At 50.0% G+C, this 140959-nt stretch overlaps 3 protein-coding genes, 1 long non-coding RNA gene and 1 other non-coding gene across 9 annotated transcripts; 2 read left to right on the plus strand and 3 right to left on the minus strand.

The window, feature by feature from the left end:
• Positions 1 to 3458: 3458 nt before the first annotated feature.
• RASSF4 (Ras association domain family member 4) lies at positions 3459 to 36077 on the minus strand. 3 transcript variants are annotated; one of them, XM_040485777.1, is made up of 11 exons: positions 35962 to 36077; positions 25735 to 25830; positions 23462 to 23537; positions 14065 to 14207; positions 12669 to 12760; positions 11818 to 11975; positions 8184 to 8285; positions 7847 to 7898; positions 7208 to 7329; positions 6262 to 6359; positions 3459 to 4972 (listed from the first exon to the last, which is right to left on the minus strand). In XM_040485777.1, exons 2-11 carry the CDS (start codon positions 25794 to 25796, stop codon positions 4912 to 4914), a joined length of 966 nt encoding a protein of 321 aa, XP_040341711.1. In that variant the 5' UTR covers positions 25797 to 25830; positions 35962 to 36077; the 3' UTR covers positions 3459 to 4911. The 3 variants fall into 3 exon arrangements, with proteins under 3 accessions (XP_040341711.1, XP_040341712.1, XP_040341710.1); XM_040485778.1 differs by lacking the exon at positions 6262 to 6359; XM_040485776.1 differs by lacking the exons at positions 3459 to 4972; positions 6262 to 6359; positions 7208 to 7329; positions 7847 to 7898 and adding an exon at positions 7336 to 7822.
• On the plus strand, positions 16668 to 18087 carry DEPP1 (DEPP autophagy regulator 1). The gene is made up of 2 exons (XM_040485779.1): positions 16668 to 16833; positions 17404 to 18087. The coding sequence occupies exon 2, from the start codon at positions 17430 to 17432 to the stop codon at positions 18054 to 18056; it is 627 nt and encodes a 208-aa protein (XP_040341713.1). The 5' UTR covers positions 16668 to 16833; positions 17404 to 17429; the 3' UTR covers positions 18057 to 18087.
• LOC121036954 (uncharacterized) lies at positions 21533 to 25306 on the plus strand. Of its 3 annotated transcripts, none has more exons than XR_005793544.1 (3): positions 21533 to 21637; positions 22309 to 22424; positions 25113 to 25306. It is a non-coding gene; the product is annotated as an uncharacterized LOC121036954 (long non-coding RNA). The 3 variants fall into 3 exon arrangements; XR_005793545.1 differs by lacking the exon at positions 21533 to 21637 and adding an exon at positions 22083 to 22190; XR_005793543.1 differs by lacking the exon at positions 21533 to 21637 and having other exon boundaries at positions 22274 to 22424.
• Positions 36078 to 51528: 15451 nt separating the features above from the next.
• Positions 51529 to 82660, minus strand: TMEM72 (transmembrane protein 72). The gene is made up of 6 exons (XM_040485780.1): positions 81954 to 82660; positions 63579 to 63645; positions 59600 to 59671; positions 57897 to 58036; positions 51835 to 56517; positions 51529 to 51792 (listed from the first exon to the last, which is right to left on the minus strand). Exons 1-5 carry the CDS (start codon positions 82021 to 82023, stop codon positions 56042 to 56044), a joined length of 825 nt encoding a protein of 274 aa, XP_040341714.1. The 5' UTR covers positions 82024 to 82660; the 3' UTR covers positions 51529 to 51792; positions 51835 to 56041.
• Positions 82661 to 118141: 35481 nt separating this feature from the next.
• LOC121037583 (U6 spliceosomal RNA) lies at positions 118142 to 118251 on the minus strand. The gene has a single exon (XR_005793859.1). It is a non-coding gene; the product is annotated as a U6 spliceosomal RNA (small nuclear RNA).
• Positions 118252 to 140959: the final 22708 nt, after the last annotated feature.

Consider the following 140959-nt stretch of genomic DNA (forward strand, 5'->3'; position numbering starts at 1 on the left):
GGGGAGGGAAGGAAAAGCAGGGTTTTTGTCATGCAGATGACCTCACTAGTGCCCATCAGGAAATTTCAGGTGTTAAAAGGCCACAGTCCTGGGACAGATTGAAACTAAATAAGTCTTGAGTTCCTGTTGTGGGGGAGCGGCACAAATGACCCCATTTTGGGCTTCTTTAACTCCTTAATTATCACCAAAAGGCCTTTGCAAAGTGGAAATGATCATACTCTCTAGTTAAGGAAACCAAGACCTAGAGAAGTTTGCTCAAGTTTACACAGTGTGTGAAGTGGAAGACCAAGGATTGGGAGTGGCCTTTTCAGCAACAGTCTCCTGATTTTCAGCATAGTCCCCTGTTTCGCTTTAATAATGATCTCTCCTGATTCTTCTCTCTTACAAGCTCCTCCTCCTTCTCCAGCCTGGCAGGTGCTGGGTCATCTGACCTTTCTTCCTCTCTGTGCCCTCATTCCCCTGTTGAGCTACTCCAGTCTGATGGCTTCAAATACCATCTGTTAAAGCTGGAGACTGCTGACTTGGTAACTCCAGCCTGATCCTCAGACGCAAATATTATTGAACTCCAGGCCTGTATCTGCAGTTGATTACTCGGCTGCCACTTGCATGCGTGATGGACACCCCAAACCTAACATACACCACAAAGGAACTTATGACTGAAAGGGCGGGCCTACGCCGGCCGACTCCATCTTGTTCTGTGTCCTTCACCTTGACCACACCTCCTCCCCTTGAGTAACCCGCCCTCACCTGCCTAACAGGACTCGGACCCTTCCCCCGGACCCTTCCCCAGCTAATCGGCTGAGGCCATAGCCATTACCTCACCAACCGCCCCTAGGCCCCAATAAAACCTTTGTCCTTTTGAAACTCGCTCTCTTTCCCTGGTATCTCACCGCTGCGTCAGTGCAGGTAGGGGATTGAGCTCGAGCTAGCTCGAATAAAGGCTCTTTGCTTTTGCATCGGACTCGGCTCCCTAGTGGTCTTTGGGGATCACGAATTCTGGGCATAACAATGACATTCACCCAACCTGTTCCTTCAGTGGTCTTTGTCCCAGCAATTGATGGCAACTGTATCTTCCTAGTTGCTCAGGTCAAAAATCTTGATGTCATTGTTGTCTCTTTATCCACCCCAAACCCAAACCCAATCCAATCCTCAATTCTGGTGTCTCTGACTTCAAAATCTACCCAGAATCGAGCCACTTTCAACACCTTCACGACTATAACCTGCCCCAAGCTGCTGTCATCTCCTTGAAGGCTGGGGCTTTTCTGGGAAACCACCCAGCAGGGACCAGTGTGCCCTTGAGCCTGGTAGTATTTGACAAGCTCATTCTAGGAAGAAGCACCTACACACGTGACACAGAAGCCCCATCTCAGCAGGGAGTGCCGCTGCATTTGGCAACAATGTAAGGGAGCCTGGTCACACGTGTGACCCAAGCACAGTAACAGGAGTGGTCCACACACAGGGACCCCTGGACAATAGTTCTGTACATCAAGCCTGAAACTTTGCTTTCTGTTTCCTTTGGGTTCTCTGGGAAAGGAAACTGTGGGAATTCCCATTCCTGGGTTTGCAGAAAACATTCTATTAAAATCCTGGCGGGGGTGGGGGGGGGCGGGATAAGCAGAGCCCCACCCTGCATGTTCTGAGTCCAGGGGCAGGTCAACAGCTGACTTTCTTTCAGACAATCTCAGCTTGTGGGGCCTAAATACAGCACGTGTACATATGCTGTTTTTACGCTTAGAATGGCTTGGCTATGACTGCACTTCCTGCCTGATCACGGCTGAGGAACTGAGGCAGAGGGGCCGCTGCCCACCTGGGCACCTAAGAAGGATGTCCTGCTCCTTCTCCACAGCTGCAGGGTGCCTGCGTCCTGCCCACCTTGGGGCACATTGCGCACTCCTGCCTCCTCCACAGATCACCTGGTCAGACTGAATAAGCCTTGTGCTTTGTTTCCCTGCGACTAAAGGCCCAGATGTATCCTGGGTGAACACAGAGCTTTATTGTGAAAATAGGAAGGTCTTTAATCCGTTTTCTGGTAAACATTCCAAGCAGGTGGCATATGGTTATCACATGAGAAAAACAAGCTGTTTTTTGGTTCCTTCTGATAATTTGTTCTGGGCAAATCACCCTGTTTTTCCTGAGTCCAGGCCTTCTTTTGCAATCATGTTGATTTCATCCTGTGTTTATTATTTTCTCTGGTTGAGACCTGGCCTGGGAAGGCAGGCTTGTTCTAGGAGAGGACACGCACTCACAGGAGTCTGTACTTTGTTTTTGGATACTTTTATTACTTGAGATACTAGTTAGTGAGGGAGCACGTGAGAAACACCGTAAACTCTATGGAAAGAGGAAAATACAGCTCCCACACAAACCAGCAGGAAACCACAGAGCCCAGCAGAGAAAGTCTGCAAGTGTGGTGTCACTGTGAGCTGAATTAGCAGCTTTTCAAATTGCCTCTGAAAAGCAAATATGCTGTTGATGAAAAGATTTGCTAACCCCTTAGATGACTGTAGAAGTGTACCTTTCCCCCTTTCCTATACAACTTGCTAGTGATTTTTCTTTGCGACGATTGTCACAAGTTAATTTTGATAATGTCTATTTCAAAAGTGATCCTTATCTAGAGATGTCTTGAACAATACTATTGTAGCAACTGCAAAAAAAGAAAAACAAAATCCCGAACACCAAAAAAACTATAAAATGAAACCAGTGAGTGCTTTCAGAAGGTCTCCTGATCCAATGGCTTTCCCCTGGGCTTTGTCTTTCTCCCAAGCTGGCACGTGTTTCTCAGGCTGGAGTGCCACATACTCCAACCCGGGCTCAGCCTCAGGCCTCCTTCCAGGGACTTAGATCAGCTCTATCCTCTCTGGTCCAGCTCTGCTGGTCCCCTGACCCTCCTGGGTATCCAGCTTGCTTCTCCAATTGAGGGTACCCCTGAACACCTCCCGGTGAGGTGAACCGTGGCTCTGTCTTTGTCGCTCTAGGGCTGAGCACAAGCCTGGCATAGTTACCGCTGAACGATGGATTGGCGGTTGTCCTAGACCTGAGCTTGTCAGTAACGGGTTGGGGAGTAGAACGACCTGGGGGAGCCTGTTTGATTTGTTTTCTACCCTCTCTTAGGTAGAGATGCTGCCATCCCATCTGAGCTCCTGCCTGGAAGATTCCTATGGTCCTGATGCCAAGATTTTGTAAATCACGGTGGCCCTATTGCTTATCATTCAGGCTGCCCACAGACCCCCATCAGTGATTCTTTCTCTGTGCCCTTTGGCTGCCTCCGTCCTCAGGCCCCACACCAGTCCCAAGGATATGCACTGAAATGATGGAGTCACGTTGGGGTCTAGAGCAGTGGGCTGCCCCCAGCGTTGGCTCTTTTGCCAACTTTGGCCACACATATCGTAGGATAAAATTTGAGAGGTTCGAGCAGGGAGTTAGGGTGGACACACACAACAAAAAGAAGGCTTGGTCCTAACTCCTTCACTTCAGCACACCTTTATTGAGCACCCGTGAAATTATGTTGCCAAAGGAGAACAGAGATGACAGAAACTGCAGGGGATCTCCCTGGGGCATCTCTGCATGTCTCTGTGACAGCAGAGCTAGGTCAGGGCACCCCCGGCACGAAGTTCACCCTGAACAGTGGATCCACAGGACATGGCTGCTCCCAAGCTCTGCTCTTTGTGGGGGCCAGTAAGGAGCCACTGCACAGAGCAGAGTTGGGATCTCTCTTATATCTGGAAGACTCTCTAGTTCTTCTCTTTAAATCCACTATCCACAGGCCCCAGTGGGAAAAGAATTTGGTCTTTAATTTGCTCTGGTTTGGACAAACACTTCACATGACCAACGTAAACTGTTGCACAGTTGTGCAAAGGCCTTCTTGTTCATTCCAGAAATTCTCCGACAGCTGACAAACCCAAATTGTTCTGGCCCCAGGGGGTTCAAAGCGCTTTCTCCTCAAATACACATTTCTTCTCATTGTGCCCCTTTGACGGGAAGCGTAGAGAGTGGAAGAAAGAGACCAGAAAGGGCAAGAGGCACACAGGTATCCATGGGACAGCGCGACGGGGACGGACCATTGCCTTCCCGGGCCCACCACATGGCTGCCCCCCGCACAGCCCCCTGGACTCTGCTCCACACAGGCTGGCACCCTTCCCACGCCACGTGGGCCACCTCCTCCGTGTGATCAAAGTGCCATGTTTCCTGCAGCAAGCTCCTTATAAGAATTCCTTCAGGTCTCACTGAGGATGTTAAGAGTGAGTGCTGCAGAGGGAAGATGGTACGCTCCTGGTCTTACTCCTGGTCTGACCTCTGCTGCCAGGGTGCTAGGCTGCATGGGGCTCGTGGGGCGGGCGGCCAGGGATGCCGTGGAGAAGCGATGGCCGGACACAGGGCACATCCCGTGTCTGCTAGCAGCCCCTGCTTTTCCCAGCAGAGTCCGGAGCTGCTGCATGAGGTGAGGGCAGACGGGGATCTTGTGGGTCACGTGGATGAGGAGGTGGGGGGCTTGTGGCTGTGCAGAAACTCTGGGCCAGGCCCTGGGAGAGCAGACAGAGCGCACACCTCACGGGCTCGATCGGGTACTGCTCTCCTGAGCCAGAGAGGTACGGCGTGAACAGGACCGGCCGCGACATCCAGCCCCATACTCTGGCCAGTGCCACGGCTTCAGGGCTACTTGCCGCACAGGCACGCCTCACACAGACACCCCACCCGGCAAATTTCTGGCTCCTCAGGCCTGGCTCTGGGCCCTGTGAGTGAGCCAGGAGCCAGGGGCACGGGACTTATGGTGCTCGGGCAGGTAGACATGTAGAAGCACGTGTGCTAGACTCCTCAGCCGGTGGCTCTCGGTCAATGTGACCGATCAGGGCCTGGCCACCAGCACTCGGTGCGCACTGGCTGTGGGGGGCTTCAGAAGAGGCTGGTGCCGGCTGGCTACTCGGCCTCCACCAGCTGCTCCAGGCGCTGCAGCATCGTCAGACGCAGGGCTTGGAACCTGGAGGGAGACACAGTCAAGGGGACTCGCTGACACGGGAGGACACAGGGAGAGGGGAGAAAAACGAAGGAGCACACAGGTGCCTGGGCCAGTAGACCCGCGGCTGGCAGCCATCATCTCTCCTCCAACAAGGGGAGGGAGGAGCCAGGCCCACACCCTGCAAGACGGCTGGCTTAGAGGAGCGGACAGACGGGGCCTCACACCCTGCTGGGCTTCAAAAGCAGAGCGCGCTATTCCTTTCCGAAGATTCTCCAGTACGGAAAGGGGCGTGCTGGAGTGGACAGGTGGCAGGGCAGGGATCAGGAAGCCTGCGCTCAAGCCCAGGCTCGTCAGTGACCTGTGCTGCGACCTTCCTCATCTCAGGCCTCGGCTTCCTCTCCGTGCGCTGAATAGACTGACCAGGTGGCCCCCAGGTCCCCTTCCAGCTCCAAAACCCTACAGTGACACTGCAGACTACACGGTGGACCGTCCTCTCTGACTGGGGGTCTCTGCTGACTGCCGGAAGAGGCCTCGCCGCATGGACGGAAGCCCGCGGGGCGTGGGGAGGGCCGCGGCTTTCCAAAAATCACTCAGCCAGAAACCGGAATCCAAAGCAGTCTCCCCACCGCAGGCCCTGGCCGTGAGCAGACTCCCTCCTTCCCTTCCTAAGGAGGGGGACTCCAGCCCTGGCCCTGGCTGATGCCCCAGGTGCTCTCCCTGCCCCACCCTCCACCCTGCAGGGGGACAGACCAGTCACTGGGCTGTGCATCTCGGCTAACCTCGCCCAGCCGGGCCTTGATGTATCTTCCCCAGGAGCCGGCTCACCTTTCCATTGGCCGGGTCCCCTGTGCCCGAAAACATCGGCTGTTACAGAAAGCTCCAACAGCCACCGCTTTGGGGCAGGCTCAGAGACCCCACTAGCACAAAAGGTGCAGACCAGGCTGAAACGGCCCTGAGCAGGCCCTCTCCTCGCTTGCCCCTACAGAGCTGTGTCACCAGAAGAACTCGTTACCCTGGCCCAGCACCCAGCCACACTCCTGCCTGACTCTCCCACTCAGTTTCAACAGCTGTGCCCTTCCCGTGCTGGTGAGGTGCTGGGGCCAGATGGGCAGCTTGCACCGCAGCCTGCCATTCGGGCAGACTGTCACCCCATCTTGGTGTCAATACTGAGCAGGGGGCCAGAGGGAGGTGCTGGGGAGCCAGGGCTGGGAGGCGAGGGGAGAGCTGTCCCGGCCCCAGCCTGGGTGCTCTGCCCTGCACGCTTGCCCTGGTGTTCAGGACCCACGACTGGCTCCTTCTGTGCTGCTTACTTCATGGTCAGTTTGATTATTTCTCTTTCCTCCTCTTCTTTTAATTTTTCAACAAAACTGTCCAGCACCGGCATTTCAAATTTAATGTACTGAGCGACCTAGAAAATCCAAGAACATTTGAGTGTGCTTTCAATTAGAAGCCAGACATGTGTTTTCTTTTCCTTGTGGCTTCCACGGCAGCCGAATCCGGCAATGTCTTATAGCCAAGGAAGTGGCTGCCCTCCTCCCCAGCCAACCCCAGCACTCTGTCTGCTCTGGGATGGAGGACGGATCGGCTCCTTTTTACCTCACAGGCCACTATCATCCCTGGGACGAAAGGTTAAGCTGGATGTGAGGAAAATTATTCAAGAGAGAGCAGGACCACACTGGGTATTCTCTGGGGTGGGGGTGAGGGGGGCTGGGAACACCACTGTTTCTATCAGTGGAACGAATCTGCACTAGTCTGCGAATGGTCTGAGGGATACAGGGTCACTGGCCTTTGCCTTGGGTTCAAACCCTATGGGCCTTTCCTGTGTAGGGGAGTTTGGCAATGTGCTCACTCCTAGCCCAGGACTCAGGCTGTGGTAAGACTTAGCCAGCTGGCTCCCTTCCACAGGCCCTGGGTAGGTCCTAGTTAAGGAGCCCTTGTGTAGGTCTTTAAGGTAATAACTAAACACACTCTAACAAAGGATAAGTTTCTACCTGCCGAGGGGAAAAGCACAGGCTATGGTTTTCTAGGACCCAACCTCTTTTTTCCCCTAGGCCTGCTGTTAGAGCTGGTGGTCACTGACAGGAGGAGGGAGGGCTGGAGCCCTCACTCTGCCAGGCTTGGGGCCCTTGAGGACAGCTGTGTGGCCCCTGGAGACAGGGCCTGGCCAAGGTGCCCTTCAGAGCCCTTGGGCCCCCCATGCTGTCATCCGGCTCTTCCTTCAAGAGCAGGCTTCCCAGAGCCTCAGCCCCAACTCACGTCGTGGGGGACTTCCTCGCCCAGGTCGGCTTCCATCAGGAACATCCTGGCGATCTTCTCACACGGCCCGTGCAGGATCCTGGAAATCAGCGGGTACTCACAGTCTTTTAATTTTGTTCGCTCTGAAAAAGAAGGCAATTTACAAAATTCATGGGGCATTAGTACTGCCCCTCATTGTTCCAGGCTGGGAATGTGGTAGAAAATGGATGTCCGGGGGGCCCAGGAATCTTCTCCAGGCTTGGAAGAGAAGGGTGCCCGGAATGACGTGCGATTATGGCACAAAGCAAAGGCCCAGGTCAGAGAGGAACAGGAGCCGAGGGAGAAGCGGAGAGGGCAGAGTGGCCATGGGGAGGCCAGTGCTGTACAGAGGGCCATGCGGGTTTGGCAAACGTACTTGGGGGGGGGAACCTTCAGCTCCAACTCCCGGACCCCGACACACATCCCCCAACCCCTCCCAACTGAGCGAGGCTGGAGATGGTGACCTCCCTTGGGATTCTGAGAGGCATAGCGAGGGTGGCTGGGTTTTGGCCTGGCAGAGGCGTTCATCGTGGCCCCCTGCCCAAGCAGCACGGCCATTGAGCCTGCCAAATGGACAGCGACTTTTGTTTTCATGATCTGGAAGCACAGGCAGACACTTACCCCCAGACTCGTGAACAATGTAGAGTGCAAATTCACTGGGGCCATTTTCCACCTGTACAGGCAGTGATAGGCAGTCAGACCACGGCTTTCTGGGACAAGACGGACAGAAAGGGATCCCTGGCAGTAACCACACCCCCAGTGCTACACACACAAGTCCCCAAGGATCCTCCCCTCTCTCTGCTCTAAATCCCAGAGATGCTGCTTCAGTCCAGGAAACCTTGCTAGACCTTCTACCCAAGAACCACAGGCACCTTCCCCAGCCTTTGCCAGCCCCCTCCTCCAACAAAACAGCAAACCACCAGCCTCCTGGGGCAAGGCCGCTCATGGCCAGACTTACTCGGAACTTGTTCAGCAGCAGGGTCAGCACGTGCAGGGTTGTCATGGTGCTGTTGACCCTCACGTTGGTCACAGACCCATAGGCAGGAGTAAACACTGAGGTCTGTGGAGGGAGGCGGAGAGTTCAGGGCAGGGCCAGAGGGACATGGAAGTGACATCAGGCAGGGTCTGGGCACACTGTCAGCCAAGTGGTCCAGAGAGACAGGTGAACCTGGGCTGTGGGAACACCTGTGCTTGTCCGGTCACAGGTCTACACACAGCTGTGCCCACATCTGGGTGCACTTGGGGAAACTGTAGCAACAGAGGACTGAAAGAAAGATGCCTCCAAAGCTGTCAGGGCCAGCTCTCCGATCCTAGGAGCCAGTCCCATGGAAGTACTTCACAGGGGGGGGGGGCGGGGCACCAGTCTCCTTCTCACTCTGTCTCTGAGTCAAATTGCCAAGTGTCTGTTGATTCTAAGACGGAAAGTTTTCGAATCCGTCCGCTCCTCCCCATTCTCCCAGCGGTGCCCGAGAAGAGGCTGTCCGTCTACACTGCCTAAGTGTCCCACCTTTCTCCTGTCCAATCTCAGCACTTTCCATCCATTCTCCACCCTGCTGCCCAAAGGAACAACCTTTCAAGCACCTCGCAGCTCTGTGTGTTCTGGACCAGCTGCGTTAGCACAGAGTCTTGGCTCCCAGCCCCAGCCTCCTGAATCAGAACCCGCATTTTGAGGAAACCGCCAGGTGATGCTTTCCATACAGGACAACTTGAGAAGCACTGTCTTTTAGCACAGTTCTTGTTAAAAGTCTCTGAAGGCTTCCCATGGCCCAAACGGCACCATCCACAGCTCCTCTCACTGTTTACACATGTGGTACGATGATTCCCTCCCCGTCTCCCTGTGGTCCAGCCACACAGACTCTTCACATTATGTTCCTTGCCTTTGCCTATGAGACACCATATATCCAGTCAACAAGGGCATCACCTGAGGCTTCATAGTCCTCAATGAACACTAGCCAGGTTATAGACCTGCTTAGCATTTCATCCCAAATCTTTGATTGGCTCCTACAACAGCTTTTCGAAGTACCTATCACTAGTCCTCCTTTTAAGAAAGGACGCCGAAGCTCGGAGAGGTTAAGTAGCCCGTCAGGGTCACCCATCTAGAAAGGGCAGAGCCATTGGAAAGCCCTTGCTTTGGGTCCTCCCTGTGAGACTCACTCCCCCCCCAGGTGAGCTCTTCCTCACTTGCCAACACCAAATTCAAATTTGCACATTCCTCCTCTGTGGTCCCAGCCCCGCTGTCCCCAGGATGTAACTGGAGCTCGGGTGTATGAAGGACCTGCTCAGTGTCCCCAAGCACCAGGGTCAGACTCAAATCCAGACCTGCCTCCTCCAAAGTTGAGACGTAGAATGACTCTGGGAGATACAGAACGCCAGAGTAGGCTTTCAGTCCCCAAGAAATACGGACTGGAGGAGTCAGGCCATTTCAAGGAGAAGAAAGGTCTTGTCAACAAGACATTGTCAGTGCTTCTGCCTGGTGCCTTTTCTCACGATGATACTGACCAGCTCCACGTAGGAACGAAGCTCCCATCTTTGCCATCTCTAACCACAAGGGTTTCTCTCTGGTAAAACACATTTGAATCCAACAGCCCAGGGCAAAGCACTGGGACAGGTACCAAGTTTAACTTGGTCTGGAAATCATGTCAACATCACTGCGAATCACAACAGTTTTGAAAAATGATGGAGTCTTGAAGTAATAGCGTGCAGTCCTCAGAAAGAAAATCCAGACTAACAGTCTCAGGAAGTCAATTCTAGGACTTTCTTTTCTTCCATTGCTGCCTGTGACTCAAATACTGTGTCACCTGATTTCTAAGGACACGGATTCTGAACGGATCGTAAGTAAGGTGAGAGAGGAGGAGCCCCTTACTCAGCCAGGAGATGGGAATCCACTGTCCAACATGCCTAAAGACACTAGCTCACGTCCTGGGGTTTAGTCAGTTTGCCTGGAAGAAGGAACCCACCTTCTGTAGGTAAATCTGTCACTGGGAGAAAGAACCACCCTGACTGGATTACAGGCTAGTGGGTTCAGTGTTGGGCTGGCTGAGGAGCCCTTCTCCCCAGAGCAGCTCCAATGGGCCGACACAAAAGCTCTCACTGGTCATTGCTGTGCATTTTGAAGGATATGGAGTGCTCAGATCTCCGTGTCTCTGGGATATTTGTAATGACTAAAATAAGGCTTAATGTGCCAGACACACATCTTAGAGATGAGTCACTCTCTCAGAAGAGGGGGGTAAACATACTGGAGATAAACCCCACTCTTTGGTACCTCGAGTCACGGATCAAAAGGTTCCTTTTTTAGGAACATAGAAATACAAAGAGCCTAATCCCATGCAAATATTCTTTTAAAATTTTTGACTAATTCCTTAAACTAGCATATAAATATCTAATATGCTTACATAACGCCTTACAGACCAACCCCCTTTGGAACCAGATTTAAAGAATACCCAAGCCAGATTGAGAGTCCTCTGGCTAATCCAAACCATTCTTAATCTCTGCTTAACCTTAGCCCTACCTCCCCTGTGCCCTTTCAGGAAACTTGACTCTCAAATAGTCCTGGGTTTTCCTGCACTTAGCAAAGATAACCTATCGTCACCCCTGAACACTCACCGCCAACCCAGCACAGAGTGGAAGGCGGGTCCTGACAACAAGCTTGCCTTGCTGAATTCTTCACCCCAAAGTCCAGGGTGCCCCCAGAGCACTCGAGTGGCTCCTGGCAGGCCTCAACTGTGTAACCGTTCTTGAGACCTGATCCTGAGACCTGCCTTTGCCAGGCCCCCTCCCCCTCCCGTGAGTCATTGCCTATCAAGACGGGCAGCTGCCTCAGCTGGAAACCCCTGCTTCCATTTCCCAGTGCTGCAGGATGTGGCCCTGTTATGGGACACTCCATCCGGGGCCTCACCCACACTGCCACTCATGCCATTTATAGAAACAATCAACTTCTCCTTTTACACTTTGGTTTGTTTAGGGACTGATGTCATCTGGGGAAGGAGATCTCTTCCTAGGGGCAGTACAATGCGCACTCGGACAAAAGGCTAAGTGCTGGGAACCAGGAGCAGGGCAGGTTCTCTGGGACACAGGAGCACATGCCTCTGGGCGCACCTCAACCGAGGGGGCTAATCTGCCCTGTAAGAATGCCAGTAGCACATCATGTTCCCACAAAACCATCAACTGAGCTCTGGTGGAAACCTCATAGAAAACTGCCTCATCAGACATAAACATGGCATTACTTTCCAAAAATCCATGCAACTTATGAAAATGGATTGACAGTGAGTAAGCATGTGGTAAACAAAACAAAACAACACAGGCTTTGGGGTCACCAGGTGGAATGGTTTGTTTTGTTTTGTTTTGTTTTGTTTTGTTGAATGCTACTTTGATGTGACTTTGGGCAAGTTCTTTCTCCTCCTGAGCCCATCTCCCCATGAGGACACAGATACGACCACCCCAGTCCACAGGGCCAGGGTGACGGTGAACTCTGACAAGACTTCTGTGCGGCCTGGCCTAGCGAAAGCCCAACAGTTGCACCCGTGCAGGCTGGGGGCTGGTTCCCCGTGGCCTCAGCTTCAGGGCCCTGGGGAGAGGCCGAGCTGGGACATCACCTTGTGGTTGTAAAAGTGCCCGTTGATGGAGAACCGATGTCGCCGGATCCTCTGGGCCTCTCCGGGTGTGCGGGACCGGGGCCTCCTCTGGATCACACAGGCTGCGTCGCTCTTGGTCCGCATCAGCTGTGGGGTCTCCTCATCCTCCTCCATGGGCTCTGCAGGGAGGAATGAATGAGAAAGTTGGTCCCGGGTGGTGCACAGGTCCAGAGACCTGCTGTGCTGCAGTGCATGGGACCTGGCTTCCTGGGGCTTTGTGGTGGCACCACACTACAGCAGACAGTAATGTGAATGCTGCTGCTGTGACAGAGGCTGGGGTCCAGCTCGGGTGATGCCCACTTTGCAGACGGGAAAGGTGACCCCCCAGACAGGATGACCTATGTCACCACACCACATGGCCGTGGTGTGGGCCTCTGTCTCTGGGCACTCAGGGCAGGTCTTTGGCGGCCCTGTCCCAACCCTCTGAGCCCCGACTGAGTGTGAGAGGGACAGAAGAGCAGTCTGGACCCCAGAGTGTGAAGAAGATGTCCTAGAGGTTCGCAGGGCCAGGAGGGCACCATGCCCGCTCCCGATGTTGTCTCCTTTCTGCAATGCAGCACGGTCCAGGGGACTCGGGCAAATTATGTCAAATAATGTCACCTCTGCAAGCCTCTGCTTCCTTTGCTATGAGGAGCTGATGAGACTACCTCATACTGAGGAGGGATTCAGCCAAGTGTCATTCCTGAAGACAACTGAAGCCACTCTGTGCCCCTCCACAAAGCTGTCCTTCAGAGACAGTCCTGAGCCAAGCCCCTCCGCTCCTACCCGGGCTGAGTGAGACACGGTCCCGGGTAGCTTGAGGCCCCACTTACCTGAGCTGTCTCTGGAACTCTCGGTGCTGGGCGCCGTCTGAGCGTTCGGCTCCTGAGCAGCGACCTTGCCATCCTGAAGAAGCGGCTCCTTTCTGAAAAGACAATCATGGTGCTCACAGAGCTGCTGACAGAGAGAAGTAGCTCAAGTTAGAGAGACAAGGATGGATGCCTCTGTGGACGGGACAAAGGTGAGAAGCAGGGCAGGCTGAGGTAAGGCTGGATTTCACACCGAGTTGATGCAAAATATTAAAAGAAGAGCCAAGAATTGCCATGGTGTCTGCTGGAGGGAGAGGGAGTCGGGCCCGTTGACCCGAGTGAGCTTGTCCCTGTTGCATAGACACAGGGACACAGGCGGTGCCCACGCACTCCTAGGCGTAGACTGGGGAGGCGCTGTCTGTGGCCAAGCGCTGAGCGGGCCTTCTGGGCTTCCCTCAGGCCTGATGGAGTGTTGGGCAGGGGCAACCTTGAGGGGCTAACCTCTGGGCCTCTGGGCAGGGTGGACGCCAAGTGAGGGTAGCTGGTGCCAGGCGGGAGAAGGGCCTCTGAGGGTCCTGCTGTCTGTCTGTTCACGTGGCTGCTTTACCCCAGGGAGTGGGACGCATGAATCGTACTAGCAGCCTTTCTAAGAAGTCCATCCAAATGCTATACTCTAAGTCTGCATGGGGTGCAACGGGGCGGCGGGGGGCGGGGGGGTGTTCAGTGTCCTCAGGACAGCACCTGTACTTGAATTTTTGAAGGGGAGGAAGTTTTGAATTTCTGCCTCTCAGAAGGATTCATTATAGGCAGGAGCAAGCAAAGCACAGCAGCCAACTGCCCTTTATTGGGGGTGACAGGGCAAGAGGAGGCAAATGTCCACTAAGCAATAAAATAGGGACCTGTTTTGTCACGATTCAAACGTATTTCTGATATTAAGATAAATCTGGCATCGAGTCCAAGTACATTTATAAAAACAAATTCTGATATTAAAATAAGAGCAGAGCAGTGAGAGGTGAAATCTGTGTGAATTTTTGAGCTAGAACAGATGCCAAAAAACATTCACTTTGTCCAGGATGGGGGGAGCCCCCTGGCTGTAGCTTGCCTCCTTGCAGATAAGGTGGTTCCCGTGAATGTATGAAAAACACAACTGGAGGTGATGGGAGTCTGGAAAATTCTCCAAGAGTGAGGTGACTTGGTCATCATCTAGAAAGATCACTTGTTGGCAGGTGAGGCCATGGGCTCAGGCAGTCGCGGGGTGACAAGGATTAAGGCTGGCTTGTGCTCTCATGTGCCCCATGATGGAGCAGGGCTTCTGCCCTGAGACTGAGGACCCCAGCCCCCGAACCTCTGGAAAAGTAAGCGGGGTTGAACAGTTGTCAGGGAGGCCCCCTGGCCCTGCCTCAGCCATCCCGGCACTCACAGGTGGCAGCTGGGCTGTCCAGGCGTCCAGGAGGCTGCCGAGAGATGCACTCGCTCCCTGTCATCCTGGATCTGGAGCCGGATTGGCCGCCTCAGTCCCCAGGCAATGTTGAGAAGTCCCTCAATGATCAAAGCGCCTTCCTCCTGTGGGGACCCACACAGGTTAGCCTCAGTCCCCAGAGCGGCCCTCCTCGGGGGTCACTGCCCACCCTCCCCCAAGCCCCCGTAAGGGCCAGCCTGTCATCCACGGGATGCCCTGCACACTCTTGGCCCCAAACACGACCTCTCCTCCTTGGGGTTCTCCCCAGGGGGAAGGTACACAAGCCTCTACATGCTCCAAGGCGTAAGGCCATGTGACTGACCAGAGGAAACCTGGGGCGTGCCCTTTCACTGCTCAGCTCTCGTCTGGCCAGGGGCACGGCCTGGGACAGAGCGGCTGAGTCAGGCGTCCCACAGGAACCCAGCTGCTATCCAGCAAGCACGTCCACACAGGAGTAAGGAAACATGTTCCAGAGAAGCATGGCCACAGTGACACCAGTGCCAAGCAGAGAGCCTTCCCACACCCCTCCCCCACACTGCACCTGGGAAGGAGGCCCCACGGTCACCAGGTTCTGCTGCGAACATGTGCAGGGCGCTGGATTCCATTCCCTGCTGGTCCTCGGAGCTGGGTCTCAGCCTCACCCTTCTCCCCACACTGCCGCCATTTGCCACAGTAACCACTCGAGTGGGCCCGACCCACCCCCATATTTCCCAGCTGCCTTCTTTCCCGAGGGCCAGTCTTGTTTTCCTCACCACCTGGACACAGCCAGTCCCATGGCTCACCATAGGCATGAACACTCAGAAGATCTACAACAGCTCTCATTCTGTGCCCCCAATCAGCCTTGATTTCCTAAGGTCTGCAGATGGCACAGCTACCTACTGCCCTTCTGCCAGACTCTGAGGTCCTCATTGTCAGAACCCTCCAGAGGCACCCTCAGCGAGTGCCCTCAGGTCTCAGGGGTGCCACTCACACCCCTCAGGTCTTTGATTCTGTTTCTGACCTAGTGCAGGCTCCTATGTATGCGCGACCACCTCCAGGCTCCTTGTGCCCAGCCTAACGGCCCCCACGCGTGTGCCTGGCCAGCCTGCTTTCAGAGCATCTGTCTGAACTCTTCTCGGTCTCATTTTCCCCAGAGCTGTGGTCCTCCCAGCTCCAGGCTCCTAATCTGCTTTGATACTAGCCTTTGGGCAGTGAACTTTGAACATCATTCTCCCATTGCTATCTTGAACATCACTCTAGATTCACAAATTCCATTGCTTTCTCCTTCTAGGCATGGGAAGCCTTGCAAGAAGAAGGGACCTTGTAGAAATTTCTTCATATCCCCGGAAGGCCTTACGGGGGATGTGCCCTGCAGTGTTGATTTCATAGTAAGTTAGTCATCGCTTAAAACACTCCGCCATCCACAGAGAAAACAGTTCCACTTTGTTCAAGGTTATCAAAAGCACACACAGCTTTCTGGAATGGCCTTGCACTACTTGTTAAAAAAGAAAACAACAACAACAACAAACCAGAGTGATTTTTGATAACCACTGATGTTACACAGTCACAGATGGGTAACTAACCCTCCCAACAAAGGAGAGACTGGATTGATTCGCTGGAGTTAAAGGGGGCAGTAAGGAAACCCAAAGTGGGGTTCCTCTGAGCTGCTGCCCCACCTAAAACACCTCAGCATGTCTGTTCACAGAGACCCGTGCCTGCCGGCCTGGCTGACCCGGGTGGAGGGAGATCAAATCAGTCAGGTGCTGGGTATGAGAGTCAGGAGGAAAAGAGAGCATGGCTGGGGCAGGGCAGTGGGGCCGGACACACTGAGGCTGAAGCTTCAAATATGCCATTGGAAGGCTCTGGAGAGCTGGCAGGGAAGGAGGCAGGGGGAATTGCCCTGGGGCTGGAAGCAAGGAGCTAAAGCAGAGCAGAGCCTCCTAGGTCAGGGGTCAGCTGTGCTGGGGACTGCTGGCCCTATGTCCCTGCATGGGCCGCGTATGAGCCTCCACGCTGTCCCCCCAGCCACGACTCCACTGTCCCTCAGCCTGCCCCCTATGGGATGGAGGGGAGGCCCTGTCAGTCTGCAGCTGTCTCTGGTCAAATCAGAAGGAAACCGAGGTCAGAGGAGGACCTCCGGGCTTCTGGACAGCCCTCGCCACACAGGTGAGGAAGTGCATGCAGACAGACACAGGACTAGAATGTGCTGTCCCAAGGCCTCATGTTTCCGTAAGTCAGGAAGTCATTGTGTACCCTCAGTTCTGGGTCTTAGCGAACACCTTCCTCCTTACTGGAGCCCCCTACTCCTCCCTCTGCCTTCCACTCCCTCACCCCTATTCCACTCGCCCCTACTCCACTCTTCCACAGGAATGGTGCCCCTCCCTCCCCTGCCCTGTAGAGTAAACATCCCCCAGGGCCTCCAGTAGCTCCAGGCTGGCTGCTGGGCCAAACCCCGCCCCACCCGGCTGTTTTTCTCCCAAAGCCTTCCTGTGCACTGCTATTTTTGGCCCTCGTGACAGTAATTGATGGCTGGTGGAAAAGTATAAAAGCAACGACCACACCTCCAGGTTCACCAGACGGCTCCCGGAGGCCAGCGCTCCGGACAGGGGCCAGTTGTCCCCACATTCCATGCGGGACGCGGGACTCAGCCGCCTGGGCCTCCAGCCCTCCACCCTGAGCTCTGTGGGTCTTCCCAAGGACTGTCCTTGCTCATCCGGCATCCCGGCTCTCCCCACGTTCCCTCAGCTACAGGTAAGAGGGAGCAGCTTCCTTCTGGTTTGAGATAAAATGGAAAGGTTTTGTTTCTCTTCAAGGGCAGGGACCTACACAGCCTCACTGGCTACGAGAGACCAGGGGATGCAGTTAGCGGCTAATAGCTGCAGAGGGCGTCACATTAGAAGAGATTTCACGTGTAGGGTCATTCCATGTGTTTCTTACATCCTTTCCAGCGGGTATTTATAACCCTGTTTTATGGACGGGTAAGGGTGGACTTGGAGAGGTGACCCTGCCATAGGTCCCCAGGTCAGGAACTGGCAGAGACTGGCTTTACTCCCAGGTTCCCTCTGACTCCAGTCCGTTAGGCCGGGTTCTCTTATTTGTATAGGTTCTTAAACTACAGGAATGACAGATTCTTAAGCACACGGTGTCCAGGGTTAGCAGGAAAGGGAGAGTCCAGGAGGTCCGAGCCTGGGCTTGGGGCTGCAGACTTCACTCTGCTCTCAGGCCCATGATTCACCTAGGCAGCCTCTCAGATGAGGGAGGGGACACAGGAGGGGTGACAGGATGGCAGACGCTCACCGCTGGTCCTCTGTCCACCAACAGGTTACTGCTCCCCATCGCCGGCAGCCATGAGGTCCCGGCTACTGGTTCCTGTGGCCCACCTGCCCACGATTCGGGAGACCTCGGAAGAGATGCCGCCCGGGGGGCCTGGGCAGGAACCCCTGGCCTCCCCCAGCCTGGATGACTATGTGAAGTCCATTTGTCAGCTGGCACAGCCCACTTCAGTGCTGGACGCGGCCACAGCCAGAGCCCAACTTGGCAGACCGCCCCAGCCAGCCCAGGCCTTCGAGACGAACTGCCCTACTGAGTCCCTACGGGACATCACTACCCGCTTCATTGGCCAGCAGCCTGCACCGCCCAGGGATGGTGCTGCTGACCCCTTGGACTGGCTGTATGGGGAGTCCCAGGAAAAGCAGCCAAGTAGGAGGGACCCACCGAGGCGGACTGGCTCCTCTGCTGACCCCTGGGGTCCACAGAGACAGATGGATGGTGGCAAGGCCCGAGGGACCCCCGGAGGGAGACTCTGTGACTCCAGGGTGCAGGGGCACTCTCTGGCAAGGCCCTCAAGGGACCGGCACCAAGGCTCCTGGCCTTCCAAGCCACTCTGTGGGACCGCAGCCTCCCCCCCACCCCCCCGCCACGGCAGCACCCTCAGAACTCTCTATTTGCACCTCCCGGTGATCCATGAACTCTGACCCCTCCCAATAAAGGCTTCTATATAGAGCACGCTGGTCTGTGTCACCTTCTGGCCCTCTTCCCCTGCGGTGGGCGCTGTCCCCAGCAGGTCTCTGAGAGGGAGACACCTTTCTGCAGGGGCTGCCTGCCTTGGCATTTCATAGCGAGACCCCCTCCTCTGAAGAGTGAGAACAGCCTATCTGGCATGATGTGGTATTACTGACCCCGCTCGCACTGTTCCTTGCTGGATGACCACCTTGGGCAAGTGACTTAATGTTTCCGTTCATTGGTTTTCTCATGGGTAAAATGGGGTAATTAAAAGGACCTGTTTCCTCGGCTGTTTCTGATGAGTAAGTGGGATAAAACCCACATGCGTCATGGGGGGGGGTGTTGTAAGCTCATACTCGGAGTAGCTGCTGTCTATGCGGTGGCTTCCGGGGTCGGTGGCAGGTAAGAAGCAAAGGTCTCAGCCCCACGGTGATTTCAGAGCGAAGCCCTGGGCACTCCAGAGTCAGCCTCCGGGCTCCCACCCTCAGAGCCTGTGCTCCATGTGGCCCAAGAGAAAACAGCATTTCCCCAAATGTGCCCGCTCGGGTTTGGGGGGAACTTATCACCAGGGTACCTGGGGGTACCTCAGTGGCTCCAGCTCACAAGTCCTGTTGTGTCATTGGGGGTGTGTTGTCCATGCTGAGGGCTGAGACAGAACCTGCACCAGCTCAGCTTGCAGACCAGGTGGCTCTGTCCTCACTGTCCCCATCCCTCCCTCCACCCAGGGGGCTTCTCAGCTGTGGGGCCAAAGTGCAGGCTGTTGTCCAGAGCCCTGCTCTTCGGCAGGTCTGGGGGCCAGGGCCTCGCTTCACATGACCTAAGGTCTGGGCCAGCCCTGGGTCCTCCAGCCTGGAGGCGTCTGGCAAGGAAGGAGGTGAGGGGGAGGAAAAGGGGAGAGGAAGGGTCTCCTTCCTCAGAGAGGCAGGTGAGGCATCAGAGAACTCAAAAGAATCAGGCCTGAGGACCCATTGCCTTGCTCCCTTGGGCCAGGTCAGAACTGGCTGACCCTGGTCAGTGCTCAAGGGACAGAGGGGAGAGGAGGAGGGCATTGCTGGGGCCACATTCAAGTTCACAGCCTGCTTCAGTGTCCTTTTCTTCCTTTCTTCTTCCATTCCTACTTTTTTTTTTTTCTGTTTTAAAATTGCTTTTCACTTTAAAAATGTTTATCTGCCCTCTTTTTGAAACATTTAAAGAAGTTTATTTATTTTGAGAGCGAGAGAGACGGAGAGCGAATGAACAATCAGGAGCAGGGGAGGAGCAGAGAGAGGGAGAGAGAGAGAGAGAGAGAGAGAGAGAGAGAGAGAGAGAATCCCAAGCAGGCTCCCTGCCATCAGCACAGAGCTCGACATGGGGCTCAATCTCACAAACTGTGGGATCATGACCTGAGCCGAAACCAAGAGTCAGATGCCCAACCGACTGAGCCACCCGGTGTCCCTATCTGCCCTCTTTTATGTGTGTTGAGTGGGGAGGCAGAATGTAAACCATACATTGAAAAGTTTCAGACAAGTAATTTACTCAGTTTCCTTATCTGTAAGATGCGGACACCAACCCTGCCCTCCACACCCCACAGGGTTGGGAAATGGGGCACGTACTCTTGGAGATGGAGTTAGAAACAACATATACGAATGCCTGCATCTGCCACAACCTGCTGGGCCCTGACCTTCGCTGGCAAATAAGCGTGGGGCAGCCTTCAGCCAGAACAGCCTTAGGAGGCGGCGGGGAGGGCTGACCTGGGAGTGGGTGCTGGCTGGTGCCCACAGGGGCTGGGCTTGCCTCGCTGTAGCCCCTTCTACGAAGCTGTGTGAACCAGGGTCAGAGGGAGGCAACTAAGGAGGAGTGAGGTTGGCCAATTCTCCCCAAGCTCAAAACCACGTGGCTGCATTTGGGACATCAGACAGGGCTCTGGCTCCTCTGCTAATATGTACTGAGATGAAAGAAGCTAATGGTATCTTCAGAAGGTGTCCCCCCACCCCCCGCCAAAAAAAGAATAAAGGGTAGGGGGAAGGGGTTTCTGGCATTATTCCAAGCTTCCCATGAGACACAACAGCCTAGGAGAGAGACCCTGTGATGGGGGTCCTATGGAGAAGTCTCTTCCCCACAGCCACCACTGGAGTGGGAAAGGACACAATGACCTGACCAGGGGGCAGCCTGGCAAGCGCTTTGGAGCTCTCAAGGGAACGCGTCCATGGCCGAGTACTCACCCCAGGTGCCAGTGGTCTGTCAACTGCCTGTCATTTCTGCCTCCAGGCCTTAGAGGAAGGGGGGGTCATTTTAAGAGGGAAGGGGATCCTGACTTTCCCCACCCTGGGAGAGACAGAGACCCTGAGCCCAGGCATGCTCCTCCCCTTTCTTCCCCTGCCCAGGAGCCTGGCGCCAAGGATGGGGACTGGGTGTTGTGCGTGCTCACGGCCACCAGGGGGAGCATCAGAGGCGGGCTCCCTGAGGGGGCCACACCCCCCTGCACGACATAAGGGTCCTGCTTTTCATTACAGTGATATATTTACCCACTGGTATTTCCAAGTGGTCCATTTTTCTCTCAAGAAGCCACCCAGCCTGGTTAAAATGCTTTGCTATCTTTCAAAAGGCACAGATGGCTCCAGGTTGCTCAAGCTCTTCATTGTAATACAAGCAAAAGTATCCAAAAGCAAAGCTTATAATACAATAGAGGAAGCGGGTGCCTGGGCCTCCTGAGTGGGGATTCCTTTGCCCTTTGGAAGCTGGGGCAGAGTTCACAGGGAAACACTTGCCCTAGGGCGTGGCCCCTGTTCCTTGACACACTTCATCTCTCCAAGGGCTCTGGACTCCCGAGGAGACGGTGGGTGGCGGAGGGGGTGTCCCCAAACTGTGGCAGTCAGGCCACAGTTGCTCTGGGGGAAACCTAGTGACAATGGGTGGGGGGGGGGGGGAGGTCTCTTCTGGGCCCCACATGACTCTGTGAGGGCGCAGCCTGTGCTGAGCCCCTTGGTAGCTGGAAGGCCCCTTGGCTTGCTGATTGAAGGTGACAAGCAGCTGCCTGCATCCCCGAGGCCCCTCAAAGCTTAATGCTGGTAATGCTGTTGCTGTGTTACAAATTCGGCGCCCACGCCTTGCAGCCACGCTGGCACCTTCCACTTACTGCAGTGTTTACCTTGCTGGAGACTTCAACTCTGAAGGCCTCAATCTCTTTGTCTGGAAAATGGCCATTCTGATGTCACAAAGCTCTTGTATGGTGAGAAACGAGTCGGAGGCAAAGTGCCTGGTGCCTGTCTGCCCCACCCCTGAGGAGAAGCCGGCCTGGGCTGGCCCCACAGTGCAAGTGCCTGCAACTGGGAATTCTCCGAGGTCTAGGAGGTCCCGGGGCTGCATTCGGAGACACCGCGGAGGCCTGAACGCCGGGTGGTGGGTGGGTCACTAGGCCCTTGGTGTCCAGGAACCAGTCATGCATTTCAGCATCACAACTCGGTGCTGCCCAGGCCTACAGCCCGTCTCTATAGTGGCGATCACCTCCCGAAGACACATACTCCCTCAGGCTGGCATCCCCTTGATGGCTAAGGCTGTGGAAGTTTCCTGCCAGGTAGTTTCTGGCTCCGGGGAGATCAAGTCAGGTCCTCATACCTTTTTTAGGTTAGGAACATGAAAATCCCCAACTGTGGGGCGTTAACTTCTTACCACCGGGGCCCGTTGAGAATACCTCTTCCCCTTTTTGGGTCTCTCACTTTTCCCTGTGGCCTGTCCCATCACACACAAACACAGGGCACAGGTTTGGGGCTTCCCAGCCCTGCTCCCCACACAACTGCTCCTACAGAGGGGACTGTCTTGGGGAATCCCAAGAGTCAAGACCAAAGTCTAAGAGTAGCAGTTCTCAAACTTGGCCTTCATCGCAATCCCCTGGAGGGCTTGTTAAAACACAGCTGGGAAGATAAAGAGTTTCTGAGTCAGGAGGCCTGGGGGAAGGAGGGTGATAAGACTTTGCATTTCTAGCCAGTTCCCAGGTGACTTTGAGGCTGCTGAGCAGAAACCACCTGTTGAGAGCTGCTGGGTCTTACGTCAATCACTGAATGGCCCAGGGCTAAGAAGCAGGGTGCAGCCAGAAGACCCCATCGCATGCCTCCAGCACAAGGACTGATGTGGGTCCAACTCCTCGCTTAGCATAGATTAAACTGTCCAGCACACTGGAGCTCGGGACTCATCTCAGCTTGCCCTGGGCCTGCACTTGCCGGTTAGTCACCCAGCATCTGTGCGCAGGTGCTACACCGTGCCTGGCCGGGGGACACGAAGCCGGGCGGCAAGAAAAGAAACAGCAAAAGCAGAGATAGCAGGGCGGTGGCATCAGAGCCCTTCCAGCAGCAGTACAGAGCAGGGTAAGTGGCCGATAAGACGCGTATCAGAGAGGCTGCTCTGCAGAAAGAAAAGCGGGAGCGAAGGAACAGTGCAGAGGGGCTGGGAGACAAGCTGTCAGGGTTGGCCCCAGGCCCTGTGCAGGGCGGCGGGTCCAGGGGAGGTGGCGTGCGAGGTTGGCGCAATTCCAGGTCACACTACTGGCAGGCCAGTGCTGCCTGGACCAGGAGCCAGCTGCTTCCCTCCCCTCCAGGCTCCGGAGCTGTGTGACAGTAGCCTGGCCTGGGCTGCATTTCACTTACGGACGTGTTTTGTTTAGCCCGCTTGGTGTTTCGAGGTTTGGGAAATTGCACATGAAATTCCAGATGTCTAACTCCTCTGGCTCCCTGGAGCCCATCTTCCTGCACAGCAGCAATGGGTTCGGTCCGCAGGGCGACAGCGTCTGCAGATAGCACGTGCTCTCTCAAGTCCCCCACTCCCCACGCCTGCCCTGTCTCTCCCGTTCTGACCTGCCCAGCCACGTGAGCACCTTTTGGGGAGCTCTCCTCCATTTCAAGCCTTCTCTGATGTCTATTCTGATTGGCAACCACAGAGACTGCTCCCACTTCTTGACTGCCCTGTGAACTTGGGCAAACCCGAGCCCTGTGCTGAGGTCCTTATTTGTGCTGTGGGCTGGGCACAGAAGGGACTGGCTGTGCGGTCTTAAAGATTTTAGTCTCCAGGGTCCTGGCAGTTCACGTAGGCAAAAATCTCAGGTGGAAGGAGAAGAACTGCAGGTGATTATTTCCGTCTGCTCTGAACTCTTGCTGGGGGAGGGAGAGGGAGGGGACGCTCTGACCCTCAGCACCCCTTACGGGACGTCCGGGAGAGAGAGCTGGTAACCTGGTCTCTAACTCAGAAGATGGGCGGCCTCATACTTCATTATCCTAACTGGGACACTTCTCAGAGTGAAGGGAAAGGTCTTAATAATGACCCTGGAATAGCAGGTATAAACCAGGACTGTCTTCAACAATCCAAGATAAACGGTGACCTATGAATAAAGAAGAGAAACTGGCCTTACCTCTCGGTGTCTCAGCTGAAAGCTTCTGCCCTCGTGGTAGCAGTTGTAAGTTTTTAGCAAGCTTAAGAGCTCCGACCTAAAAAGGTAAACACACATATAATCTTGGGGCGTGGCAGGGCTTTGGGACGTGATGATACAGGTCTCGCCAGCCACACATAATCAGTTTAGAGACTAGACTCTGCCATCAGACACATGCCTTTTAGTCTTTTAGAGGTTTCCACATGACAGACCTTGTGTAAGGTGTCGGGCTGGGAAGAGAAGGAAGTGAGCTCACAGACGGCCCATAGAATTGTGCAAATGGTGTTTGCATGCTTTCACTATCACAGATAAGAGTTCCCGAAAATCTCCTTGTACTTTACTTCTGAGTCATTTCCTCAATAAATCCCCTGGGATTGGATTATTGGCATTTTAAAGACTCCTGCTTCCCCCTCGCCCCCCCTCCCTCCCACCAATATTACTTCCTGTGAGTGCCTGGTGTGGCTGCTCTGGGGGCATCATGAGGGGTGTCTACCTCTTCCTCATCCTGGCTTTCTGGAGGTCTGACCAAGAGGTGAAGGTGACAGCTGTGAGATAAGATCCCGAAGGTCTGAGGGAGGCCACTCTGCCCAAACGCCTTCTCCCCAGAATAAAGGGAAGCCTTAGCGGATAGAAGCCGGTCCCTGCGCCCAAGCTGGGCTCTGCCAGGGAGTGCAGTCCAACAGATAAGAAATGCAAGGCACGCGTGTGCTTTTAACCCTTCTAGCGGTCACATCACGAAGGAAAACAAAACAGGTGAAATTAATTTTCATAATGCATTTTATTTTATGACACAATATATCTAAAATATTTTCATGTCCACATGTAATCAATATGAACATGATGAATGAGACCTTGTTCATTATTTTATTTTGTAATAAGTGTTTGCCACCTGTATTTGGTATTAATATAAGAACGTTTTACATAAACGTTATTAACGAGATCTTGTTCATTATTGTATTTCGTAATATGTCCTTGCCACCTGTCTTTTATATTAACTGTACTTCTCGGCCCATAAGTCACGTGCTTGGCGGCCACACGTGGAAGTCACTCCCCTGCTGGCCGGGGCCGCTTTAGAACCTCTCTGGGCAGTGCCTTCACTGACACTGGAGCACTCCAGGGAATGGATAAGCAAAACCCGCCGTTGGTGCTCTGGTGTGCTGCCTGATGTGGGGATGACGGTAACTGATGACGGAGGTGATTCACTTGTGGTTCAGTTAATGTTATGGCGTTAACATTGCAAGAGTCGATGCTGCATGTTCACTGTGCTTGTAGGTGTATCAATACTGAACATAAACTTATTAGGATTATACACATGAAATTAATCATGTTGTTATGGCTATTGTTATGACTTTCCCCAAAACTATATTGTTTTGAGAGAGAGAGAAAGAGAAACAGAGATAGAGAACGAGCAAGCAGGGGAGAGAGGCAGAGAGAGAGAGAGAGAATGAGAGAATCCTAAGCAGGCTCCACCATCCCGAGACCCTGGGATCATGACCTGAGTTGAAATCAAGAGTTAGCTGCTCAACCGACCGAGCCACCCAGGCGTACCTAATGTTATTCTCATTATAAAATTTAAACCGGGAATGTGAGAGTATGGGCAGCACTGTGAATGGGATGCTGTCTGTTTTCTCAGGTGTCTAACTGGAGGACCCAGGAAACAGCTCAGCGAAAGCTAGGAGGCTGGCTTTTCTTCAAGGAGGCAAATAGGAGCTGCCCAAATCTAGAAAATATTTCGACCCAGCACGCAAAAAGCAAGAGAAAATGAAAACTTAACGTTAGTTCAGAAATACATTTGAATAAATACTCCAAGCATTTTTTTTATGGTAAGACGGAGTAAATAAAATTGAAAATAAGCCAAGCTAAAAAATCATCATGTCAATAAAATATGCTTTTTTCAAGAACAACTCTAAACCTATTTTGAGGTTTTTTTTTTTTTTTCCCCAAACTGTTTGACACAATAAGAGTATTAGTATTGCTCTAGCTTTTGAATAAATTAAATGCCATCTGTGCAGAGTCACAGCGGACATGGCCATGCTTTCCTGCTTTTGCGGGCCTGAGGGGGCAGGGGTCAAACCCTCAACCCAAAGAGATCCTTGATCTCCAGGGCGCCAGGCTTCAAAAAGAAGTGCCCCCATCACTGTCCCTGGGGCAGGCACATCGTCCTATCTATGAAAATTGCCCAGAATCCCTCTACCCAAAGGCTGCCCATGGCAGGGAGTGACCACTAGACCCCCTCCCTGTACACAAAGGCTTACTTCAGGATGGACTTGCTGTCACTGATGGGAACATGAGAACTGGGTGGACAATCTTCCTTCATGTTCTCCTCTTGTCTGTAGCATCAGGGAGGCTACCTGCAGGGAAGAGGAGGAAGAGCATACAGACAGGTGAGCCGGAGAAGGAAGTGCTGGCCAGTGCAGTGCCCAGAGTCCTGTTGTGCAGGCCTTGTGGCTCCAGCCTCACCTCCCCCCTCCCACCCCGGGGCACAGGGTGGTCATAGCTCTGAAGGATCAGGCTCAGAGGACTTAATGGGGTCCCACACCCCACACGGGGCAGCCACGTTTCCCTCGGCGGGAGACAAGGTCAGAACTGCTGAGCTAGCTGGCACCCAGTACCAGCCCAACAGCCGCCCTCCCCGAACCTCTCCATAATCCCTAGGGATCTGGATCCGTCTCCTAAATGTTTCAGACCACAGGCTCTCTTGCCTCAGCTGGGACACCCTAAAAGATGGCTACTGCCTCCATCACTCCTCCAGCCCCCCAAAGCACCCTGGGCCTTTCTCCTTCATTCCCACTGAGCCCAGGCTGGTGGCCCTTTGGAACCAGCACACCTGGGCCAGCTCTCCTGGCGATGGGTTAGTCAGTACTGTGGTCACTACATGCTGGAGACCGTGTTGAGCATTTTCTATGAATTATCGTTTTTACTCCTTACAACAACGGTATAAGGTAAGTACTATCCTCGTACCATTTTATGGGCAAGAAAACAGGAACAGAAGTTAAGAACTTTGCCCAAGATTCCCAGTGAATCGGTGGCAAAGTCATTGTTTGAACATAAGCATTTAGATCCTAGATCCTGGTCACTAAAACCATCTCGCACAGTGACTTAGACCCTCCAGACTTCCTTTTCTTATCGATGCAATGGGGTAATCTCTATAAAGATTATAAGATTGCTAGTTGATTCACACATGAAACCGTGTATTCACAACCCAGAAGGCTTCACGGAGTTTCTTAAACCCTCCTGGGGAAATCCACTAGTGTTTTTTTTCTATCTTGTTGGCATCTTCTGCGCAGCTTTCTACTTCTTTCCCTCTCCAACTTACCCTGGCTGAGAGCTTTCTTATTGAGGCCCCCTGTGTGTCAGGCAGTGAGCCACAGTACCTCTCTCTCTCCCTATCCTAGTCATGGCCCTGTCTCTACCTCTCCTCTCAAGATGCAGCTAGGACTCTGAGGGGTTAAGTCACACTGGGAAGTGGCACAGACAGGGCGCACAGCCTGTCCTTCATATCACAGAGTGGCTCCTTCCCCAAACCCCAACATCTGTTCACACAAACCTGGCTCAGTCGGGTCTTCCCCACCTCTGTGTGTGTGCAAATGTTCCTGGGGGTTCGGGGTCAGGTTCAACTGCTGCTGTGTCAATGCCCTCAAAGTGGACAGGGTGCTCCGTCCCCTTGGGCCCTGACTCCCTAGCTGAACACACTCTCCTCCGACTTGTTTGATATCACCCACAAACAACACAGCCTTGCTTTCTGTGTTGGTGTGTCAGGCCTGAATGAGCATTCGATTCTGGAAGCAGGGGAACCAGGGAGAAGGGGAATGAATTGAGGGAGGTGGGCTTCTCAGTGACCTCAGAATCATCCTAAAAATACCTCCCTTCTCCCTGGGTCTAGAGAGAAGCAAAACAGGGTCTAGACAGAGGTCAGACCCTACCTCCATAGGGCACAGGGCAGGGCGCTATGGGGTTCTGGAGCGGGGGGCCTCACTGCTGGGCAATAGGATTTCAAAATCGGGTTTCGGTTCCTCAGCACCTCAGTCTCCAGTGGAAAAAACTGCTCTGCAAGGCTCCCTCTCTGAGGAGTTCCTCAAACGTTTCCATGCAGAGCTGGCTTCAGCCCAAGAAAAAAGTATCTGAGTTTCTCACTCAACACTGTTTCTGTGGGTCCCCGGCACAACTGTGTCTTGCTTTACACAGGCTCATTACTGGAAGGGAAGAGCTGGATTTACCCAGAAGTAACAGCAGGCGGTTTTCCCTCTGGCCTCCTCTGTAGCCAGCTTCTCTCCCACCCCTTCTCACTTCCTGCTCTCAGCTCGCCTACTCTGCTCTCTGCTTTGTTCTCCTTTTGGGTCTTGATGGAGCTCTTCTCTGTCCAGAAAACAGCCCACTGCTTGCCCTGTATTCTGCAAGCTAGCTCTGCCAGGAAACCCTTGCCAGAGTGGTCCCCTCCTCTAGTATCAGGAAAGCCTCCTCTCTAGTCCAGCACCTACCTGCTCTGGGCTCCTGGATGTTCTGGGCCCGCAGGGCCTGACCCATTGAGTGGGTGGCTGACAGGACGATGGGGGAGTACAAGTAGGGGAGGTGGGAGGGGAGGCTGAAGCCACAGACCTCCGCACCACGGATGATACTTTTCTGGCTCACCTCTTGTTTCCAGCCCTGAGCCCGAGCCCGACACACAGCAAGAGGCCCATAGATGTCTACTAAATTATTGGATGGATTTGAGAAGCCTCATGGGGTCCTCCAAAGTCAGCTTTCCCAGAGTTGTGCATCCCCAACTGGAATAAAACACGTAAAAGTCTCCAGGGGCTAGGAACGTGACTCAGCTGAGACGCTGGTCAGTGGAGTCCATGGGGAACAGGGAGACACGTTCCTTCTCTGGAGGGGCAGCTCTTCCGGCGTTTCATGAGAAGCCAGAAATCTGCATCTGTAAGGGCTATATTTCACTGTTTGGAGTTGGACACTGTGGCGGAGACATTGCCCCTGGGATGACCTGTGATCACTCACATTCCTTCACCACGCCCCCCCCCCCAGTGGCCATGTGACTAACATGCCACACGCCACACATAAGAGGTGTTGTGTGTGTCACTCTCAGACTAGTGCACTCAAGCCAGCCTGTGACCCCGTTCTTTGCCATGGTGATCCAGAAAGCCACATGTCCCGATTGGTGCAGCTTCCAGATGGTCAGCCTGGGTCCCGGAGCGCCTCTGCGGACTAGAGCTCTCTGCCAACCCACGGCGGATATGGACTGGGAAAGGGATTTAAATAAATCTAAGCTGCTGGTGTCTCAGGGATCTGTTACTGCAGCATAATCTACACTATCCTAAGGCCGTAAATTATTCAATTAAAACTATATAGTTAAGAATAAAATGTAGCTAGACAAAACATACTTGCAATACAGATGCCTTTAGCGGGGCTCTGGCGTGTGACTTCTGATTCATGACAGGACCCAGTTTACAATACTTTGATTCTCCTACAGCATGTGGGGACTATGCTGATTTTGCTCTATTTAGGAGGAATACTTATAAGTGAAATCTCTGTAAGTCAAGCAGTGATCAGTTACAGCTCGGGGCCAGGGGCTGCTAAAGACCCTCATGGCTCTAGCTTCCTGCCTTTTCCTCTCTGAGCCTTCATTTTCCCATCTGTACAATGGGGATATTGATCTCCAGCAGGTTAGACATTTTCTTAACTGTAGAAGACTTTTTTTTTAATTTTACTTTTTTTTATGATAATGTCAAGTTTAATCTGCCAAATATACAAGTGGGGCTTGTGGAGCATGTTCTCCCTGGGTGCCGCACAGGAAACAGAGGTGTCTTGAAATGATCAACGGGCAAGGTTAAGAATGGGCCCTGGCTCTGGCCAGAAGGGTGGGAATGGGGTCGGGAAGGGCAGAGAGGACTGGCTGGGGAGGAGCCGTGACCCTCAGGGACCCAGGGCCACAGGCTCCTGGACAACAGCCCCTCTGAGTGAGCCCCCAGGCAACACAGACCAGGGCTGCTTGTTGCAAACTCGTCAGCAGCCGCCCCTCCGCACAACCAGCCCCTACTGTGTAATCTACGGGACAAACGGAAGCTCTTCGTACCCTACCTCCCAGGCTTCCCCAACAAGAGTTCTGAATTCTTAAAACGGCAAAAACATTCAAATGGTTACGTAGGAAATGCTGTCCTGCACCCCACCATGCCCCGCCCCGTGATTTTTTTTTTTTACATTTTATTTATTTTTGATAGAGAGCACAAATGGGGGAGGGGCAAAGAGAGACGGAAATACAGAATCTGAAGCAGGCTCCAGGCTCCGAGCTGTCAGCACAGAGCCCCACGCGGGGCTCGAATCCACAAACCGCGAGATCATGACCTGAGATGAAGTCGGACGCTTAACTAACTGAGCCACCCAGGCGCCCCTCCGCCAAACGCTTTCTAGGCCAAGATGAAATGGAAGCCTGGTTCCACTGAACTTTGTTCACATGGAATATTTATGCAAATCAGATTAAAAGGGGCTGCTTGGGTTGACAGTGAGGTGGGTGGCCGGGACCCCCCATCCAGGGCTTTGCCTAGGGCTCTGTATAATATTATTTGCAAAGCACGGTACAAAGTAACACATGAAACCTTCCAAGCGCTGGCTTTCAGGAGAACTTTGCCCTCCAGAATCTGCTTTTTAAAAGGACATGACCAACAGGCTGAGCGGCTCTAGCCGGAGTCAGGTGGCATCAGCGGGGGGATGGGGTCAGGAGGAAAGTGGAGAAGGGTCCTGGATTATAGGTGGTCAAGTGAAGAAGGAAGGGGGAAGGCAGCCCATAAAGTAAATACCTTAGCTCGGCAGGAATGGAGAATGGGGTTGTACACTGTCCCAGGGGAGGGCAGGAAATGAGTGAGCAAGGTTGGAGGTAGGCAATAAAAGGCCCACTTCAACAAAGGGGGGTCTCTTCCAACTTGCTGGGCTGGGTCTGAACCTTATGTGGCGGGGACCTTGCCCCCTAGAAAAACAGTATCTTCTTTGAGAGAATGACGGACTTCTGATATGCATCATCTGTCTGATTCTCACATGTCCACCCTTCCACCCGGAGGAGACAATGTCTCCACCTCCCTGAGTTCCAGACCTGAGCTTGCGGTCACTCATAAGATCTCCACTCCAAATCTGAACACTGTGCCTTCGTGCGTTCTTTACCAGACTGAATGTTGAGATGATTTTCATTCATTTTGATAAGCCCAGTGTCTTGTAGAGCTCTAAAGTGAGGTGTACATGCACCTTAGAGGTGCCCTAGAGATAAGTGCCGAATGAGAGAGTTGCAAGGGAGGGAGAGAGAGAAGAGAGCAACAGGAAGAAAGCAAACAGAGATCCCCCTCTGTTTGCAACATGTTCCTGAAACTGCCCCTTTTTAAATATTCACTCTCTTCGTGCACTGGACACGGCCTTAGCGAATCTCTTAGTGGAGTGCTTTTCAACCTTTAATAAAAAGCACAATCTCATATTTACAGGCAGAAGTCCAACGCACAAATGGATTATAGCAAAGCTACTTTGTGGGGTGCCTAGGTGGCTCAGTCGGTTAAGCATCCAACTTGGGCTCAGCTCATGATCTCGTGGTTCATGAGTACACGCCCTGCATCAGGCTCTCTGCTGTGAGCACAGAGCCTGCTTTGGATCCTCTGTCCCCCTTTCTCTCTCTGCCCCTCTCCTGTTCTCACTCTCAACAATAAATACACATTTAAAAATTTTAAAAATAAAAATCTTAAAAAAAAAAAAAAAAAAAAAAAGCAAGGTTACTTTGGTTGAAGCTGGAGCGGGGGAGAGGACGGGCTGGGGCTGGCCTGCCACCCTGGCGCAGTCCCAAAACCAGAGTGACAGATGCAGCTGGGCAGGCCAACCCTCTGGCCCTGGGATCCAGCCCTCTTTGTCCTGGCCTCCACCCCTCCCCCAGGGCCCCAGGGCACACAGCTCTGGTCTCCAGGTTTTCTTCCCCAGGCCAGACTAGGCTCTGTTCCCAACCAGAGACTCATACAGCAGCCAGGGCTCCTTGTCCCCCAGAGAAGGGCCCCCGGGGCGACCTGCCAGCCATGGTTACCTACCTGTCCCCAGTGAACAAGCAGTGAACTGTTTTCGCTTTCCACTTCAGTGGCTGCTCCGTCAGCCATGCAGAGGGGCTGCTGAGGACAGCAGGCACCACAGCCCTTGCTATTGTCTCTGGCCTTTGGTTTGGGACAAAGGACACTGAAGCCTTTACAAGTGCTAGGCTTGGCCCATCTCTCCCTTGTTTGTGGTCACGGAGCCGGTTATCACAGAAGAAGGCAGCTTTGTGGCCCTTTGGGTCACCATGACAGCCCGATTCCTACTGGCCAGGGCCAAAGGGGAAAGAAAGGCTGAGCGAGTGGGGTTTCCAAGAAGCCAACTGAGTACATTTGAAAGCCTTTTCTTTCACGACTCCGCGCTGCCTACTTTTCCCTCTTACAATGCCCTCTCTTTTCCTGAAATGATGGCAAAAATAGATGGTCATTGTCCTCACTGGGCAAAATGGTCAATGCGTCACTATCCAAATTAAAATGCTCCGGGGATGCCTGTGAGATCTGGGGGCTTGGTAACCTCTGTTCTAACGCTTCCTCAAGTTATGATTATTCTCTTATTTAAGGCATGATTACGATCCAATGTGTAAATAAAGCGACGCGGGAAGCAAAAGAAAGGAGGACAGAGGTGTGGGGCCCAGGATGCTCCTGCCAGAAGGAGGCAGGCTCCGAGAGAGAGGGCAGGTGCAGGGACACTGCCTCGCATTCCCGGGAAGCCGATGAACTCCGCTCAGTAGCCCACGACCAGCCAGGGGCAGCAGGGGGCACTGGAAAGAAGGGGCCTTAAAGGGCCCCCCTCCCAACCCCCCGGCACCTGTCAGCCAGCAAATGGCGGAGCTTGGCCACGGAGGAAGCTGCAGTGCCTGCTGGTACCAGCTGCCTCCGAGAGGACGTCTGGTCGCACACGGGCTGCCCCTCAGCGACACATTTTTGCTGAGAAAGCCGGTTGTTGGGATGCAGACAGCAGACAGCGACTCAGCAGCTGCTGCCCCCCGCCCCTCCACACTGTTGTCCTTACCCTCCCCTCCATATCCATGGCTGTCCACCCCCCTCCCTCTGCCGCCATCTGCCCGCTGGCTCAGCCACAGCCCTACCTTGCCTCAGCACGGTAGCTGGGAAGGAGGTCCCAGGAGGACACTGTGCGCACTCCAGATGGTGGTGATGGTGGCTGAGGGAGGGCAGGAGAGGTGGCCGCAGAGACAGCAGCCACTCCACTCACTGCCTTCTCCTGGGCTGACTCACGGACCCCAACTCGCCTTTACTGCATCCTCCCGCCTCCTGGGCTCCCACCAACAGGTCTCCCTGAGCCCATTCTGGCACCCGGGTCTCCCTGACACCATTGCCCTTCCTCTGAAGAGCCTGGCCCTCTGTCCACACGTAGGCTGGCCTTCCTTACGGCTTCTCACCCGAGCGCACAGGCAGTGCTCACCCAGCCCCCTGTGGCAGGATTTTGGGCTTCTCCTCTTGCTCTCGAGGCACGGCAGCTCGAGGCAAGAAAGCCATTTCCGACCCTCCTGCTCGCTCTCTCACACACACTTGGCCATGTGGGGCCCTTCCTTGCCTATGGAAGAGGGTGTCTATGGAAGCAGGAATCCCCTCAGCCACGCTTTTTGGGCCAGACAGGTGCTCAGAATGACCAACAGCCTGAGTGTCTGGGGCCAGAGGTGCGGGGCGGGGGGGGGGGGGGTGGTGGGGGCAAGCCCTCCAAGGGTTCAGTGCCAGCTGCTGTTGGGCCACACCGGGTGCCCTCTGTGGCTTCCCCCACCCCTGCTATCTACTGCACCAGGCCTGTGTGCCAAGGGCAGTTGCTGGAGGTGGTTTCTTGTGACACATAGTGGGGCTCAGAATCTTCTGGGCCATTGAGCCCTTTGGAATCTCTTGAAATAACACACACTCCCCAGAAAAATGCACATGTGTGCATGAGTGTGTAAGTGTGTGCACCAAATTTGCATACTACCGCAGGGACCTTGGGAAGTCCCTATTCGTGTGCCCCTAGATTCCCAGAGCCCAGGTTAAGAACTCTGCTGAAACGTGTCACAGCAAGAGGGAGGAGGCAAAGGGGCATCCCAGAGAGAAGTCTGGGCATGGGTTTCGCTGCAGCGTCCATGTGGCATGTGACGTCACCACGTTGTGCCAGCCCTTGGGCCTCAGTTTAACCAGGATTGTACCGGCAGCTGATCTAGAGCATCTTCAGGGCTCTTCCCAGCTCTGCAGCTATGGGGCTGCATGGCCTCCCTGCTCCCATCCCCCAAAGTCAGGCAGGGCAAGGGGAAGGGGTTCCAAATCTCTCCCTCAGCAGTGCCTCCTGGGGAAGGAGGTCAGACAGCCAGAAAAGAAAACTGAGCAAACTATAAGTTCCCCTTTCACTAGAGCAGAAGCTCTGGGAAGTGTAGCTGTTTTCTATTTGGTTTTAATTTACTTGAAAACAATTCCAAAACACTTCCTTCACTGTACTCTGTGACCAGATAAAAACCCAACCTTTATAAGGATCCAGGTTTCAAGCTCTGCTCTGTGATTCTTCAGCTGTGTGACCTGAGGCCAAGTCCCGTTCCCTCTCTCAGCCTCAGGTCCCTCATTAGTTGAATCACTGACTGCTATAAGATGGGCCTCACAGCAGGCTCACCCATAATAAACTGAAGCTCTCATGATAGGGCATAACGGGGTGTGCTCTGGAGATGGGGACAAGGGACTCAAAGAGGGTGTCAGTCCTTCCCTGGAGTGGCTGTGAGCAAGGACATATGGCTGAGTTTGCTCTCAAAACCAGGGCCCAGGTCCCCAGAGGCCCAGTCCAGAGTGCCTTCCGGTAGACCTCCTGGTCAGGATCTCCCCGTGAGGCTTCGCACTTACAAGATCTGAACTGAGACATGCTGAGTTCTGTTCATGTCCTTTGTTCTCTGTCATTGTCCAGGTGACCTTGACCCAGGGGGACCCTGGACCTTCACTCTGTTCTCGACCTCCAGGCCACCCACCGGAGTCTCAGGGTGGAAATATGGCCTCCCTTCCCACTTTCACAGGGGCTGTTTAATCAGTAGCGTCAACCTCATTTTCGCTGTCAAGTCGAACCACCAGCACTACCCACACAGAGAATGATGACAAGAACTGCTGAAAATACACTTCACCACCGACAGAGAGCTGAACCACACCCCGTTACAACTTCCAGCCAGAAATGTTTCGACTTAAGTTTAATGCGGTTCATCTTCTCTGCTCACCCTTCCCCTTCTCCCCCCCCCCCCCTTCTCTCCTCTCCCTCAGTCTCTCCTTCCTCCCTTTCACACCTCTCACCCTGGTGGTAGCAGCTCAGGGAGTATACTGGAGAGCAGGAGGCAAGCAGACCTGCATTAACCTGTCAGTTCTACCAATTCACTGCGGGTATCTTTTTTTTAAATCATGGCTACTGGCAACAAATCTTGACTGTACCCTGAGCAGTTAAACTATAGAGAAGCTAGGAAGGGTTTCTTCTGCCAGTGCAAGTGTGAGGCTTTGGAGTCTAACCTGCCTGGGTTCAAATTCCAGAATCCTAGTCCCACTTGCTGGGACTTTATTTAATTTGCTTATGAAGTGAGTTTACTAAAGCTTTCCTTACAGTGTTTTAAGAAAGCACTGACCAGCACTAACCCTGCACTGATCCTGGTGTGGGAGGAGGCTCTCCCTCCCACAGGGCTGTGCCCCATTGTAAAAACACTGAAGCATCTCTTGGGGATTAGAAGTGCCTGATTGAGTGTCAGGAGCTGGGGCGGCGAGGGGTGGGGGGTGGGGGTTGGAATAGGATGGTGGGCAGGGTGAGCTCTGAAGTCAGCTGCTGAAATGAATGAGACCTGGCCCAACAAAGTCTGAGTTCAAATCCTGTCTCAACCACTGACTCATCTGGGTGAAACTGGACAGTTCCATAACTCTCCATGCCTCAGTTTTCTCATCTGAAAATGGGGACAATGAAAGTATCAGGGCTGTGAGAAGTAGGTGCCGTATTGTGCTAATGACCTTTGCGCAGGTCTGGGAACAAGGCAAATCGTCTGTAAATGGCGTGGTGAGGCAAGCCCCTCCTTCTGCTATTATCTCGGCGCCGGTTTTCCATCTGTGAAATCCGAGAGTTGTGCCAGAGCCTCTTGGAGCCTCTCCCCACAACTAAGATCAATGCTTCTAGGATAGTGCCTAAGATGAGAGGCAAACTGGGCAAAGGTGTAGCCTGCGGCCGCTCTCACCCATCGTGCTCAGGTTTGAGCCCCTGAGGTGCCTTCCCTCTGGAGAAGGTGCCTGGCGCAGTGCCCACTCTCAGCAATGGCCGGGGCTGCGCCAGGCTGGCAGGGGGAGGGAACTCTGCACGCGGCAGCCAAGGGGCACCGGTGCCCAGGCTCCAGAGCCCATGGCTGGGGGCGGTCTTGGGCTCGGGGACGGGGGTGACGGTGCCCCGTGGATGCCCCCAAACTCTCCTGCCTCTGCATCACTCACCGTCCGCTCATCGCGCCGTCCAGAAGCCGCTGCCCGCGCTGTGCCCTCGCCGGCACTCGAGCTGTGTAGGCAGCGCTTACTGCCCCAGTTCCCTGGGGCTTAGCGCGTAGGGCCCGCCCCTCGCCCGGCGCCGGCCAATGGCCCGCTCCATGTGTCCCTCTGCGCCCCGCCCCTCCCCGCCTCTCCCCGCCTCTCCCCGCCTCTCCCCGCCTCTCGCCTCGCGCAGGCCAATGGCGCCGCCGCGTCCGTCCCGCCCCGCCCCGGGCACACAGGGGAGGGTGGGCTTCGGGCGGTGCCCGAGACGCAGCGAAGAAGGTTCGGGGACTCAGGCCGGAGAGGTGGCCCCGCGTCACGACGAGGGCGCCCTGAGACGCTTGGAGGAAGCAGTCCCGACTCTGCTGGGAGGGTCCGGTGCGTGGGCGGAGTCTGGGACCCTTGGGTGATCAGGACCCTTGGGTTTCCAACAAAGGCCACTTCGTGGGTACCAAAATTTCTAGTGTGCACTGGGGAGGATGTTATCAGTTAAAGCCAGGCCGTTGTCATCTTTTTTGCTCAAGGGGCACCTGTGTGTGGTCCTACTGTTTGGTGTGGCCTCTTAGAACTCATTCTGAGTTTAAGAAATGCGATCCGATGGTAAAGAGGAGGTAAACTTCTCGGGGCCCCTGGGTGGCTCAGCCAATTAATCGTCCACTCTTGATTTCCGCTCAGGTCCTGTTCTCATGGCTCCTGTGATGGAGGCCTGCGTTGGGCTCTGTGCTGACGGTGGGGAGCGTGCTTGGGATTCTCTGTCTTTTTTTTTTTTTTTGCCACTCCCCTGCTGGTGTGTGCCTGTGTGCTCTGTCTCTCTCTCTGTCTCTGTCTCTCTCAAAATAAAAATAAACTTAAAAAAAAAAAAAAAAGGAGATAAACTTCTCTCCCAATCACCGCCTACCGGATGGGGATTTGCTTGCACAGAGGCAGAGGGGACAAAGGCACACAGGCCTTTTAGAGAACTCAGAAGCTCATTGTTTCTGGGGTATGGAGGGGGTGGGGGTGGGGGTGGGGTGGGGAAGAGGCTGATGGAAACATTTGCAGTTTCTGTTTTATATCACCATCCCTAGTCCTGACCTCCAGACCTCTTCTCTTGAACTCTCAACACGAATCATTTTAGTGTCATTCAATCTGTGGTTCCTAACTTTGTAGAAACAGATGTCCATTTTAGAACCTGATACGTACCTTCTAGAAAAATGCGGGTATATTCAGCCTGGGATTTGAATTTATGGGCCCTTTGGACCCCTCTTGAGAGGGGCTGTGTTAATTATTGCTGCTGGATTTGGGGTCAAGAGATCGGCTCAGCTGTCTATTTCCTGCACGAGCTTGCCGTGTTGCAACTGCTCAGGGCCTCAATTTCCCCACTTGCAAAAATGAGGGGGCTAAAGATGACGAGAAATACTTCACCTTTGCCCTTGCATGAGTTCATGGAGAATGGCCCATCCTCTGCCAGCTTAGGGCCTGTGGTCAGGGACTTCCACTCCTGCATAGCCAAAAGTCCTGGTCATCAGAGCTAAGGCCAGTAACTAGTGCTTCTGCAAAATTTTCAAAAACAGTGAGCAACAAGTGTCCATCAACTGAGGAATGGATTAAGAAGATGTGGCACACACACACACACACACACACCACCACGCAATGGAATACTACTTGATGATGAAAAAGAATAAAATCTTGCTATTTGCAATATCGTGGATGGAACTGGAGGGTATTATGCTAAGTGAAATAGGTCCATCAGAGAAAGATAGATACCATAGGATTTCACTGATATGGGGGATTTGAGAGATTTAACAGATGCACATAGGGTAAGGGAAGGAAAAATATAATACAAATCGAGAGGGAAGCAAACCATAAGAGACTCTTACATACAGAGAACAAACTGAGGGCTGATGGGGGTGGGGTGGGGACGTAGGGGGATGAGCTGAATGGGTGATGAGCATTAAGGAGGGCACTTGGGATGAGCACTGGGTGTCATACGTAACAGATGAATCATTGGGTTCTACTACTGAAACCAAGACCACACAGTATGATAGCTAACTTGGAAAACAATTATGTAACAAAACAGACAAAAACAGTGGGCAAAATTCAACATAGCCCTTAACCTGTGAGTATTCATCCTGTGCCCAATAGGATAAGTAAGCACAGCACCAGGGTAACATGCAATTTCCCTGGGACTTTCCAGCCCTTGAGAATGAATCATTCTCTCTTATCTGGTCGGTTCTGTGTCCAGGGCCAGGACCGGTCTGGAGAGATGATTGCATTTGAGGAAGCAACCTGATGTGTCTTGCATTCCCACCGTGTGTCAGGCACTGTGCTAGTGCTATACATCGGGGACCCCACACAATCCCCTCGACACCCCCTGGGGAATAGGTGTTTCCACCTGGATTTTACATGGAAGACAAGTGTCCGTCATCAGGGTCCTCAGTTCCTTCAGAAGGATGATCACCTTCTCCTTTCACTCAGTATTCAATGAAACTGTATTTGGTCTCCAGCTCACTTATGGTGGGTGTTGTGGCTATTGTTAGTTGCCAATCCATTATCCATTCTCTTCTTTGGAGAAAAGAGAGGAAGGAAGTAAAGGAATGGAAAAGGAAGAAAGTTGAGAGAGAGAAGGAGAGCCAGGAACTTTTTGGAGCAGAGCTGTGCCAGTCCCTAGCGACGGATTGTGACCACTGCATTTTTCATAAGGCACTTGGCACCATCCCCACGGTGGGTGATGAAATTAAGTGAGTAGATGATGTGACTCATATTTAAAACATTGGAAGAGAAAATATCAGTTTACAGCACACAACGTAAATGTAAGTTGCCCCTTAGGAAACTTTTGTTTGCAGTATTTCAGTTACGTGCATTAGGCTATGATATGACATATTTCCCACTGTGGGTTATGGTCAAAAAAGTTTGAAAGTGACTAAGTCAATCTTGACGGTCCTTTCCATGGCTTTCCCAACTTCCTTTGAAGCTAGAAGGGCCATATGACCTACTTCTGGGCAAAGAGACAGGGAAAAGCATTCCGGGGGTGGGGTGAAGTCAACTTTTGCTTTCCTAGTAGAAGGAACCGATACCTCTTTCACCTGCCTTTCTATCTCAGATGTGGATAGAATGTGCTATTTCTGGAGCACTGACAGCTATTTTGAGAACATGATGAAACACATCCATAGGCTAAGACTAGTGGACCATAAAGATAAAAAGAGTCTGGGCCTTATTAACATCATGGGGCTTCTGCACCTTGCCTGCACTGCCCACTCTAGACCTGTCACGGAGAACAATAAACCTATTTGTTTAAACTGGAGACTCCCAAGTGTTTTCTGTAAAAGGACAGATATTAAATATTTTGGGCTTTGTGGGCTAAATAGCTTGTGTTGCAACTACTTAACTCTGCTTGGTTGTGGTTCAAATAAGACTATTTACAAAAACAGGTGGCAGGTCATGTGACCCTAGGCTGTTGTTTTCTACCTCTTTTCTTAGATGATCTTGCCCCCTTTATTGCCTCTCTGACCTCATCTCCTACTTCCCCTCCTTCTCTCTGCTCTGGTCATACTCTTTTTCCTGCATAGGTCTACTCCCACCGCAGGGCCTTTGCACTTGCTGTTTCCTCAGCCTGGAAGGCTCTACCTCCACAGGTCCACAGGGTTTGTTCCTTCGCCTCCTTCAGGTCTTTACTCACAAATCACCTTCCCTTTGAGGTCTTTCCTGGTCCCCTAACCACAATGCTCCTCACTGGCTCACATGTACTACTCTCTGGCAAGCTGTATGTTTCATTTCTTTACCATGAGCTCCTTGAGGGAGGAAGACTGATTCTGTTTTCTAAGATACTGACTCTAGAATGTGGTAGTGTTTAATCAATATCTGGCATATGATTTTTTTCCCCTTTTCTGCCAGATTCAGATTAGAAAACAGATTCAAGGAAGCTCAATTGCCCATCCAAGGGGACATGGTGAGTAAAGTGAATAAAGAATCTGGGTCTGGGACACTGTGTTTGTGCCACCAAGGAGTGGGGGTAAAGCCACATCTACTCTGTTGGAAGATTGGGCCTCAGGGATGCTGAGGCCACACAGAAGTTTCTGCTAGTCTTCTTACCCTAGCACATGGCCCCAGGAAAGGGGACCTTTGAAAGTCCATTAGGGACCAGGGCATTATCCTGTTCACCTGGGGCAGTTTCACGTTTTTTTATTTGTTTTATTTTATTTTATTTTATTTTATTTTTTTTAGTTTCACGTTTTATAGTGTTCCTGCATCAGAAAGTCTTTGGAGAAGTCATTATTTTGTGAACAGTACAAACTAACTTGTAAGATCCGTAAAAAGCCACATGGAAACAAACACAAATGGATCCACCATTTTTAGTCAAGAAAGAGCCACAAAGAACGAATTTGTGTTTGATTTTCGAGGGGGTAAGTGTACAGGAGCCCGAGTCTGATAAAACACATGTGACTTATTGCATCAGCTAAGGCAAGGAAGAGTGAGGAATTGCCTTCTTCCCTCTGGTGCTTTGAGAGGCAAGTTGTGAAAACGCCTGGGCATAATCACATGTTGTCGAGATGCAATTTAGATTTCTCTGAGTCTTGAAATATAGGTTTATGTAATTGGACATAAATGCTATTAATAATGAGGATCACTTTCAAGGCCATTCCCTTAAAACAGTAAAGGCGAGTTTGCATTAAAATTGCTAGTTAACTAACTAAGGCCTTTTAGGGATGACTTCGTAGGACTTTTTCCCCCTAAGATTCAGAACAAGTGATTTTTAAAGGCACTTTTTCAAAGTCTTCACGATTTCGAATGTATATTCTTTAGGAAACAATTGGATGATTGCACTTGTTTGAGATCTGTAAGATCCAGTTTAAACCAAGCAACTTTTCTTTGCCTTTAATGGGCTCCATTTTATTAAACCCACCAGCAGGAAGAGGCCACTTACAGAATGCTCCTTGCACCACTTGGTGTGATGGAATCCTTGAGCAGGGAGGTCATCCGTTGCATGATCTTAACACATAGAAGGATTTGCCATCAGTTTTCAGATGATTTCTCAATCTGCATACCATCTACCCTTCCTTCCTACGTGAAATGGTTTTCATTAACTCCATTTGTTAGCATACCAATAACAACTTCAGGTTAATATATGGAACTCTTTAACCCATGCTAGAGGCAGACTGAAAATGAGAATTTATTCTCCAAATGGACATAACTTTGCATAATGGGTGCCACATAATTGCCTTCTTACACAGACACATACATACATATACATGTACACACACATGCATTCAATTTATATACTACTTATTGTTTGTCCCTTATGGTTATGCTTTGAAGAAACTTTGTATCCGATGTTGCAGAACTAATAAGTGCTTAGGCACAGGGTTTCCTGGGATGGAGAGAGCTTACTTTAAATTTTTAAAAAGTGTTTTTATTTTTGAGAGAGAGACACAGCACAAGCCATGGAGGGGCAGAGAGAGACAGACATAGAGTCCGAAGCAGGCCTCAGGCTCTGAGCTGTCAACAAAGAGCCTGACTTGAGGCTCCAACTTGTGAACTGCGAGATCACGACTTGGGCCAAAGTCAGCCGCTCAACTGACTGTGCCACCAAGGAACCCCGAAGAGAGCTTGCTTTAAAAGGTGATAGCTAGGGGTGCCTGGGTTGCTCAGTTGGTTGGGCAGCCGACATCTGCTCAGGTCATGATCTCACGGTTTGTGAGTTTGAGCCTTGCGTTGGGCTCTGTGCTGACGCCTCGGAGCCTGGAGCGTGTTTCAGATTCTGTGTCTCCCTCTCTCTCTGTTCCTCCCCCGCTCGCACTCTATCTCTCTCTCAAAAATAAATAAAGATTAAAAAAAAAATTTAAAAAGGGGATAGCTAAAAATTGCTGCTGAAACTTCCTTTTGGGGAAAAATATCTGCTTAGCTCAAGCCCTTTCTCTACTGGGTCTTGAGAAAAAGATGTCACCGTCCCTAGGTCTGCTCCAAAGAGGGGGCACCTGGGTGGCTCTGTCCGTTAGATGTCCAACTCTTGATCTCGACTCAGGGCATGATCTCACAATTGTGAGATCCAACGCTGCATCGGGCTCTGTGCTGACAGTGTGGAGAATGCTTGGGATTCTCTCTCTCTGCCCCTCCCCTGGTTGCACACACACACGCTCTCTCTCTCAAAATGAATAAATAAATTTTTAAAAAATCTTAAAAAAAAAAAAAAGACATATGTGAAGACAAGGGTGGCATGAACATCCATAGTCAGAGAGCGTAAATAAGTCTGGTTTGTAATGAGCCAAAAGTCTTTCCCTTCACCTTCTCCTCCCTAGGTTCCTGACATTGGATATATATACATATATATGATTTTGGCTCATCCAACAGTACAGATCAGAAGATGTACTTCTTTAGAAGGCACATCTTTCGGGGCGCCTGGGTGGCTCAATCAGTTAAGCATCTGACTTCAGCTCAGATCATGATCTCACGGTTTGTGGGTTCGAGCCCTGCGCTGGGCTCTGTGCTGACAGCTCAGAGCCTGGAGCCTGGCTCAGATTCTGTCTTCCTCTGTCTCTATCCCTCCCTGACCAGTACTCTGTCTCTAAAAAATAAATAAATGTAAAAAAAAAAAAAATTTAGAAGGCACAGCTTTCCATTTCCTTAGGCTTTCCTTGTCTTCTTGAGCCTCCTGTAGATCTATGTGACCCCCCATGCACCCACACTTCATACACTTTGCCACCTTCTATTTGGGCTATGCTCCTGGGGGATCTGGGGGATGCTGACAATGTGGGGCTGCCAGAAACTCAATTATTATGAGTGGACTCCGTAATGGCCATGAGTTGCTAATATCTCAGAAATAAGATGAAAATAACTATGGCAATGCAAGATGCCTGAATAAGTTGCATTTTCAATGGAACTAGAATTTTAATAAATGACTTTATGCTGTGCAATATTTTGACTCATTTAACAAATGGCAAGACTCTTTGCTGGACATGGCATGAAACACTACAAGGGCAGGAGGATTTACAGAAGGACGGTTTCTCAAAGTATAATTTCTTAAGGATTTCCCTCTACAAAGAGTCTGGTGTTGCCTGAGAGCCGGAATTCCTATGAACAGACAGATACTGAGATTCAAGGGGGCAAGCTAATCAACGATTAGAACCTTCCCTCAAGCCAGGATGTTAAACAGCCAACGGAAGTGGAGACTTTCGACATGGAAAAGAAAGGAACCTTGAGAGAGCACAGAGCACTTGCCCAGACAAGGGCCATTTGTCCAGTTCCTGGGCTTTGTATTTCAAAGCAGATCATCCTCAGGGCACTCTGGGGAGACTCCCCGGCTGGAGACTGTGGCTCCCGCTGTGTCCTGGAGGGAAGTACAGCCCCTCTACCTCTTCTTGCAAGCGTGCAGTTTCCCAAGGAATGTAAGACATCCTCAACGGAGAAGTGGCAAGCTGGCCGGACCTGACCTGTGAACCTTGTGTTTAAAAAGATGTTTCAGCTGGGTTGACCTCACCTCTGAACCTGCCCTCAGAGACACCTCTATTTAGTTCTTGGTATGACAGGGGTCGGCTTACCCAAGGTTTCTTCCCAGTCTTTGTAACTGTGAACTCAGGATCTGTGTGTTGGAGGCAGGATTGTGCCATATAATAATAAACATCTTGACTCTTGTGTCCATTTGGGAATCATCTCTGACTTTTCGCTTTGGAAACTTCCTCTCAACAAAATAAATAAGATGTCGACCTTACAGCTGGGACAGAATTAGAATGATCAGTGCAAAATCTTTGGGGAAGGCCAGCAAGCTGGAGACTCAGATGAGAGTTGATATTGCAGTCTTGAGTCTAATATCTGCAGGCCAGCACACTGAAACCTCACCCAGGGGTTCTCTGTTACAGTCTTGAGGCAAAATTTCTTCTTCCTTGGGAAACCTCAGTCTTTTCTGAAAGGCCAACTGACTGCGTGAGGCCCATCATGTTTTCCAGGAAGGTAATCTGCTTTACTCAAAACAAAACAAACAAACAAAAAACTTCACGGCAACTTTTAGACTGGTATTTGACCATGTAACAGGGTGCCGTGGCTTAGCTAAGTGGACGCATAAAATTAACCAACACACGCTGTGAGATTGATCAACACCTTGTACCCCATCTTGTCCTTCTCAGGACAGACTCTGTGGCCTTGTATCTGTGGCAGAAGCTAGGCATTCCAAGACTCTTCAGGATTAACAGTGCCTTCTTTCCCAAGGATTTCATGTTTTAATGTACCTATATAATCCGTGGCAAGTTTTGAGGAACTTTTGCTTCTCTATCTAATGGATCTAAATTAGAAGTTGGCATTTTCGGTAAAGGGCCAGATAGTAACTATTTTCATATTTGTTGACCATACCATTCCTCCTGCCACAAATCAAGCCGTAGGCAATCTGAAATGAATGGTATGGCTGAGTCCCAATAAAACTTTATTTATAACAGCAGGCAGAGGGCGTGGTTTTGGTCCACGGGTAAAGATAGAGTTTGGGGTGATATCAGACCTTTTCTCCCCAGCAAACCTGGCAAAGGGGAGAGAAAAACCACACTCTGGGTTGAGATGATTTCAGCTGTGAGGCATAAAAAACCCAAACAAAGTGGATTTTATTATCTCATATAGTAAAATAGCCCAAGAATGGGTGGTTCCAAGGTGAAGTCAAGGTCTGAAAGACATCTTCAAGGACCAAAGTTGTTTCTACCTCTGTACTCTGTCACCTTCAGCATATTGGTTGGTTTAATTTCACCTGGTATTTGCAAATAGTTCTTACATTTCTTGGCAGACATGACTACATTCGATGGAAGAAGAAAACAGATAGGGTCCAGTGCAGCTCATTTTCGTAGCAAGGAAACCTTTCCCAGAAGGTACTGGACCATCTCTCTCAGTTCTCATTGGCCAGAATTAGGGTGTGAGTGTGCTCTACAGGACGGACCCTCTGTGCCTGGCTGGGTAAAAAAAGATGGCTGGCCAAGAGGAAGAAGATAGATTGACCATGAACATTCAGGCTTTACCAGCAAGCAAGCGATCAACAGTGCCCCTGGGAAGAAGCCCGGTGATGCCTGCTCTAATCCCAGGTCTATCACAAGAGGGGGGCTGAAGAGGAGGTGGGGGAAGTTGCTGCCTTGTGACAAGTGAGCAGGGTTTGAAGGGAGAGAAGAAGGGAAACAGTCTGGAGAGAAGCTCAGGAGAGCAGTTTCCTCTGTGAAGCGCCATGTAAGGGGTGGGTGGGTGGGAGGCTCTGGTTAACTGTGAAGGAACCCTAGCTAGAGAAACGGAGCCACCCAGGCCAGAAAAATGGGAACTGAAAATGCCTGTGGAGACGTGAAGAGTTCCAAGGGGACCTGAGGCCAGAAAGCTCCCTACTCCCTCACCCAGTTGCCAGCCGACTCCAGACTCAGAGGAGCGAGAAGCCTTGGGAAGCCAACTGTACTGGCTGGTCTCTGTCTGCTAACCTCCTTTAGAGCCTCCAGGGACTGGAGTGCACCAAGGAGGAGCAGCGAGAGATCTGGGCCCCAAGAAAGAAACTGGAGGGGTAGACCAGGTGTTTAAACCGTGTCCCTGGGTGTCAAGGTGACATTGACTTAATTATTCCTTCTTGCATGGGGTGGGGGACACTCTGCCGAGGCTGGGATTTTTGTCATGGGCTTGGAGGCAGGCCATGCAGGAGAGCTGGACATAGCACCCAGGCTCTGCTCTGGCCCATCAGCCAATGAGGGAAGTCCAAAAGGTGCCCCCACCCCTCCAGTGTGAGTAGGCCAATGCTGATCAGGTGTGGGGACAGGGTAGAGAGCCCATCTGACCCTTTCCTTTCCTTTTCCCTTTCCCTCCCTCTTTCCTTTTCTTTTTTTCAAGAATATTATTTTTTAATGGCATATGATCATGGATAATACACATGCTTCGTTCCTGACACCATGTGTACCTGACATGTGTACCTGACACCATAATTCAATTTAGACATATTGCATAGGATGTGCCAACAATCACATTAATAACCAAATAAACTCCATGACTTTGCTTGGGTGACACAGTAACTGTCACCAAGGTTTCCACCCAAGCAGGTGGCAAATCGATTCTGAATGGAAGCTGGTACCACCTGCAGGGAATCTAACTGTGGGAATAGTTCATCAAGGCAGCTGCAGAATAGACTCACTCTGTTGAGGTGAGGGCACTTTGTGCTCGGGATAGAAACCATGCCCGGGCATGTGAGCACAAGGGTGAAAAATGAGGTAAACCCAGTCACCACCAAAGTGGGGAGCTGGCCTTCTGCCGTGTTGCACCTCAGCCGGTTCTCTCCAGTCTCTGACTCTCTTGATCCCTCCCTGTCCCTTGCCTCCTCACCTTCTGCAAAGCACTGAAGCCTGGCACACACTCAGGTCTCAATTCTGTCAGTTGTTACTGTCATTGTTGGTGATACTGCTCTTTGCCTTACGCTCTTTCTGCTGCACAGAAGTCTCCTTTGTCACGGATGGAAAATGCATCTGCAGTCTTCGGACTCTGATGGCCTTGGCCACGCTTCCCTTGTCCCAGGATGGACAATTATGTGCCTGATAATATTCTAGTCCTACTTCTGAAGCTCAACACAAATCTACCTTCATAGATTTCCTTTTGAATTCATGTCTCACGGCATATTGTTTGCAATTTCATTGTAGCGTTTATATCTGCCTCTTGTCAGCCATGCTCACGGTCCATCCTATGAGATCAGACAGCATGCCTGACTCACCCCTTCAGCCCGGCACTTTGCATGGTTCACCAGTAGGTGCTTAATGAATGTTTGTTGTGTTAAATTGACTTTGATCACTAGTAACCTATGTCCTAAGTTTATATTGGTGCTGTTGGTTTCCAAGAAAGGAACCTGTTACACTCTGGAAAGAGGAACCCAAGACCTGAGGCCTAGGAATATCTCAGCGAGTTTCCTGGGAACTGGAAAATGAAATGACAGTGAGCTATCATGCCCTCATCCCGATCAGAGCCCTGCACGGCCTCAGACAGAAGCGGCTGTTTAGGGACAAATGAATCACCACAATCATTGCCCATCCACTTTACTTGTGACCTTCTCTTTAAAGGGAAATTTGATTTGAGACTCACAAAGGCTTTCAGTATCAATTAGGTGGTAACCAGTCCATTGCAGGGGCTCTTGCAGCTGCCCCAGTATATTCCCAGTATACTTCTCTGGTTCTAATGCTCCCCTCTGTCCCAGATCATTGTCCTAAGAGATTATGCAAATTTCCCAGAAACTCACGCTGCACAAAACATCGCACAGCCTATCTTTAGACTCGGAATTGGATTTCCCTTGGGCCTGCTCTGAAGTCTGGGCAAATGCTCCCGGTTAATGCATACAGCTGTGCACCTCTCCCTTATGCAGATGGCAGGACTTTTTGGAGATGACCTAATTCCCTCAGGCCCCAAATCTCAGCAGAGCCCCATGGGAATATACTCTTGGTCTCCTGGAAGCTTCTTTTTTTTTTTTTTTTCCAACGTTTTTTATTTTATTTTTGGGACAGAGAGAGGCAGAGCATGAACGGGGGAGGGGCAGAGAGAGAGGGAGACACAGAATCGGAAACAGGCTCCAGGCTCCGAGCCACCAGCCCAGAGCCCGACGCGGGGCTCGAACTCACAGACCGCGAGATCGTGACCTGGCTGAAGTCGGACGCTTAACCGACTGCGCCCCTCCTGGAAGCTTCTTTTTATGAAGCTGTTTTCACCCTGGTCATAATGTGAAACCGGAAGTATCATGTTTCACTTAAATGACACTTGGCTTCTTTAAATTCCTTCTCTTCTGCACAAAGGTCTTGACTTATCTGTCCTTCCTTCTTCTCAGAACAATGATAAGATAGCCAGCCCGGCAGATCCCATGGAAGCAGCCCCTTTCCAGCCAAAGGGGACAGTCCCTCTGTGTCTTCCAAGAGCCTTCTATTTCCTTCAGTCTCCAGGTGGTCAAACAGCCGACTCTTCACCAGCAGGCCAGCAGCTGTCTCGACGCTGGCTGAGCCCAGAGCTTCGAGGGGGAAGATGCGGGCTCGATGACTGAGCAGTTTACGGAGAAGGCTTGACATTTTGTGCAGGCAGGGGATTTTCCCATTTCGACTTACTAATGAGTATGTTTCCTCTGAGAGATCAGTAAAGAGTGAGACTGCGTAGAATCCAAGGAAAAGGGGCTCAAGTTTGTTCCTAGGATAAACATACCACTGCAAGGGATGGCTCCAGACTGAGCTGAAAGGAGTAGGTGGGAAAAAAAAAAAAAAAAAGAGGGCGCCTGGGTGGCTCAGTCGGTAAAAGCTTCTGACTTCAGCTCAGGTCACGATCTTGTGGCTCCCGGGTTGGAGCCCTGCGTCAGACTCCGTGCTGACAGCTCAGAACCTGGAGCCTGCTTTGGATTCTGTGTCTCCTTCTCTCTCTGCCCTTTTCCCACTCATGCTCTCTCTCTCTCTCTCTCTCTCTTAAAAATAAATAAACTTAAAAAAAAAAAAAAAGGATTAGGTGGGACTGACAGCCCCGCAGAGGGAGCAGAGGATACCAGAGCAGCTTTAGGCTCCCATGTTCCAGGAAAGGACTATTCAAAGGGGGCCATGATGTTTACTGAATCTCTGCCAACTACCAATCAAGTCTTGGAAGTAGGTTCTATTATTATCCCCTCTTCGCAAATGGGGAAGTGGGGGCTCAAGGGGGTTTTATGAACTCTGGCCACGTAGCTGGTGAAAAGCAGATCTAAGGCTCAAGCTCAGGTCCGACACACTTGATGGTCAATGTTTTCATCCATGCAATCAATTTCAACAAGGTCATGGCAAAAAAAAAAAAAAAAAATTAAGATATAGACTTCTGGACTGGCAGTTTAAGGAGCTCAGGGGAACTCTCTCCAACAAGACAGCTATTTAACTGGAGAAAATTGTAAATATCAATTATTTAAAATCTCTGGAGATTGTCTTAAAGGCATATGGCAACTGGAGAAACATTCATTTAAGAGTATCCACTAAATCTTGGTGAGAATGGGGAGGGTCTATGGCATTGGAACCATGACTCACTCCCTCATCCCCTCTATCTCGTGGAGCTGGTGCTCCACTCTGGGCAGGTGTGGCCAATGACACAGGGGCTCCCTCTCCCTCCAGCTCCCCGTCTAGGTTACAGTTTTGTCTCCAAAGGTGCAAAATGCTGATATTTCTCATCCTCACAGCCCTGTGTTGCAGAAGTTCTGTTCTATTCTGAAGAGGCCCATGCCAAGATGACCGAAGCTCCCCTTCTTCCAGGAAGCCCTCACTGCTGCAGGAAACGCTCTGCTCCAGGAGCAGCGGGGAGAGAATCTGGGGCCTCAACTGCCGCACCCCACTCGCTCCCAGGATGGAGGCTCCACACTGGGAGAGGCAAGCTGAGAACACAGAGGGCGTCTCCGTCTCAGTACCTGCTTGTAGAACACGGGTGTCACTCAGGGGAAGCAGATTTCTGTCCCCATCTCTGGCTCCTCCACAATGTTACAGATGTTCTACCCTGGGGAGAAAGCAGACAGTGCGGATGAAGGGCTCAGAAGGGCTGTGTGCTGCTGTTAGGCTGTAGCTACTCAGGCGCCATCAACTGGAGGCAGGGCAGACTTGAAATCATTCCCCAATTCACACACAGCTCCATCAGCAAATGGTAGATGCCTCACTGGCACAAGAGGCTTCATTAAGCACAGTTTCTGACCAAACACTAGGCTAGGGGCAATTCCTAGAAAGCCAGGCTCAAAAATAAAGTCACCCATATGCCTATCAGGCACACAGCCCGGCACACAGCTTTCTGTGTCCAAACTTGGACTCTCTCAGGAGTGACACGGGAGGCAACATCCAAGCTACTGGTCCCTGGCTAAATGTGGGGAAAAATGTAAATTTCTAGAACTGTGATAGAAGTCTCCAAGTTTCACACACACACACACACACACACACACACACACACACACACACCAGTGAAGGGTAAGTATCTAACTGGTCAAAGGCACTTAATCATAACTTTCAACTGATAAAGGGCTTATGCTCACCCAGGGGAGGCTTCTAGAGAAACAGGCTAAAATACAAAACACAATGAGGGACGCCTGGGTGGCTCAGTCAAATGTCTGACTTCGGCTCAGATCATGATCTTGCAGTTTGTGAGTTCGAGCCCCGCGTTGGGCTCTGTGCTGCTGGCTCAGAGCCTGGAACCTGCTTCAGATTCTGTGTCTCCCCCTCTCTCTGCCCCTCCCCTGCTCATGCTCTGTCTCTCTCTGTCTCTCAATAATAAGTAAATGTTAAAAATTTGTAAAAAAAAAGGTTAAACACAGGAAAAACATCTGAGCAGGACATAAGAGGCCAAGTGGGAGAAACGGATCAACTTCACAGAATTGGTCCAGCCAAGTTAGTAGACAAATGATGACAGGCTGGGGAGGGGGAGAACGAGTATCCAAGGTAATCATATATTATGGAAAATGTCCAGTTGTGACCCAAATCTTTGAGATATACAATGAAAGAACGTGTGATACACAGGCAATAGACATAGTGTTTGAGGGGGTCTGGAAGTAGGACTTGGTAACAAAGACTTCAAGGCAGATGTTATAAATACGTTCAAAGGAAAACTAAAAAAATTGAAATCATGCCAAGTGTTTTCCAAACACGGTGGAGTTGAATTAGAATATGTGTAAATCTGGGGCGCCTGGGTGGCTCAGTCGGTTGAGCGACCGACTTCGGCTCAGGTCATATCTCGCGGTCCGTGGGTTTGAGCCCCTCAACGGTCTCTGTGCTGACAGCTCAGAGCCTGCAGCCTGTTTCAGATTCTGTGTCTCCCTCTCTCTCTGCCCCTCCCCTGTTCATGCTCTGTCTCAGAAATAAATGAACATAAAAAAAAATAAAAAAAAAAAAGAATATGTGTAAATTAAATAACATATTGTTAAATGGCAAGCAGGCCAAAGAAGTCAAAGGAAGCTAGAAAATACCTTCAGATGAATCAAAACAAAACTCCACATATTAAATCATATGGGATGGATGCAGCTAGAGCAGTGCCCAGAGACAGATGTATAGCTGTGAATGCATACATTGAAAAATAAGAAATATCTCCTATCCACAACCTAACTTCTACCTGAAGAAACCAGAAGAGCAAACCAAATGCAAAGTAGGCATGAGGAAAGAAAATGAAAGATTAGAGCACAAATACATGAAATAGAGAATATAAAAACCGTAATGAAAAATCAACAAAATTGACAGTCTTGTAGTTAGAAGGACCAAGAAAAATAAGGAGAAGACTCAAATTACAGAAATGAAAGGGACTATAATGTAATATTATGAACAATATTATACCAACAAAGTAGATAACTTGGGTGAAATGGACACATTCCTAAAAAGATGATAGATGTGTTAATTGACTGTGGAAGTCATTTGACAATGTATATGTATATTAAATCATTACTTTGTACACTTAAATATACATAATTTTGTCAATTGTACCTCAATAAAGCTGGAGAAAAAAGGAAAACCAGTCCATTTACAAAAGCATGAAAAAAGAATATAATATTTAGGAATAATTTTAACAAAGAGAGGCAAAACTTGCATGTAACGTTGAAAGAAACTGAAGATGATCTAAATATATGGAGGGCACCATGTATTCTTGGGTGGAAGACAACATTGCAAAGATAGAAATGCTCTCAAAATTGGTCTACAGAGTCCATGAAATCCCTATCAAAACCCCAGCTGGCTTTTTTGCAAGAGTTGACAAGTTGATCCTAAAATTCATATGGAAACATGAAGGACTTTGAATCGGCAAACCATCTTAAAAAAGAACAAAGTTGGGGGGTTCAATCTTCTGAGTTTCAAAGTATACTTACTACAAAGTTACAGTGGTCAGAATTGTGGTCTCACACTTCCTAGTTTCAAAACACACTTACTACAAAGTTACAGTGGTCGCAGATGCACAGATCAATGGCATGGAGTTACCAGTGCAGAAATATATGGTCTATGAATTTTCAACAAAGGCGCCGTTAACAATTTAGTTTGACAAACGGTACTGGGACAACTGGATATCCATAAGTAAAAGAATTAAGTTAGATTCCACATCACAACATGCTCAAAATTACTCCCAAGCTGATATTTCTAAATTTAAGAACCCAAACTACAAAACTCTTAGAAGAAAATATAGGAATAGATCTTCATGACCTTTGGTTAGGCAATGGCCCCTTAGATTTGACCACAAAGGAATAAGCAACAAAAGAAAAGAAATAGGTAAATTGGACTTCCCCCCAAATTAAATCTTTTGTGCTTCATGGACACCCCCGAGAGAGTGAAAAGGCAACCCACAGAAAGGGAGAAAATATTTGCAAATCATACATCTGATAAGGGTCAAGTATCTGGAATAGGTAAGAAACCTTTACAACTCACAATTAAAAGACAACTCAGTTTAAAAAAGGCAAAGCATTTGAATAGACATTTCTCAGAGAAGATACAAAAATGGTCAATAATCACATGAAAAGATGCTCAATACCATGAGTCATTAGGGAAATGCATATCAAAACCATAGCGAATGGATGATTGTAATAAAAAAGACAAACAGTAACAAATGTTGGTGATGGATGTGGAGATACCAGAACCCTCATACACGGTTGGAATGTAAAATGGTGCAGCACCTTTGGAAAACAGATTGGCAGTTTCACAAGAAGTTAAACGTTGGGTGACTGTTTGACCCAGCAATTCTGCCCCTAGGCATACGTCTAAGAGAAATGAAAATATATATCCACCTCAAAACTTGTAGATGAATACTCATAGCAGCATTGTTCATGATAGGCACAGAGTGTAAACAACCCAGATGTCCATCAACAGATGAACAGTGACACACAGTGTGTGTGTGACATATCCATATAATGGAATACTATTCAGCTACAAAAAAGGGGTAACATGAGGATACATGTTACAACATGGAGGAACGTTGAAAACATTAGGTTAAGTCAACAAAGCAAGTAAAAAAGTTCACATATTATATGAGTCCATTTATATGAAATGTTCAGAATAGGAGTATCTATAAAGACAGAAAGTAGATTAGTGGTTGCTTTCGGTGAGGCTGGGGTGGTAATTGCTAATGGGTACCAGGTTTTTTTGGGGGGGATGATGAAAAATTTGGGAACTTAGATTGTGATGAATCTGATGATGACTATACAAAAACCCAAAACCATTTAATTGTGTACTTTAAGTTGGTGAATTTTATGGTGTGTGAATTATATCTCAATAAATACATCTTAAAAACTAAAAACTGGAAAAAAAAAAAAAAAGGAAAACAACCCTTAGTACTGATGGGAGTCAGAGAGGACATCTTGGATGGTCCCCAGGGCATGGGTCCTCACGATTGAGGGTCCGCTGTGGCTCTCTGTCGAAGCCGGAGGATGGTGGCTACACCCTTCCGAGGCTCAAGCATTGGACTCTGGAGTGGCCTTGCCACTGAGACATATGCTGGTGGTGTTTCCTCAGTGCTTCCTTACTTTGGGGCCTCCTTGAAGAGCACTCACACACAGTGTGAGGCCCCCACAGCGATGGGGACATTGGACATGGGTGGTGTGTAATCTGAACATCATTTTCCCCACTTTTCTCAGTTGAGTCATTGCACCAACACTGAGAGAAAGCTGTTCTTCCCACACACTATGGGGAGAACCCGAGACCAGAGACCTGAGGAAGGCTGGCCAAGGTCAATCAGCATGTTAGAGGCAGAGCCAATGATCCCAGCCCAACGCTGTTCTACTTCCAATTGCCCTGTTCCACATGTACGGAATGTCTGCTCCACTTTCTGCTGAGAAAGGGAACGGGACAGGCTAGGGTCAGTCTCTCTGGTCTTTGTCCCTGTCAGGGATAAGGGTCATTATACCATCTTCACAGGGATAGCAGGGGATGAGGATGTGGGTGGAGAGTGTCTCGGCCGAGAGTCAAATGGCGACATGTGGTATTATTCATCTGCTTCTCACGAGGTGCCACTTTCTCGTCTGGTCTACTGACAGAGGCACGGGCTGCAGCCTATTTAACGACCTCATCCCAGCTTTGTTGTGGTTTTGGGCGGCAGTAAGAGTGAGAGCTTTACTTTGCTGAGCGAGGCGAGGCTGTAACTGTCAGAACCTCTTGCTCCAGAGCCCTGCAGACTCTCCCTTAACTGAGGACGGGCACCAGGAAGCCCAGATGTCACAGGATGGTACGCACGCCGTGTCACCTGGAACCCCCAATGTGCAGCTCCCTCTAGGGACCATACCAAGCATTGCTCTAGCCCTTGGGTTTACAGAAGTTTATTAGAAATCTGATGCTCTGACATCACCCTTCGGGGTTGGCTTCTTGCGACCTGGGCATCCATTCCACTCTACTGGCTTGCGTTCTGAGAACAGAGCAGAAGTTTTGGGGTTCCCCAGAAGCCCGCCACGCCTATGCTGTGAGGGTGTCTGTGCCCCTCATGTCCCCCTCCACGTGTGACGGATGCAGGAGCCCTGCCCCCTCTCCACGTGGGCTCCTTCTGTGCCCCGGGGGCCTGCCTGGGACACCTGGCCCGGTAGGAGCTGGGGTCCGTCCCTGTCTACCAATGTTCTTCACTCTCCCCCGTGGACCCTGGGACCCTGAAGCTCTTCTTTGGTGGCAGCTAAACAGCTCTGCCGCTTCCGGCATCGAGGGTTCATGGGAACATATTTCTTTGTTTTTTTTCTCACTTGGTTTTACAGGAGACCTGGATTCGTGCAGGAAGAGGGCTGCTCGTTTGCGACACCTATGGGATCCTGGCACCAAAGTGATGACCGGACCGGCTGTATTCCCACACATTTGCCGTGTAACTCCCAGGGGATGTGGAAGGAACACATGTTTCTTACCCAGAACCTAGAGCGAGTGCTGGAGAAGTTGCTGTGGCACAAACTGGTCAACAGTGTAACTATTTTTTTGAGCTTGCCCATTCATCGAGCTTGCTTCCCAAGAGCAACGGGTCTGCTCCTCCTTGCCACAATCCCACAGACCAGAGGATGCTCTTTAGAAACAAATACCACGGTGAAAATCCTTTAGGGAAGGTCTGATTCGAATTTCTTCCTTCATTCTAAGCGGACTGTCACTTCCACAGCCCAGGGGCAGAGGGCTAGCCTGCCCGCCCCCTCTCCTATCTCCCCCTTCTTTCCTTCCTCTTCCCCCCCTTACATTTTAAACAAATGTGCACTTGTCACCTATTCTGCCACCACGCACCCGCACCCACGCGTGGCGGGGCCACCTCTCTGTGCTGAGTGTCTCCAGGGCACCACCCCCGTGGTCCCTGCCTGCCGGAGGTACTGTGTCCTGTGCTGCGGTCTTCACCGCCGGATTGTCGTCGGCTTTCAGGACCTTTCAGTTTACATCATCTACTTGGAATCTCGGGAAAGTTTATGTGGTGGGGAGGCAGGGAGTCCTCAGTGATGCTTCTGGAATGAGCCTCACTCATCCGGCCTGGTTTTCCCTGCAGGGAGCATAGTGTGGCATTGTGTCCCCGAGCGGCTGTGCAACTCCGGCGGCACAGGGCCAGCCCCAGAGCACGCAGAGAATGCGGCCCACTGCTCCAGCTGCCCCCCTCCTGAAGGCCTGCAGCCGTGCCTTCCCTGCACATCCTGAGCCAGCTCGGCTGGGGCTTGGGGTCTATGGCTGCCTTCACACCTGCCTTTGAGATGCTTAAATAACCCACGCATCCTTGGGCCTTCAGAGCTGGATTGCGGCATTTGACGCGAGATGCACAAAGAGGCCTTGCTGGGCCCCGTGTCAGGAGCAAGAGAAGCTCATTGGCTCTTGGGGCTGGAGCAGCCTTGTGTGAAATGGGGCCGATGGTCTCTCTTGGGGAAAGCACGGGGACTTCCCCACCCCCTGGCCAGGAAGGAGGAGCTTCTATTGGCTTGAGACAGCACGAGCTTCATCTGTGCCTTGCCAGAGGCATCTCCTATGTCTCCTGACATGCCATGCCACTTGATGGTCCCAGAAGCCCAGCTACCACGGGGATGTCTGGTCACCCCTTGAAGCACTAACCTGTGAAGACCCCAAGCTCCCTGGGAGGGGGGCCCTCAGATGTCAGGAAACTCCAGGCAGGGCCATCGATCTATGCAGACCCCTTGCTGAGTGTCCCCTAGGCTGGAGCCTGCGGCTCAGAACAGGCTGGCGTCTGTGAGAGAGGACAGGAAGGTAGGGGCCTGTGGGGGAGGGATTATGGGGGTGGTGTCAGAGGTGGTCTCCTCTGGCTCGCTGTCCCCCCCGTCCAGGTCTTCGGTGAGAGACGGGATGATTCTGACCATACTGTCTTCGAAGTGCACCTGCTTCTTCTTGACCAGCGAGTCGGCTGGCTCCAGGGTCAGCTCTGTCAGGGTGTCCGGGCACTGGAGGGCTCCGGGCTTCTTGGTCCCCTTCAGGATGCTCTTCATGTGGATGAAGAGGGAGCCGGTCCCCTCCTTGAAGGCCCCGTGGAAGGTGTACGTTTGCTCGGTGTCCCCGGAGCCAGTGGTGCTCACGGCACTGCCGGAGGGGTCCGTGTACTGCTCTGGGGGAGCGGGCGCCTCGGGCTTGGCCTTGCTCTTTCGCTTGCTCAGCAGGAAGTAGGCCAGGCCAGTGATGATGAGCATGGAGCCTGGAAGGGATGTGGGAGGTCAGCATGCTGGGTGAGTGCTGGAGAAGGGCCAGAGGCTGTCCAAGCCCGCTGTCCCAAAAGGCCATCGCGGCACCCTCAGGCCCTCCTGTGCTCCAGCCTGCACATGTGACTTGTCCTCACGCACCCACTTCACATTCAGGGGGCAGGCCTGATGCCCGGCTGAGGGACGTCAGCAAGGCCAGCGCTATGCTGGGGTCCTCACCCTCATCGTTACCCAGGGGGCCCCATGCCTGAGGTCCCCCGCCTATTGACAGCCGACCCTGGTGCAGCCCGCCTGGCCTCTCATCACCGTGCTTGGCCTCCCTGCTAGGACAGCGTGTCGGGCTGGACCTTCAATGGGTCTGCACTCTCTTCTGAATGCTGGGCTCCAGCGACTGATCTGGGCTTCCTTCCGCTCCCAGCAGCGGGGACATGCTCCTTCCTCAGCCTCCCCAGTGAACACAGAAGAAAGAGCAAACCCTATGGGGTGGGGCTGGCCTAGCATGGGCCCCCCTCCTGGGGGTCCCCCCACCCCCAGCTTCCAGGCCAGAGGTCCCTCTGTCTCAGGCAGAGATTGCTGCTCTGGCCAGAGGAAGCCTCCGGGCGTCTCTAAGGAGCAGGAGGCTGTGGCTCGCTCTGGTCTCGGCAATGCTGAATCCTTCTCTGGAGTCCACTGAGGGCTGTGCAGAGTGGCCTTGAGATGCTATGACAGGTACATGAAAAGAAACCAGAGGGAGGAAGAGGAAGCTCTGCCTTTCGACTTTGTTTCCCCGGGGCAGCTGGCTTCCTGGCATTTTAGGTGGGTCACGAGAAGGGACAGAGTTTTCACAGCTACGGAGGAGGGGAGAGGAGGGTATTAGCCGAAGAGGTCATGGACAACACCGAGGGGCGGGATCACAGAGTCCTGGCTTCTACGATCAGACACCAGGCCGACTAGCAGGCTCTGTGAAGTTGGAGTGGGAGAAGATGAGGAGGCTTTGAGGGTCTGCCCTGGGTCCCATCATGGCACACCTTCCAAACCAGGCTGAAGAGTTTGCCCCTGAGTGGGTAGGCACTGGGGAGACAGGGATGGGTTTGTACAGAGAAATGACCATCTCACGCCCTCCGAAAGCTCTGACCACACAGAGGCATTGGAGGACAAGTCTCTGTGGGTGCAGCCTCTGGATACCTGCATGAAGGGACATTCTTGCCCCTTGACAGCATGAAGGATGTCTGACACTTCCTCATCCCCGAGATCTAGGCGGGAGAAGTCAATGGGGTCAGTGGGGGCCCCGGGAGCCAGTGTCCGTGAGGCCTGTGAGAAGGGGATTCAGCCCTTCCTGCTCAGAGCCCATCTGTGGTGGGGGTTGCTGGCCTCCACTAACTCCTGGAGGTCCTACCTGGGATGGTCACGTGCCAGACCAGGACAGGGTGGAGAAAGCAGGCCACAGACAACAGCATGTATGCCAGGAACTTCTGGAAGCAGCCCAACCAGCGGGCTTTCTCCCTTGCTTTGTAGGCCAGGGACGCTGGCCGACACCTGGCGGGAGGGAGTCCAGGATTAGTAGGAGACAGCAAACAACCCAGACAAGCCCCAGCAACAAGTGAAGCTGTTGGAGGCTGGGACTGGGTCTTTCTGTGTCCATGTTCTCTTTAGTGACCTCCGGCTGAACACTCCCCAGGGGCTGGTGGCCTCACCATGGGTTCCACAGTTAGGGGTCTTGTCTGAGTCGCTCCAGAAGGTCCACAATTTTTCTGAAATGCTGTCTAGCCCTGCCTTTAGGTCCGGGGGGAAAGGAGCCAAATGATATCAGGACTCAGCCAAGACTGGGAAGGAAACCAGGGCTCCATTGGGAGGTCCCCTGTGGAGTGGAGAAGGCACACAGTAGGGGAGATAGCCTGCTGGGACAGTTGTGTTGACTGTGCACTGCACAAGCTGCCTGGCCACCTGTACGAACAGGCTGAATCCAGTTATACCTTGCTCACAGAGTGTCACCTAGGCATAAGATGGCATCAACCCGGAGGGGCTTTTTTAAAAACTGTCACACGAGGACCACACATGGGCCTGGCAGAGGCCTGATGCTGAGCAGTTCTCCTCAGGGGTGTTGTTTCCAGGTTTCAAAGGAGGAAAGGGCTTGCCTTTAGGTCTATCTCCTTCATGCTCTGAATTGGTCTGGAGCAGAGCTCTGCACAGCTGAATTCTGGCCAGGCAAGTTTGGGGGCAGTGGAGGGGCCTGGAGGATGCTGTGCTGGTCCAGAGCACCACGGCCATGGCCATGGCTCATTGGTGCCCTCTGGTGGACATTCTTTTGCGACCAAACCCGGGCTGGGAGAAGGGAGTCCAGAGCAGGGAGAAATGTCCCTTCAGCTTCAGGGCTCTTCCCTGCCCCCCCCCCCCCCCCCCCCCCCCCCCCGCCCTCCTCCTTCCAGAGAAGTTGCAAAAGATCCCTTGGCAGTAACATGCATCAGAAAGGAGGAAGCCCGTGGCCTCAGGGCTGGTGACCTTGGGAGGCAGCTGATAGCCTTGCAAGGTACCAGGACGGCTGGATTTGAGGCCTGGCTCTTTCCCTGACTACCTAGAAACCCAAGTGTTTAGGTTCTGAGAGCTGTGGTCCAGGGACAGCCCTTGGCCACATTGATGACAGCTTCTACAAACTGAGGCTTCCCAAGATCCTTGCAGCCCCTGACTTGTCCCTGGGTCCCAGCAGGAAAAAGAACCAGTTCTCAAATCTAGTTCTGCCTACTCCAAACCTGTCCGGCCTTCTGCAGGGTCCTCACCCCTCTGTGGGTGCCCTGGATGGCAGGTGCAGGTATGACCTGTTCTTGGGGGTGGGGACAGACTCTGCGGGGAGTTCTGGGTGGGAACAGGCCCTCAGTGAATGCTTCACTCTGCTCCCCTGGTTGGGAGCGGGGAAAGGAGACCGCTGAGCCCTGCGGGCCTGATCCCATGTCTAGGCGGGGGCTGGCCGCACTGTGGGGAGGGAAGCCATCCGCAGCGACTGCAGAGGCAGAACATCACCTGGGCTGTGGCCTCACAGGTGGGGGTATCTGGGAGCGTCTGGGGCTGGGAGGTGGTGGAGGGGCTGCTCTGGAGGGAACTTACTGGAAGCAGATGGTCAGCAGCTGAGCCACAAAGTAGGCCCCTTCACACACAGAGATGACAGCTCCTATAAACCTGTGGAGGAGACAGGTAAGGGAGGTCTGGTGCCATCTGGTCCGCCCTTCGCTCTCCCATAGCCTTTTTTCTCACAGCATCCAGGGCCCCTGGCCAGGCACAGCCAGCAGACCGACCAGGGGTCTCCCGATCTGTTGCTGCCACTAAGCCAACATCTAACAGGAGCGGCCTTCATGCCAGGACCTGGGCCTCAGTGGAGGGGTGGGGGCCAGGGCCCAGACATGGGTGAGGGAGTATGGGCCAGCAGGGGAGGCCGCCTTGATCCAGGCCCCTGTGTGGACACTGGCAGGCACATACTTCTACTTACTGTCACTAGGAGGACATTGACTGCTTGGCTGTAGAAACCTGAAGGCTGGATCTGTTCCAGACTCCTTCCCTTCTTCTTCTTTTCCCACTGTCCAAACCGTCTCCAGGAGGGGCTGGTTGTACTCCTTCCACGGTTTAGAGTCACTCCCATTCTCTCTGACCTCACCTGTCTGACCTGAGTTTGGGCACTGCCCCCGCAACCCCTGCACTAGTCTCCCCTTCTCTGCCTCCCTGATTCCCTGCTTCCCCTCTCCCCTTCCTGCCACTCCACTCTGCCACTACTGGGCTGCCCCCAGGGCTCCTTCTGACACCTGAATGTGACGGTATTCCTCCCAATCCAGAATGCTTCAAAAGTTCCCTGTGCTCCAAGTATGGTCCAGGGGCCTTCCAGTCAGAATCTTCTGGGAAATATGTAAAATCATAGATTCCTGGGTGAGCCTCAGACTTTATATATTAGAATCTTTGGGAATGGAACTTGAATGTTTTGTTGGAGGGTCCTACTGGCCCATAACATGGGAATTTCTTTGCATGCCTTTAAAGTCTTACATGAACTTCTATAGTCCTCTGACTACACGGGAAGCTACTAGTGCCACAGGGCCTTTGCACAGGCTGGTCCCTCATGGAAAGACTCCCCTTTCCTCCTTTTGTCTGTCTGGTGACCTCTTGTTTCTCCGGTTTTCCTGTGTGACCTGAGCCTCTGTGAACGCCCTTTGGCAGTTCCCTCTCTAATTCTTCCATGTAGCCCAGGCCCACTGCGGCTGGGGGCCGCGGTTTCCTCAGGTTCCTGGGCGTTGCCCCTGCTACTGACCAGCTGTATGCCTATAGGCAAGCGGCTTGACCTTTCTGTGTGTCAGTATCCTCATCTGTAAACTGAGGGTAATTACACTGCTTCAATAACATTGCTTATAACAACTGAATGAATTGATATTTGCAAAGCCTTTCAAATGTGGCACATAATGCTCATTATATACATGTTAGTTATTATCTTTTTTCTTTGTGACCATTTAGTAATTAATCCCCATTCTTTCCTATTCTCTTTATGTCTCCCAGTATCTCCCTCTTACTCCTTAGCTTTTAAATTGGGTAACTAACATTTATATAATGACAGCGATGCGCCAGCTATGTCCTAAGGGCTTTCAAATATCAATTCATTCAGTCCTTGTAACCATATTACTGTTGAGGCACTGTAATTACCCTCAGCTTACAGCTAGGGGCCTCGAGGCACAGAGAGGTCAAGATCCTTGCTGTGGTCACACAGCAGATCAGCAGCAGGGGCAAAATTTGAACCCAGAGCTCAGACTCCAGAGCCTGTGTTCCTAACAAGCACACCAAGGTGCAGGCTTTGTAAAACAAGCGTCATTGCCTGGGATGGGGGGCGGGTGGCAAGGAGGAAACTGAGGCTTGGGCAATAAAGTGGCTCACCAGACGTCCTGTTTGGTGCTATAGAGGCTGTGCCTCTTGAGACCAGGGAAGTCTGCTGAGTCAAGTGGGGCAATGAATCCAAGGTCAGAGCCCTGCAGTGGTGGCAACATCCTACAAACCAAGGCCTCTGCCCAGGGCGCCACACAAGCCATGCAGACCCTTCAGCTAATGGTGTGGCTGCTGTTTGTGGGTGCGTGTGAGGAAGATAGTGAGGGGCCTCGCAGGGAGGAGGGAGATGGGCGAGGAAGCTAGGGCAGAGAGAAGTGAAGGACAAGCGAAAGCCAACAACAGCTCAGTTCCTCCTGGAGAGTGTGAGGGTCCTGGGGACACGGAGGAGGGAGTGGCCGTCCTACAGGGCTGCGCTGCCTTCGAGGACCGAGGACCACTCTGAGGGAATGCAGAGGCAGGAGTCTGAGATCTGCAGGGGAGCCTGAGTGAGTGCAAAGGAGGACGGCAGAGGAAGAAGGAAGAGGGAGGCTGGCGTTTAGATGGCCCTTGAGGTGTGGGTGGCTGTGAGCTCAGGAGGGTGGTGGCTGCCCGTCCCACGGGATTATAGAGCAGTGCAGGGTGCAGAACCTAAGCCAGTTCACCGCGAGGGGCAGGGGGACCGGAGGCTGGAAATAATGTCTTCGAGGACTGGCCGCAGAGTGACCAGATGGGCACAGCGTCCTCTCAGGAAAGGGACAGAGGGGTCAGGAAGGGGCAGGGTTCTGGGCAGAAAGCAGTTTGCATTCATCGGCTACGGACCTGACCTGTTACAGCAGGATGATAACCCTACCTCTTACTTGAAGTGACCGTGCGGGTGAGCTGCACAACCGTGCGGAGAGGGGGAAGGCCGGGCCCGCTTCTGGATTCCGGAGAGACAGCGCAGAGCGGCGGGGACAGGCTCAGTGGGACATGGCGGGTGTTCAGAGCGAAGAGAAGTCACTTTCAGGCAGTGGGGGCTTCAGGCTCCGGGCAAGCTTCCCAGGGCAGAACGCCAGGAAGGAATATCAGGCTTTGGGAATGTCGAGGTGGGTGGAAAATCGCCTTGGGTGCTCACTGGGATGAACAACGGGCTAGGAGGTGAGGTGGTGCAGGTGAGTTTGAGAAAGAGTCAGAAGCTCCAGGGGTGGAAGCTGAGTGACAAGAACTAAAATGGAAGCCAGGAAATGGCAGAGAGTATGGCTGGGAGACCCTGGCAGCTGCTGAAGGTTCTGGAAGAGCCCTGTGTTTATAGGTGGCTAATTGCGTGGTGGTGTGGACATGGGCTGGAAGGGTGGAAGATGGGAGATGGTGGGTGTGACCCGTCTAGCAGGTTGAAGACCTGCCCTGGGCAGTGATGAGGGTGGATGTAGATGGGGAGGAGAGGGAGGAGCTGCAGAGGCAGCCCGGCCACCCTGCAGGCCAAGCCCAGGCTCCCTGTGTCCCTCAGGATGGGGATGCCGAGAAGCTGATTGGTCAGAGCCGGCAGGCACCCAAGGCTTTCCTCCCTCCCTGGGTCACCACTGCACAGAGATCTCCTTCCTGCCGGGAGGCATTTGCAGAGGCAGCTGGCTGGGAAGGATGCTGGGGAGGAGCTACATGGGCCCAGGCCTGAGTCTGCGCCCTGTTGCTCTTAAGTTTGGTGACGTGGCTGAGCTGCTTACTCCCTCTGAACCTTCTAACCTGAAAAACTAGGACAGTGTGCGCTTCCGTGATGCGGTCAGAGTTAAAGAACATGATGTAAATAAAACCTTTTGTGTGTGTGTGCGCATGGCATGTAGAAGGGCTCACGTATATAGTCTCTTGAGTTGATTCCTCTCTCTTTAAAACAAGAGCTCAGTTAGTGGTTGCTGAATAAAGAAATGATTGGAAAGATAGATGGGTGGGTAGAGGGCGGCCGGCTGGCTCGCTGGCTGAATGGATGGATAGATGGATGGGTTGTTGGACGGATGGGTGGATGGATGGATGGATGGGAGGATGGGTGTGTAGGTAGATGAATGGAAGGAGAATTGTTTGATTTACGGGATAGTCCGGCCAAAGCCCTGCGCAAAGCAGAGAATATCCTAGAAGCCCTCTCTACTTCTTCTACCTGTGGGATGTGATGGAGTTAGCATGGGAAAGGGGTGGGGGCTACTCTGCGTTAGTCTGAAGAGACAGACTTGGGATGTGCCGAGCAGAACATGTGGGCAGGGAAAGCACATTCACGCATACTCACAGCAAATAGAAAGCCAGGCTTTTGAACCGTCCCTGGAGGAAGGTCTCAGTGCCCACGCCGATCAACACTAAGAGGGGAAGAAGAGAGGGGAGAGTGGGCCCACGTGCTCCAGCCAGAGCGTGGCCCTGTGGAAGGTTCCTTGGCTGTGGAGTGAGGCTTCTCCCTGGGGACTGGGAGCCAGGGTGGGCTCTTCTCCACATGGCACAGGGATTGGTGGCTGGGAAGATGCAGGAGAGCATTCCATTCTGGAATGGTCTCTGGAAGCCAGAGGGGTTTCAGGCAGAACCCCAGCAGTGCCCCCGGGGCACAGATGCCTGTCTTCTGCCCACATGGGTCGTCCCTTAGTGTCCCCAGAGACAGTTCACACTGACGGGCCACCAGCCCCTCTGCTCCACGGCTGTCTTCCATGTGGCATGGCCTTAAGGGCCCTCACAGTCCTGCAAGCCATACCCGTGTATGCCATGTGTCTGCGTGCGTGCTTGGCCGTGGGACTTCCCCAACCCCTGTCCCCTTGCCTAGCTCACTGTTCTAGCTATTTCTGTGACCTCGTTTTCACTCGCTGGTTTCATGCCTGTATCACACAGTCCTGGCTCCTTGCTTTGGTCCCAGTGCTGGTTAAGCCCCTGAGGGTTTGCTCGGATACAGGAAGCTGATTAGCCTCGTCCCTCCTCCTGCTGTTACTTGGCGGTTGGTGTTTGTGCTCAAGCACCTGACCTTCCATTTGTCCAGCATGAATTTCTTCTCGGACTCTCCTTTCTAGACTTGCTGGCTCCGGGCTGTCTCCTCACGGGGATTCCCTTGCTCTTACCGCTTCACTCAATGAGCCGTGGCTCAGACCCCATCCGCTCGCTGATGGAAACATTCCACAGACAGCACGGAGGTGTCCTGAAAACTTCCTCCAGGGCCGCATGGCCCAGTAACCAGAGTTCTTTCTGGTCCTAATTGATTACACTGCATCCTCTATTTCTTCCCTGGGCTCGGATGACCCCCTCTGCTATTGGCCGAATTGTGGCTTCACCTTGTCTCCCTCCCAGAAAATCACAGATGGCAGGGCTAGGCTGTCGTGTTTGGTAGCCTGTCCATGTGTGGCCCTTCACCTCTGCTGGTTGGGAGGCTGCTTCCCTTGATGAGTCCTCTCCTCCCTGGCAGAGACATTGTAAACTTTCATCCCCATGTCCTGAGACTTTTGTCTGCTGAAGAGCAGTGCAGAGCCCCTCACTTAGGCCACGGGAACCTCTCGCTCCCCCTTGGGGGGACTGGATGTGAAAGTGCTTTGGGAGCAGGGCACAGACTGCTCCTGTCCAGGAAGAGAGGGGCGGTGCCTGAGGATTCGTAGTGATGGAGGGCTCCGGTGTTCCCCTGGGCTTGGTCTGGAGCCGTGGAGGGCCCCGTGCCCTCTCCAGGTTCTAGATGTTCACTGGCTCGTACCCCATGAGGGGCCAGGGGTGCTGGTTGGCCACACGCATCCAGCGGGCCGGTGTAACCTACAGAGAGCTTAATGCTTTCTGCACGGTAGTCAAGCTCGTCCTGGATCCTCAACAGCAGCCCGAGACACAGGGAGGTATATACTTCCTACTCAGTCTGTCATCTTGGGTAGTTCTCCCAAGGACACATGTCAGAAGGTAAACGATCTGCAGACCAAACTTGAGACTCTGGCTCCGGGTGATGGGTGGTTTCCTGGTTTCCACTGTCGGTGTGATGTGGTATATACTGCAGGCAAATGCCCATCTGTCTATTCAGTTTTCACTCAATGTATGTATCTTGCCCTGTCCTCAGCACTTAGCGTTTGTTAACTTTCCAAGTCATCACAACAGTGCTCTGTGAAGGTACTAGTGTTACCGTCCTTTTTCAGAAAGGAAACTGAGGCACAGAGAGTGTAAGCAAAACCAACCTACCAACCAAGGTCATTCCTGCATTTCAACCTCACATCCTCCAGTTAATAGCTGAGGCACGCAATCTCTTTGAGCCTCAGTTTCCTCGTCATCCCTCTTGCACAGAATGGTTATAAGGATTCAGTAAGCTAACTGATGCCAGGCACACCACAGTTCAGTCGCTTGTTAACTTTCGGCGGGTGGCCTCGTTCACATTTGTAGATTCGCATGCTTTGTGGCCAGTGGCCAGCAGGTGGCAGGAAAGGGTCTTGGAAACAGCCCTTTGCCCTGGTTTGTTAGGCCTGTGGAGAGGTATTTTGATGCCTTTTGATGGAAACAGAAGGTCAATAGTCAGAGGGGCATTCTAGGAATGCTGTAGAGGCAGCACTGGTCTGCGATTAAAAAAACAAATCAATGGAACAGCAGAGAAAAGAGAGAGCTCTCTCTTTTCTCAGAGGGGGGCCTTGGGCAGCCTCAGTGGACTGAGGCTGGCGGGTGGGTCTTTAAATATCAGCCCCCACAGGATGGGCAGGGAGGACCTTGAGTGTTTTGGAGAAGTTGAGCAACATGTTCAGATTGGCATTTCAGAAAGCATCCTGACCTCGGGCACACAGGGCAAGAGGGTTTGGTGATTGGCCGAGATCAAGCAGCAGACGTGAGGTGGTGACCGAGAGACAGGACCGTGGTCTGGCTGCTCCTGGCCTCCCCATCTCCTAGCACACTGGTAGCCACGAGCTCTGGTTTTGGCTCCTGCTGGCGTGCCCAGGTGCCCTTGCTCCCCTGTTTAATACTAGGGTGCCAGTAGGCACAGGACCCCAGGAGGGGAGGGCTGGTTCTGTCTGGGGGCTCAGACCAGGCACAGAGAAGGGCGTGCCTTGCCATTTCATCCTGGTTTTCATCTGGGTAGTGGAAGGCGGAAGGGTGGGACCAGAAGGCGTCTGGGTTTGGAGCCTCCCTGGACGTGACCACCCAACTGCCTCTCAGGGAGGTCCCGGCACGTGCCGGCACATTCCAGTAGGTCCCTACGTGCATCTTGTTTAGTCTGCACGACCTCCCTCATGTAACTTATGGAAAAATCCCAGCACGCATCCTGGAGGTGCGGCACCTTGCCCCGGGGCATGCTGTCGCAAAGGGCAGAGGGCAGCCAGAATCAGGACTGATTCTCAGGGGCCCCAAGAACCCCCAGCAGAGGAAGGACTCTGGTGACAATGGTGCTGGTGGGGAGGACATTTCCTGGGGGCCCTCACATGGGGTGATGGGGGTGTTACATGGATGACACCCTCATTGCCATGGGCACTGGACCACTGTGTCCCCCAAACCCAGCTGTGAATGGATTTCTCTAATGTCTGCCACAGAACGAGTCAGGAAACTCCTGCCTCACTGCCTCGATGATCTGCCAAATGTCTAAAGTCTGGCTCAGTGTGGTAGTAACCCATCTGACCCTCATCCCAGGCCTCTGGAAAGGGGCCGTCAGTCTGAGCAGAGTCGTCTTCTGAATGTCAGAAGTAGCCGCGGCTGAATCTCCTTGCCCAGGGCAGTGCCCCCCAGAGACCCAAGAGTTGTCCTAATAGGCCAGGGTCCCAAGTCCCCAGCGGTCAGCCTGCACCCTCATTTATGGCACATCCTCTGTGCCAGGCCTGGGTAAAGCACAGCGGTGCAAAGGAAATATACCCTGGGGCTTGGGCAGACTGTCGCGGACCCAGGAAATGAAGAGCGGGGGAGGGTGGGAAGTGGCCACGGCACCCCGGGAACAGGACGAGTGCTGGCTCCATTCTGTCTGGAAGCCGAGGACGGTTCTGCAGGGAAGGAAGGCAAGGTGATACCAGAAGTGTGGAGCAGCATGAATAAGAACCTGGAACCGCCGTGGCTGAAAAGGGACAGGGCCTCGTCTCTGGGCTTCTCTGTGCAGTTCCTGGGACCAGGTAAGGTCACGGGTTCCACACGTTCCACACTAGGGCAGTGACAGTGTGGCTTCCTGGGCCCACACCCTCAAGTCCTCTTGTACTTTGCAACTTCCTCCTGTTCCTCCAAGGGAGCCAAGTCCATTGAGAAAGCTGTGCCTTGTGGTGCTGGGAAAACCCTTGTCCCTGCAGCCTGGGTGCAGACACGTACCCTGGGGATTGGACTTGTTTCTACGAGAACTTGCTCTTTTCCCTAGCACTTATCTCCCCAAAGGTCTCCCGGGCCTCTGAAGGTCACACTAGTTGCCATGACTAAGGTAAGTGAGCCAGGGATGGTCTTGTGAAGATGTTCCCACAGATCCCTGGGGCAGCCACACTCCCAGACACCTGATACACTAATTGCTGGGCTCTATGGCAGAAAAGGAGAGTGGACGCCCATGTACTCTACACAGTTAGGTGAGAGAGATACCCCTAACTTTAGCAACGTGATTTGGGGTTTCTTTGTTACAGTAGGATGTGTTAATGGAAGCTGCCCACAAATTCTTTGCAATGCCGCCCATCAAGAGGTGGAGTCTAACTCCCCTCCCTTTGAATATGGTCTGGCCTTAGTGACCCAGTTCAGTAGAATGATGTAGACAGTTCAAGGACTTACACTGCTAATTCACAAAGAGCTTCCACCCAGGCCTCTTAAAATGTCTGTTCTGGGGCTACCCACCCACCACATAAGAAGTCTGATGCTCCCGGGACCATCGTGTGCGAGGAAGCCATGTAGAGGGAACGCCAGAGAAAGAGAGAGACAGACAGATACACAGCCAGCCCCAGCTGGTTCAGCCCTCTCCACCAGGCAAGTTTCTGTGAGGAAGTTCCGTGGATGTCCCAGCCCCAGCAGGTACCAAGTGGAGAAAAATGGACGAGCCAACCCAACAGTCAGAACCAAAGCTCCAGACATTCAGCCCTTGAGGAGTCATTCCAGCCACCCCATCGTCATGCAGCAAAGGTGAGCCGTCTCCACTGTCTCTGCCTGAATTCCTGAGCCACAACATTTTGAGCGTAATAAAATTGTTGTAGCCTCAAGCGACTAAGTTTTGGAGTTTTTTTTTTTTTTTTTAATTTTTTTTTCAACGTTTATTTATTTTTGGGATAGAGAGAGACAGAGCATGAACGGGGGAGGGGCAGAGAGAGAGGGAGACAGAGAATTGGAAACAGGCTCCAGGCTCCGAGCCATCAGCCCAGAGCCCGACGCGGGGCTCGAACTCACGGACCGCGAGATCGTGACCTGAGCTGAAGTCGGACGCTTAACCGACTGAGCCACCCAGGCACCCCTGGAGTGTTTTATTAGGTAGCCACAGAACTGGAAAAGCAGCTTATCCTACCTTCTTAACTACCTGAGGTTTCTGGCCCAGAAGTCCCTGTGTCTGGTCTGGTCTATATTCTGACTCTCAGTGTTGAGCGTGCACCCAAAGCCCCTTGGGCCTCTGGCCCTTCTCACCGGTCCTCAGCTTGGTTGTCAGAAAGCCAACTTGTGGGCTCCCAGGTCCTGTAGCAACTCTCCCCCTGCTCAACCTTGGGCACGGGCCGGGAGAGGCAGCGCATTAGGAGCGGGGGTGGTGTCTCTAGGATCCTATTCGCTGGTGTAATAGCTTAGGATTTCATGCAGGATCGGTGAGGCTCTGCCTCATCCAAGCGGTTCCCTTCTGCAGATTCATTTTACAAAGGTTCCCGGTGGAGAAAGTGAGGAAAGCAAACACTGAGGCCCGTCTACTGCGGGAGAACGCTGTGACTGGTATCTAGCACTCACCCCAGACAGCCACATCAGCCATCGCCATGGCAGCTCCCCACCTGCCGTTCTCGCTGAACTGTGCTGGGAACGCACTGTCTTTGGGAGGCCCCACAGTGCCATGTGATGCAGATACAGGACTCCAAGGCCGTTTTGACTGAGGGTCTGGAGCTTCCCAAATGTTTTTCCAGGGGACTAGTTTCCAGAACTGGGGTATTTCAGAAGCCAAGAAATGAGCATGATGTGTGGCCTTCGATTGGAAGGAGGGGTGTTGGGTGAAAAATGGGACGGGTGTGTGAGAAGTGGTTTGGCCATCTTGTCTCCTGTGCGTTCGTCTTCCCAGGACCGCACGGGTGGGCCACCTGCTCCCTCCGAGGCCTCTTGTCAGCCCCGTGGATGAGAATGGGTACAGTCCTTGCTTGGTGGAATCGGACCTAAGAACTCTGCCAGGTTTCCAAATTTAGGCAGGGCTGTCTATAAGACACAGAGAAGTTTCGGCATCCAGCAAAGCCAGGACTGATGTGAGGTGAGCACAAAATTTAAAGAGGCGCTCGCTCTAAATTTAAGACCTAAATATAAGGAGGTGCTCACTCCCAGGGTGATGCGGAGGCGGGATTGGCCCTTTTGTGACCATGGCAAAGGGTGTCTCCAGCCCTGGCATCCAGAGACGCACATGGCCCAGGGTTTGGGAGCCTCTAGCTACTCCTGGAATCTGGCCTGTACTCCTGGTCCCCTCTCCTCCTGACAAGGCAGCCTGGCTGGTGTCTCTGCAACGCTGGCTTCACGGGGCTCTAGTTCAGTGTGAAATGGACAATCTGTGTCAGCAATTCGCTCCGACAAATGGCCCTGAGGCCTTTTCCCAGAGCTGCGCGTGGAGACACAGAAGCGGACAGTTCGACCATGGAAACAAACACCATACATGTCCCCAGAATCAGGGCTTCATTACGATAAATTCTCTGTAAGAAAAAGTTGCCCCTAAGAACAGCCTTGATCCCTAGATGTGTTGTTGGCGTTGTCGTTGTTATTGTCGTGCTGCAGGTGGGAGGGTGGTGCTGGGCAGAACTGCCATGTAACTACTTTTATACCACCATCAAGTGACCCATTGACTCCTTCCAACACTCCCTGTTATCTGTCCCTTAGGGCCCTGTTACCTCTCTTCCCAGACCCACAGAACCACATTAGGAGCCCCCGACCCCCCGTACAGTCTGCCCCACCTTTCTGTCTCCCCGCTCCTGCACCGTCCCCTGGGGGAGGCATCCTACTTGGTGCCCATTAGGGCCAGTTCTTCCTCCACAAGCATTTGTGGACAGGCCTGGCCTCCTCACCTTGTCCCCTGCCCTCTAGCCTCTGTCCTTCCTGTCTGGGCCGAGGCGCGGTATTTTCTTCTCCCAGAGGCCAGGGCTTTCTTCTGAGTTGCCTTCCTGAGTGGTTTGTTCTAGTTCAGGTTAGCAGGGATCAGAGGTTCTGGACCGAGACTCTGTGGTGCACCGCTTTCTGGGCATCCTTCTAGGCGTCTTGATGTGCTGGTCTCAGAGCAGGGGCGGATGGGAGCTGTGCGGGTACTTGGCTGTGGCAGAGAGAACGTGAGGCCTGATCAGGAAAGCGGAGCCCCGGCTTCTCAAGCAAACCATAACCCTCTCGTCTGCTTCCTCTTCCAGAAAATGAAGGTAATAAAAGCATACACAAATGGCTCTGAATGCTCAATCTTAGTACATTACAGAGTGCTGTGCAAATGTAGACGATGGCTCATAGAATTATCAGGAGAGGCAGGTTGTTCCTGCCCGAGAGAGGCAAGTACTCTCAAGGGGGAGGAGAGGGTTTATTCTCATCCTTTCCTTCCATTAATACACGGTGTTATCGTGGCCAAAGAGCTCTTCTCTGCGCACTGATGGTGTTCATTGATTTTTCTGCCTGAGGTCCCTTCTGCAGGCCTGATTGGGATATCAGTAGTCCAAATCCCCATCCATTTCAACATCTCTTGTGTCACGTCCTCTGTGTGACTTGCTAGGGATGCCAAGGGCTTCGGACCAGTGTGCTCAGGAGGACGTGGCCTGTCCGTGGTGCTGACTGCTGAGGGGCTATCTTGGGGGCCTCTGGCCTCGTGCTGCTTTTGTCTCAGGACAGACCTCATGGTTGGCTGGGGGTTGTCTGTTCCGACTCCATCACTGGGTGGAGTTTTGATATCTGTCTTACATTCAGTGCAGTGCCCTGATGGCAACAGAGGTCACTAGAGGTCACATTACCTGGCTTTTCACGCCAGGCAGTGATATTGGCTCTGGCTGCGTGGGGAGCAAGATGAGAATGTCATATTCACTGCTGCTGAGGGCAGCCTCATAACTCACCACGCCATGGTTGTCTCTCCTCTTCTTCCTCAAGTATGGTGTATCTCCTACTGGTCGTAGGATACACAAGGACATCTCGGGTAAGGATGTACCAGCTGATGACAATGGCTGGGGATGGTTTAGGTTCTGAAAAGGTCACAGCTCGTTGTAGAGGTAACAGCTACACTTGCACCATTTCTAAGAACATGAAGATGTTGGAGCCAGTTGCTAAGGATCCACTGAGATAATGAGGTAGTAGCTGTAGACTTCTTAACCCAGGAGAAGCTTTGGCAGAGTCTAAGCCTGGCAGGGAGGTTTACCTGTATGTTGAGAGACGTTCAGCTGACACATATGGGCCAGGGTTCAGAGTCACTGGGAGAAAAGGCCAAGATTTTATAGTAGAAAATTCTAGATATTCAATTAGAAGAGATTTTAGAGTATAGTGTGGCAGTCAGTACCCTTAATACCTCTCACAAGCCTGTTAGGGAAGAATTTCCCAAAGGCAAGATTTTGCACCCGTTCAATTTTCTAGACTAGATTCTTTTAACATGAGCTATAGACCAAAGTTGACCATCCAGGAGGTCTACTTCATTTGGCCTTGTAGAAGTCCTGGGGTAGATTGCAGTAAGTAATGCCCCTCTCTGTGTCCACACCCCTTGTTTTGTGACTTTGCAGTCCCCCGCATTAAAGCGAAGGCTGATTCCCCAAGCCCTCAAATCTGAGCTCAGAAATGTGACTTGCGGGGCGCCTGGGTGGCGCAGTCGGTTAAGTGTCCGACTTCAGCCAGGTCACGATCTCGCGGTCCGTGAGTTCGAGCCCCGCGTCGGGCTCTGGGCTGATGGCTCGGAGCCTGGAGCCTGTTTCCGATTCTGTGTCTCCCTCTCTCTCTGCCCCTCCCCCGTTCATGCTGTGTCTCTCTCTGTCCCAAAAATAAATTAAAAAACGTTGAAAAAAAATTTAAAAAGAAATGTGACTTGCTTCGTGCAAGAGGATGTTATCAGGCATCATGCAAGCAATGATGTGAAATGGGTTTGTGAACTTGGTCTGCTCTCTCCTGCCTCTACCATCATCACGCACAGCTACCTGAGCCAACCTGCTGGAGCATGAGGCATGCAGAAACCAGAGTGGCCCTTGTATCCTTGCAATACTACACTCCCACACTTCCATCCACCCCCAGACAACCACTGACCTGCTTTCTGTCATTGGAGATTAGTGTGCATTTTTTAGAAGTTTATAAAAATGGAATCATACAATATATACTCTATTTTGGCTGTCTACTGTCATTCAGTATAATTACTTTGAGATTTATCCATGTGGTAGCACATATCAGGACTTATGCCTTTCTATTGTTTATTTTTTTTAAGTTTATTTATTTTGAGAGAGAGAGAGAGAGTGCATGTGAGTGGGGGGAGGGGTAGAAATAGAGGGAAAGAGAGGATCCCAAGCAGGCTCTGTGTTGTCAGCTCAGAGCCTGATATAGGACTCAATCCAACAAACCATGAGATCATGACCTGACCCAAAATCAAGAGTCAGACACTTAACTGACTGAGCCCAGGTGCCCCTACGCCTTTCTATTGCTAAGCAGTATGGATATACTTGGGCTGGTTTATAACTCATCTGCTGACGGGCATTTGGGTTGTCTCTAGCTTCTGGCTGTTACAAATAAAGATGCTATGAACATCCATGTACAATTTTTTTTTGGAAATTGCTTTTTTTTTTTTTTTTTTCTCTTGGGTATCAATAGCTAGGAATGGAATGGTAGATCATATGGTAGTTATATGTTTACTTTTTAAAGAAATTGCCAAATTGTTCCCAAAGTGAGTGTACCATTTTACATCCCATAAGTACTGTATTAGAGTTCCACATCCTTGCCAACACTCAGTACTTGGTAGAAAGCCATTCTAATACTACGTAGTAATATCTCATTGTAGTTTTGATTTGCATTTCCTTAATGACTGATGATGTGGAACATCTTTTCATGGGCTTATTGGCCATCATGTATTTTTGTCAACTTGATTTTTCATTCTCTTAACATTATATTTTGAAAAGTGCAGTTTTTAATTTTGATGGCATGCGATTTATCAGTTTGTTCTTTTACGGATTGAACTTTTGATATTATAAATAAGAAACGTTGGCTTAACTCATTACCTAGAGTTTATCCCGTAGTATAAAAGTTTTTTAGTTTTAGGCGTTCCTGGGTGGCTCAGTTAGTTAAGCTCTGACTCTGGCTCAGGTCATGGTCTCGCCGTTGCTGGGTTCCAGCCTTGCATCTGGTTCTGTGCTGACAATGCGGAGCCTGCTTGGGATTCTCTCTCTCCCCCTCTCTCTGCCTCTCCCCCACTCACACACACACACTCTCTCAAAAATAAATAAACATTAAAAAAAATAAAAGGTTTGTAGTCTTAGGTTTCACATTTAAGTCTATAATCCACTTTAGTCTTTTTCTGTGTATGGTACAATCTATAGATAGACATTCATTTTTTGGTAAATGGATACCATTTGTTGAAAAAGTTATACTTTCTACACTAAATTGCCTCTGTACTTTTGTCAAAGCTCTGTTGTTTATAAATGTATGGGCCCGTTTCTGGACACTATTCTGTTCCATTAACCTATTTGTCTTTCTTTATGTCAATAGTGCATTGTCTTGACTTCTGCAGACTTACAATAAGTCTTAAAATCAGGTAGTGTTAATGTTCTAACGTTTATTTATTTTTGAGACAGAGAGAGACAGAGCATGAGCGGGGAAGGGTCAGAGAGAGGGAGACACAGAATCTGAAACAGGCTCCAGGCTCTGAGCTGTCAGCACAGAGCCCGACGCGGGGCTTGAACTCACGGACCAAAAGATCATGACCTGAGCCAAAGTCAGACGCTTAACTGACTAAGCCACCCAGGCACCCCAGGTAGTGTTAATGTTCTAACTTTGTTCTTTGATTACAACATTGTTGGGCTATATTAGGACCTTTGTATTTGCATGTGAATTTTAGAAGCAGCTTTCAGGTTTTGGAAAAAAACTGTTGGGATTTTGACTGAGTTTGCTTTTAAACTGTATGACAATTTTGGGAAGAACTGACATCTGAGTAATGTTGTTTTCTGACCCATGAGCAGGATAGATTTCTTTATTTTTTAGGTCTTCTTTGCTACCTCTAGCATTTTTTTTTTTTTTAGTTTATTTTTGGGTCAGATTTATTCTGAAGTACTTCATATTTTTGACGTTATGTAAATTGTATTTAAAATTTTTCATTAAAAAAAAACAACAAAGGGGCGCCTGGGTGGCGCAGTCGGTTAAGCGTCCGACTTCAGCCAGGTCACGATCTCGCGGTCCGTGAGTTCGAGCCCCGCTTCAGGCTCTGGGCTGATGGCTCAGAGCCTGGAGCCTGTTTCCGATTCTGTGTCTCCCTCTCTCTCTGCCCCTCCCCCGTTCATGCTCTGTCTCTCTCTGTCCCAAAAATAAATAAACGTTGAAAAAAAAATTAAAAAAAAAAACAACAACAACAACAAAAATTTCATTTTCTATTTTTTTGTTGCTGGTATAGAGAAATATGGTTGGTTACTGTATATTGATTTTGTCTTATGCAACCTTACTAAACCTTTTATTAGTTCTAGTAGCTTTTCTGATAGATTCCATCAGATTTTGCATAGATGATCATGTCATCTGTGAATAACAAGTTTTCTTCTTCCTTGCCAACCTGTATGTACTTTATTTCTTTTTCTTGCCTTACTATACTGGTTATAATCTTGAGTACAATGTTGGCTCAGGTGGTGAGAGTGGACATTCTTGTCTTGTTACTAATCTTAGGAGAAGGTCATTTGATCTTTTACTTGTAAGTAGCTGTAAGGTTTTTGGTAGATGCTCTTTTTAGGCTGAGAAAGTTTTCTTCTATACCCAGTTTGATGATAGGGTTCCTCATGAAAGAATGTTAAATTCTGTCAAATGCTTTGTATAATATAAGCTTTTCTTTTTCAGTTTGTTAATATGGTCAATTATATTAATTGATTTTCAAATGTTAAAGCAATCTTACTATTCCTGGGATAAACTCCACTTGTGTATGATATACTATCTTCTTGACATATATATTTTTTGATTTGCTAAACCACTGTTTGGACTTTTACATCTATGTTTTGAGGGCTATTTGTAGTTTCCTCATGATGTTTTTGTCTGGTTTTGGTATTAGAGCAATGCTAGTTTATAGAAGAGTTGAAAGTATTCCTTCCTTTTCAGACTTCTGGAAAGGTTGTGTAGAATAGATAATATTATTTTTTTCAATGTTGTAGAATTCACTTGTGAAGCCATCTAGGCTGATATGCCACTTTTGGGGGATGACATTGTTGATGGCTCTGCAGGGATCACTGATACTATTGAGGGTATCACCTCTAGCACAGAATAGCATTCTTGTAAGGACCTACAGGGGGAATTTCTTCTAGGTCTTGATTTCAGGTCAAGGTATTTGCCCAAGGTATTTGCTTCTTATGCTTGCGTTCAAAAAGAAGACATTTGCTCACCCTTCCATATGGCAGTTTCCTGGTGCCGGAAAACAATGGCCACCCTTCCAGATACTCTATCCATGCCACACAAGCCATGTTTCTTCATCTGACTTCACCTGGCCTCTGGTGATCTAGGAAGTCTTGAGGGGAAATCCGCAGAAGGCTCTCCCTCCTCAGCACCTGCCACTTATATCTAACGACAATCTCTTTTGATAATAGCCCTCTTCAGATGGTTGTTCAGAACTAAGGACAATTTTAAGAGAATTGCCAGCTGGTAAAAAACCAAACGAGACTACCATCTTTCTTCTGATTTGATCACTACGTGTGGTTTAGAAATGATCAGTTTTTCTGTGGGCCGATCCTAATGACCCAACCTCAAACTGTGAAGGAAAATGTTATTCAGTAAAAGACTCTTCATATTCTAAGGACTCTTCGTCCTCCCTTTGCAGCTTCAAGGGTCATAGATTGCCTTATTCCTTTCCTCTGGTCTTTCTTCTTTTTCCATCCTTCAGGAAGAGCCCATCACTTATGCTCTACCAACCCTGTGTTCAACACATCCCTTTAAAAATTAACCAGCCCTGATCGAGAATATATGTGCCAGGCATTTGCATGCTTCAGTCATTGTTTTGTTGAATGTTCACAGCCCTAGAGGGTAAATACAGTCATTATTCCCATTTCATAGGTGAAAAAACTGATGTGTAAAGTGGTTAGGTAACATGCCTAAAGTCACACACCTAGTAAGTAGTAGAGAAGAACACAAATTCACCCCTCCAACTCTACACTGCAGCACTTGGTGCTGGGATGTGTATTTATTGGCTTGTCTCCCTGGTCAGACCATGTGCTTCTCGAGGGTAAGGGTCAGACCATCCTAATCTATGTGTCTACACGACACAAAATGGGAACTCAACACATGTTTGCTGAATAAATGAATCCTAAATGGAGTTACAGATTCCTTGATTCTAAATCTAAGGAGGACACAGGCACAAAGAGGTAAAAAAAAAAAATGTTTGACCCAAGTCATATGATCTTTCAGTGCTAAGGGAGCGGAACAGAAGTAGGGATATCTCATTTACTCATTGGAACAATCAGATCAGAAAAGAAAACAGTCAACATCCATTTGGAGGATCTGAAAACAATGTGGTCTTGCTTGGGTAATAAATTCACTTGTGGACATGTTGAAGTGCACAAAGCTTCCTTAGATGGCAGGAAATGGTCACGGGGATACACATTTAAGAAGGATGGAAATTAGCATGGAGGGCCCAAGATGGTTGCCTCAAAAGCATTAGTTGTTGTTGTTGTTGTTGTTGTTGTTGTTTTTTGAAGGCTTTGTCAGGGCTAAGGTCAAACTATGCATTTGCTGTACTCTTTAAAAAATAATGAGAACATCTGGGTTTAAATGCTTCTTTTGTCTTAGGCTATGTTAATAAGCCAAATCTCCAGTTTGAACCGAATATTGGCAAGGAATGGGGCTTTGGGGAATGTGGCTCTGTCCTTTAGAGGACAGGAGAGGTTAATAGGTCAAAAACCTGGAACAAAACAAACCCTTAAGTGATTCCAGGTTGATCTAAAATAGTTGATTTGTGAGAAAGAGCACATTAGCCTGACAAGCAGGGCTCATTCAAAATGGCCCTGTCTCAGTGCCGGCCCATTTCCCAGTTGGCTGTGTGGCAGCCCTCTCTTTGGAGCAGTGTACTGATGGTCCCTGGATGTTCCACTGCATCCCTGCGAGTGGGCAGACTGGACCCCCAATACCATACCCGCTGTCTACTGGCTGTGCGACTGCTGCCAAGCTACCCGAACATTCTGAGCTTCGGTTTTCTCATTTGTAAACTAGGACTAAGGTCAGCACTTGGCCCTCATAGACACTGGTGGGGCTTTAGCAAGATCATGACTCTACTCTTGTTATCAGTTGTGCATCTCTGGACCCATAAATGGGAGGTCCTGCTGTGACAGTTCCCTCCAGAAAGGTGAGCAGATTTGTCTGTCCTCAGAGGAGGTCCAGGAGTGGATTTGGTAGTGCCAGGCAAAGTATGCATGTTCAGAGACAGGAAGTGATGAAATGTCAGTGTCTTTAGATTCAGGAAGTGTTTGGTCATGCTTACTAGGCTTCAGCGTAGCTGTGCCCAACTAGCTGTGACCCCACATACCTGAGCCTGTGTATGGCGTGGCTTCGGTCCGGCCTCTTTGGGACCCTCTGTGTGTTTTACCTCCCACATCTTGGGGTAGCCAAGACATATAAAGACGTGTTCTTTAGCCGGAGTTAGGTGGAAGAGTCGGGTCTCAGGAATAGACCATCATCAATCAGAATCTTGCCTCTTTGCTTCCTGTTTGTGAGACTCTGAATGAGGTGTTTCACTCCACCAAACCTCAGTTTCCCCCCACATACAGTGGGGATGGGGAGGAGTATGATGATGGTTCAAAGAGTCATTATGAGGACGAAATGCAACACTACCTTTGAAACAGGCAGCGCAGAGCTTGGCTCGCAGTAAATACTCAAATAATAATGTTCATTATCGGCTCTCACACCCGAGCGGGGCTGGAAGAGCGATGAAAGCCCTCAAGCGCTGGCAGTGAGAAGCCTCAACCCCGAGCCGCCATTGCTCTGAGGGAAGTTGCAGGGGTCTCACCAAAGGGCCAACACAGTGGGCTCTTTCCATTCTCTTCCCCAAAGACTCGGGGCTGGGGCTGAGGAGTGGTGAGGAAGTGCATGGAGATTCTCTCTCAGGGACTAAGAGGACTGCCGAAGTTCCAAGGGAAGCCAATCCTGCTTTCCAAGAACAGGGATGGGGACCAGTCCTGCGGGACAGAGAAGGGGCTCCCTGTACCTCTGGGCTCCCATCTCAGTTACAACCCACTTCCCAGGTTCCCTTTTCTGATGGTGGGTTTGTAGTGAGAATAAAGCCCAGGGTTGAACATCCCCCTGGGACCCGCGTCTCTAACTCAGGATGGCACGTCCCTGCCTTTAGGTGGACACAACGAGAACCCGCTTTGAGGGTTGGACAAGTGGGCATCTGCGAGGGGAGGTGTGGAGCGCTCACAGTCTGTGTGCAGTTCCCCAGTTGTATCTGCTTCTTTGAGCGACTCCAAGAGCCACATCTCAGCAGCAGAGGCACCAGACATCACATGTGCATGCGCGCGCGCGCGCGCGCACACACACACACACACACACACACACACTCACACACATATTTCCTTCCATGCCAAAGAGGTAATGCAAATGAGTGAAGCCGGCCAAGGGTAAGACAAACGTCTTGGGGGGGGGGCAGCTCTGTGATGACTTGGAAACTTTATGACTGGTTCAAAGTCATAAAAAAGTCTCACAGGAGAGAACTTTCTAATTTTAGAAACACTTCCAGCTGGGTGCTGGCTGCTCGTGGCCTGTCTGCCCCTGTTCAGCAGTGGCAATGCTCTGTCTGGGCCCACTGGTGTTGTGGGGCTGGGCATGGGGGTGAGACAGCAATGGCCCGTGGGACTACTGGACATCCTGAAGAAGCTTCATCCAAAGGGTCTGGGAGGAGAAGAAGAGATGAGCTCAGCTAACCAGGCCTTAGCCACTGGGCTTTGCCGTCGTGGTGGAGTCTCCTGGGGTCTGGTACCCTTAGAACCTCTAATAGTCCCAGATCCCATCTGCAGAGGGGATTGGCAGGTGGATTGGCAGGTGTCATCTGCAGGTGACACTGGGCAACCTTGGGCCACATGCTTCTCCTCATTTCTGGAGATGCCACGTTCCTTCTGACAAAAGGACCAGGGGCTGCGTTAGGTCTCCTGGGGTTTTTGTAAAGTGACAGCCTCTGTCTCAAGTCTTATTTCCTCTCTGGTAGCAATGCCCCTGTAAATGAGGCCCAGATTTCTCAACGGAGATTTCAACAACAAGAGGCTTAAGGGAATAAAGAATTTGCAAGTCTTACACACTGGAAACGGGCCAGGAGTTTAGTGACGTTGGAAGAAACTTGAGATTTGCCCAAAAGCACCAAAGCCCCTCTCTCTAGCTTCCCACGTGCTCCCAGCACTCTAAAGAGCTCCAACAAGATTATTGGAAAGCCAGGCCATTAAAAGGCAACTTGTGGCCTATTTTTAGCCTGGATCTTATCAAAACCAAGAAGAAGACCCATCTTCAGCGTTAACAGCAGCCCTCTGCACAGAGATAAGAGTGTACTTAAGAGGAGGGGTGTGTGTGTGTGTGTGTGTGTGTGTGTGTGTGTGGCTGCAGACCCTTCCACTGACTGAGATAAATCAGACTTTTAAACTGTCTTTTGCTAGGCTATTAGAAAAATAGATATGTCTTAAAACGGCTTCCTGACAGGAGGCAGCTCTGGGCAGAATATCACCAAGATATCTGATAGCTAAAAAGGATACATTATAGTTATCTGAAAACCAAGGCCTGGAGGAGGGCAGGGTGGGCTCAAGATCAACAGGGGTAGACCAGGACTCCAACCCCAGACACAGAAACACTCTATAGGTTTACCTTTCTCTCCCCAGGATGTGAAGTTGTGGGCGTCGGCATTCATTCCCTTATATGTAGGTAAGAAGGTGGTTCTGTTGGAGGTGGGAGATGGCTACCCTGCCAGCCCATTTACTCAGGACCCTCAGCAGAGCAATTCCAGACCCTTCCTGGTGTCTGCTGGGTGGGGTTTCCTACTCTGAGAAGCAGGGTTTTTTTTGGCCAGAGTCCTGGCCTTTACAAAAGTTGAGGCACCTGAGCTCCAGACTTGCTGTCCCTGTGATCTGCAGTGTGACCTTGGGCAAGGTCACTGCCCCTATTTGGGCTCAGGTGCTCCATCTTGCAATAAGAAGGGTGGCATTAGAGCTTCCCCGACAGCTGACTTCCTGCACTGAGGACCTGGATGCTAGAAGAGCCCACTGGCCAGCCTCCCCAACAAGCTCTGAACCATGTCATAGAGGCTTCTCCCAAGAGGTTTATGCCCTCAGTTCCACTTAACTAGGCTCAGCTTATGCATCCTTGATCTTTCAAAATACCTGGCCAGGAGGTCCAGATCAGAAAGTGCCATCCGAGGGGGTCTGGGTGGCTCTCCCAAGGTCACACATCAGCAGATGACAGGGTGGGGGGCTGGAACCAGCACTGTTGGAGTCTGAGCTGGGGGACATTTCCTATTTGCCAAGACCCATCCTGGATTTTGTCCAGTGGCAAGGAAGGACCTGGTGATCAATGTGTGTCTCTTCTTTTTCCTAAGGGTCAGTGGGACCAGAGCTAAGAGCTCAGAACGCTGCCTTCTCACTTCCCCCACACAAACTCTGGCCATGTGGGGCCTATGGGACTAAAGGTTGGGGTCTGCACTCGGGAAGTGAGCAGGCAGAACTTAGGAGCGTGGGTGCTCTGGTTCTGCTCTGTCTGTGCTTCCAGAAAGTCAAGCAGCCTGTGATCAGGCCGGGTAAGGGAGAGGAGCCCAGGGTAGGGAACCATTTCTTCTCCAGACCCACACTGTGTTCTTGTAGTCAGGCCACAGGGAGGGGGGCTTGGGTTTCTACAGGACTTTCTGTTAATGAGGTGGGAGTGGGCCAAGGGAAGCCGGGGATCTCCATGTTTAGTCCTAGAGCTCAGCCTGCCCCAAGTGCTGGGATTTCTCTTTCTATGAAATAGGGCTGTGGTTTGAGCTCTGTTGATCATCTTTATAACTATACGGGGAGGCATCTAATTCTCACATTGGCCTGGTTTTTTATACCTTCACCTTCAGACCCCACCTCCACCTCACAATAGCCCTCCAGGAGGTAGAGCAGACCCTCTCTACTCAGTTCCCAGATGAGGACACTGAGGGCTCCCAGGGTCACATGGGTGGTGGGTTACCAAGTGGAGATTTGGCATCAGGCTCCCTCACTCAGGCTCACCCCACTGCACCTGCCGCTGCCCTGAGAAACAGTGTTTCTGGAGGCATTGGGAAGAAAAGTGAGAGCAGATGTGGCCCGATGTGTCCATCTGTCCCCATGCTGCTGGCGCCCACCCCTTGAGCAGCCATGTCTGCTGTGTCCAGGGCGCAGGGGACTGTAGCGGGGAGGCGGGGTCTTACCTGCAGCAGTGGTGATGCCCAGGAGCCGGCAGGTGTATTCCAGCCCAGTCCAGAACATCTGTAGCTTCATGGTGCCAGGGTCGAGGGCAGGGTCCTAGTAGGGCAGGCAGCAGAAGCTCCGGCCTGAGATGCTCTTGGATGCCCGTGTGCAGGGGGAGGCTGTGGCTGTCGGCTCTGGGCCCCCGTGCCCCGGGGCCCTGCCTTCCAAACCAGTCCTGGCCACCACAGCCTGGCCGAGGTGTGAACAGGGCTCACCTTCCCGGCTCTGCTGCCTGTGCCCTTGCCAGACGCTCAGCTTAATCATTACCTTGGAAGAGTGCCCCTGCCGCTCCGCGCAGCTCCGGCCTGGTCCAGAGTTGCTGCGGCTCCAGCACGGCCGCTTGAGATCGGGCCAATTAGGGCTGGGCTGGAGGCAGCCTGGAGCTGGCAATTAACCATTTCTGGGTGGGAGGGGAGAGCCGAGGAGCCAGCCCAGGCCCTTCCTTACTGGTCAGCTCTGAGAAAGCCACACCTGGACCTCAGGCCCACGGGGTCCGGGGAAGTCATTGTCTAGAGGTGACCGTTTCGTGTGGAAGAGAAAGCTGTGTCTTTAAATCACTAGCAGAAACAACTCATGAAATGAGCTCCAAGCTTCTATTCTTCTGCATATAGGTGGATTAGAAAGCTTTGCAGCCACGCTAGATTTGGACTCCGACCAGTTATACTTAGCTCAGGCCCAGAGCACACATGGACCCTCCTTTATCCCCGACAGGCATCCCTGACGTGTGATGTGGGAAACACTATGATTCTTTGGGAGGGGACTTTCTGTGTCAATAATTAACTGGATGACCTTGGGGAAACCCAAAGATGTTTGTGAGCCTTAGTGACTTTTGCAGACGATAAATGAGAGGGTTTGGCTGGATCGGTGATTCTCAGGGTATGTTCTGAGAGCTGCTCCAGGAAGCCCAGCCTCTAAAAGCTGACAATCGTGGGCTTTTACTAATTCACAATTTACTCATTGATGAAAACTTTTAGCATTCCTCCCAGGCATTTTTCTGAAATCTTTTATCCCTTTGCTCAAGTGGAATAAACAGCCGAACAACCAAATTAGGAAAAAAAAAATCCCCAAACTAAATTCTAATAATAACGAAAAGCTCAGGCATAGTCTGTTTTGCTTATTGCTTTGGTGAGGATCATATGCCTTCATATAACGAATACATATTTTTCTCTAGTAAATTTTTAAAAAAATTTTTTTAATGTTCATTTATTTTTGAGAGAGAGAGAGAGAGAGAGAAGGAGTGTGAGAGGGAGAGGGTCAGAGAGAGAGGGAGACACAGAATCCAAAGCAGGCTCCAGGCTCCGAGCTATCAGCACAGTGCCTAATGCGGGGCTCGAACTCATGAATGGTGAGATCAGACCTGAGCCAAAGTCAGAGGCCTAACCGACTGAGCCACCCAGGCGCCCCTCTAGAAAATTTATTGTAAGTTTCCAGTGAAGAAAACAAGCAACAGAACTAAAAGGCAACCTACAGGATGGGAGAAGACATTTGCAAATGATATGTCTGATACAGGGTTAGTATCCAAAATACGTAAAGAACTGATACAACTCAACACCCCAAAACAAATAATCCATTTAAAAAATGGGCAGAAGACACCTGAAAAGATGTTCATCATCATCGCTTACCATCAGGGAAATCAAAATCAAAGCTACAAGGAGATATCACATCACACCTGTCAGAATGGTTAAAATAAAAAACACAAGAAACAAGTGTTGATGAGGGTGTGGAGAAAAAGGAACCCTCTTGCACTGTTGGTGGGAAAGCAAACTGGGGCAGCCACTCTGGAAAACAGAATGAAGGCTGCTCAAAAAAAAGTAAAAGTAGAATTACCCTGTCATTCAAGAGTCACACTACTGGTTATTTTACTCCAAAATACAAAACCACAAAATCAGAGGGATACATGCATCCCTATGTTTATTGCAGCATTACTTACTGTAGCCAAATTGCTGATGCAGCCCAAGTGTCCATCAACTGATGGGCAGATAATAAGATGTGGTGTATGTACACATTGGAACATTATTCAGCCATAAAAAGAATGAAATCTCGCCATTTACAATGACATGGTCGAAGCCAGAGACTATTATGTTAAGTGAAATAGTCAGAGAAAGACAAGTACCATATGATCTCACTCAAACGTGGAATTTAAAAAACAAAACAAACATGCAAAGAAAAAAGAGAGAGACACAAACCAAAAAACAGACTCTTAACCATAGAGAACAAATTGATGGTTACCAGAGCTGAGGTGGGTAGGGGCATGGGGGATATAGGGGATGAGGATTAAAGACTTATTATGATGATAAAAATAAAAATAACAAAGTTATTCTAATATGATTGATTAATTTGGTCAAGATTTCATAACATTCCATAAAGGTTACCAATTTTTTTTTTAATCTCCCCCATTTGAATCAGTTTAAGAATCGCTGTTGTTCATGTGACCTTTAAGATCAAGTTTAAAAATGTATGGTTTGGGGATGCCTGGGTGGCTCAGTGAGCTGAGCGTCGGACTTCAGCTCAGGTCACGATCTCATGGTTTGTGAGTTCAAGCTCCTATGGAGCTCTCTGCTGTCTGCTATGAAGCGGGGCTTGGTTCAGATCCTCTGTACCCTCCCCCCGCCCGCTCTCCCCCCCCCAGCACCTACCCTCCCCTGCCGCCTGCCAGCTCATGCATGCGCATGTGCTCTCTTTCTTTCTCTAAAAAAGAAAGAAAACAATTTTAAAAAGATTGAAAATGTATGGTTTGACATATTTACTTCTTGGGTCAGCTGTGTTTATCAACTCCAAAGTTCCCAGTTTTTCTTTTTTTTAAATTTTTTTTAATGTTTATTTATTTTTGAAGGAGAGAGAGAGACAGAGTGTGAGTGGGGGAGGGGCAGAGAGAGAGGGAGACACAGAATCGGAAGCAGGCTCCTGGCTCTGAGCTGTCAGCACAGAGCCTGACAAGGAGCTCGAACCCATGAACTGTGAGATCATTACCTGAGCCGAAGTCGGACGCTCAACCGACTGAGCCACCCAGGCGCCCCACAAAGTTCCCAGTTTTTCACAGGTCTTGGTGCTCCACATCCCCTCTCCCACATGCTGGTACCTGGGTGTCTGTAGCACACAATGAACCGCACAGATGTTGTTGCGGGCGGCCGGGGGGTCTGCAGTCCTGTGGCTCCGTGCCCTGTGGGGGCCTGTGCTCTCAGCTCCTCGGGAAGCTCTGGCCAGCCCTGCAGCACGCTTTGCTTCCTCCTTGCTAACAGCAGCTGGTTTTGCTGGGTGTCTGACATCTGCCTGCTCAGAAGACATAGATTCCTTCCAGGCCTTGCTTGCCACGGTCTGTTGAACTCCGCAGGCCCGATTATAGCCTTCCCTTCCTGGTGCCTTTGTTTTAGGAGCCAGCGTGTGACCCGATTCTGGCCAAACAGCCTGGAAGGGGTATGTGCTGATGTACTTCTGGGAAAGTGTTCCTCGCTTCTAACAAGGGGCCTGAGGATGGGCTGGGCTCCCCCTCCATGAGTGCACCTGTATCAGGACGGGCAGCTCCTTGGTGATGAGGGGGGTCAAGGCAAAGGGTGAAACAAGCATGTGAGTCTGTCCAGTGCTATGGCAACAACACTGGGCACTGGATGTCCTTAGGGAGCTGCTAAACTTACCTGTTCCTTGTTTATTTATTTATTTATTTATTTACATTTAAAAAAACGTTTACTTATTTATTTTGAGAAGGTGTGTGCACACAAGTTGGGGGGTGCAGAGAGACGGGGAGAAAGAGAGAATCCCAAGCAGGCTTCACACTGTCAGCTCGAGACCAGTGCAGGTCGGGTTGGTGGAGGAAGGAGGGTATGGCCCGTTGTGAAAGCACGCAGTGGACGAGACCCCTTGTGTGCTGGCTTGAGGAAACTGCAAAGAGGACTCTGGCAGAGTTTCTGGCCTTGCTGTCACTAAGCCGATTTGTGGAGCTCCATGGGGAAAGGAGAAATCTGGCTGGCAGACAAGGTCCTCAGACATCTCAGAATTCAGAGAAAAGATTTCCAGGAACCGAGGGCCAGAGGCCCTGAAATAGAAGCTAACTGTGAAGGTGGGGGAAGCTCCCAGACCTTCAGGTCTGACTTTGTAGTCCTTCATGGGCTCAGAGGAAGAAGAAGGGGGCACTTCCCTGAGAGATCAGGGGGCTTCCAAGAGGCTTGTGAAAGGGTGGAGGGAAGGACCCAGGACTGAGCACGGCTGTGAGGGACCTGTATAAAGAGTGCAGAAAAGTACCCTGCGCAGCACGAAGGGAGCCTCAGACTACAGCAGTATAGGGACCAGAGAGTGAGGGGCCCCACTGCTCCTGACAACAGTGTGGCATGGGTATGGCACAGAGAAAGCACACTTTCCACTCCGGCTGCGTTGGGAAGAATTTAAACTTGCCCTAGTGGGTGGGCGTTATGGGGAGAAACTTTCAGTTCACAGTAGGGGAAGGTGTTCTCTCAGTTGTTCCCCACTCATAGGATGGGCTGGTGTGGGAGGTCATGAGCTCCCTGGAGCCTACCGTGTGTGTGTGTGTGTGTGTGTGTGTGTGTGTGTGTGTGCGCGCGCGCGCGCACGTTTACATTGCTGACACTGAGGGCAATTCTCAAGCTCTGATCAGACGATTTGGACCCCCGAGTCTGTGATTCCAGATGACTGTCATTCTTAAAGGAATCCAGACAATTGCCCTGAAAAGTGCCAGGGATGCACCTAGAATGCAAAGGAAGAGAGCCAGAATTTCCTACCTTGCCTGGTTCCTCTTCTGTGCATCTGTCCACAGCTGGGCCAGGGCAGAGAAGCAGTGCAGAGAGGGAGAGGAGGGGTGCCCAGTTCAGTTCCGCAGTTAACAGCTGTGTGGCCTGAGACATTCTTTATCCTCTCTCAGTCCTAACTTTCTTATCTATCAAATGGGTCTACAAGGTGTCTCACTGGGATAGAAGTATTGTGTCAAAAGTACCTGTCTACAGCAGATGCCGGGAAACGGGATCTACTATTAGGAGTGAACCAAGAAAACTTTCTGCACTGTGGTCAACCTTTTGTAGGTTTTGTAACAATAGGATTCCACCCAGTGAACCAACGACACTCCCAATTAGGGGCCCGGCCCGGCCCTGACCTCAGGGAAATAGAGGGAAAAGCTGTTCTTTGGGATGACAGGGCTCACCCAGAGCTTTGTTTACTATATTGTTTCATTTCACGGCACACTAACCAGAGTCCCTGTGTGTTGTAACCATAGGAAGGCAGTCAGACTCAATCAGCTTACAATAATTCAAGCTGCTTGGTAATAAATGTCCTGCCTCCAGGGCTGTGAAAACTAGTGATAACGTCAGTGACAATTATAATAACTAGTGTTTGTTCAACATTAACTGCATTCCAGGTGCTGTGCTAAGTGCTGTATATACAACCCTATTCTTTTATTCACATTTTATAGATGAGGAAGCAGTCATGTTAGATTAAGTGCATTTACTCAAGATCACACAAAACAGAAATGAGGAGACAATGAGCCCAGTGGTCTCTGCTTGGCTCCCTCTGCTGTGCCCTCTGGTTTTACAGGTGCCTTTATCATAAAGCTGCCCAGTGAGAGGAGACCATTCCGGTAACCCTGGGGCAGTTCATCCAGGAGGGCTTCTAAAGGAAACTGCTCTCAGATTGGAGGAGGCGATGGTGGATTTGCTGAAGCTCTCCACTGTCTTCCCACGATGGTTCATGGGAATGAGTGCCCCTCTGAGGCTGGGTTGCAGCTGCCTCTGGCCTTGTCTAGAGCTTCTGTGCATTGCTACATATGGATGCTTTACAGATATACTCTGCCATATGGGATGGCCATAAATTGTGTGCCATTAAAAGCAGCACGAAACTTCTAGATGCCCAGGGTGACTCTGGGGAGCATGAGAAGTCAGGAAAGGATGAAATGTGGGGGTGTGCTAATCTTCATCTGTTGGGGGATGAGGAAGCTTGCACAAAATAGTAGGAAGCTCATGGGCATAACTCAAAGGAAGTGCCTGGCCCTGGAGACAAATCCTGGAGCGGATCTAAACCTTTGACCTCTTCAGGCCCTCATCTCAGTATCTGCAGAAGACAACAGAGATCCTCAGACCTGCAGCCCCCCAGCAGCCGGTCGCATTGTATTAGCGATTGCCGAGTTAACATTGGCCTCTTCCACTGGCTGGTGAGATTTATGGACTCGGGGATAGTAGATACTTGAATGAATGAGGACGTCTTGTCCAAGGGGACCCTTTGTTTATACTTTAGTTCTTTAGGATCAATTTAGCCAAAGCACGGGAAGTAGGCAAAGCCACGTACTCGACAGTGTAAAGGGTGCAGTGGATGCATTTTCAGGCAAACTCACGTTTGCCCTTCACCTCTCCCTCTTTCTCTAAGTTTGGTGCCATCTGTGTATGCTTCCTCACAGTGCAGGGGCTACCAACGATCTGCACGAGGCCTGTGCTACTGTATGGGGTTGTGTTAACAATTTCTCTGTGAGTCTGAGTTCACAGGGAGGCAGAGCTGCCCACGGTCCACCATGTTTTGGTCTGTGCAGGGCAGGAAGAGAGACCTGCTCTGGAACGGGGTGGGGGTGGGGAGCTACTGAGCAGCACGGGTCTGCCATGCTTGGCAGCTGCCATTTTAACACACTGGTTCTGGGAGAGGGGATGGTGCGGTGGTCTTCAGGCCAGGTTACCCGGGGGTGAATTCCAACTTGCCTCTAACGGTCAGTGTGAACTAGGACAGGTCATGTTTCTTGGGGATTGGTTTTTCCACGCTTATAGCGAAACAGGTGGTCCCTTCAGATCTTTCCAAGTCACTGAGGTTGTGGGCTTTATAACCCTGGACTCCATTTCAATTAAGCTGTCCTGAAAGGGTAGACTGACAGAGTGAGGGATGGCCATGCCTGATGGGGGCCTGACACACGGGGACCACCTGCTCTGCTGAGCAAGCTTCGTCGGACGTGGTCAGACGGCCCTGCCGTCGCAGCCAGGTCTCCCGGGACTGTCTGTCGAGACACAGATTTACAGTGCGAGGCCACAAGAGGTTTTAAACATTTCACGGGCTTGGCCTTCTTGATGACCACAGAGTTTGGGAAATTGGTCTCTGACATCAGTCCTCCCAGGGGGCACAGTGAGACTAAATACCTGTCCAGGTTTGTAGCATTTAGGAGGTTAAATCCCCAACGCTCCCAAGAGTGAACTCCAACATGTGGAGGAAATAATATTTTAGTCAAAGGCGCCAAGTTGCCTCAGACAAGGTTCCCCTCTGTTGTTGCTGGGAGGAAGGGGTTTCCACATCAATCAGAACCCCAAGGGGAGCTCAGGAGAAAGAACACAGGCTCCTTCGTGAAGGCCCTGGCTCTGCTCTCCCCAAAAAACCACACCCGCCATGAAATGTGAGGGCAGGGGTGAAGTTAGGAGGGGAAACTACAATTTCCCCTTCCATGTCCGTGCTTTTCATGATAGTGTCTCTGAAAATTTTGATTTTTTGGTTGAAATTAATTCTCAAAAGATGTCTAAGGCTCTGTCAGGAAAAACGAGAGTCCTGTTGGTGAACTTTGTTCAGAAGTCAAGCAAGGTCATTTGTAACTTCTCTAAGTGCTGAAACCATGTTTTATTCATTTGAGTCTCTTCATTCACTCACATCACCCAATTGCTAATTTTTTTTTTCTGATACAACTAAAAAAAAAAAAAAAAGTCAAAAACCAAAAACCAACAACACCAAGGTTTAGTTTTGAAAACACAGGGGCTTCCAGATGAATGTGGCTTTTTTTTTTTTTAATGATAAGCATTTGGCTCCTCCCCACTCAAATGGAGTGTGACAATTTAAAAACGATTACTCTATGGACACAAGATAAGAGCAAACAGCAGAATTCAAGTGGAGGTGGATGGAGAAGTGGCAACTGATTTTGCAGAACATGGGACGGTTCGAGCTACTGGCCAGCAGTGGGTATTTCCTGTGAGCAGTGAGTGTTTCGCCCTGCAAATCCCTGAGGGGCTCAGCACTCAGGGACACCATGGACCAGGGAGCCGGGGTCAGGCTTGGAGCTAAAAATGGGCGAATAGTTGAAAGTCTGGAAACTGAGCAGTTGGACTCTCAGGTCCTTTCCCTTCCCCATGCCATCTGCCCCCCCCCCCCCCCCCCCTTCTCTCTGCCCTGCTCATCTCCTGTTCCTCCATCCAATGGAGACAAGAAGTTTATTGTCCAGATGAACTGAATGGAAATGTGTCAGGCTCTGGGAGGCTAGGCGAGGCACAGGACAGAAGACAGGGGTTAAAGTCAGACTTGTGCTGACCTGTCGGCTCTCCAGCTCTTTCCCTGACTTGACTCTAGAACAGCAGAGGCAGACCTGGGACCCTAGAGAACAGCTTTCCTGGAAAGTGTGAATAGCCCCACAGAATACCTGAAAATTAACTTTAGGAGACCAAAAAGTCTCATGGCCTTCTGGTGAAAACCCCAAGTCCTCAAAGTCTCCACATCAGTCTCCACATTTCCAATCAGTTTTTTAGTACCTTGTCATAGGTATTAGGTCATATTTGAGGAAAGGCTCCAACATCACAGAAAGAGTCCCAGACAAACAGAAAAGAAAGACCCAGAGAGAAGGTACAGACAATGGAGGACACACAGAAAGCTTAAAAACAATAAACCCTATAATTACTATCTTGAGAGACATATGAGAAGGTATCACATCAATGAAACAAGGACAGAATACACTGTATTTTGAATACACAATAGCAACCCCAGAGCAAAAGAATCTCAAAATGAAAAATAAACAAAACCCAAACAAAATAAAATAATAGACCAGTTAGAAGCTAAAATCCAGTACAACAAAAAGACAAAGAAAAGGAAATAGAGAAAAGGAAAAGTCTAAGGGTATGTCTATTGATCTCCAGGACTTCCAGAAAGGCTGACGGGGGTGGGGAGCACGAAGTATGGAAGATGAACACAAGAAAACTTCTGAGGACTGAAGAAAAGAAGTCTCCAGAATGATTAAATTTTAGGAAGATGAAAGGAGAGACAGTGATGGGGAGGTCAAAGGTTAATGCCTACAGCTGATTAATGGAAAATTGCAACACGAATATATTACCAAAAAATAGCACAGTGAATATCAGAAGAATTTGCTAGAAGAAATGGAAACGCTTATCTTTGGAGAGTGGATCTGGGGAGAGGGATTAGAGAAATAGGGGACAACTTTTTGTAACTGTTGTTTTTGTTGATTTGCTGCCTGAAGCCTCTTATTGTCTCTTGAAATATTAAGCTTGGCTACTTTTTTATTAGTTGGAAAAAAAATAAAATGCATTTTTAAAAAGGAAGCAGGGTTAAAAGTTAAGAAAGTACCCCTTCTCTGGATGTTAATATATGAGAATGGGTTCTTTTAGCTATACTATTATGCGTAGACAAAAAAAAAAAAACCCATATTTTCTTGCCACAACATGATAACATGCATGTTGCTAAATAACTGATTTTTTTAACTTGAAAGTATCCTGGAATAATGCACCCGCCAACAAAAATGCTTGTGTAAGGAAGGCCTACTATTTGGTACTGCATAAGAGAACAAAGCTGTATACAGTTAAAAACCTTAAAAGCTGCATGAATTTAGTGGCACGGGCGAGAAACAACACAGGGGTTTCTTAGCGGAAATGGTTTAGAAACACTCCAAGCCACAGATGTGGAGGCCTCAGTGATGGAGAAGACACAGTGTCCCAGGACCATCAGGCCAGCCCATGCCATCCACAGGCACCGAAGCCGATCCCTAAGACCTGCTGGAAGCCTGGGCCCACATCAGTCATGACTGTGGCCCGTGTAAAGGCCAAGGGACATGGAGATCCCAGCTTGGTTATAGGGGACTCTCTCCCCAGCTGGGAAGGAGGGTGAGTGGGGCAGGGGCCTTCCCCATCTCAGCGATGATATTCACCACGTGTAGTAATTCTCCCACTGTGTGAGCTACCTAATGATGAGCTGAGCTGAGGTGAGGTTGGTGAGTTCCCATCACAGGATGTTTCCAGGGAGAGGCTGTGTTAGGGCAGTGGGGACGCCTGCAGAATCTCCCTCTTGGGACGAAGTCTCCCACTCTGACTGCCACCTTGGTCAGCTCCTCATGTGTATGTTCTCAGGTTTTAAACCGGTCTCAGGGCGCCTGGGTGGCTCAGTTGGTTCAGCATCCGCCTTCAGCTCAGGTCATGACCTTGCTGTCCGTGAGTTCGGGCCCCGCCTCTGGCTCTGTGCTGACAGCTCAGAGCCTGGAGCCTGGTTCAGATTCTGTGTCTCCCCATCTCTCTTCCCCTCCCCCACTCACGCTCTGTCTCTGAAAAATGAATAAACCTTAAAAAAAAAATTAAACAGGTCTCACTTTTCCCGTTTTCCTGTGATGCCTCACCTCTCTGTTCCTTCCACCTACAGTTTCTGCCTGTATAATTCCCACCTGTTTTACCTGATCCAAAGACTGTCTTGGAAGGGGATTCTGGAAACTCTGGGATGGTGGGGATTACACCAGGGCACAGACATAGGACAGGGGCAAGGGCAGCACACAGGGATGTAGAGCCACAGAGCTCTGGTCTGCAATGGGGCTAAATCTGGTATCTGGGCTAAAATCAAGGTGTTGCCTCTTTCTGGAGCCTCCGTGGGAGGACCCATTTCCTTGCTCATCCAGGTTATTGGCAGAGTTCAGTTCCTTGTGGCTGTAGGACTGAGGGTCCCGTCTTCTTGCTGGCTGTCAGCTGCTAGAGGGCACTTACATTCCTTAGTTTGTGGCCACCTTTCTCCACCTTCAAAGCCATCAAATGTGGCTGCATCCCATGTCTCACCTTCAAACGTTTTCCTTCATCTCATCTCTTTCCCAGATGGGGAAGGGGCTCCGCTGTGCACTGTGCACTGGGCCCACCTGGGTAACTGATAGTACCTTGGGGTCAGCTCCTTAGCAGCCTAATTCCAACTACAGCCTTACTTCCCTTTTCCATGTAACTCATCACTCACAGGTCCCAGGGATTAGCATATGGACATTATCGGGGGCCATTATCCTGCCTGCCGCACTGGCCATCTTCCTTCTGCAAATCCTGTTTTCTACAGAAGATTGGGGCAGGGAGCCTAAGCACGAGAAGTTGGGGTATCAGATTTAGCCTTGCAGAGAATCCTGCGGGAGGAAAAGCTGCAACTGTGGGAAAGGTAGAAACCAGCAGCCTTTGGGTCAGTGGTTTGCAAAGGACGCTCTCTGGATGGGCAGCGTTAGTGTCAGCTGGGAATTCGTTAGAGACGCACATGCAGCGGTCCCACCCAGTCCTACCAAAGCAGGCACTCTTCTTGGTGGGGTGGTCCAGCAATCTGGGCGTTAGAACGCTGTTCCAGAGCAGTCATCTTTCCCTGCCCTCATTGTGGTCGCTGAGCTGGTCCTCCGGGGTGATCTGAGGCTGAACCTTCCTCTCTGCCCTCTCTGCTCGGCTTCTTCTTAGGCTGCCAGGGCTCCCCGGCCACTCAGGGGCCTCCTTGGAGAAATGGGAACTCGATTTCCTCAGATGTCAGGCTGCCAATGCCCTTGCAAAGGTAACATGACCCAGAAAATCGACCAGGAAGAACTGAAAAGCCTCCGGCTGGGTCTTCGGGGAAAACAGCTGGGCTCATGGCTCCAACAGTGAAGCAGGAAGTCAGGACTGCGGAGGAAGAGCCTCAGAGATGCTCCGGTCTCCGGTGCAGGCCACAGGCGGGCCTGAGCCCTGTGGTGTTGCTGCAGGCTGCTCTGTGTGGGGAGTATTTCAGGAGGGGGAGGAAACCAGAGACTCTGACCCCAGACAATGGGGTGGGTGGCTCCCTGGGGGGTTAAGCACCCAGGTGATGGGGTCTTTTGACTTTCAGAGAAATCCAGACTCACTCTTTCCCTAAGTTCACCTAAGACAGTGGGTCTGAACTTGACTGCTCATAGGAATCAGGTTTAAAAAAATCCTGACGCCCAGGTCACACCTCAGACCAATTTAATCAGAATGTCTGCAGGTGGGACCCAGGCTCCATACCTTTTTCACAGATGTGACTTTCCATGTGCAGGTGATGTTGAGAGCATGTCGAACACAGGGGCTCTAAATCCTGACTGCACATTAAAATCAACTGGGAAACAAACAAACAAAAAGCAGGAGACTCAGTGCCATAAACCAGTCTCTGGGGAGGCCGGCTTGGGCATTGTTTGTGTTAGAACTCTCCAGGTGGTTCCAGGAGGGTGCAGCCAGAATGAAACCCCTGGTCTAATGGGAGCAGTGCTATCTCTTGCTGGTCGCGTGGGGTCCAGCTTAGCTCCCTACCCCATCTGCAGGGCGGGGGTGGGGTGGAGTCCTCACCGTTTAATTTCAAGCATGAAGCACTGGGTCCAGCCTTGGCACATGGAAGTGTTCAGTGAAGGTCTCTTTGTCCCGTATTAGACTGGCTCTTAACTTGTGTTCAGCAAGGAACCGTATAGCAGAAGAAAGGCCTGGGTCCCACATGTGAGATCTGGGAGGTACCCCAAGGTGACCCATATAATCTGAGATTGGTTTTAGTCCAAACTCTTTTTTAAAAATATTTTTTAATGTTTATTTATTTTTGAGAGAGAAACAGAGCACAAGCAGGGGAGGGGCAGAGAGAGAGAGGGGGACCCTGAACCCGAAGCAGGCTCCAGGCTCTGAGCTGTCAGCACAGAGCCTGATGTGGGGCTCGAACCCACAGACCCTGGGATCATGACCTGAGCTGAGGCCGGATGCTCAACTGACTGAGCCACCCAGGTGCCCCTCTTTTTTTTTTTCTTAAATGAAGAGCCGGTACTTATATTTTGATGGACTGCAAAATGATTTCCCTCATTTGCCCTTCACTGCCTTTCTGCTCCGTGCATTATATAGAACTGGCAATTCTATATAATGCACAGACCAATAAGACAAAAGAACAGAAAAGCTGGCTAATCCTCCGGGACTGCAGGTACGACAACACAGAGGCCACACATACCTTCCGGGTCCCCGTCTGGGGAAAGAGGGAAAGCCGCAGTGTCTGGAAGCCCAGGTCCCAGTGCCCCTTTCTTCCTGACGGGCAGCTGGGAGTCTCCCAAAGCTTTCCTCTGGAGCTGTCAGTCCCCAGGGTTCATTCTATGACTTCCCCAATCGGTGGACCATTTTCCTCCAGCCACGGGCACCCAGGGTATCACGTGATATGGTTGATTAAAGCAAGGCTAGGGGGCTGTTCAGGGTTCAGCTACTTACTAGCTGTGTGACCTTAAGCAAGTTACTTAGTCTCTCTGGGCCTTTGTCACTTCAGGTTTTTTTGGTGAGTACAGATGTTAGTCCATAACACTCAAGTATAAAAACTGTCACGCTGCTCCCAAGCAGATAACCTGCGTCTGCTTCTAACCACTAAGCCGGGGGATGATGCATTCTGTGCAGTTGGAAGACCTCGTTCTCCAAGGACTGAGCACGAGCGTCAGGGGTTTAAATGGCCCAAACCCTCAGAAGAGGCCCTCTGGTATTCGTTCTATACTAATCACCCCTGAAGTTCTCTCTGTTCAAACCCGCAGGTTTCTCCAAGGCAAGTGGTTCTGAATCACCTGTATCACATCACGGGGGTGGTGGCGGAATCCTGCTCTCCTTCCTGTACCCGTGCCCTTTGCAATGTGCCTTTGCAGCTCCTTCTGGTCCCCCCAAATCGGGGCTGGCCTGGGTCTCGCTTTGGCCAACGGAATGCAGTGGAAAAGAAGGTGGGCCAGCTCTGGGCCTCAGCGTCTCGCATGCTTCCACGTCCCCTCTTTCCTAACTCACCCGGTTGCTGTTGGAACACGCCCAGGCCAGTCTGCTGGAGGACAGGAGCTGAGATGAGCTGTCCCAGCCGAGGCCATCCCAGACCAGCCAGCCCCCGAGCTGACCCAGCAACAGAAGAGAAAACCGTGTAGCTGAGCCCAGCTCAACCACCAACACGCAGAATTGTAAGATAATAAGTGGTTGTGTTTTAAGTGACTTAGTTGTAGGGTGTTTATTAGCCAGACCTGGTGGAATGGCCTACCCCACTCGGGGACTGCACAGAGCAAGACATAGCTGCTGTTATTTGATGAAAAGTCCAACTCATGCCCAGACTCAGGAGATATTTGCTATGTCCCTCCCTATGTTCTCTCCACAGGGTCCCCAGTTCCTTCTGAGCCTAGGCCAGAATGGCAGTAATGCTCTTAATAGACCTTGGAGGGCAAGTCAGGCCCAAGAACTGGCTGGGAGGACGGGCTCCGGGCCTGCTTATCTCGCATAAATCCTGGCCGTGATGATCTCATCTGTATGATAATGTGACGAGGTCTGAGGGTCACAAACATCCTCCCAGCTCTGACACCCTGAGGTTGTAAAACAAGGTGAAAACTTGCTGAGCAGGGAGGGATGAGCTCCAGCCAAGGACACAGACCTCTTTCCTCCAATCTCTGCCTAGCCCTTGCTGAAGTCCCTAAAAGGGCTCAAGTTCAGGACCTGACCGCGTGGAACTCTCAGGAAGGCATCTTCTTGCTCATTGTTCTTTTTCAGACCACGGAGAGTCAGCGTATGAACGAAGTGGGATTTATATTCATAGAACTGGCTGCAGTTTGGTGCTTGTTTGGATTTTGAGATACAAACTACTGGGGCGCCTGGTTGGACTTCTGCTCGGGCCAGGATCTCATAGTTTGTGGGCTCCAGCCCTGCATCGGGCTCTCTGCTGTCGGCACAGAGCCCGCTTTGGATCCTCTGTCCCACCTCTGTCTCTGCCCTTCCCCTGCTCATTCTCTCTCTCTCTCTCTCTCATAAATAATAAAATAAAATAAAATAAAAACCCACAAGACCTTAAACTACTGCTGTATCTTCTGCTCCAGGCACGTGTTATTTATTGTTGGAGGTTAAGGTATGTGGCAGATCAGCTGTGGGCAGCAAGGTCAGTCTGGCTAGGGGCAGTTTATAGACCTTGTATTATTTACCCCTGTTTACTCATTCACATTGGTTCCGGTCATTTTGAAACTGAGCAGTGGCCCATAAACATGAATGTGAAGCCTGCATGAGTTGCCCTTGGACTTGCCGTCCTCCCTGGCACGAGTCTGTGGCGTGCACAACGGTGGCGGAGTGGAAGGGGAGAGGACAGTACAGGAACTGACTTTTAGACTCCCTAGGTCTGACAGGGACACATCACCAAGCTTTCTAGACAGGGTGCCAGTCCCCGTAACCACTCGTGCTATGGAAAGAAACAGAGACACTTATAAATTTGTTGAGATTACCTTTGACAATGCCTTAAATTGTCCATAGGGCACAGAAGACATAGGCTGGTATACCCAACCCTATATAAAAACATGTACTGTAAATAAATAGCATAGACAGCGATGTAGGCGTGTAATGGGCACACAGGCAGGATGCAATCTAACACTATCTGTTAGTACATAAAAGAGCCAAAGATCACATCCGTTAGGCTGGCTATTACTCGAAAAGTGGAAAATAATGGGTGTCGGTGAGGATGTGCAGAAATGAGAACCCTTGCGCATTGCCGGTAGGAATGGTAAAATGGTGCACTTTGGAGAACAGTCTGGCAGCCCCTCAAAAAGCTAACCATCGAATTATCATGTGATGATTTGGCAATTCCACCTCTGGGTGAAGCTAAGTGAGATAAGTACGACGCAAGACAAATAGTGTGTGATTCCATTTATGTGAGGTACCTAGAAGAGGCAAATTCATAGACAGAAAGTTAAAACAGGGGTTAGCAGAATCTGGGGGCAGGAGAATAGGGAGCTGAGGTTTAATGCGCGCAGGGTTTCTGTTTGGGATGATGAAAAAGTCCTGGAGGTGGATGGTGGTTAGGGTTGCATAACATTTAGCCCCTTAAAAATGGCTAAAATGGTGAATTCGTGCATAATTTTCCAGAGTAAAAAAAAAAAAAAAAAAGGTTAAGGGTGCCTGGGTGGCTTAGTCAGTTAAGTGTCTGACTTGATTTTGGCTCAGCTCATGATCTCAGGGTTCATGGGATCGAGCCCCAGGGACCGAGCCCTGTGCCAGGCTCTGCGCTGAGAGCTTAGAGCCTGCTTGGGATTCTCTCTCTCTCTTCCTCTCTCTCTGCCCTTTCCCCACTCATGCTCGCATGTGTTCTCTCTCTCTTAAATAAATAAATAAATAAATAAATAAATAAATAAATAAAAACTCAAAAAAGAGGTCGAAAGCCCCCTGTGGTTGCATTCGGCTCATTCACCCGGCCCTCTGGGGGATGTCCGCAGGTCCCATTTGCACTTCACCTGATGGGGGAGGTCAGTGGCCACATCAGTCCCATTTTGTAGATGGGTAAACAGAGGCACAGGGCACAGGGAATTTGCTCAGGGTCTCTTATTCTCCTTTCGTTTCTACGTGACATGTGCACACGTGTTCTCACTGGCGTGCCCGCTTACTGTCTGTCTCCCCTCCACGGGGCTATGCATTTCTCAGGGCGGGGACTATGTGGGGCTGCTCACCCCAGTATGGGGCAGTGCTTGGCACACGACAGACATTGAGAGTGAATGGAGAAGCAGATGATACTAGTTGCCTGAGGCTGGTTCCCGGGCTGGCAGGGAGCATGCGCCTCACCCTGTCACTCTGGCTCCCTGTTCTTCGCATCATCTCAGCCCGCCTGGATGGGCGAGTGGGGACCCCATAAACATGAAGCCTCTCCTGCGTAAATGGCCTCCACAGAGCTGTACTCTGAACACCAGCACTCTCTTGATGGCTGCGGGGCTTCCCCCCTTGGGGTCATTTTCTTGGCTGGAATTCTTGCTAGTCTCCTGGCCTGCCCTACCTGATCCACCCCGGGGAACACTCACAGCTGGGGCGGCCTTCACCTCCCTCTGTGGGGTGCCCTCAGCCCCCCTGCAGCAGCCCTCTTCCCTCCCCAGGAGCTCTGGGGCGGCCATCCAGAGAGAATTGGCTTCCCACCCCGTCTTGAGCACAGCATGCCGGTACCGTCAAGGTTGATTGCAAATCAGGTACCCCCCTCCCCCCGCTGAATGGCAGGTGAGCCCCTCACAGACCCTGGTCCCACCCCTGGTGGGGGGGCATGTCACGGTTCTGGGGAAACCTGAGGGCGATGGGCTTGGGGCCTGTGTACCTCCCCTAAGCCCCTGGCTGTGATGATCTCATCCGCATGATGAGGTGACAGGGTCTGAGGGTCACAAATATCCTTCCAGCTCTGACACCCCGAGATTGTAAAATGAGGTGAAAACTTGCTGAGCAGGGTGGGGATAATCTTTAGCCAAGGACACGGACATCTTTCCTCCAATCTCTGCTTAGGCAACACCTGAGCTCAGGGTCATAGGGCGACACCCATTACTTCTGCTTTCAAACGGCTCAAAGGGACTCATTTTTTTTCTCAGTTCTGGTCCTCAGTCGAAACCTCATTCTGAGACTTCTAACTTGGCTGAGGATATCAGCACCTATCGAGGACTCAGGCTTAACACCCCAGAGCCAAGTTTTGCTTTTCACCCTCCTTCAGCCCTGTGGTTCCCATTTCCCAGGGATCGCTTTCACGTGCCTCCTTCTTATCTCGCTGGGGCTGTGCCAACCCCGAGGGCCTGCCTGTTTATCCTCTGCTGCGGGCCATCAGCTGCTAGCTGATCTGGCCTTTCTGACACCTCCTCTTGCCATTCCAGATGCCACCCCACAGCCAGGGGGGTTGTTCGGAGACACAGAAGGAACCGTGTCAGTCCCCAGTGTAAAATCTCAACAGTTTCCGCAGGGCAAGTATGTGGTCCTTCACCAGGCTGGGGGGTAATAATGTGCCGGCTAGTAAATGCTCAACAACAGTCATCTGGGGTGGGGGAGGACCCTTATTTGTAGCAGTTGCCCATTTCTGTGGTGCAAATACTCCCACCATGGTGGCTTCAAGCTGCCAACATGATGCTAGAGCTGGGAAGGGGCACTGTAGGACACTGTTATACAGTATTTTGTCTGTGCAGCTCCAGGGGGTGCTAATACTCAGTTTTGAATATTTGTTGCATTTCATTATATATTTACTTGAATATAATTTTATTTTAAATGGTGGCTTTAACAACTAGCCCTTTAAATACCTGGAGATTTAACCATTAGCTCTCACTACACAACATAAGTCAACTTTAGCACACACCTGCCTGTGACCCAGCCGGTCTGTCTTGACTGGGGCTGTACCAAGGGCCATTGGCTTGGGGGTTGAACCTTATCAGCTTGCACTTGGATTTTTCCTGGTTTCTGCTGAGTGAGTTCTCCCTGGTTGGTCTTGTCCTCCTCTGGGCTTGTGCACAATTGGGAAAGCTGTACTGTAACTTGGATCCAGACAGAAGTAAGTGCTAGAGGCATAGTTCAGAGTCTGCAACCCTGAAGGACAGATCATCCTGAAATGTCAGGATGGAGAAAGCTATCTGTGGAATTGAGATACAAAGCGTCACATACTCAATATTCAGTCTGTAATCCATGCATCCTTTTCATTTACGGAAAACAAAGTGCAGATGGTGTTGGAAAGCCCCTGGAATCTGATCAAATGCCATTTGAAATCCTTCTGTGGCTTTTCACTACGTGAAGTCCCAGGCATTGGTGAAATTTATGATTGGCATTGCACAGATCGCTGTAGAAGAATTTTTCCCTCGTTGTGGGCCAGCCTTCATCTCTGATATTCATCTCAAAGATGTGGATTTGAAATGGGAAGGAGCCCCTTTCAAGGAAGGGCAAAAAAACCCTAATGTAGTTTTCCCTGAGGCCTGCTCATAGCAACGGTGCTAGTGCAAAGCTCTAATGTGAACTGGCTTGATTCTTGGGTCAGGATTCTGGGTTCTTGGGTCATCCCTTCAGTTCTCTATAAGGGACTCTGGGCTCCCAGGAGTCATCATAGGCCCTTTGCAGTTGGCTCAGACATTCTTCTGGTCCCCTGCATTTAGTATCTTCCTCTGCTCACCAGCTTGAGCACCCATTCCCTGACCATCCTGGCAGACTTGGCCATTCCTTTTCTGTGTGGCCAGAAAACCTCATCTGTACCTCAATGGCTGCCTTCATCGCACTGTAATGTCATTGTCGTCATCATCACCATGGCCACTAGGAGTTGTGAGTACTTGCAAGGTACCAAGCACAGAGCTGGGCAGGCTGAGTTGTTTCTGTTCCTGTGCCCCCCCAACTGCTTGTTCTCTGAGCTCCTGGGAGGCAGGAATCGTGTTGAATACACCTTAGTCCCCTTGGTCCGGTGGCTAACACAATGCTGGATTTATAGTAGGTACTCTATGAACATTTGTTAAAGGACCTTACATGAATTGATTTGTAGCCTTGGCCTTTACAAAGTCAACCTCATTTCTATTTAATATGCTAAGAAAATGGCTTTAGTCATTTGTCTTTTGCAAGAAGGTCTTTCTCTCGAGGTCTGTTCTCTTGTAATAAATGTAATACATCCACAGGATACTTCCTCAGGTCCACAAGCTCAGCCCCACTTCTCCTTCCTTCCCTCTGGGGCTGAGATTGGAGGAGTCCTTTGCTAGGATCAGAAGCTATTTCTTGCAAATGACCTGCAGTCACACTGATCTTGTTCCCACTGCTGTGAAACATGCCCCATCATTGGCTGTTCCTGTGTCCCTCTTAGGGTCTCTCTCATGTAGTTGAGGGATTAAACTTGGATTATCCAAATACGGTGTATGTATACCCTGTAGAAAGATGTCATGCGAGTGTCATTACTAGGTATTCCCAACTGCTGAGGTCAAACTTCAATATTAGATTTGCAAGTGGTTGCTTCTGTACATCCCCATAACCCAAGTGGATGTATGACCACTTTTTAACCCAAATCATCTCTTTATCCCTCCTCTTAGGGCTCTATGTAATTCTGCCTTGTTTTTCAAATCCTGTTCATTCTATACGGGCAATTTTTGGTATTTCCCAGCAGTGGAGACGTTTCCACGGTGATGCTGGTAACTTCAAACTGACCCACCTAAGGGACTTATCTGGGGGGGGGTCTATCTTGGGGTGAAGGGGTTTAAAGGGGAGTTATAAATCCCCCTTCTGTCTCCTCCTTGCACTTCAGTGCAAAAGAAAGTGAGATGGATGAAAGAGAAGGACCTCGTTTTTGCCTTAATAAATCACTTCATGAAATACACATGTACTTGTTCTCATCAGCATGGCAACATTACGGAATTTCTGGCAAAGAGAGACACAGAGAGAGAGAGAGAGAGAGAGAGAGAGAGAGAGAGAGACTTCCCCATTTGTCTGCTCCCCTTAGAACACAATTTCTGAGTGAGTGGTTTGTATTTGCTGTCTCTTTGGTGTGTGGCATGAGGAGAAAGCTATCTGGCTCCCACCAAGAACTTGTATACTTACATGGTTACTATAGTCAATGCATGTTGACAAACTAGGTATATTGGCATCTAAGATTGAGTTTTCGGAGTCGTCCATAGCCAACCGTGATATTTAGCGACTTAGTGCAATTCAATATTTATAGAGCACCTATGGTCTGCTATCCGCCACCAGGCATGAGGGACACAGAGGTGGGTGACACACCCCATTGTGTCCCAGGAATTTCTGGTTTGGGGGCTCAGGCTGGGGGAAGCAGGCAAGGATTATGACTCGGAGAACACATTTCATAGACAGTGCCTCTGGAGGATTCAGGGAAAGGCAAGGTCCACATAGACATTGGAACTTTTCCTTAGCAAGTCTCCAGCAACTAATGCAATTCTGGAATTCAGGGTTGGGATTGTAGGGTTAGACAGGAGTTTTCCTGTGTGGCCCAGGGTCCTTTCTTCCCATGTAGAGACAGACCTCCATACAGTTCTTCGGACCATGATCTTCACTGAGAGGGCTTTAAACTTTTTTATTTTTTTAACTGAGGTACAAACTAATAGTAAAATGGAAGAATTTAAGCTTTCAGTATAGAGGATTTTGATAATCATGTATACCTGCATAACTACCACTCAAAACAAAATATAGAACGCTTTCAATCTCCATTGAGGGAGAGCTCATACCCCTTTCCAATCAACTGCCAATGGCTATGTCCTTACCTTGGTTTCTCTAGGTTAGTTTTCAGTATTCTAGATTTAATATAAATCAGATCATGAAGTACGTACCCTTTTATGTCTAGATTCTTAATTTTTAAAAAATGTTTACTTTGAAAGAGAGAGAGAGAGAAAATGAGCAGGGAAGGGGGAGAGGAGAGAGCGAGAATTCCAAGCAGGCTCCATGCTGTCAGCGCAGAGCCTCACGCAGGGCTTGATCTCACAAATGTGAGGTCATGACCTGAACTGAAATCAAGAGTTGGATGCTTAACCGACTGAGCCACCCAGACACCCTTAGCTTCTTAACATTTTAAGATTCATCCATTTGGGCTTTTCTATCAGTAGTTCATTCCTTTCTGTTATACCACTTTTCATTTATCCATTCACCTGCTGTTTCTAGGTTTTTTCAACTCTTATGAAAAAGCTATAATGACCATTCAAGTTCAGTTCTCTTTGTAGACACAGGTTTTTATTCCTTGTGGTAAATGCCAACGAGTGGAATTGCTGAATCATAGCATAGATGTGTGTTAACTTTATAGAAACTAACAAACGTGTCCCTTTAGTGGGTGTGCCAATCCATGTGCAGGCAAGCTCCGGATGGTTCTTATTCTAGCAACACTAGTCGTTGTGAGGTAGCATCTCATTGTGGAGAGTTTCAACTTGTTTGTTGCACTGGTTCGGCTCCTTTCACACAGTCCTTCTGGATGCACATGGCCTACTTGTTAGAAAGGTTTGAGGTTGTCTTCGGATATTTACCACTCAGGAACCTGATGCTTTGCCCTGTCAGCCAGGTGACATTCCAGCCCAGCCACAGCTGTGTGGTACAATAAAAACTAGATTCTTGATCTTTGTCCCTGGTTCCTGGCAAGGAACTCCTAAAATCCTTGGAGTTTCCTGAGTGGTAGGAGTGTCTTTTATTATTCACAATGAGTCCCTGCTTTTGAACTTACCTGAGTTTAGCTAAATGAGGTGAATCTTGGCAGTTCTCTAGAAAGCCTCAGGATGGGGGCTGGTTGCCAGAGGAACCAACCAGGTGAATTGGAGGATTAGAATTTTCAGCCCCACCCCGCTGACCTCCAGAGAGGAGAGAGGAGCTGCAGACTGATTTTAATTACCAATGGTCACGATGTAATCAAATCATGCCTACATGAAAAAACAAACAAACAAACAAAAAAAAACAACTTGGATTAAAAACTCTGGAACAATGAGGCCAACAGAGCTTCTGTGTCCGTGAACACATCAAGCTTCTGGTACATCTGAAGAAGGCAGGCGAGCTCCGTGCACCTCATCTACATATCTTGCCCTGTGCGTCTCTTTCCTTTGCTGTTGCTTTGTATCCTTTATAATAAAACCGTAACTCTAAGTAGAGTCTTCCTGAGTTTTGCGAATCATTCTAGCAAATTACCAAGGCTGAAGAGGCGTTGTGGAAACCCTGAATTTATAGATGGCAGGGCAGAAGTGCAGGTGGCCTGGGGACTCCGTTTGCCACTAGCATCTGAGGCAAGGACAATGTTGTGGGGCCGATCTCTTAACTTGTGGGGTCTGCCGTAGCTCTGGGTAGTTCGTGTCAGAACTCAATTAAATTGTTGGATCCCCAGCTAAGGGTGGAGGATCTGAGACGTGGTGTTGAAACGTACGTTACGTGAGTAAGGAGCCCACAGGCTGACCCTTAGCTACTCCTCTGACTGTTCCTCTGTTTTCTGTGGGCACGTAATGCTAAGATGCCCTTTAAAGGGTGGGACCTGCCAATGTTAGGGCTGAAGAGTGATGAGAGAGCCCTCCTTGAGCCGTGTGAAAGGCACTCATGCTTGTTTTAAAACCATTCTCGCGATGAAAACGGACATCTCCATGGATTTGCCAGATACTATTTATCAGGCTTCTCAGGGCTGATTCTTAGAAGGGCCGAATTCCAGAATGTGTCACAGAGCCAAGGAGGAGAAGCAGGCAGCAGGAGTTGAGGAAGATGATGTGAAGAAGTCTTGTAAGAATATTCTAATGGAAATGGAAATGTCATCAATGAGCAAGACTAAGTAGCAATGGGGTGGTACTTAGGGATGTTTTTGCAAGCTTTTTTTAAATATTTTGCATATTTTAAAGTACTAATAACAGGAAAGGAGAGACGCTCATAACTTTTGTCTCATTAAAAATATCCATTAATGTTATTTGGACTATTTGCTAGTTTTTTGTTTTTTTTTTTTTCCCCCAGAAATGATGTTTTCCCAGAGTGTCTAGAACTTTGTCTCTCAGACTGAGTTGTGGAGCCTGGAGTCTGTTGCAGTTTAGATTCCGAAGCCGACTTTATCACCAGGATATGTAGGTAATGACCCCAAGCTGCTAATGCAACCCTTCCTGTTCCCTGCCCACAGAAGTACGAGGGGAACTCCTGGTAGGTGGAGACTCCCCAGGTACATGAGCATGTAGCCCAGAGAAGCACACAATGTTGGACTCACAGTTCTGTACATTTTTTGCAGCAAGTGGCCCTACCCATCATCTGTTTTCACCACTCATTGGCAGACAAGAAGCTAGACCTGGAGAGGTAAAGTACTAACGAAAGTCTAGCTTGTCACCGGTGGGGGAAGATACCGCTCTCCCTGGGCTTTTGCTGCTAGAAAGAAAGACAAAGGAGAGAAGAGTAATGTCTTAAGGAAATGAAAGCCATTGGGGCACCTGGGTGGCTCAGTCAGTTGAGCGTCTGACTTGAGCTCGGGTCATGATCTCATGGTACGTGGGTTCGAGCCCCGTGTCAGGCTCTGTGCTGACAACTCAGTGCCTGGAGCCTGCTTCAGATTCGGTGTCTCCCTCTCTCTCTGCTCCTCCCCCACTGGTGCTCTGTCTGTCTCTCTCTCTCAAAAATAAATAAACGTTAGAAAACAAAGAAAATGAAAGCTGAAGTCTTTTGAGCACTTATCATGTGTCAGCGCTCTGTTAATGCTTTATGGATACCAAGGCTTAAGGAGAGGACACTGAGCCTGGGAAAGGTGAAGTGAGTTCTCTAAGGTCAACGGTCAAGTGAGTGGGCCTCTGCCATGTGAACAGGCTCCAACTATGCAGCTGCCCAGTATAGTAAATGCTGCCCTCCCCCTGGTTTGGGCTGTCTCACTAATCATTGTCCAAGCGATGACACGATTTGGGGCCTTTCCAGACTCAGTATTCTAGAACACATCAGCTGCTCTTTCTAAGGCTGGTCCCCAATCACCCAAGGAATGCTCCCCCTCGTCCCTGTGGGGGATACTCAGGCTGGTCCTTAATTATGTGCCTCCATTTCCTTCGGTCTTTACTGTAGCTCTGAAAAGCAGAGGCCATACGTGGAACACTACTGTTCCAGGGGGACAGCATTCAGTCATGCCTTTTATTCACCTGCAGTGTCCACAGCTTCCAGTGGCTGAAGAACGGGTGTTGTTCCGTGTCTTCCACAGAGTGTCTTGTGCCACACGTGGGCCCGGGGACTGTGCGGTCCCCCAGCACAGAGAAGTCTTGCAGCCCCAGGCAGCCAGTCTCAGAAGGGAACATCCCCGGCTGTCAGTGAAACTTTGCTACTGTCTGGAGCCCTTCTGGTCCCCAGTCTCAGGAATCAGAGAAAACCTGTCTTTAACCAGACTTTCCTCAGCTTGGATTCAAGTCTAAAAATCTAGAGAGAAAAACAGTGTATCCACCAGGACTTGGAGGCCAGGGCAAGAATTTGATGAGCTTTCACATTTGGTTGAGAAGAGGAAGAAGTGGTCTGTGCTGGGTTGCTCAAGGTAGGCCACACTCAATAAATTGGTGTGATGGCACTCTGTGTTTAAGGGCCCTCAGCTTCCTCCTCTTCCTCCCTGCAGCCCCAGCCCTGATCTAAAGTTGTTGGTCCTTGTCCATGACCTGACTTGCCTACAGGACCATTTCTATTCCTGTAGCCCAGAGGCCCTCCCACACTCATCATTCCCCTTGCTGGGAGGGCAAGGGGGCTGTTTTCTCCCCACTCTACAGATGGGCAGACTGATGCTCAGAAGCAGTAAGTGGCTTGCCTTTGAGGCCACAGAGTGGTGGAGAGCCTGACTTGGGGCTGGGCCCTCACCCTTCTCCAGAATTTCTGCCATCTCACTCTGGCTCCTTGTCCAACCTTAGCACCAAAGTTCCCCACTAGGTACCTGCTTGGCACTGGGACCCCAGGCAGGAACATCTCCTAAACATCCTTGGCAAATAATCTGTTCTTGGGATGATTTTCAGAACCATACAATCCATTGCCTCTTGGGGTCTCTTGCTTGGGTCCTCTATAGATAGATCAGTCCTTCTGTGTCTGTAGCAGGTCATGTCACCCCCCGCCCCACCCTTTACCTTCTCCCTTTGCAAGGGCACTACCTTCTATCCAAAACCCTGACCAGGAGCCTGGAGGTAAGCTCATCCTCCACATCTGATTCCAGTGTCTTCGTCTTCTTAATAGCTCTTTAATCCACCCCCTTCTCTGCACACACACTGCTCCTGCCTCAGCTTGGGCGCTAATCATTCTCACTGCTACAATTGGAATAGACTCAGACAAGGTTCCCCTGCAGCTGGTGTCCTGGGCACCTCGTCCTCTCTCGCTCACACAGGGAGAGTTCTTTGGTTGGAAGCAACAGGGACCTGTGCTAGTAACTTAGAAGAAAATGCGTTGGAGGGATGCGAGTTTGCCCACAGGATTGAGGAGAGGGCTGGCAAGCCAGGCCTGGAACAGGCAGGTGTTGAGAGTCTCATTGGATAGAATAAACCCACCTCCCCGCACTTTACTTTTGTAAACTGAATGTTCACTACCGTCGTCAACTGTGTGATAGGGTTTGGGAGGTAAGGGAGCAGAGCCTAGCTGAGGGCACGACTTCCCAGGGCCCCGAGTGAAGGATTTGGGAGAAACGGAGTGAGACAAGAGGCAGTGTCTTTGGGAGTGAAATGAAATCAAAGCTTGGAAGGCCAGGAAGGCAGTCATCAATGGAGAAGCGAGGCAAGGGGAGATAGGGAAGCGGGAAGGAAGAGGGAGAAAGAGAAGGGGGTGGAGACTGGGAAAGGAGAAAGGAAGGAAGGAAAGAAGATAAATGCACAAGGAGGAAAGAAGGATCCACATATCCCAGAAGACCCCCAGAAGGGGGAAGGGAAGGGAAAAAATAGTTACAGAGAAGGAGGGAGACAAACCATAAGAGACTCCTCAATAAACAAACTGAGGGTGGGTAGGGGGATGGGGGAGAGAGGAAAATGGGTGATGGGCATTGAGGAGGGCACCTGTTGGGATGAACGCTGGGTGTCGTATGGAAGCGATGAACCATGGGAATCTACTCCGGAAACCAAGAGCACACTTTACACACCGTGCATTAGCCAATTTGACGATAAATTATATTTAAAAAAGAAAGAAAGAAAGAAAGATGGGTCGGGGGGAGGAAGGAGGCCACATGAGATTTGACATGGGGTCTAGAAGGTAGGAAACCCAGACGGACGTCAGGGGTTTGAAACAGAAGAGTAGGAGGTGGCTCCGGGGGAACATTCTTGAGCTGCAGGGAATGGTCCCTGGAGCTTTGTGTGGGGGATTTGAGGCCTCGGTGTGGGCAGGAAGAAATTCTCTCAGGACACTCATCTCAGCCATGCTGGGCACAAGGGAAGCCAGAGGGAATGAGCCCCAGACCTGTCCCCAGTGCCCCTGGGGGAGCAGGGGCCCTGAGACAGGAGAGGAGATTTGAAGGCAACCAGACAGGAGAGGACACAACATAGGCAAGCCTATTGAGCGCTAGGTTGTTCTGGGTCCTCTGTAAGGCGGATGTCACTGTCTCCCCCCACAGATGAGGACGTCAGACGCAGAGGAATTGGGAGCCTTCATCGATGTCACAGCTGGAAAGTGGGGCCCTTGGATCTGAGCACAGAGCTCTCTGCTTGAAAGGCACGTGTGCCCTCCTCCACACTGCCTGTGGCCTCTCTGCTTTCGGATCCAGGACCTGAGGCTCAGGGGGCCCCTGGGAAAGGCTGAGGGCTTGGGTTTCTGGGGCAAGGGGACATTTGCAGCGGACAGTGGTGCTGCTGCGTCCAGGCGACCTTTCCGCCAGGCCCAGGGGTGCTCCGCTTCGGACATCCCATCTCTGCCGCTGGCTGGGCAGCACGGGGCACCGAGGGGACCGGGGTATGGGGAGGGGGGCCTCCCCGCCTCCTCCGAGCTGGCCTTTCAATGTCACCAGGCTGCACCCTCCCAGGTTTCTAGTACATTCCCAGCTGTGGATTGCTCCAGGGCCTGCAGGAATGGGTCCTGTGACCTGGCTGTTTTCTCAACCCAGCTCGGTCACAAGGGGTTGTTTTGTTTTCGCCACTGCTGTTAAGTCAAACCGTGCTGTGCGGCGTCTAATTTTGGCCTTCAAGCCCCCTTGTTTTATCTCATTTCCAGGCCTGCTTCCATTTGTCATACCTTCCAATATGCCATCTGGAAATCCTATAACCACGCTGAAGGACAAGAGACCTTGTTACTTGGAATTCTCTGTTCATCTCCCTGAATAGGAGTCAGTGGATCAAAGGCAAATGAGCCATCAGATCAACGCAAACTGCCAAGTTCACGGGTTTGTTTTCATTTAGATATTTTCTAGATCTTGGCCCAGCCCTGCGCATAAACACTTGAAAATGATGCAGTTGCTTTGCTCTAGTCAGATAGAATGCGGTCTCTCACAAACGATACTTTGTTTCATTGGCCGTTATGGCCAATTCCTCTGATTTGCCTCTTGCCATGGTGAATGAGATGGTTGCTAGCTTTTCCTTCCTTTTGCGGGGATCCTGGGAAGTGCCAACTTTCTATATGCCTGTGACACGGCACTGTCACTCCCACTGCTGGCCAGAGACCCTTGTCCTGTGGGCCCCTCGGCCATGCAGGGGCACTGCAGCTCCGGGGACGAGAGTGAGGAGCAGTGGACCTCATAGTCATAGGCTCCCTGGGGGTGGCAGTTTGGAGCGGAAGATTTTGCACTTGACAGATGGCTGTGAGCTGCAGTGCAAAGAGCTGGGACTGGGCCCTGGGACACTGTGCCCCAACGTGGGGGGTGGTTACAGGACACGGAGGGGAGCAGCAGGAAACAGCACGCTGCCCCCATGGGGAGCTGGGGGTTGCCATGAGCTCGCAGTATTGCTTGTTCCAGCGGCCCACGGTGGGGCAGCATCTCCCTAGACACAGCGGGGGTTGTTTGCATTTTATACTCACCCACATTTTGTACACGGTTCAGCCCAGTGTGTGCACGAAGATCTGCCCAATTGATTCTGCTGCTTTGGTTTCACAATCCCCGTACTTTAAGGGAGTGACAAGGACTGGCCACAAACAATGGATGTTTTTCAGGCACCATTCTGGAGGGAAGGCTGGGTCACCTTTCCCACAGGTGCAGTTTTAAGTTCCATTTCCAGGCCAGGGCCCTGGTGGGTCAGCCACTGCTTCTGTCCTCCCCTACCTGGCCCGTCCTCAGGACCGTGAGTTCCTCTGCATTCTAAGCACTCACATCCCGTAGTGGTGTTGCTGGATTCCAACCCCTCACACCCTAAATCTTTCCCTCCCTCCCTTTACTGTAATGATATACTGTCTTTGTGAACACTGGTTCCTGCTGTTGCGCTTCCTCAAGTCATACGAAGAAACCAAAGGGCAATTTCTAGACAAATTGGGTTGGCGTGGGGCTGGAATGTGGGAACATCATCAGTACGTGTGTTTGGGGATGGAAAATAGGGCCTTCAAGTAATGAGAGGAGCTTCATTCCCTGGAGAGTGGGGAGGCAGGTGTGGCCAGAGTCCAGTCATCGAGGCCCAGACCCGGAGGACCGGGGTGGGATCAGGTCTTGTCTGCAAAGCTGGATAAAAGGTCTGGTTTTCTGCAACACTGGTCCCTGTCCCTCCCCCTACTCATCCACCTCATTGTGAAGATAACAGCTAATCTGATGATGGCTTTTGGTTTCATCTCACAGTCTAAATTTTTTTTCTTTAATCTTTATTTACTTTTGAGAGAGAGAGAGAGAGAGAGAGAGAGAGACAGAGTGAGAGCAGGGAAGGGACAGAGAGAGAGGGAGATGCAGAATCTGAAGCAGGCTCCAGGCTCTGAGCTGTCAGTACAGAGCCCGAAGCGGGGTTGGAACTCACAAAGCGTGAGATCATGACCTGAGCCAAAGTCCGCCGTTTCACCGACTGAGCCATCAAGGAGCCCCTCATCTCACACTCCAGGAACACAGGAGAAGCCCACCATTCTTCTCAGTATATCTACGTGCAAAGATAAACGTACATTGATGTCCATATGGGACCATGTCGCTATACAGACATGACCACAGCACAGGCTCTGATGTCAGACTTTATCTTTTTCTCATGTAGGTGGGAAGATCCAGCATTATGTGTCAACTTTAAGCCATGGTATTGAGTTGATTGGTCAGACATATTTTTTATTTTATTTTTTATTTTTTAATGTTTATTTATTTTTGAGAGAGAGAGAGAGAGAGACAGCGCGCGCAAGTGGGGGAGGGGCAGACAGAGAGGGAGACACAGAATCTGAAGCAGGCTCCAGGCTCTGAGCTCAGCACAGAGCCTGTCGTGGGGTTCGAAACCTTGAACCATGAGATTATGAGCCAAAGTCACATGCTTAACCAACTGAGGCACCTAGGTGCCCCTGGTCAAACGCCTTAATAACCCCTGGTTACCGACGAGGAAACCAAAGTTCAGGGGGGTGATTTGACTTGTCTAAATCACAGGGCCCTTGAAGGGTGGAGCCTGGTGTTCTGGAGGTCTTCTGGTTCCAAGTTTGAGGCTGTGTCCATTGAGTCTTAGAACGCAGGCGCTGAGTCTTAGCATTGTGTGTGGTTCGGTGCGAATCACAGCTTCCAGCGGGAATAAATGTAGCTTTTTTACTGCACGGTGGTGTTTCCAGCAGTAACACTGGCAGAGGGATGAGCGGGGCCAGGTTGAGAGTGGGGGTGGGGAACTGCCTTCGGGATTCAGACTGGGTGACCCTCAGTTTACTTGTGCTGCATGAGTCTGCCCAGAGGAACACTGTGGTCTGGCCACCCTGACAGGGCCCTGCCCAGACGACTGGTTCCTCAGCACCCAAGCCGCTTTTCCGGATGGAATGCAAACCATTCCCTGCCTGAGGCCCTGCCAAGCCTTGGCAGGATTAAATGTGACATTCAGTTCCAGATTAATCCAAGTCGGAACAGTTTTCCTGGAGGTGTAGAGACCCGACACTTATTTATTTACTTATTTATTTTCTGAAACCCCGAAACTGCTTTAACAACATGATTTTGGATTTCTGCACATAAGATGCATGAGTACCGTGAATATTTTTATAATGGGCATCCGTCATGATTCTAGCAACAATGGCACCTTCCTGTATTTCTTTAAGGTTTGTTTCTTCCTTTTAAGCTCTATCCCAGGAATTTGGGCTGGAATTCAGGGATTCGTAGAACTTTACAGTGTGAGAGGAGACAGACGTGTCCAGTCTGCCCTCTGAATTCTCTCTATGAAGTTCCCACCAAGTGTCCTCCCTCTTGGATTCCTCCACTCACAGGAACCTCCTACCTACCTTACAGAGCAGCCCATCCCCCTTGGCCACCACGAACTCTCTGAGTGTCTGTATTTAACTGAATCAAGATGTGTTAAGACCTGGGTGGAAGACTAATTAGGTCTGGAGAGACCTGAGCCAACCCACTCATTTCATGGATGTGAAAACCGAGGCCTGAGGGAGGGAAGCACTAGGAACTGGGAGTTCTGACTTTGAGCAGTGGTACGAACTGTGAGCCTCGTGATCTTGCCCAACCCAGGTGTCCTGACGCGTGGTACCCTTCCATCGCACTTCAGCCACGTCCAGGCTGACCCGCAGGGTTGTGTCTCTATTGCTTCGCAATAAATTAAATTTAAGTTAATTAAATTATGAATTAACTGATTACTGGTACGTGAGTAGTCACCTAACTTTCTTTATATAATCGTATGAGGGGGCTCAGGGCTGGATGGACATTTTTCTGGGGGTTAAGGAAGTCCTTCTTGTTGAAAACTTTCAGTGTTGGAAAAACTCGAAATTGTTGTTATACAATACAGATCAGAAGCATACATTTCTGTGATGATGGTTCATGATGGTTCAATGTCATCACTTAGAGCAAAGTAGCAACTATGCAGCAGGGGTTTGCAGTGTGGTCCCTGGGCCAGCATCATCAGCATCAAGGCACTTATTATAAGACAGCCCCCCTCTACTGAATCGGAAAGTCAGAGGCTGGGGCTCCACACCTGTGTTTTTGTAAGCCTTCCAGGGGATTCCCATACATGCTAAAATTTGAGATCCATTATTGTCCAGAATATGCTCTTCCTGGTCTGTGACTGTGTGATGGTTAATTTTATGTGTCGGCTATCCTAGGCCATGGTACTGAGTTGATTGGTCAAACAGGTGTTTAGATGTTGTTGTGAAGGTAGTTTTTAGATTTAAATCAGTAGACTTTGGGTAAAGAGAGTACCCTTCATAATATGGGTGGTCCTCATCCAATCAGTTGAAGGGCTTAAGAGAAAAGACTGAGGTCCACTGGGGAGGAAGAAATTCTGCCTTTAAATTGCCTTGCACTCAAAACCCCAACATCAACTGCTGCTAGAATTTCCTGTCTGCCAGCCAGCCACCCCCCGCCTGCCTCTGTCTCTCTCTTTCTTTCTCCTCTTCTCTCTTAATCTATCCATCCCACTGGCTCTATTTCTCTGGACAATCTTGACTAATACAAACATTAGATTCACTCTTTGCAACCTTCGTCTCTTAGCGCAAACTCAGTTGCACAGTCTTCCTCAGTATAAGACTGCAGACAGTTACTTCCAGTAGGCAGGAGTTAGTACAAGCATGAAACTTAATAGCTATCCAAGAATTAAAATATTAGCCAGGAGCTTAAAATTTTGTAGGTATACCTGATTTGGCAGAAACCATTTGATTTGGGTCATTCCTTGGAAGCTTCTTTATTGAGAAAAATTCCAGCTTTCAGTTAGCAGTTTAAAACCAGATGGATCTCAATTTGAATCCCCATTGTTATTTACTCACTAAATGACTTCAGGCAAGTCACTTAACACAAGTAAGGCATGTTTTCCCAATCAGTGAAAGAAAGTTACTAAGATTTTTTTTTCCTTCTGCGGCTTTAATAAAGCTTCTAGCATACCCAAAGTGCTGATTTATGTCAGGTTTATAGTAGGCATTGAATGAATGGTAGTTATTATTTTAGCTGGTTACTTAAAAAGTTTTTAAAAAATATTTATTCAGTTTTTGAGAGAGAGAGAGAGCGAGCGTGCAGGGGAGGGGCAGAGAAAGGAGACACAGAATCCAAAGAAGGCTCTAGGCTCTGAGCTGTCAGCACAGAGCCCAATGATGCCGAGCTCGAACTCATGAACGCATGACCTGAGCCAAAGTGAAAGGCTTAGCTGGCTGAGCCACCCAGGCACTCCTTAGCTGGTTACTTCTAAAAGTGAAGGTATACTAGAGAGATATTTCCAACAACTGGAAGTTCTAGGTAACGATTCTCTGGTTAATCCTGGATTTATTGTAATGCAGCAGAGAGAACACTTCCAATTGTAATCAGTCCATCGACATGGTTATTTGGGCAATGCACTGGGCACTGAATGGGAAGAGATAAATCTTAAGAATGTGGAAGACACAGTAGCAGTCCCTGGTGTCATGAAACTGCAAGGCAAGGAAGAACAGTGTGAAGGATCCATCTATATTTTATTGTAGAAAGAACCCAGGCAGGACAGAGCTTCTTGAAATGGCTATTAAAACAGCACAGACTCTCCGAGGAGGACATGGGGCGCACAATCTCCTGGAGACATTATCAGTTGTGCACAGTTCTAGAGATACGTATGAACATTATCAAAGAAAATGATCTCTGTTTTTTTATACTTAATTTTTTAAATGTTTATTTATTTTTGAGAGAGAGAGAGAGAGAGAGAGAGAGAGAGAGAGAGAGAGAGCGTCAGCAGACGAGGGGCAGAGAGAGAGAGGGAGACACAGAATCGAAAGCAGGCTCCAGGATCTGAGCTGTCAGCACAGAGCCTGACGCGGGGCTCGAAACCATTAACCACGACATCATGACCTGAGCAGAAGTCAGATGCTTAACCGACTGAGCTACCCAGGGGCCCCAATTCTCTCTTTCCAACTGGGAAGAAGACTGGCCTGTACATATAATTACAGGTTGGTAAGTGAACTCAGCATAGCCTGAACATTAAATTATGCGTAATTGTGCTAATAACTTAAAAAAAAATGCAAAGAATGAAGTTTAAGAAGAATAAGGGCCAAAATTAGTTCATGAAGAAATTATAAAAGTTACCTAAACCAATAGTTATTAAGGAAAATTAAAGTGGTATTTAAAGATTTCCTATCTTCAAAGCCCCAAGTCCAGATGAGTTTTAGGTGAGTTTTAGAATACGTTCAAGGAATCGTTAATCCCTAATTTTTATAAGTGATTCCATCAATAGAAAAAGAGAAAGCTTTCTGGCTTGTTTTGTGAGTCTAATGTAATGTTTAATTCAAAATTCAGATAAGAACAATAAAGGTAAAGAAAACAGTACTCCAATTTCACTTATTACTGTAGAAGGAAAATCTCAAATCTTAGCTAAGTGAATGAAATAATATGTTAAAAAATATATCATGCTCACATAGGGTGTAACCTACAAAGGTAGCTCATCATCTGAAGTTATCATAAAACTTTTGGTAAAAAAGTGTTAACTGTATTAACTTTCTAGAGAAAAAAATCACAGAACACTTTAAATTAACGTAAGAAAGTATTTTACAAAGTTCAACTTTTATGATTAAAAAATATCAAACTAGGAATGGGAGAAATTTTTCTTAACTTGGCCAAAGTTATATTCAAAAATCCCCCAGAAACCTAATATTTAATGGAGAAACATTAGACTCCTATTCTTCCAATTTAAGGAACCAGATCAGGATGCCTGCTATCACTGTTTGTTTGATGTGGTGTTTGGGGTTCTGGCCAATGCTGCGAGCAAAGAAAAGAGAGATGTGAGATTTGACATGGAATGGATATTCTGGTTGCTCTGGGGACAGTTCATTGAAGGGTAGGGTGGAAGCTAGGAGATCAGATGTTGGGGCCAGGCTAGCAGCAGTATCGTGAGAAGGGGTTGGATTCCAGAGACAGCATGAGCAGGGGAGGGGCAGAGAGAGAGTGACACAGAATCTGAAGCAGGCTCCAGGCTGAGCTGTCAGCACAGAGCCTGACATGGGGCTCAAACCCATGAACCATAAGATCATGACCTGAGCTGAAGTCAGACACTTAAAGACTGAGTCACGCAGGTGCCCTGAAGGTTGGAGTTTTTGAAAATGTTTTTACTGTGTTTGTTGAGATGCCTATATGGTTTTTCTTTTTTAATTGATAAATACGGTGAATTACACTGATTGATTTTCAAATCATAAATTGACCTTGCATTCCGGGAATATATCTCACTTGATCATGATGTATTATCTTTTTATATCATTGGATTTAATTTGCTAAAATTTAGCTTTTTTTTTTTTTTTTTTTTTTTGGTATTCATTTTCTTAAGGATATTGGTCCTTAAGATTAGTTTTCTTAGGTCGACTATTAGGTCGATAGTTTTCTTATAAAGTCTGTCTGGTTTTGGTATCAGGGCAATACTTGCCCCCTAGAATGGCTTGAGAAATACTTCCTCCTATACAATTTTCTGGAAGAGTTATGTAGAATTGGTATTAGTTCTTCCTTAATGTTAGGTAATGAAACCTGGAATTTTTCTTTGTGAGAAGATTTTTAAGGTATACATTGACTTTTAAAAATAGATACAGGGCACTGTCTGGTTATCTGTTACTGTTTAGCGAGCATTGATAATGGCTCTCTGGGAATTTGTCTGTTTCATTTTATTTCTTGAATATGTTGGCCTCAAGTTTTTCACAATATTCTCCTTTATTTATAACAGCTGTAGAACCTATAATTATATCACAATTACCATCTCTGACATTAGTAGTTTGAATCTTTTCTCTTATTTTGTGATCAATCTGACCAGGGGTTTATCAATTTTATTGGTCTTCTTAAAAAAAAAAAAAAAACCTGGGGCGCCTGGGTGGCTCAGTTGGTTGAGCGTCCGACTTCGGCTCAGGTCACGATCTCGCGGTCCGTGAGTTCGAGCCCCGCGTCGGGCTCTGGGCTGATGGCTCAGAGCCTGGAGCCTGCTTCCGATTCTGTGTTTCCATCTCTCTCTACCCCTCCCCCGTTCATGCTCTGTCTCTCTCTGTCTCAAAAATAAATAAAATGTTAAAAAAAAATTAAAAAAAAAACCTTCTAGTTTTTAATGTCACTGATTTTTCTCTCTTGTTCTTCTATTTTCTGTTCCATTATGTATGCCCTGAGCTTTATTATTTCCTTTCTCCTGCTTACATTCAGTATAACTTGCTCTTCTTTTCTATTTTTTTTTTAAATTTTTTTTTCCAACGTTTATTTATTTTTGGGACAGAGAGAGACAGAGCATGAACAGGGGAGGAGCAGAGAGAGAGGGAGACACAGAATCGGAAACAGGCTCCAGGCTCTGAGCCATCAGCCCAGAGCCCGAGGCGGGGCTCGAACTCACGGACCGTGAGATCGTGACCTGGCTGAAGTCGGACGCTTAACCGACTGCGCCACCCAGGCGCCCCGTCTATTTTTTTTTTTTTTTTAAGATGGAAGCTGATAAACAGGGATTTGAAAGTTTTCTTGCTTCCAAACCTGGTTTGGTGCTGTGAATTCCCCTCAACGTGTCGCTTGATCCCTCTCCCACCAGTTTTGATGTGCCCTGTTTTGGCACTCAGTCCATTGATGGAGTTTTCTTCTCATTATGGGTTCTGTTCCCTGCCCCTTTGCATGTGTGGCCATTTTATTTTATTTTTTTATGGAATGCTGCACATTGTTACTTTTTATGTTGTGTGCTGGATATTTTTGTTTTACTGCATGTTTTTTGGAGCTTAGTCCTGGGATACCGTTAAGTTACTTAGAAAGAGTTTGACCCTTTCGGGTCATGCCTTTCAGTTTCTTAGGGGGGCTGAAACTGTGTTTACTCTGGGGGTAATCATTCCCTAGTCCTCAAGCAAGACTCCAGGTAAATGCCTCGTGCTTTGTGAAGTTTTCAGTCTGCCTTGAGGGAAGAGATGCTATTCATCCTGTGTGAGTGCTGGGTACCCTGCCCTGCGGTGAGTCAGGTGGTCCTCTCCAGGGCTCTGGTAGTTTCTGCACATGCGTGTGCCGATCGGTACTCTGCTACGTACTTAAAGGGGACCCTTTCTCTGGAGTTCTCTGGAGTTTCACGAATTTGCGCGTCTCCTTGTGCAGGGGCCATGCTAATGTTACTTCTCTGTGTCGTTCCAGTGTGAGTATTTGTGCTGCCCGAGTGAGCACTGGGGTGCTCTAGGGTTGTGTCTCTTTGCAGCTTTCTCTTGCTCCAGTTCCTCAGTATCTGCCTTGGTTTCTTCAGACTCTCAGCTTTGTCTCCTCAACTCATGGAGTCGGCAAGCCATGCCCGGGTCCCCTCCCTGGGCCGTGGAAACTGGTCAGTGAGATGGGCAATGAGAGAGATCATTTGTTTCCTCTCTCTCAGGGGTCCCCGTACTTCGTGTCTGATCTGCTGTGTGTTGAAAGCTGTTATTTCAGCTATTTGGTCAGACCTGCCCCCCAGTTCTTGCTGGGGGAGGTTAAATCTGGTCCCTGTTTCCCCATCTTGGCCATTTAAACCTCCTAACAGTCTTACAGGAGGTGAAGACTAGTATTACCCCCTCCTTACAAATGAGATAACTGCCCAGCTGTTTTCAATAACTTCCCCACGTCACCTGCTAGAAAGTGGCGGTGTCTGAGGTGGAACCCAGCTTCTGAGCCTGCTGTCTGTTCCTGGGCTCCCACGGCAGAGGAGGTGGTGCGGCCAGCGTCTGCTAGAGGGCGGCAGAGGTCCAGTATTGTTCTGATAGACCTGGTGGCTTTTTTTTTTTTTTTTTCCTCCCTATGGCTTCTTCCACTTGATCCTTGTTCTTGGCTCCTCTCCTGTCTCCTGCTTTTGTGTGTATACTCCTGGTGATTTCTCCACTTTGAGCTTTGTTGCCCACAGCTCTGCTTCTCGGAAGGTGGGTGAGATGTAGCCCCAGACGTACCCTGGGGGCAGAGGGTGAGGAGCCCTGGGCCAGGGGGGCCGAGGGGCAGCGGTAGTAAGCCAGCCGCAGATGACACATGGTGTGGAAAAGCAGGACTCTGCTGCTCTCCAGTGCAGTCTATACAAAATCGTGTAGGGTTTTAAAAGCACGTTTGCAGAACTTTCACAAGCTAAAACCTGGTCACAGCTTCAACAGGGCTTGGCCGTCCAGTGGTGTTCCAGCTCCCCCTCTCCCCATTCACAGTGACAGCAGGTAGGACTGTTACTCTGTTTAGTAAAAAAAATAAAAAAAAAAAAATTCTTTCCTAGACCTTAATGAAATATATAAAAATGGTTAAACGAGGTAAACTCATCCTTTAAGTACGCTGTTCGAGGAACTGATACCAACTGGTTCCTCTTGTTGAAAGTTCTGGAACTAGGGGCGCCTGGATGGCTCAGTCGGTTGAGCGACCGACTTCGGCTCAGGTCATAATCTCACGGTTCATGAGTTCGAGCCCCACGTCGGGCTGTGTGCTGACAGCTCGGAGCCTGGAGCCTGCTTCTGATTCGTGTCTCCCTCTCTCTTTGCCCCTCCCCCACTCATGCTCTGTCTCTCTCTGTCTCAGAAATAAATAAACATTAAAAAAAAAGAAAAAAGAAAAAGGAAAAGAAAGTTCGGGAACTAAAATAAGCCATCCACGGAGTGCAGAGGTGGCTTTCCTGACATCTGGGAATGGTCTCCTTCCTGGCACTGCTTTTCCTCCAGGCACAAATATGGCTCCTAGAGGGACAAAGGGAGGCAGAAGTCACCAGAAACCTTAACCGAATGCAGCTGCATAGAGACCACCAGACGCTTATACATGTTCACACCTCCTGGATGTGGTCTCCTAGTGGGCTCACCTTTGTACCTCGTGGAGCCCACCCAGCTCAGAGTCTGTGCCAATATGCATTCCTTATCAGACTTCAGGGATTTGAGCTGCATATATTCTCTTTCCCTATCCCAGGCATCATGATCTCAAAGCCTTTGGACATTTTTCATCTATTTTATTCATGAATACAAGGTCTATGTATATAGGCCCTGTGCTGGTACAATGGGGTGCAAAACAGACATAATTGCTTGTTCACGGAGCTTGACATCGAGCAGGACGTTCGATGCGTACGGTGTAGCAAGCATGAAGAAGGGAGACCTAACTGGGTCCTTGGGTCAAGAAAGACTTCCTGGAGAAATGAGCTCCCAGCCTGCAGGTAGAAAGAAAGGGCTTGGCATCAGGGAGAGACCTGGTGTGAGCAAGAATTCTCCTGCAGAGGGTGTGTGGGAAGGAGTGTGGATGGTCTTTGCAGCTGGCGGTGCCTTGGACCCTGAGAGCTGTCACTGAGGGGCTTTGCTCAGGATTATGTAGGGAAGCAGAGAGATTTAACATAGGGGATCTGGGGGCTTTTTCCACCATGGGAGAGCCTGGGGAGTGGAGGTCAGGAAGACTCCCTCAGGACTTCCAGGGCAGCAATCAAAGGGCAGTCATCACCAGTGACCGAGGGTGGCAACGCTAGTCAGAGCACATCCCCCCGGGCCATTACGCTCCCGCATCTTTGTCAAGGTTACTGTGCATCTCAGCACATTCAAATGGGCCACATGCAGGATGCCTGTGGGGCAGGCGGGATCATTTCCCTGCGTTCGGCCCAATGAGAATTTGCCATTCGCCAGGGGCCACTGTTTCTGAAACTCTGTCCAGTGGAGTTCAAATGGTGTACTTTGCTTAGTCTTTGAACCATTCCTCTGACTTCCTGCTTCTCATCTTGGGGCTGCAGGAGCTTCTGAACAGGGTTGGCGCTCTTAGTCTGGGAGATGGTAACAATGCAATTCTGGAAGGATCTGTATGGTGGAAACAGCTCCCGAACAAGGGTGGGAATGAGACAGACCCCTGAACTGGGCAGATATGGAGTCAATGCTGAGCCAGACAAGCCAGGGTCCAAGAGCAAGGTTCACAGGCCCAACAGGTTACTTTCACTCGAGAAATTGAAAAAGGAACCAGCACCCAGGGGCCCAGAAACTAAAGGCTCAGACCACTAGAGTCCCCAGACTCAATCTGGTGTGTGGCTGCTGTGGGCACGAAGCTCCAAACCTCCTGACAGTTTGCAGATCCTGGGTGTCTGAGCCCACAGAGGGAGGATCTGGAGTTCCTGCCTTATGACACCAAAGGTGCTCTTCTAAACAGTGTTCTGGGCTAACTATTTAATCCCCACACCAACTCTCAGAAGCAGATGCTATCGTATTTCCGGCTACAAATGGAGAAACTGCGGTTCAGAGAGGATAAGGCACCTGCTTCGGGTCCCACAGCTAGGAAGTTGGACGGCTTGGACCCCAGTAGCCTGTGTCCAGCACCCGGCCCCTCCCCCACAGATGCCCCTGGGTACTTTCTCATCGCGGACTCCAAAGCCCGTCCTGACGACAGCTGGGAGATTGTTTAGTGCTTTTCAAAGCCGGTCGGCAGAATTTGCGGGTATTTAAAATGTTCATTAATCATAAAAGACAATCAGCCCAGAGAGAGGAGGGCATGGTGCTGTAGGAAAGAATGTGGCTAATGCGGGGCCAGAGGTAGCTTAGCACCGTACCCAGAGTGTTGTGTGTGTACACGTGTATGTTGTGCATGTGCACATGTGTGTGCACACTCAAGGAAAAGGCAAGCTCCTTAATTATGTCAAACCCTAGAGGCTAGACGTGCAGACAAACTACGGAATCCCTTCTGACAAAACCAGTTCTTTCTGTCTCTTCACGTATCCTTTACCATTTTCATAAAGGCAATGCTACCTCTGAGGGAACTTTTAGAAATTAAGCCTCTGTGTTTTGTGATTTTACTAGCCTGAAGGAAACTACTGTTCGCATCTGGGTCCCCAGGCAGGCTCACCTCGCTCTTGGACTCACAACAACAGACCAATAGAATCAAGGAATCTCAAACTTATAAAGGACCCGGATGACCTTGCATCTTAAGGAGCTCGGATGTGCCTTCCTGAATTGTCCTCCTGGCTCCTGACTCCAAGGCTTTCTTTCCTCATGTGGAAACCTAGTCCTTCTGAGGGCGTCTGAGGGTTTAGCCAAGGAGCATACGTGGAGAGCATCAGTCAGGGGTGCATGTCCTTGGCAGGCCGCAGATGTCAGCTCACTTCACCGTCCTCGGTTCCGCATCCCAGCTCCAGACGGTGTGCCTGTTACTCTCCAGGACCCTACAAGACGCCTGACAAACACAGGGTGTTACTCTTCTTACGGAGGTGACAGGTGCCCCGAGGCTTTAGGAGAGAGACCCAGCGTGACCACCAGGCTCTTCCTTTCAACATCCTTTCCCCGGTCCCCTCGCCATCTCTGCACTGGCCCTATCTGCTCAGAAGGGGTTATGGTGGATGCCCAGTCATCAGGACAATTATCGGTTCTCTTCCTTCTTTCCCTTCTATCCCAGACTCCAGCCCTGGTCTCCCATCCTGACATGGCCAGGGTTCCACCGATGGGAAGGGAAGAACAGATTGGGGTGATGAGTGTCTATTCAGAGACTGCCAAGGTGAGGCAGGCAGGGCTCGCTATCCTTTTCCTCCCTCAGCATCTCTTGCCCTGGACTCCCAGATTCTAGTACTTCTTTCCAGGTGTCCTTCCCCATGGATAACCCAGTCCAGTGTATGTACAGGCACCTTGCTGTTTTTGCACTAGTTAAGACTGGTTCACACCTTCCCCTATCTCATATCAGCAGGGCTCTTGTTGTTTTTAAAAGACGTTTTAATGTTTACTCATTTTTGAGAGACAGAGCATGAGCGGGGAAGGGGCAGGGGCAGAGAGAGGGAGACACAGAATCGGAAGCAGGATCCAGGATCTGAGCTGTCAGTACAGAGCCCAACACGGGGCTCGAACTCACGGACTGCGAGATCGTGACCCGAGCCCGAGTCGGCTGCTTAACCGACTGAGCCACCCAGGCGCCCCAACAAAAATAACATTTCTGTCTGTCACCTTGTTCTTCCTTTTAGACCAAAGATGTCCGTGTTTGTTAGCTGGGCTGGCCAATGCCTTGAGGGACGTGGGTTTATAGTCGCTGCCCAGCAACCCACAGAGGCCCGGGCAGTAGGTTGAGAGGTCTGAGGATCCTGTCTTCTGTCTCTCAATCTCTCTGGCTCCTCTTTGGCCTTTGGTGTGAACTCAGTGCAATTACCACTACCCTGCGACTTAGCCAACTCTCCCCATGGTTTCCAGGGATGTCTGTAAAAGCAACTGACACCAATGATAGCTTTTTAAAAGCCTCATGAAGAATTCCCACAATCTACCCATAACCTCTACTGCGGAGTTCATAAGTCCCCAGAGAGCAGTGTCATGTAGCGGGATATCACATCACCCCCCTGGGACTCTGCCCGTCTGACTCCGCTCTCCCCCTTCGCCCGCCCCACACTCTGCAACCATGAACATCGCAGGCACTGTTTCAGCTTAATTGTCTTTACACGCAAAGCAATGAGAAGGCAATCTTGCTTAAGGATCTAACCATTGTAGATGGTGAATTCTTTGTGAACTGAGCAACGCCGGACCAGTTGTCCTTTTATTCATCATCTCCTAGCCCCCCCGCTGGTGGCTGGGAGCTCCCCTTCCTCACCTTGGCACCTGCCCCAGCCCAGCAGCTCACTCTCCTGACCACAGGGGGCAAGGGTCCCCACAGGTCTGTCCTGGGGGATCCCTGTGCAGGAGGCCTGCTCTGGACTAAGGCTGAGTTCAGAATGCAGCCCAATTAGTTGAACAATTTGTAGTCCCACTCCCGCTGGGGGAGCGCGCGTATCTTCCTGATACGGGAGAATGTTTTGAGAGTCACTGTAGCGTTGTAGCCTGGGGTCATACCATCCAGACACTCGGCTTCTCTTCCTTCCCCGGCATTCCTCAAGACTTTTCTTTTTATCCCCCTCCCCCCGCAGTGCACCAATGGGCTTAGTCAGAGTGAGGGATCAAGAGTCCGCCGGAATAAAGGCTCTTCTGTGCCCATGTGGCCCAGAGTCAGGCTCCCTCTTCACACGTGGTCCTGGCCCGACCCAGGGTCTTTCTCACAGGCACATAAAGCAGCAGAATAAAAGGGCCCGGACATAGCTCTAGTCCAACGGTTCTGTCTGAAGAGAGCAAACTGTGCCCCTCTGCAGAATTAAAAGACACCTGGGAGGGATCTAATCCAACTTCCACAGCACTTGGGACATCAGACTAATGGGATATGCTTTGGGCAAGGGGAGCAGTCCTCTTTACCTTCCAGAGAGACAGCTGCCTCCTTTGATCATTCATTCATTCGCTCATTCATTCATTCATTCATTCATTTGTTCACCTGTTACTACTGCTTGAGCCCAGGATGAAGTCACAGACTGGAAATAGTCTGAAGAGCAAACCAGACGTGGTCCCTGACCTTGGGAGCTTTATTGTCTGATGGGAGAATAGGGAAGTGAAGAAAATAATAGAAGCTGGGAGGACGTGCTAGAGCACGCCAGGCCTTCCGGGCCACAGGAAGGAGTTGGGTCTCCAGGTCAAAAGCAATGGGGAAAATTTGAAGGGATTTTAGGGTGTGAGTGATACAATCAGGTTTACTTTTTTTTTTTTTTTTTTTTTTTCAAGTGAATGAATTGGAGAGTCAGGACAAGAGGCCTGGAGAATATTCCAGGGTGTCCAAGGCAGGGAGGAGGGCAGCTGGGCGTAAGGTGCTGATGGTGGAGAGGAAAGGAATGAAGGGAACATTTGAAGGATGCTGGGAGGTTAAAAACACAAACCTGCCCTTGCCAGAGGATCCGTTCGACTGTTGATAGTCACCGAAAAGGAGCGAATGCCAGCCCTCAGTGGACAAGGCTAGACCCGCAGGTCTGAGGGTGAGGGCACTGGTGTGAGAACCCAGATTTGCAGCGGATTAGATGCAGAGGCTGATGCCAACTCATGGGAGCCGCACTGGGGCCTGGAGACGATGCCCGTCCGTGGGCCAGGCACCTCCTCAGGGGCAGGCTGTGGTGGTGGGGGGGCCTACCCCCGGCCTCCAGAGGCACTGAAGACCTGGGGCACTGAGGGCGGGCGGGGAAGAGCAGAGGAAGGCACAGACCGCACTCAGTCTCTTCCTCTTCTACTGTCCCTGTGCCCACAACGCACTCTTTAGCCAAGGACTTGAGTGGCGGCAGGGTGGGGAAGCTGAGAACAACGGGCATTTGATGCATCTGGGGGCAGGGCAGATAATGAGATGCAGGCATGAGCCCAGGGGGGCTGTTTGAGGTCCGGCCTGCCCCCCCTTGTGGCAGCGAGGGCAGACTTAAAGGTCAGGAGGCCCCTGCCCTCAAAGTGCAGTTCCTTCCTTGTGGCTCCTTAGATGTCGGGCCCTCTCATGTGGGGCTCTCCTGGTGGCCCCATCCCTCCACGCTCTTCTCCCCTGCCCCTGCCTGCTTCTGCCCACACCAGCTTCAATGCCTCCATTGTGGCAGCAGCTGTAGCACTGGAAGCTCTGACTCACTGCGGCTCCCTCTTCCTCTGTTCCCGCAGGCCCCTTGGAAGCTGGGCCCCGTGAGTGGAGAGCTGGGCCCTCCCTGTGGAGAGAGTCTTCTCCCTGTGGTCTGGACCCCCAAACCCTGACTGCATGGTTTCCAGCTTATCTATGATCTCCATTCTGGGCCTGTAGCTACCTGTGGCCTGTTCCCTTTCCCACTTTTTCTGAGTGGAAGCTGGGAGTCAGGCAGGAAAGCTACTTCCCCAGCAGGTGGACACTCAAAGCCACCAGGATCCAGCTTCTACCCTCCACAGAAGCTTCTGGCCCGTACAGATCCTTTCTTGTGGGATCCACATTGGAGGGAAGATGGTGGATGCTGAAAAACAGTGCTGTGGTTTTGGTTACAGGTTTTCTAATCAAAGACAGAGATGGAAAGAGAGAAAGAGAGAGAGAATTTCTCTCTTTATTCTTTTATTGTCCAGGTGGGCGACACTAATCCTGATAAAATAGAACTCTGGAGTCATATGGTTTGAATGGAGAAGTCATTCACTTCGGTGTGAGACTCATACAAATTCCTCTCTTCTCTGGCCTTGATTTTCTTCTCTGTTAACAGGGTCTCATACCTCTAACATTTCTGCGGGTGGTGGAATTCCAGGAGATCAGGGAGCAAATGCCCAAATGAATGACTGGGGACATGCAGGAGATACTCAGTTCAGGCCTCTCCACCCCACACTCCATGCCTTTCATTACAGTGTCATTAAGTTTAAATTCATGTGATAAGGGATAAAGCAGGATTGTTTTTTTAAATGTTTTTTTTTTAATATTTTTTTTAATGTTTATTTATTTTTGAGAGAGAGAAAGAGCATGAGTGGGGGAAGGGCAGAGAGAGAGGGAGACACAGAATCAGAAACAGACTCCAGGCTCTGAGCTGTCAGCACAGAGCTCGACACGGGGCTCGAACTCACAAACAGAGAGATCATGACCTGAACCGAAGTCGGACGCTTAACCGACTGAGCCACCCAGGCGCCCCCAAATTTTTTATATTTATTTATTTTTTGAGACACATAGACAGAGCACAAGTTGGGGAGGGGCAGAGAGAGAAGGAGACACAGAATCCAAAGCAGGCTCCAGGCTCCGAGCTGTCAGCACAGAGCCTGATGCGGGGCTCAAACTCACAAACTGCGAGATCATGACCTGAGCTGAAGTCGGAGGCTTAACCGACTGAGCCACCCAGGTGCCCCCCCACCCTTTTTTTAAAACAAACTGAAGATTCATGAAGAACTGGGCCTTTGAGCTGGATGAGGGAGGTTGCCTCAAGTCATGGCAGCCATGTATCGCCAATCAGCTGGCCACCCAAGTAGGCTAAACCAGTGCAAAGTTCAACATGCTGGAAAGAGAGTTTGCTTTTTGTCCCGTGCTCTAAGCTGCCAGCAAACTCCTGGAGCCAGTGTGCATGTAGAGGAAGGCTGGGAGCCTCGCTGGGGAGTTTAGAGCCCCAGGCCACAGCACACACCTGAAGAAGGTTGGGCTCCCCCAAGGCTCCTCCCATTGGGCATGGAGATGAGCTCTTGGAGAGGCTTAGAGTGGGAGCCTGTGTTGGCCAAGTCCGGCTCTAGCACTTCCCCATCCCATGAGGCCACCCGTCACCATTTCATTACTGTGCGCTTTCTTATGAGAGATATACCTCCCTGGGAAGGCACCACCTTGATTTAATTATTCCCTGGAAGCATTAGGGATGCTTGCCCCCTGGAGAACCAGGTGGTACCCTCACTCTGTGTGGTTGGGGGTAGTCTCTGCTCCCTGTGAAGAAAACCTAATTCTCAGAGGCCATACTGATCCCCAGTGTTTCTGGTTTCAGGGTCCTATTGGAGTCAGTGAGCCCGCTCAGTCCTATGAATTGGAAACCCCATCTGAGGAAAGGACCTCATCCCAGTCCATCCTCTGACAGGAGTCCTTTAGACTTTTGCGCTACCAAAGGAGAATCCACTGGGAGGCCTTCCCGCCCCTCTGTCCGCACTCTTTTTTTTTTTTTTTTAATTTTTTTTTTCTATGTTTATTTATTTTTGGGACAGAGAGAGACAGAGCATGAACGGGGGAGGGGCAGAGAGAGAGAGGGAGACACAGAATCGGAAACAGGCTCCAGGCTCTGAGCCATCAGCCCAGAGCCTGACGCGGGGCTCGAACTCCCGGACCGCGAGATCGTGACCTGGCTGAAGTCGGACGCCCAACCGACTGCGCCACCCAGGCGCCCCTGTCCGCACTCTTTATGAGCTCCAGCGAAAGGGCTGGGTGGCTGAGGCCCACGTGCCAAGCATTCATGTATGGTAAACAGTCATGAGGAGCAGTGGTTTGGCTGCGGGAGGTTCCAGACCCATCCCAGCCCCTGGCTCTGGGGAAGGTAATGACACAGGGTGCAGGGTTGGGGCAATGAGGTTGAACATGTGCTTGATAATCGTGTGTGGGCACGGAGAAGCAGGGTGTCTTGCACTGTAAACCGTGGCCCTCACAGCATAGGTGGGAAGCAGGGTTGGCCCAGGGCAATGCTCTCCCACAACTTCCCCCACGTTGCGGCCTCTGCCTGGGGACCTGGTGCTCAAGAGTGCCCTCCTGAGGGACATGGACTGACATCCCCACCCTTGCCTTGTGTGTGTATCAGGCGGGGCCCAGCTTCATTCTTCCTGCTCTGGATGGCCTCTTCTCCGGGCCCTGACCATCCACCCCAGCCCGCTGTGTGGGGCAAGATGACAGTGTGGTCCTCTTCCGGCCCAGCGAGGAAGCGGAGTCTTCCCTGATTTAGTTACAGTGTTTCTTATCACTGAGCCTTGTTTAGGACTGGTCTTTTGTCTAGATTTTTATCTTCCTCTTCTCTTTGCTCTCACGGTTCAACCCTTAGCTCCAACAGATTCTCGATGGTAGGTGTCACGTGTTCCCTCCTGCAGGAGCTTTTCCTGGAGCCTCCTACGAGCTGGTCTCTCCCTTTGTTGGGCTTAAACAGCATTTGCCTGTGGCCTTAGTTTATGGCCTGATTATGCTGAACCCTGCATTGCTCTGGACTGTGGATGTGTCTTACTTCATCAGGCCAGAAGCCCCCTCTGAACCTCTGAGCCTTTTCCTGCCAGACCTGAACAAGCCCAGCAGTTGCAAAGTGATGGGATGAAGTCCAGCACAGAGGGTAAGAACAGACCCAGAGTTTTATCAACAAGCAAGGGTGATGGAGAGGCAGGTGGGGGGCAGGCAGGGCAGTGGGGTGTACAGAGCATGGGCTGGAGAGGTGGGGCTCAGGTCCAGGAGTCTCCTTCTCAGGTGAAGGGCGCTGGGTCTGTGGGGGAGTAGTGGGTCCAGTGCAGGCTCCAGCCACATGCTCAGAGGGTGCTTGGTAACTTCTCTCTGGGCTCCTGTGGGCGTTCACCCACAGGCCTTTCCCTCCTGTCCAACTCTACGAAGTTCAGGTCCCTCTGTGAGCTCTGACCCCAGATCCCTGCCCTGTGTGGGCAGCATGCACTCCCCACATTACCTGTGGCTTTAGTTTTCCTTTGGGGGGTCCTGCAGGAACAGTGTTGTGGATCCTTAAAATAGGGCCCTGCCCATCACTTTGGCTACTCTAGAAAGCTCAGGGGTGTCCTGGGCTCCCAGTAATCAATTCGTCATACTTTTGCTGACCGATTGGCTGATTGCAGAACTTCCAGATGCACGTTAAAGTACATGCATGAAAAACGAGAGCCGTCACCTGGTCTGGGGCCCTTCTCTGGTTCCCAGTGGTCCCACCTCTTTGCTTTGTGACACTGCCACCCCATGGGCTTCACCCTGTCCCTTGAGGCCTGTAAATTCCATCTGCATTCACCTAGGGGCACAGTACTTTTTTCTTTCAATGATTAGTTCTCTGTAAGACGGCTTATCCTCTCTAGATGCTATCCTCATGCCCGGGGAAAGAGCACATGCATGAGGCTCACTGCTGTTTCTCCCCTATTAATTTCCAGCTCTGGGCTCCAGCTGGACAGAGCTTCTGCCCCTTGGCTCCCTGCACCTCAGAGGAGACCCTCTGAGAATCCAGGCAGCCACTCCGGGGCTGGGAAGAGTTTTACCTTCTCATATCTATGCGGGGTTGTCTCCCAGGGTACCGAGATCTGGTAAAGCACCACCATTGTCTCCCCAGCCCCTGCTAGGTGCCCAGGGCTCTTTATACAAACAGCACTGGGTGGCACGCAAGGAGAACCTATTCCCAGGACCCCAGGTGCCCATCCCACTGTGTGACATCAGTACAAGAAGATAGAGGTTGCTCAGGTGAGGCCACTTGGTGGCCGCTTCCCACTCCTCCTGGGAGTGCTATGCCAGTAAACACAGAACGTGTATCCTCATGTGGGGCAAAGGATGTGGCATTGGTCCGGGAGGCCAGACGCCAGTGTCTGAGCAGCAGCTCTACCCTTATGGCCAAGCATTGCCCCACTGGGGCCTCAGTTTCCAAGTAGTGCGAAAATGGTAAGTCTGAATGAGAAGCTTTCTGCTCTGGATATCTGTTGATGTGTGATCAAGCACCTCAACGTTTAGCAGCTTAAACTAACGACAATGTTAAATTTGCTCATGAATCTGCAGTTTGGGCCTGACTCGGTGAGTTCAGCTCATCTCTGCTCCACTTCGCACCTTCTGGGGCAGCCTGACAGCCTGGGGCCTCAATGGGCAGAGGATTCACTCCCTCCCACCCACGTGTGGCTTTGCCATGTGGCTTCCCGGTGGTGGCCGGGTGCCAAGTGCCAGCATCCTGATGGAGAGGGAGAGAGGGAGAGGGAGAGAGATAGGGATAGAGAGACCGAGAGAGAGAAAGCGGAAGCCGCACCATGACCTTTTGTGATCTAGCCATGCAAGTTACTTCCGGGGTATTCTATTTGTTAGGAGCAGGTGACTAGGACTGGCCCATATTCCAGAGGAGGGAGAACAGATTCCACCTTTTGACAGGAGGAGTGTCAAAGAATTTGTGGATTTCTGGACGTGCTTGGATACCACCACCCTTTCCATCACCGAAGAGGCCGTGGTGTGTCATGACATGTGACAGCTTGGTGAGGACCGGGCTTCCCCACGCAGCGCCACTCTGCCCGTCTTTCATCCCAAATTTCACTGCCCTTCCCAACTGAATCTGCACCCTAGATGGAACAGGAGGTCTTAACTGTCTGGGGATGGCAGCACCGTCTAGTATCTCTTTTACTGGGTGATTTTTGCATGAAGCCTGTTCAGTGCATAAAGATCTGAACTGGGGAGTATCTGAAAGGCCCATTTCTGGAAATCTCCAGCTGGCTGAGTGCCGACTGGCCTACTTATTGCTTTTCTTTGAAGACTCCCCAGAGTGGCCGTAGCCCAACTGCAAGGTACCTCCCCCCAGTTGTGCCCCAGCTGGCGTCTCTCGCTCAGCCAGCAGCCATCCTTGGCTGAGAGCTCTCACCTGGCCTGGGCTCTGGGGCTGGACGCTCCATGTTGTTCATGTGTCTCTCTTCCCCTTTTTATCAGCTTCTCCATCGAGAAGTTTCATTACTTTCCAACGGCCTGAGCTTCCCAAGCTCCCTCTTCTGAGGAAAAGCGCATTTCTCAAGGTGGGTTTCAGTCAACCATTGCAGTCATGATGGATGCCACCTGGGGATGGGGTCTGGTGTCCAGGGGTCCGTGACTGCCTGCCGTGCCTGGACAGGGTCAGTGAAAGGGCCTCATTCCGCCCAGACTGCTTGGGTGACAAGAGCCACATTTTCTGTCCTGGGTTTATATCTCGGGGAGTCTCCTTCACATGCTTTTCCTGCCCCTTGGCCTCCAGATGGCAGTAGCAGAGAACCGGAGGGTGGAGGGCGGCCGCAGTGGAAATCGGAGGTGGCTGTCAGAACACGGAGGGGACCAGCAGGGTCAGTTCTGACTCCCGTCGCTGCTGAGCTCCTTTCTGCTGCTGAGGAAGACACTGTTTCCTAACCCGGACCCTGAGCCCTGTCATCCCCTGAGGTGAGAGAGCTCTAGTGCCATTTTCAGCCAGTTCTACACATCATCATAAACTCCCAACGCGGCAGGCGCTGACAGAAGTCACTGTGAGCCCAGGGCCAGTGTCTGCGGCCACACAACCCTGGGGGCATTTGGGAACCCATCCACACAGAACAAGGTGAGCAAGTTACACAAAAAAGCTGCTAAACTGTGAACCCAGGGTTAGCTATTAGAGGTCCTGGATGCAGATTTTCCTCCATCAAGAGGCATGACAGATGACAGGTCATTTCTCCTCTCTGGCCTTCAGTTCCTCTGTCTGCACGCGGATCACAGTGGACTAGGTTATTGCTAAGCCACCTTCAGTTTGAATGTCTTATCATCCTAGCTGTGGTGAAAGATCACGAATGCCCAGTTGATGACAACGTAAATGAGACACTCTTTTGGTTATGGCTCTGGAGTAGTTCCTAAAAAGGAGACAGAGGGCCAGAGTGGGCCCCACAAACATGCGCAACGTGCCAGGGGCTGTTCACAAATAGAAACTAGAAAACAGGAGCAGGCAAAACCTAAGAAGACCGTGGGCTTGAACCTAGAGGCAAATCTGCTGCTACCGTCTTTCCCTCCAACCCCCGCCCCCCACGTGGTTCACTTCACTTGGATCCCTTTTATGCTCAGTCTTTACCTGATAACCATCAATCTACTCTTCAAGACTCAGTTTACCTATCTGCTTCTCCGTGAAGATTTCGCTGGACTCCATGTCTATGTCAGGTGCCCTTCTCTATATTTATTCTGGGCTTTGTTCTCATCTCTGTAAGCATGTACACATTTATTTTACATACGCGCGCGCGCACACACACACACAATGGTCATAGTGTTCAATTTTTATAAAGTTAATTATGGTTGGCTTTGAACCACACTTCTGCTGGGCTGGCAGAAAAATCCATTATCTCCGCAACTCAGGTTTTTCCACCCACCCCCAAAATTCTATGAGGGCCTGGGGGGTCTTATTTCCACCGGAACATCTGAGAGGACTCTTATTCGTGACCTGCACTGGCCACCTTGGATTCATTCATTCCTTGTCCAAGCCCCCATGAGCGCCTACCTGCCTCTCTGAGGGCAGACAGTACTAGGTCTCCATCCCAGGCTTGGGTGTGCGACTTTTGGCTGAGGCTGAGAACTGTAGGGTTTGCGGCCAGTCTCTGTGAGGCCACCTACCATACAGGCTGTCCCCTCTAAAGTCTCCCCACCTCCCTAGGGTGCTCCAGGTGGGCTAGTGCAGGTGCCTGCTGCTTACAAAATCCCACCTGAGGTACTCTTTCCAGTGTTGGGAAATCTCTTTCTCTCTTTTGTGCTCACCTTCCCTCCTACTCTGGGAAGGGAAATCATTTCCCATATTAGCTGGAAGATCTGTGTTTATATGTATGTTTTCCCAATTAGCGACAAGCTTTGGGAGGGCAGGAGCTGTGTCATATTAATCTTTATAATTCCAACAGCTGGCAAAGTGCCAGACATATAAGAGAACTCAAAACACTTTCATTGAATTAAATGGAGTATCCCAGTTGTCTAGGGTTGTCCAGGATGAGTCTGAACTGGGATTGTTCTTTCTTTTTGGGGTGGATCTGGTTATGTGAGTGCAGAAAAATCAACAAAAATTTCTGTTTCATAGCACTCTGGGAACATGAGCTTGAATCTTTGAGAGCTGGCAAAACTCAAAGTCAGGTGAGTGATAACATCTTGAGTTGTCAGTAGCTGGGTGGTAAAGGAATCAGGTTTTAGCCCTTGAAGAAAGGGAGGCCCGGATGGCCAGAAAAACTTGGGTCACAGCCAAATGGGAACTGGAATACAAAATTAGAGACAGAGTAGAAACCCAGCCTTAGAGATCGGACATATTCAATAGTGACTGGGAGCAAGGCAGTGACTGGGTGGGGTACCAGGGCCGGGGTATACAATGCTGAGACTTAGGGTAACATCCTATCACCTGTCAGGGATGGCACCCTAATACTTACTGTGCCACGTTTTTATAGACTTAGAACTCCGTGGGCTTAGCTCGGTCTAATATTCAGTTATGGAAATTATGAAACTTGATGGATTCATCTCTAAATGGAGAGTTAGCCCACCTCTGCATGAAAGCAGGCCAGCAGGGTGCCCCCAGTGGGTTAAAGATGGTTCTTGAAGAAAGAACTTTAAAGTTAACTCAAGTGGCTGGAAAAAGACTCGGTTGGGGATCGAGGCTTTAGATCCACAAAGCATATACGGTATGATATCAATCTCTTAGGAAAATTTTAAGCATTGCTTTCATCCACTGGCTAGCCCTAGCAGGATTTCCAATTTTGTCTCTGCCTGGGATTGACAGGGCATATGGACTACAAAATGTACCATAAGAGATGTGATGGGGTCCACCAATTCATTGAATGGAATGGTGTGTAATGTATGCCCAAAGCAACAGTGACCCTTCAGCCAAGTTAATGTTTTACTTTTCTTTCGAAGCATAATTAGCCCACAGGGTCAGCTGTTTCTGAAGGTCACTCCTGGCTCACGGTAGTAAATCTTGTCATTAGCAGAGAACAGTGGGAGGGGCTCATTTTCCCGTTTGCTGGGCCACGTGCGCATGCATACAGTTTGTCTAAGACCCGAATCAAGGTGTTCAGACGTCAGTGAAAGCAAAAGGCACTATCACTGAGTTTAGGTTTGGAAACTGAGCTGTTGAGAGACTTTTCCTTCCCTGTTTCATTTTGGCAATAATACCGTGGTAGAGGTTTTCAACAAGCGTTTTCTGAACAATCAATCTTGCTTATAATTGAGTTTTTATGGAGTTTAATTAGATTATTTTAGAGATCAGTAATGAAATAATCATGTCTGGTGTCTCTTTGCTTCAGGCCTTACGCTGCTTCAGGATTTTTTAGGTAACAGATTATCTGAACCTTGAAAAAGAAGAGGGTAATTGGACGAAATATGCAGTTTATTGAGATGGATGCTGATAACTTCACCTTGATCCCATCTTTAGGAGAAGGAGTAGATTGGTTAGAGTTAGAAATTTCTATTCAGGATAGACTCTGTGAGGCGTTCATGAAAGACAGTTTGTAGTCAAAAGAATTGACAGAGTTTTCATTAATTCTTAATTCTTCTGTTTCCATTTGCTTACGGGATTAGTTTTTTTTTCCTTTTTTTCAATAAACTTTTTATTTTTAGATAATTATAGGTTCACATGAAGTCGTAAGGAACAATATACCATGCACGCTTTGCTTAGTTTCCTCCAATAGATACACAAATTGTGGTACATCCATACCATGAAACTCTAGTACAATATCACAACCAGGATATTGATGGTGATATTGACAGTCAAGAGACAGAGCATTTCCATCCCCACAAGGATCCCTCAAGTTCCCCTTTAATAGCCATGCCCACCTCCCACCTTTCCATAAACCCTGGAAGCCATGCTTCTGTTCACCATGTCTATAATTTTTTTCATTTTAAGAATGTTATATAAATGGAATCATCAAGTACGTTATCTTATGGGATGGGCAGTTTCACTCAGAATAATTCTCTGGGGCTTCATTCAGGTTGTTGCCTGTATCCATGGTTTCTTTTTATTGATGAGTAGTATTCCATGGTATGGATATCCTTCGCTTATTCAACCCGTTGGAAAACATCTGGGTAGTTTCTAGTTTTTAACTGTTGTGAATGAAGCTGCTATAAATATTTGTAAACAAGTTTTTATGTGAACATAAACCTTTATGGCTTCATGCTTCAGCCCCTAATTAACTAATTCAACTTCGAGTTTCATGTCCATAATTCCTGGGTCCTGTGGTAGTTCCATGCTTACTTTTTAAAGAAATTGACAAACTGTTTTCCAAAGTGGCTCTCCAGTTTTACATTCTCATCAGCAGCGTATGAGTGACCCAGTTTTTCTACATCCATGTGAGCATTCGATGGTATTATCTCTTTTAAAAAAATTTTTTTTTGGGGGGTGCCTGTGTGGCTCAGTCGGTTAAGCGCCCGACTTCGACTCAGGTCACGATCTAGCGGTCCGTGAGTTCGAGCCCCGCGTCAGGCTCTGGGCTGATGGCTCGGAGCCTGGAGCCTGCTTCCGATTCTGTGTCTCCCTCTCTCTCTACCCCTCCCCCGTTCATGCTCTGTCTCTCTCTGTCTCAAAAATAAATAAACTTTTTTTAACGTTTATTTACTTTTGAGACAGAGACAGAGCATGAACGGGGTGGGGGGGTCAGAGAGAGAGGGAGACACAGAATCTGAAATAGGCTCCAGGCTCCAACCCGTCAGCACAGCGCCCGACGTGGGGCTCCAACTCAGGGACCGCGAGATCATGACCTCCAAGTCGGAGGCTCAACCGACTGAGCCACCCAGGTGCCCCTATGTCTTTTTATTTTAGCCATTCTGATAGGTGTATAGAGAGAGCTCATTGTGGTTTTAATTTGCATTTGCTTAGAGGCTAATGATGCTGAGTATCATTTTAGGTGCTTACTTGCCATCTTTATATCCTCTTTGTTAAAATTCCTTTGTGTCTTTGTGCATTTCTTAACTCAGTTATTATTTTTATTTTTACTGTTGAATTTTGAGACTCCTTTATATATTCTAGATATTAGTCCTGTGTTGGATATGTGAATATTTTCTCACCTTTCTGTAGCTTTTCTTATCATTTTATTAACAGAAGCTTTTAATTTTGATGAAGTGTTTCCTTTCCCTCTATTTTCCGGAAAAGATGTATGGACTTTGTGTTACTTTAAGCGTTTTGTAGAATTCTTGGTGAAAGCATCTGGGCCTGAAGATTTGTATCCAGGGATTTTTAAATGACAAATTCCATTTTCTTAGTAGTTATAAGCTATTCAAACTATTAATTATTTTGGATACACTGTGGTAACTTGTCCTTTTCAAGGATAGGTCCATTTAATCTAAGTTTTCAAATTTATGTGTGTTGAGTTGTTTATAATATTCCTTTATTGTCCTTTTGATGTCTGAAGGGCCTGTAGTGATATCCCCTGTTATATTTCTGATTTTGGTAATTTTGTCTTTTTTTTTTTTTTTTAATTTTTTTTTTTCCAACGTTTTTATTTATTTTTGGGACACAGAGAGACAGAGCATGAACGGGGAGGGGCAGAGAGAGAGGAAGACACAGAATCGGAAACAGGCTCCAGGCTCTGAGCTGTCAGCCCAGAGACCGACGCGGGGCTCGAACTCACGGACCGCGAGATCGTGACCTGGCTGAAGCCGGACGCTTAACCGACTGCGCCACCCAGGCGCCCCGGTAATTTTGTCTTTTTAAAAATTTGTCCATCTTGCTACAGGTTTGTCAGTTCATCACACTTTCCAAAGCTCTTTGTTTCATTGATTTCCCCACTTTTTTTCTGTTTTAAGCTTCACTGATTTCTTCTCTTCTCTTTATTATTTCCAGGAACTTTCTCTGGATTTGTTTCTCTCTTCTTTTTCCAGATTCTTTTGTGGAAAGTGCTTAAATTATTGAGAGTTTTCCTCTTCTAATGTGTGCATTGAATGCTGTAAGTTTCCCTCTCAGCCCTGCTTTTAGCTGTGTCACAGAAATTCTGATGTTACATTTCCATTTTAATTGAGTTCAATGTAGGTTTGATTTCCTCTGAGATGTAATCTTTGACTCATGCATTATTTAGAAGTATGATGTTTAGTTTCCAAATGTTTGGAGATTTTCCTGTTATCCATCTGTTATGGATTGCTAGTTTGATTTTACTGTGGCCAGAGAATACGCTCTCTGTGATTTCAATTCTTTTACATTTGGTGAGGCTCATCTTAGAGCCTAAGAGTGTCTATCTTGACATATATTTTGTGGGCACTTGCAAAGAATGTGCATTCTGTTGAGTGGAGCATTCTATGAATGTTGATAAGTCTCTGTTGCCTGTGATGGCATTCTTGCCTTTTTTCTGTCTAGTCATTTTATCAATTTTTAACAGGGAGTTTGAAGTTTCCAGTGATAATTGGTGATTTGTCTACTTCTCGTTTCAGTTCTATCACTTTTTGCTTTACATATTCGCAGCCCTGTCATTTGATGTGTACGTACACAATCAGCGTTACTGTTTTCGTAGATTGACTTTTATCATTAATAATATCTCTGTCTCTAGTAATAATTGTGGCTCTGAAATCTACTTTATTTTATTTTATTTTATTTTTATTTTTATTTAAAAAAAATTTTTTTTAAGGTTTATTTATTTTTGGGACAGAGAGAGTCAGAGCATGAATGGGGGAGGGTCAGAGAGAGGGAGACACAGAATCCGAAACAGGCTCCAGGCTCTGAGCTGTCAGCACAGAGCCCGACGCAGGGCTCAAACTCACAGACCGTGAGATCGTGACCTGAGCCGAAGTCAGCCGCTTAACCAACTGAGCCACCCAGGCGCCCCTACTTTATTTGATTTTAATATAGTCTTTCCTGCTTTATTTGATTAATGTTTGCATAGTTTATCTTTTTCTGTTCTTTTACTTTCAATCTGCCTGTATCATTACACTTGAAGTGAATTTCTTGTAGACAACATATATTTGGGTCATGTTTTTAAATGTACTCGGACAATCTCTGTCTTTCAATTGGTGTATCTGTTCCATTTACAAAATTTAGTTAATTCTATCCTGAATTAAAGTTGAGAAACTCATCCAATTGGCAGAAACTAAATCGCCCAGATTCTTAGCTACTAGGGAGGTTAGGAAAGTTGCCTTTAACTTTCCAGATAGACACATGACAAATCAAAATAGAAGCTGGGTGAGGTGGGAGTGCCTGGGTGGCTCAGCTGGTTGGGCGTCCAACTTCAGCTCAGGTCATGATCTCTCGGTTTGTGGGTTTGAGCCCAGCGTCGGGCTCTGTGCTGACAGCTTGAAGCCTGGACCCTGCTTCTGATTCTGTGTCTCCCCCTCTTTCTGCCCCTTGCATGCTCATGCTCTGTCTCTCTCTGTCTCTTAATAATAAATAAATGTTAAAAAAAAAAATTTTTTTTTCAACGTTTTTATTTATTTTTTTTGGGACAGAGAGAGACAGAGCATGAACGGGGGAGGGGCAGAGAGAGAGGGAGACACAGAATGGGAAACAGGCTCCAGGCTCCGAGCCATCAGCCCAGAGTCTGACGCGGGGCTCGAACTCACGGACCGCGAGATCGTGACCTGGCTGAAGTCGGACGCTTAACCGACTGCGCCACCCAGGCGCCCCCCAAAAATTTTTTTTTAAAAAGAAGCTGGGTGAGGTGTCTTCTGATTTCTCAGAGATGGCCCACTTTCTGCTGAGGGACCCCTGGATTGGACCAATTCCTGGAACTGTTGTTCTCATTCTCATTTGCTAGTCACAACCCATCTCTTGAGAATCAGCAGGGTGTGGTGAATTCAAGATGAGCCTCCTTATTTATCGGTGGCTTTCCTTATTGGAGTCTTTTACTGAACTTCGCTTCTGGTTGAGCCATTAGAGTTACTCTGTCCAGAGGGTCCATAGGTATAGATTGGAGGGCCTTCTTAAAGTTCCCAATTGGTTAAGGACATTTCTCCCTGAGGTAAAGGAAAAGAAACAGGAAGTACCCATCAGGTCACATTGAATGCTACAAAGTTCTGAGAAAGTTTGGCCTCATGGTGCTAATGACAGGTTTTTTGTTTTTGTTTTTTTTCCTTAGGAGAGAGAGAGACAGAGTGTGAGCAGGGGAGAGGCAGAGAGAGAGGGAGACACTGAATCTGAAGCAGGCTCCAGGCTCTGAGCTGTCAGTACAGAGCCTGACGCGGGGCTCTAACTCACAAGCTGTGAGATCATGACCTGAGCTGAAGTCAGGTGCTTTACCGACTGAGCCACCCAGGTGCCACATCATGGTGCTCATTACAGGTTTAAATGGAATTGTTGCACGTGGATGTGAATGTCCGATCTGTTTCTGGAGGACAGGAGTGTTAATATACATCTGTAGAAGCATCATCTGTCTTTACAGGTAGGAAGACCTGGGCAAGGCCTCTCAATCAGCATTAGATGGGACAGCCAGGAGAACCATGGACAGGCTGGAGAGTTAGGTGGTGGAGTCCAAAGCCATATCCGGTGGTTAGAGTGAACTGGAAGAAACAGAGGTAAAATTTAGTTACCCAAGTGCAGTGACAAGAGATGTCCAAGTTAGGAGACCAAAGGTTAAAGGAAGAGCCCACACCCGCCTGGGTAAAGCCAGTGGGGCCCAAAGACAGAAATGAGGCAACAGTGGGTCTTTCTGCATAGGACTGTTTTGTTCAAGGCTTTTATTCCAGTTAGGAGGCCCAGAGATCTCGGGTGTCAACCTGGGGGAAGGAGGAGTGTGTGAAAAAGGGAGAAACCCAAGGGCTCTGGGCTTAGAGTGCAGGAGACTGAAAAGAAAGAGAGAGGCAATGTGTCCTGAAAGTATGCAGAGCTCTGAACCATTCTGGAATGTTCCGTCACTGGGGTGAGGACACCTCTGTGCTCTGCTGCCCACATCCCAGTGACTTTTGCACCAGGACCCATCAAATCCCTTCCTGCATTTCATTAATCACCATCATCTCTTTTCCCATCTGCACTTTTTTATATAGCACGTGTCAAAAACTGTCCCACTCTTTAAAGACCGATTTCAACACTCCCTTCGATGAGGTTTTCACATTCCCCTGCTTTCCTCAGAGAATGTTGCTTGAACCTTTACTAAACTTCTTGTTTATTTCTTATTTAACATGACATAATAACAGAATGTGTTATAAAAGACTAAGGAACAGGGGCATGACCTAGAAATGAGAAAACTCTGAAAGGGAAGTAAAAAAACCAAATTTAACAAAAAATATACATTGACATAAATGAAGCAATTACATGCACTGAAGGGTATAACATGACCCAAATAAATGGAGAAGTCAATCATGTCTCTAAGTGGGAAGACTTAATACAGAAGACACCAATTTTCCTCAAATCAGTGCATGCTTCTTTGTCTCAATGGTAATCAGTTCTTCTTTTGGTTTCTTCCTCCACATCGTAATTTGTATTACAATTTACTCATGTAAGGAAGCCTGGGTGGCTCAGTCGTTTAAGGGTCTGACTTCGGCTCAGGTCATGATCTCACTGTTTGTGAGTTTGAGCCCCGCATTGGGCTCTGTGCTGACAGCTAAGAGCCTGGAGCCTACTTTCGATCCTGTATCTCCCTCTCTCTCTGCTCCTCCCCCACTTGTGTGCATTCTCTCTCTCTCTCTCTCTCTCTCTCAAAAATAAATTTAAAAATTAAAAAAAAAAAGTTTACTCAAGTGATACATCTTTCATATGTTTAGTAGCCATGAGTATCTTTTTCTATGAGTCTCATATCCGGTTGTTATCCCTTGCTTGATTTCAGCCTATTTATAGAGTGACAGGCTTGAATTCACTGAGCTTTTATTTCCCTTCCAGTTATATATTCTCTTAATATGTGATTTAATGGTTGGGCATGAGAACAAAGGCCGTTTTTGAAAACAAAATGAAATCTTATTGATTTATAATGAAAGAAAGTTTAATTGATAGCTAGACTACCATTTTCTTAACAAGATTTGAAAAGTCAAGGGTACCTGAAGTCGGAGATGCTAAATCCCAAAGAGAGATCTTCACTCGTCTTGAAGGCTCACATATCAGAGA

Source organism: Herpailurus yagouaroundi, unplaced genomic scaffold, assembly GCF_014898765.1.
Source record: "Herpailurus yagouaroundi ecotype Mexico unplaced genomic scaffold, PumYag 163, whole genome shotgun sequence".
Lineage (NCBI taxonomy): Eukaryota > Metazoa > Chordata > Mammalia > Carnivora > Felidae > Herpailurus > Herpailurus yagouaroundi.

What these genes read in the sequence shown, in the direction of transcription:
- DEPP1 (XM_040485779.1), top strand. Translation starts at nt 17,430, where the DNA reads ATGAGGTCCCGGCTACTGGTTCCTGTGGCCCACCTGCCCACGATTCGG.
- RASSF4 (XM_040485776.1), bottom strand. Translation starts at nt 25,796, where the DNA reads ATGAAGGAAGATTGTCCACCCAGTTCTCATGTTCCCATCAGTGACAGC. An exon ending in GACAGCAAGTCCATCCTGAA is followed by an intron (nt 23,538 to 25,734) that starts GTAAGCCTTTGT and finishes TTACCTTTTTAG; the next exon opens with GTCGGAGCTCTTAAGCTTGC. An exon ending in TTCAGCTGAGACACCGAGAG is followed by an intron (nt 14,208 to 23,461) that starts GTAAGGCCAGTT and finishes GGGTCCCCACAG; the next exon opens with GAGGAAGGCGCTTTGATCAT.
- TMEM72 (XM_040485780.1), bottom strand. Translation starts at nt 82,023, where the DNA reads ATGAAGCTACAGATGTTCTGGACTGGGCTGGAATACACCTGCCGGCTC. An exon ending in GGGCATCACCACTGCTGCAG is followed by an intron (nt 63,646 to 81,953) that starts GTAAGACCCCGC and finishes TTCCCCTCTTAG; the next exon opens with TGTTGATCGGCGTGGGCACT. An exon ending in AGCCTGGCTTTCTATTTGCT is followed by an intron (nt 59,672 to 63,578) that starts GTGAGTATGCGT and finishes TCTCCTCCACAG; the next exon opens with GTTTATAGGAGCTGTCATCT.